Genomic DNA, 142,350 nt, shown 5'->3' with positions numbered 1-142,350 from the left:
GGATGGTGGCCACATTCGCGATGCCTCCCTGCTAGGGTTCGACGCTGTTAGATCTATAGAGTGTCACTGAAGTGCTTCGTGGCTGAGCGCAAAGTGTGTGCCCCATCTGTCACTTTTCCCACTGGCTAGTGGTGCTTCTCATAGTCCACATGGCTGCCAGCTGCACCTGGGCTCCTCTCTCGAGTGTCCATGGGTCTTCACACCCTCCTTCCGCCCTCCTCTTGGCCTTAATAGCTCACTGAGTTTAAATGTTGCCCTGTTGCCCGAGACACAGTTCAGCTTCTCTTTGTTTGCGTGGCAATGGCAGCTTTCGCAGGCTATCTGGCCAAGGCAGCACCTCATTTTGGAGAAGCACGGTGAAGCACAAAAAAGGCAAAAAAGGCAAAAAAAAAAAGGCGAAAAGGCTTTATCACAGTGCCTCAGCAGCCAAGTGCCCCCACCCCCACCCCCCAGGCCACCCGGAGAGGGCTGCATTTTGTGTCGCACCCGAGTTCCGTCGCTGTGCTGTGCGCCTCCCGCTCAATTAAAATGGTTGAAATTGTCAATAGTTACCCCTGCACCCCCGCCCCACACATCCCCTGCTGAGTGTCAGGTATCCCCCCTCCCCCCGCCCCTGCAGACGGGCTGGGAAACGCGCGCCTCTCAGCCAGCCAGCTCGTCGATTCAGCACGTCGGCCTCTCAATGCAGAGGTGGGCTGGGAATGGGTGGCTGGGGGTACTGGGGATGGAGTGAGGTGGGGTGTGGTGGGGTGCGGAGAGGTGGGGGGGACTGCAGTGACAGCACAATGAATAAATTGAATAGGCTCCCATAGTAAATTGTCTATCGCTTGTGACAAACGATCTGATGGGAGTGCGGCGGCTTCCGACGTTTTACATCCCAATAGAGCTGTGAATAAGCGCCCTATCTCCGCTCGGCTCGGCACCGGCCCCGGCGCTCAATAATTTATATGGTGTGAAATATTTTCCTCGGCTCAGATCTGCCGTCAAGCTGCCAGTGCCATTTCCAGGGGTGTCCCTGCGGTGCTAATTTGGGGACGGCGACGTGTGCTGATTTCCAAAGACGCCGCGCTCTAGAAAAGCCCTCCAGTACCCCCCCCCCCCACGCCACACTCCTAACGTTTTTCGGTTTTAGGGGTTTTTTTTTTTTTGCTGTCGGCCCGACCCTGACAGGCTTGAACTTGGGTTTGAGTTTCCAAGAGGACAGGCGATGCAGGATAACTTGTAAGTAAAAGAAAAGGACAAAAAGCCTGATGTGGCAGAACAAGGTGGGTGTGGCAGTCGGGCGTCCAGAGAGTGTGAAACTGGTTCAATGAAAGAAAGGCCCCAGATGGGGCCCTTGAGTGACATATCCCACCTGTCACGCAGCTGTATGATTGGTGTGTTAGTTTCTCTGCAAAGTAAACAAATGCCCTGTATTTTACCATAGGTTGTGCGATTGAATATGGGTTTCAGTCCAGCTGTGTGTACGTGTGTTCTCCTAGTGTCCAAGGTTGTCCGCTGTGGAAGAAACGTGTTTACGACGCACTGGACGCTAAATTGCCCTTAATAAACCTGTTTGTAGCTGTGATTTAGAGACGGGTGAATGACTGTAGGGACTCAGCGTGTTGTGTTTCCCTCGTGTGTCACATGGTGTGTCACTCTGGCACGTCACTAGTCACTAATCATTGCCAGTCCCTTGGAGAAAAGTGTCTGCTAAAGGAATAAACACTCCTCACATTCCGGAAAGGACCATGTGCTTTGCGGAAAACCTCCCTGGTGGGGCGATAAGCCACTACAGGCCATGGAACTGAACTGTGTCCAGCTTTGCGTCCCTGGGGTGTCAGTCTCCCTACAGGTGTTGGCAGCGGGGTTGATGCATATGGCCGGTAGCTGCTGCTGATCTCATATGCAGTGTGACTCACACACGTTACATCTGATTTCGTGGAATAGTGGATGGTCGTTTCGCATTACGTGCGCCGTATTGTGTTAATATTTATGTCAGTTTGAACTGCGTTGTTGGGGGGGAGAGGCGCTGTGCTGTTCTCCGCGTTAATGATCTCTGCCGTTTGTCTGCTGGGAGGGGGGGCTCGTTCCGGGTCTCTCCTTTTTGTAACGCATGCAGCTTGCAGTTTTGTTTGGATGTTACGCACGACGGCCTTGTAAAAACTGGGTTTCTCTCATATTCGCCTCTGATACCAATTATGCAAACTATTAAAAATTAAAGGAGGACAGTCTTTTATAATTTAATCCTAAAGTAATATATTCCATTAAAAATGCAGGAGGGGAGCTTTATAGATGAAACTAGAATTAGTGCCTATCAGACGCTGTCCTCCCTTCACGTCCTGGGAATAGGGCTTATCTGTTCATTATTCTAATAGGATGTGGCTCTCAGAGAACCGGGCCTTTCCACCGTACCAGGCAGCCATATCGCTGGGGAAATTGGGCGGGAGGCTACATCGAATCTCAGCTGCGCACTCACTGGGGTGGCCTTCTTCTCATCCAGTGGAGGGTGGTGTCAGAAAGAAACGGCTTCCCTCCCCCACCCTTCCCAATACCCTAAGCATATTAACCACGTATGTTTTTGTTGTGTGGCTTTTTAAGTTACGTGCAATAAAAATGCTAAAAGTCAAGATGCTGCTTAAGTCCTGGATTTCACAGTTGGGTAGCTTGGCAGTTAAAAGCATAGGCTCATGACCTGAGGGTTGCCAGATACAATCCCGTGGCAGGCCTTGTTGTTGAAGCTTTCAGTGAGTTATTGTAAATTTTCCTATTAGGGATCCAGCTGCATAACTGCTTCTGTGGTTAGAAGTGTTGCAGTGCACTGGGTTTTTCTTAGAGCCCAACGGAGGGCTAACACCTGTTGTTGTGCTCAGCTTTTCGAGCTCCAAACTGGAACATCTTAGACAAAAGGTAAGAAAGCGTTCTGAGATGCCGTAGAGCTTTGCGAGATTTTACACACACTTTTTCCGTGTCTCACCAGGGTAATTTGTTCAGGAAAAACCCTTTGTAAGGTAAATTCTTATAAATCAAAAATGTTATCACCATTTCAGTAGTTTCAATAGTAGCAGTTTATGTGTTTCTTAGCCCCAAAATTGACATCCAGTTGTGGTAAAATGTCACCAAATCCCATTAAATTAACATAATTCAATGATGAAGATCAGTTGTCATAACAGGACACAGCAGTGCAGTTTCCCTCCATTACTGCTCTACATTTAAATGTATTCATTTAGGTGAAGCTTTTCTCAACAGCAGCTTACAATGTTAAGGTTACAATTATTTACCCATTCATACAGCTGGGTAATTTTACTGAAGCAATTTCAGGGTAAGCACCTTGCTCAAGGGTACTACAGCCAGAGATCAAACCTGTGACTTTTTTAGATCTAAAGGCAGTAGCTCTAACCACTACTACCAGCTGTCCCACTCTATAGTGCTGTATGTGTGTGTACCTGTGCTCGTTCAGCTCCTTTGTAGATATTATGTACCATGCACTTAACAAACGCCAACAAACAAAATATTCATGTGTTACTTGTGCTACAATGTTTATGTATCTATTGAAACTTTAATGAAGAAAACAGAAAAGTGAAGTGAATAGAAACCAATGAAAACAATGTTAATGAACTCACAGCGAAACAAGTGGATATGGTTTGGACAGCCCAGGCATGGACCATGATTACCAAGATTGTAACAGGTGAATCTATCAAAATCTATTTTATTAACTGAAGTATGGATATTAACCTTCTCATAACCCTGAGTACTCATAAATGATGCTCGTATCTCAGGAGATGACAGTATGCTGTCTGATGGTCAGGTTGTCACCAAGGGTAGCTAGTACTATCACATTTACTCATTTTGCTGAGCCTTTCCTTCAAAGATACTTACAACCATTTACCCATTTATACAGCCAGGTAATTTAACTGGAGCAATGTTGGGTAAGTATCTTGCTCAAGGGTACTGCAATAAGGGACAGGATTCAAACCTGCAATTTCCAAAGGCAGCAGTGCTAACCTGTCCACTACCAAATGCCCTCTACAGTGCTGTGCTCTTCTGGACTTGCCTTTAGAACTTAAAATATGAATGAAATTTGATTTAAATAAATGCGACAACACAAGTGTACAAAATATTATAATCATAGGAGTTCTCAGCCGACCTGGTGCTTCCGACACACCTTGGCCAGAGGAAAGGGGAGCATTCCTGGTGGAACCTACAACAACAAAGGTAGCAACCAAAGAAGACATCCCTGGATACTTCCAGTTCTTTCTATCAGGTGTTGTCATGGAGAATGAGCTAATGGCGTTGGAAATATATTTCTTTGTACCTTTGTTTAATTAATGGCGGCCTGCGCACTGCAGCGGAATGAGTTGCTAATCTCGTCTGAAAGGTCAGAAAGAAGCGAGCCGTGTCGCAGGTTCTTATTGCTGGGGTACGAAGCCAGAAACGTGACACTTTAATATTGCCCTCCAGGGCTGTGGGGATTAGCGGGTAGCACAGTAACCTGGGGGGTGGGGGTTGTTAAACTCATAATGTGAGTTTATCAAAAAGATCATTTGCTTTAAAAAATTAAGCTGTGAGCCCTAGTCCTCTTTTCCAGCAGAACTGTGTATTGAGGAACACTTGATCCTCTGGAGGAAGGCGCCGGGTCGCTGGCACGACTCTCCAAGTTGCAGGTTCCATGTGGATTATCTAAACTGTGGCTTGTGGCCGGGGACGCCGTACGGGGTCAGAGAGTGGGGGGGAAGGGGGGGGGGGGACAGTCTCCATCCTGCTCTCTCCTGCTAATGTGATCTCTGAGTGGACTTTTGGAAGGAAGGAAGAAAAAGGAACATGTGGAGGGAAAGGGGGGCACGCTAAAATGGGTTTTTAGATTAACTTTTAATTATTAACGGGACCCAAGCTGAAAGGCCTGGGGTCACAAGTGTGTGTGTAAGGGGGATGGTGGGGGGGTGGGGTGCGGAATTACGCGCACCGGCGTCGAGGTGAGAGCAGCACTGATGAAAGGATGCAGAAGGTCGTGTTTCCGCTGCCGCCCTCGGCAAGGTGTCAGGACGAGGAGAAGACCGTGTTTTTTTACCCTTTCCTCCGCCATATGCAGGAATTTATAGAACAGAGCCCCTTGCCATTTCTGACAGGAGCAAAGGAGTTATTATAGTCTTTATTCGCGCTAATTAGCGGCCTTGGCAGCGCCGCTTGTTTTCAGCAGAGGGAAGAGCTGCTGTGGCTCTCGATGAGCTCTGTGAGTCGGCGCTTCCCGCTCAGTGCCTTTTAGGAGTAGAGTAAGTGTTTTCTAGGCAATGAGAGAGCACTTTTCACTGCGTTGGCGTGCGCCGCACAGGACAGGACAGGACAGGGTCTGCCATAAAGACCTCACTGTGGCACCAGCTGATCCCAAGGAACCCGCTGACCCGTCTCTTTTTTTCGTTTTAATGAAAGGCATTAATTAAAGAAATTACTCTGTGCAGCATTCCTTTTCTGTGGACAAAGACGTGTTGATGAGTGCGTGCCGTGGAATGCCGACGATGGGAAAGAGGGTTCGAGGGGCCAGATGAGCCGCTCCTCTGTCAGGAGCTATTTTGTTCATTATTAGCGGCTAATAAGGCCGGGGGTAGCCCCCTTATGAGTTCGGGGAGGTACTTGGGTTGCTGCCGGGAAGGTATAAGTCGCTTTGGAGGAAAGCATCTGATAACGGAATAAACAATAAGAGAGTTAGCAGTCTTGTAGCTGTTATCTTTGTGAAAAAAACATTACATGGCATAAAGTAGGAGCTTGAGGGGGGTCAGCATATTGGTATTCTTGGCAGGGAAGTGATAATCATGATGGTGAGGCCACATTCAGCGATAACAGCATCTTTCTATGCTACTGGTGTCATGGAACTTGCAAAAGATTTTCTGTCGTTACCGCTTGAGAAGTTTTTCACTTTTTCTCATTATTAGAAGATGCCAGGACCTCAGAGATATAAATAGGAGAGCAGACTAGATCTCAGACAGACTTTGCAGGCAGGACACCCAGGAGACCATTTCAGTGTGGAAATGAACAATGGGAACTTGAAGTTGGGGAGGGGGGATGTTGGTGGGAGTGAAAAACTGCACTTCACGACTGGGGGTCACCTGGTCCCTCCTCGTCACATGCCATCACGCTGATTCGTGTGCATTTCTCAAACATGAATTTGTGTTTCTCTTGCTGCCTTTGGGCGGCAGCACATCTCGTACGTCTGCGTGCGCGCTCACGTAAGGGGCGTATTTATTGCACTTCATGTGTCACTAGTGTTCTTCGTCTACTAGAAATGCAGAGCCATGTGGAGTTAGAGGTCGTTCCAGGTCAGCGGAATATGACAACAGCTGGACAAACGCATTAAAAGGACAGATTGGGCACCACGTATGACATGCATTCTGGTTGAGTAAGAGCTACAAGGCACAGTGCGGACATGTCTGGGCTGGGACAGGACAGGAGAAGAAAGGAAAGGATACAATAGCACAGGACAGGATAGGAGAGGACATGGCAGGAGAGGACAGGATTGCTGTCCATAGCAGGTCCGTTAGACTGTGTTGAGTGAGAGAGGGGCTCGAGAGCAGATGCCCTCTATGAGAGTGGCGCAGGGAGGACTTCTTCTCAGGTGCTCTTGTAGGATGGACTCTGATCGTATGACTGTGCACCGGCTTCCTCTGTCCCTCTTAGCTATATTTTATGGGCTCATAGATAGAAATAAAGGGCTTTAGAGGTTAATCAAGTGGCTTTTATGGAGGGATTTATTTCTCCACTGTGCTAAGAATGAGAATCTGCCGATTTCATCTACATTGTTAACAAGGTTCTCTCAAAGGGCCGGACGTCAGCATTAAACGCAAAGTGCTGCCATTTTCCAGATGTGTCAAAGGGCCACTTCAGTCTCTTTCCACACAGACAGACGTCGCACCCAGAGCTCATAATCTAAAGGTGCTGCTTTAAATATTAATATTTAATATTAATACTCCCCAATATTCTCTTCCATCCATCCAGTGTCAATAATCACTTGCACTGAGCAGGGCTGCGGTGATCCAGTACCTATCCCCGAAGCACTGGGTACAAGGCAGAGGGGTGTACACTTTGACTGGTGTGCAAAAGTACCTTGACCCTGTTTCCTGCTGGGCAGTATCGAAGGCATATACTTTAATGACATTTTGCCAGGTGGTGAGTAAAAACACATCTTCGGGCTGAAGATGGATCTTTCAGAACACCCGTTCCTTCTCAGCGAAACAGTACCACTCATATTGAGCCCAGCAACTTACAGTAGATTACTCATGCCACAAGGTAATTTTTATTGTTTCAAACCAGGACAAGCATCTCAGTTAAAGGTGATACAGTTGGAGGTGGGATTCAACCTCAGGACTGACCTCTACACTAACTGCTCTCTTCAGCAGTTCTTTCCTGCTGCTGCGCCAGTTGTGCAGTGTCGTTCGAAGGGTGAAAAGAGAAAGATCACATGTTTATTGTATTTTCCACTGAAACATGGAAGACGGTGAGCAAACAGTTCTGTTTCGAAGATGTTTTTCATTCAGCTGGAAGCAGCTTCCCTTATTGGTTGCGTGCATCAAACAGACCGTCGCTGCACCGCGTCACAACGCCCCTTTGTTACCTCATGTTTTCTGCCCGGCCGTCCCAGCAGCGTCCCGCATTCGCGAGGGGAACAAGAAGTCACGAAGTGAGAAACACGGAAGAAAAAACAATGAACAAAACGGTGGGAACCGCACTGCCTCGGGGCTCCAATATTCAGCGAATTGGTGGGGGAAGAATGGGCTATTGTTTGTTCTCTGTGCCATAATTCGCGAGCTGGGCCTTATCTGCAGCAGGTTGTCTGCTCCCCGACCCACATCGCATCACGTGAGACGTGTGGAGTGGGAGAAGGGAGCTCCGAGGGTCCACACGCCAGCGTGTCTGCACATTAAGAGTGTTGTCCAGGGGGCTGCTCTGCCCCATTTCTGACTGGGACAGCTCCAAGGCCTCATGTGTAGACCCACACTGGGTGGGTTGCAACAGATAGGAGAGGGCAGGACACTTCCCAGTTGTGTCTTCTTGAACGGAGAGAAGATGCCTGTGAACAGTGTGCAGCAAGAGCAGGTCAAAAGTAGGGCAAACCTCGTCTAATTGGTAGCACAGTGCTGAGAGATTCCTTCCTTGCGTCTGAAGACGAGGGGTTCAATGCCACCTGTTGCTGTAGTGTCCTTCGAGAAGTTGTTGGATGTTCAGTTGAGTCCGACTCTCCATGATCTCATGCAGTTTAGCATGGCTGTCTCTCTGGAACCACTTGTCTGAGCGCTTCCAAATGTGTCCTCATCACTTTGGCAATGAATGAAAGTTACTGAACGTGACTACAGCATGAGCTGCACTGGACCTGCAGATTGCAAGGCAACCACCCTAAGCACTCACCGTGCTACCTTCTACAGCAAATTACATACCAGCAGTTTAGTGGGCAATGTGGGGAAGTTGGGAAGGATCTTCTGGATGTTGTAGAAAGAAATCAGCTGGTTACAAAGGTTCTACCCTGAGGGATGTTGACTTTCTCATAGCAGATGATGCCAAGGAGGCCTCGCAATGTGACTGTTTTCTTGATGATGATAAACTTGCAGCTTGGTGAGCTGCAGGCAGGGATGAGAAGTATTTTCACTTTGGGGAGCTCCAGCTCCAGCCGCAGGTGTCAACTGAGCGCATGGCGATATCAGCAGAGACCACTTTTCGAGGGGTCAGACAGAGGTAGAGTTGAGTGCCATCAGCATAGCGGTGATATGAAAAGACACCACAGGAGATGACACAACCAAGATATTTTGTGTCGAGCGAGAGGAGAAGAAGGCCTGCAATTGATCCCTGTGGAACCCTTGTAACTTCGCTCAGTGTTGCAGAGAGAGAACCTTGCCAGCAGGCTCTGTAGAACTGTCAGAGAGGTAAGATACAAACCGAAGGGGCGTAGAGGCAGTAATGCCTAGCTTGGCTTGTGATAAGCGAAAGGGGAAATCTGGGTGTGAAACGAAACAGGATAACTGTGGGCCGCTCAGAAGAAAAGAGGAGCTACAGTATTTAATTGGGGTTGCCAGCTGATCCCTACAGTGAACCATCCCCAGTTATGCAATCTTCCAGTACCTGGGTTTTTACCTATCTGGTCCAAGATTATTAAAACTATTTATTACTACTTTACTAATAGGGAGTGTGAGATGTTTTTAGCAGGAACGGCTACACTTTTGAACACTGCGCTATCCGTGTAGAGAAGGGAAATCCCTCATCTGGATTCTTCTTTGCCTGTCTTTTCACACTCTTGTGTTTCCCCACATTTATTTTCGGTCTCGACTGCTTCACCTTCATTGAGCTTGTCACTTCTTTATTACCTGGCTTTGTGGCAGCCTGATTGTCATCACCTAATTTACTCCGACCGGTCAAGGTTTCAGGTGGAGCAGGAACGTAGGCTGAAGTGGACAAAGACCTCGGTTTTTGCTGCCAAGGCCGGAATTAAAGAGCAGTACACCCTTTGTGCCACTTTGTGTGGCCAACCAAAGCCCACTGTTAAGGTCAGTGCACAATTAACAGAACCTTGTTGGTCCCGAAGGTGAGTCAGTGTGTCAGGTTTACAGTGGCCTCGGCAACAGAGTCTGACCAGGCGTTATACACTGTTCTCCAGCATACAGGACCATGCATTGCACCGAAGCCCTCACAAGGCCAAGCCAAGGTCTGCCTGTGGTCTCCACTTCCTCCACTTTCTCGCCACGATGCCACCCTCAGTGCATCAGCTGAGAGATTTATGGAGGAAAATGAGTGACCATTATGAGTGTGACCATTACAAAACACACCCGCGCAGGTGAACCAGGCAAGTGTTCTTCAACCCTTTCAACCTCCTTTCTCTCTTGCCCAGCAGAGTGTGTTAAGACCGGATTAGGGAGGGTCTTTTCTTCTTTTGCAGTCAGCACTGTGGACTCCTGTCTGATGGCGGCGGGGGGGGCGTTCATTCAAACAGAAGATAAAGGCAAATATAAAGATACTCGGTCACGGTCTGATTGTTGCTGATCCCACTGCTACACCCTTGCCCGATCCCTGCAGGGTGAACTGCACTCGGTCAAAGGGACCCAGCTGAGTGCCGCCCTGCAGCGACCGTAGTCCCCGCCTGTAACCCGCAGTTGGTCAACTCCCAAAGTCACGGTTGTGTTCAACAGTGTGCTGAGCCATGTGGGCGGAGAAGCATCGCTTTACCACTCTTCACCACTTTTCTGTCGGGGTGGTATAAATAAGTGGAAAGAGAAGTGCAGGAAGAATGGCACAGCACAAGTTTGAAAAGAGATCTTTTTTTGGTTTGTCCTTTATTGCAGCTCAGCAGCACTGGGCCTTTTGCCCTTCTGGGAAAGCAAACAGAAAAGCTGGGTTGCGCACTCTCTCTGCATGGTTTCAAAAGCAGGAAATAATGCAACGAAGCTCAGCTGTTTGTTCTGCTTGACTGGGGGTGGGGTGTGGGGGTGCTCGGGTAATCTGGTTTTGCCCAGCAGGAGACCAGTTAGCAGTGGCTGGGGTTCTCATTCCCTCCTTAGCATGCAGATGTACTGTATGTGCATGTGTAAGGTGTGTGTGTGTGTGTGTGTGTGTGTGTGTGTGGTGGAGGGCAAGCGAGATATGGCCCTGTATGGACAACTCCCTCCCACTCTGACCTCTTTACCTTGGGCCTGTTTACTCTGATGAACCGGCTGTGTGTTCTGAGTGGTTGTTTACAGAGGGGGGTACAACTGAAGTGGGGGAATAAGGGTGGCATAGTGCCAGACTACTCCTAATGGGGTCTTTCAGAATCCCCCCATTCATGTCTTCGTGGCGGGGGTTGGCCTGGGGGATTAGGGGGCTGTGGCAGTGTCTTGTTAAAGAAACTCAGGGGGGGCTGGAGTGTGGAGATTGGATTAACTTGTTTAGGCTTATTAAGGAATGGCCCTGTATTGTTAAAAGGACTGAGTGGTGCTCTTGCTGCTGCTCGCCTTTTAGCCCCTCCCACATTTTGCCCTAGTCCAATCAGGGAGCTCCAGTGGATGCCGCCATGGTGACATGCCCATTGGGAGAAGGTAGAGCGTGACAGTATAGGTGACATGGCCCCCCTTGGATGTCCTGGTAGAGCCCACCTGCTGCTCCATCCCACCCCACCCCTCAGCCACACACTGCATAGAGACCCCACCCCTGTTCTTGTACGGCCTGCACTGGACCATGACAAAAACTCCGTTGTTGCGATTATTTTCCCCTTTCAGAGGATGCGTATCAGGGCAGTTGGCCCCAAGGGGTCAAGAAGTGGCCCTGGTGCTGAGAACCCATGGAGTGGCATTGCTGCAGAGCCTTGTGTATAAAGCCTTTCAATTCCAAAGCAAGTCCCCTAGTCCTCCCTCACATTTTAAACCTCTGTCCCCGTGTTGATGTCGCACTATTGTGTTTATGGGGAGACAGAGAAACGATTGGCTCAACGTCTTCAACACCCTCCCCGCTTGACCACATTAGGGACTCAGGTTGACCCAGCCAACTCATCAATGTATCATTCATTTGATACGTTATTTCCAAGTCCCCATGTTTGCTCATAATGTCCAAGGTCGACATTCCAGTGGCGGTACCGTGGCATCGGCTGGTGGCACCACATTTGTTATTCTTTGGCTCTCAGCGATTGCGTTTTGTCTGCACAGCTTTTTATTTGCGATTCCCTTCAAGTTTTTATTTAAAATGGCCAAAAAGCACAATAGTGAGTGTTCGGTGCAGCTGAAAAGAAAAAGTGGAAGACAAGAGATGTAGAAATGCGAGTGAAAATAATAGAGCAGCATGAAAATAAGCTTTTAAAACTGCACTGTATTGGTGCTATTATTATGATTCCACGTTAGTGTTATCTTAACATGAATGTGTACAATTTACAGAGAAGTGTGGCAGCCTGGTGGCAGAGCGAGTAGCGCTGCTGTCTCACAGTGCCTGGGTGGTGTGGGGGGATGTGGGTTCTATCCCCGCTCAGCCTGTGTGGAGTTTTCATGTTCTCTGTGTGGGTTTCCTCTAGGTGCTCTTGTTTCCTCCCATAGTCCAAAGACATGCTGTGCAGGTTCACCCTCAGTGTGTGAGTGACTAAGAGTGTGTGTTCTACTGATGTATGGATGAGTGACGTAGTGTATCTAGCAGTGTAACTCACCTTGGTAAATAAAGTGTGTGGGCTGATAAGACTACATAGTGCTCATTAGAAGTTGCTTTGGAGAAAAGCCTCTGCTAAATATGTAGAAAAAATACAACAGAATTTATCTAACACTTTTCTCCAAAGTAACTTACAACATTAACCTATTTACAATTATTTACCCATTTTATATAGCTGGGCAGTTCTACCGGAGCAATTTAGAGTAAGGGTATGATGGCTGGAGGTGGGATTCAAACCTGTCACTTTTGCATTGAGAAGCAGCTGCTGTGACCACTATACTACCAGTTACCCCTTTTACAAGGTGGAGCGATGGATTATGTATATTAATTATTATTTATCCTCATGCTAATATCCCCCTGCAGTGTTAGATACGCCATGCTAAGTGGTTATCTACCCATCCGCCATTCACACTCCACACACACTCCACACACATCGGTGCCACTGAGAATTCAGGCATCAAATGCGAAGGGCTAAACAGCAAAGTGACTTCACACCTCCGTGCCTTTGAGGCCCGTTTTAGCAGTTAGCCCGGCCAGGCGCTCACAGTGCACCTGTGCTGTATGCTCCGTTCACCCTCTGCTCTGTTGCGATCCAAACAGGTTCATCAGCAGGACTCCATCGGGGGTCCAAGAGCTCCGACTACTTCCTCCAGAAGATGTCTACCAACGGAACGTCGGGGATGTGGGATCGGGGACCTGGGGAGGCAACCGATGCACGGGGCCTCCCCTCCTCCCTCTCCTGCTCTCTTAAAGGCAGTAATAGGAGAAAATTGGTTTTTGGAGCGGAGTAAAAAAAGCGGTTTCTTTCAGAGGAGGAAAATGCCTTTCAGGATGCATTTGTGGAGCTCCAAATGGAGAATAATGGAAGGTAGTTACACAATTGTCTTTCATTTTTAGACAGGGTGGTGTGCAGGCATTCCCCACGAGGGTAGGCTTTGGTCTCTATTCTTTGAGTTTGGCAGGCGCCCCTCCACCCCCTCCACCCGTAACCCCCTAAATGCTCTGCAGCGGAAGGCTGCTTGTGAAATTAGTATCCTCACAAAATGGAGCGAGAGAAGCTTTTAGCTTGTGAATAGTCAATAATTAGACCAAAGTGGCTGTGTGATTTGTGGCTGCGTGTGCCGCGGGAGGGTGGTGGGGGGGCTCTTACAACTCTGGGCACCTGCCTGGAATCAGACGTGTCCTGGTCCGGTGGCGCTGGGGATCCCGTTTTAAAACTTTAATCGAGCCCCATTTGTAAAAACTGCATAAAGCCCTGGGCAAAAGCCGAACATGGGAGTGGATCACACTTTTTTAAAATCCAATATTGCTGTTTGTACCATCTGTGGTTTTTTGTCATTTAAATTTTTTTTTCATATTTTATTTCTGTTTTGAATGGAAGTTAGCATAACAGGGACAGCAGGTGGCACAGTGGCTAGAGCTGCCAGCTTGCACTCACAGGACCCTGGTTTGGCTCCCACCCCTGCGGTAGAACCCTAGACCAGTTACTTACCCTGATTGCTCATGTAAACAACTTAGCAGTGAAGTTGCTTCGGAGGAAAAGATAAACTGAAGGAATAACCGGCCAGTTGAAGAGGCATTTCTGCTCTCTGTACGGTTCCTGTCCTGAAGGGCTACGTTTGAGCTGTAAAGAGCCCACCGTTCCCCCCCCTTTTTGTTTTCTTTTTATATTTTATTAATCGCAAATCTTTCTGTTTCTGCCTTGTTTGTCCGCGAATGTTAGTAAAGGTTTCGGAAAGACCTCCTGAAGCGACCATTTTAATAATTTAGGGTTGGTTTTTTACTACAGTGCCGCTGACAGACTCACAGCAGCAGCAGTGACTCCCCTGGGACCCGAACCCGGTGCACTGCGCTCACTGGTTCTGCTCTTTATCTAATAGACTGCAACTCCCCCATCCACACCCCGCACAACTGGATGTGTTCTCTGTTATTGTGTTTTTTTTTTATTTTTATTTCTGGTGCTCACTTTTATTTATGTGTCCAGAGACAAAAATAACACACAAAAAAAAAAAAATTATGTGATGCGTTTAATAAATGCTGCATTTCTAGTGAAAAGAACGCCCGAATAGGCAGAATTATGGTCGCCTTGTGTGGGGTGGCGGTCCGTTAACTCATAATTATTGTAATAGCTTTCTTTCATATTAAAATGCTAATCTTTAAAGCAAAATAATAGATTGATGGCAGGTGGCAGCAAGCCGCGTCTATTTGCATATAGTGGTTCGTGCAGAAAGTAAATAACGCAGGACAAGCCTGTGACTCAGGGAGGAGGAATAATTTCTGGATAATCCTGCATGTGCAATGCCTTGAGACAGTGGGCCTGTCAAGAGGGGGACCACATTGAACAGCACTTTTGTCTAAGAGGGATTCGATTGGCCTCGCTGATCCACAGAATAAATGCAGAGATGTCCTGACATGCAGACCCCCCCTCCCCACACTGACCAGTTACACATTTTCTGCTGTTTTTTCATTTTTTTTCCCATGTTCTGCTCTTCGCTATAGTGTGAGCAGATGGCCGTTCGCAGGATGCGCAACCTGCAAACTCGTGTGGATTTTTGTGAACTCCGGGTCCACGCGGTGCACTTTTGTGTCGAACGTGCATGACTGGAATATCAGGCATACCCCCCTGCGGTCCGGTGACCTCCCTCCTTGGTAGTCCTCCAGGGATGCGGGGGGTGGTGCAAGTGAAACCTAGGGATTTTCTGTTTCAGATGTTTAGAGATGTTTGGGAACAGGGTGACGGACCTAAGATGTTTGTACTGTGGATCGGTGGCGCCGGAAGCTGCCAAAAAAAGCAGGCAGACCTGCACTTAGAGCGGTTCCAGCTCTGCTCCACAGTTGCAGGTGTGCATTACCATAGTGAAAGTACGGTCCTCAGTTTAGTGGCATAGGCACAGGTGGCCATTGCCATTCTGCGTGCATAAGCACCTGCAGCTGGACTGTGTATACGTGTCAAACACACACAAGGGCAGCAGCTGGGCAGGGAGGCTGTGCTTTGTGCACGGCGGCGACAAGAAAATGGGCTGCGTGTCACAGCAAAACACATTACTTTTCCTGGTAAAGGTCCTCTATCACCATAGCTGTGCCATTTTTTCATAATTTTAGAAGCTTTTTGTTTTGAGATGCCCAGGAGCAGGGTGAGAGGGGTTGGGATGTTTGGGGGCCACATGAGACGGGTTAACATGTGTAGTGTTTGGATGATAGGGACTTGAAGTGTAAGGAACATCTGGAGGACTGATGCCTTTCCTTCACATATGTCCGGTTTGCCTGCAGGTCAGACTCCACAGCCCCCTGCTGTAGCACCTTGCCTTGGCCTGCCATGTTGGCCTGTCTGCAAAGAAGGCAGAACCCTCCACCACAGCACCTGGTGTGTGCCAGCAAGACCGTGGAGGCCCCGCAACCTCCTAGCCGAAAATGTGAGTACCTTGAAGCAGTAATGTCAAAGCTCTATTCAAGCAGGAGTAGTGAGGACTGACTGTACGAGCTGAAATCCCATGTGAACGTAAATGTTCTCAGAATGAAAAAGGAGACATCACTGCAGAAGTGAATAAATAAATGTGATTGACACAATACACAGGCTTGTTTCAGCTGGACGCCTTCTTTGGCGTCTATGTAGGATTACGTCAAGAGACACATGTAGTCACATCCCAAGATACGCTATTTTGGTTACAAGACTTTGACGTTACAAGGAGTTTCATCTAATAAACTTTGTCTCATGAGGCATTTCTTCAAATTTACCAGGACCCAGTTTGGATTTTGCATGCACTCTGACAGCAGCACCATGCACTCTTATTCTCACTTTGGCTCTTGCTCAGTTACATTCATTCATTTAGCTCATGCTTTTTTCCAAAGCAACTTAAACTGTTAAGATACCTACAATTATTTAATAATTTATACAGCTGAGCATTTTAGGGTACCTTGCTCAAAGGTACTACATCCAAAGGTAAGATTCAAACCTGTGATTTTTAAGTCCAAAAATCAACAGCTTTAACCAGTATGCTACCAGCTGTCCCTAAGCTCTGAATCTTCTCTGCTGGCTCTTGTGTGCTACTTTTACTTTTTATTAGTACAAGTGATCATGGTTCCATTGGGACTCTCCAAGCCATGTCAACTTGTAAACTAAGTCTCAGTTCATTTCCATTGTTTTTGCTGAAAGGGGGACACACGGGCACAGTGGCGCAGCAGGTTTAGCCTGTGTCTGCTCTCTAATGGATCTGGGATTCAAGTCCTACTTGGGATGCCTTGCAGTGGACTGGTGTTCCATCCTGGGTGTGTCCCTTCCCCCTCCAACCACGTGCCCTGTATTGCTGGGTTAGGCTCCGGCTCACCACAGGACAAGCAACTTCAGTGTGTGTGTGTGTTTTCACTGATGTCTTTTGCCTTCACTGTTCAGGTTTTTATTTGCAGTAAAGACTGACTTAATACAGGGTGGCGCAGTGGCGCAGTGGTGCAGTGGGTTGGACTGGGTCCTGCTCTGCAGTGGATCTGGGGTTTGAGTCCCGCTTGGGGTGCCTTGCGATGGACTGGCATCCTGTCCTGGGTGTGTCCCCTCCCCCTCCAGCCTTACGCCCTGTGTTGCTGGGTTAGGCTCTGGCTCCCCGCGACCCCATGTGGGACAAGCGGTTCAGATGATGTGTGTGCTGAATTAATACATAAACATTGAGTGTCATGAGCATGTATGTTTTTTCTCAGATCTGTTACACAGCAGTTACAAAAGCACTAAATGAATGCAGGTACACAGCCGTATGGTATTAAAGAGTAAATAATGAAAGGCCTTGTGTTATGCTAATCACGGGTAAAAACTGAAGCGCCCATATCCATTTTAATGGGTATTTTGGTGCTCAGGTACATATAACAAAACTATACCATTGAAACAAATGACGGCTACATATTTGATTCATGAGAATTCCCCGTATGAAGGGCTTTTTAGGAATAAATTGCCTTTGTTAGGCGGGGAAAGCCTGTATATAGGTTTTGGAACGTGTGACATGTTATTCCAATGTAGTTGGAATCCCACGACCATACTGCTTGGTGGTGCACTTTCAAGATTGACGGAGGAGCCTAGTCAGTGAACTCTTGAACAAGGTACTTGCTGTAGACATCAGTTAAATGGAACATCTTTAGACTGGTAAAAGCATCTGCTGAGCAATGGAATGAACAAAGTTCAAAGGCGGACTCAGGCTAAAGATGGAGCCAGCTCCATAGGAGCCAAGGGAGCCATTTGTATTGTAAAGCTGAATGGATAATCTATACAGCACATGGGTAAAGTGCCTTTGAATTAAAGTGTCTGCTATGCAGCTGTTACTGTGGGATACAACTGGAGTAAAATTATGGAGGTCATCTTCATATTCGCCAAGCAGGTTAAGGTGTGATAGGAAAGCGTCCGCAGTATGTGCGGTGTATGTGAGGCTCTCTGGTTTGCAAAGGATTTTCCTGGCCTGCAAGAAGATCTTAACCTTCCCTAAGTAATCTAACAATCATGAAACCAGAAAGAGAGCGAGGAAGCTAGGAAGAAGCAACCCAGCCATGGTTCAGCCAATCTACTGGCCGGTGTTTGTTTAGTTGGCTTGACTTTTGTTAGCAGTCCCGTTGTCCCATTTATGCTCTTCTGTGGCTGGTTTTTCAACCTAACATGGGTGGCAGAAGATTGTCATTCATGGTCGAGATTCGGACTACAGAACCTCATAATGTGTTGGTGTTGCCCCTTCATACCGTAAAATAACTCAATGCAGATGTGGTCCTTGAGACCCTTTTAGAGCGACCCCAGCGGTGGTCTTTGAAACTTGCTGAGTCTTGGCATGTTTCAGAGATCTATGAAAGGCTCGGGCTGCATTGGAGGACGAGCCGCTGAATAAAGAAGCGAAGGGTCATGCGCTTCACCTTCACTCAGGAGAAGCTAATAAGGGAGGGAGCTGGCGGCTTTGTTCACCTCATCGCCATCGCATCTCTCGCCTGGAACGTAAGACTTTGACATGTTGCCCTCTGTGCAGTGAAAGACTCAATAGAAATCTGGCCAGAGGTCTGTGCTCTCACTTTCTCTTTTTCTCTCCCTCGCTTCATTCTGTTCAGGCCAATTACCCCCACCCCCGCAGCCTTCACCCTCCTCAGCCACTGCTCTCAATGGGGAAAGTAAGGACAAGTTATTTGCTCTCTGTGTCGTTTTTGTTCAGGCTACCAGGGGTGCTTTTGGTTGAGGGGGAATCGGAGGAGGGAGGAGGGGGTTCAGCCGGGTTCGCTAATGAGGTTGCAGTGCGGCCTCCATGGGATCAGACAGATAGGCTGCCCACAGTTCCCTTAATCGATCCTCTGCCACTGACTTCTACAGGATTAGCCCACTTCCTGCACCGCCTTATTGAAGGGCATCAATAGGGCTGAGGGCTAGAATCAATGGAGATGTCCCGTCTCCTATTTCCCCCGGCCCCTCCGGCACATACGCAGCACAGCACACCTGTTAAAGTGCTGATTTAGAGCCCGTCAGAGAGGTAGCGGGAGGGTCATAATGGTTGTGTTAGATAATAATAACTTGACATTTTCCTTTCCACATCAGCCGAGGACGAGTTACATACTTCGGCTCCCGGCGAGGGCTCGTTCCACCTGCCGAAGTGTGAAGCGGCAGATGTCGGACTTGGCCGACAAGCTGTGCTCTCCCCGTGCTCCCGGTCGCACCCGGTCCTCCCAGTGTGAATGTGCGACAGGGTGGAATGGGCTCGAGAGGCGCTACCTGGCAGTGAGCACGAGGCTGGCTTTCGCATCTGCCACCCTTAGCACAAAAGCAAGCGGCGGCCGCAGAGGAGCCAGGCGGCTGTTGAAAAAAGAGCCCAGCATGCAGATACGGGGCTCTGGTGCAATCCATTGATGCGGCTCCCATTAAAAATCCCTTGTACCCTCAATGAAAAGGGGCTTAACAGGCGCCGCCGTCAGCTGGAAGTATTCAGAAACGTTCAGATCAGCTCACCAGACAATCAATTTCATGAACGCAGGAGCTTAGTGAACGAGGCGGGTCGGAGCTGGGGCTGGGGATGGGGGTGAGAGTGAGGTGGGGTGTATGGACCCATTATCACAGGCTGTGCCGCACCCAGGCAAGCCAGGGAGCTGTATGTTTCTAAAAGCCATTGACCGTCTGTCCTGAAAAATATCATATTGGATTAGCGTCACGGGGGTAGACTTTTGATTTTTTTTCTCTCTCTTTGCTCGATGCAAATTAAACAGAATGCAGAGCATTAGTTAAATTATAAATCATAGCGCTGCTTTCCGCGTGCCCAAATTCCCCTGTATATACGGCTGCACTATCCAGCGCCAGACCCTGTCATTTTTAATTAAATCCTCCCTTATGGGTGACATTTGTTGCGTGCCACTCCCCCCCAGCCCCCACATGTCTGTCTGCTGCTGCCCTAGATGGGGAGACATGAAAGCCCGATGCCGTGGCACAGCCGGATCTGTCGTTAAGTTGCGCCCAAAGACGGCGTCCAGGCCAGGGAGACAGAAATGCTGAGGACAAGGAACCCCCTTCGACCCTGTGACCCAAACCTTAGCCCACTCCCCCACTGGGATCTGCAGGGGTGTCACCCCTGAGCCCACTTCTGTGAGAGCAGCCCCCCAAGTTCCCCAGTAAAGAAGGAAGCTTGACGTCTCCTCCATGGAAGGGGAGGCTCTGCCACTCGTGGTTGTGTTGCACACAAAGACAGACGGGAAGCCAGGAGCATAGCTGTAGCCAGGAGGCTCCCGAAACTTCTGGAGCCTTCCTGCCTTTATTCTCCATTGATCTCTCTATTCTTCCTTAAGGACACTAAGCCTGCTTTTATTACACGGAGTGAGGTGTAAGCGCACCAGTTGAATATGAATATAACCCTCTATAATAGAACACAGAAATAATATTATTCTTCAAATCCGTGTTTTTTTAGTGGCAACCATGAATATAGTCGTCTTGACCCTAAACTCTTGTACCACCACTGTTAATCATTTCAATATGCTGTTTATTCATTTGTAATACAGTATATGTAATGATTTCTTAAAGGGTTTTTAATTGGATGAGATGAAAATAAGACTTTATTACAGAGTCAAAGATTTTCTCAGTGGCCCCATACGTTTGCTAAAATTGTAGTACCGTCTATAATAGTATATTCAGGTGAGCGCTGCTGAACAGCAGGTTCCTCGATGCCCCGCTTGAAATGAGCAAGTTGGACGTGAACACATTCGAACGCATTTTTGTTCAGTGTTCATGGATACTGTATTGTCCAAAACTGTTCCACTTTAATTAGTTTTAATAATCCTTCAGACTGGTGAAGTAATTCACTTATTCTTGTATCCTTTATTTAATATTTATTTTTTGACACTCTCCCACAACCCATATTTGGGTCTTCACTTTGAGTTTGGGAACTGCTGCTTTATAGACAAGAGGGGGAAGGTGGCATGGTGGTGCAGCAGCCTTGGCCGGGTCCCGCTCTCTGGTGGGTCTGGGGTTTGAGTCTCGCTTGGGGTGCTTTGTGATGGACTGGTGTCCTTCTCGGGACAAGCGGCTTCGGTCTGTGTGTGCTTCAAATGCTTTTCACCTTCTCTTGTATCATGACTAATTCTCGTGGCTAACCCTATGTACTGAACTTATGACTGAAATTTGAAGGTGAAATATATACACAAAATCATATACAATATTTGATTAAGAACAAAATAGCTCTAGTCGCAGCAACAGCATCTGTTCTTTCTTATTTCTTAGTTATTTTTTATTAATTACTGTCACCATGTGGGATGTAATTGTGATGCTTTCCAGGGGTTAAAAGTCTCAGAGTCCGAGCTGTGAAACACACCGTTCCCTCTGCCCTCGCTCTCACCTCAGTGACTTCAGGGGAGAGGGATAGACAGTGCGGTGTTTGTGCAGCTGCTGAGGCCGTGGGATATCCGTTCCTGGCCATCGACCCTACGTATGCGTGGTGTTCAGCAGCAGGAAGTGCCTTTTCAGAAAGACAAGGTTTTCAAGTGTTTGAGTGTCATCAAGATAAAACGTCACTTTGAGAAAAGGTGTTCTGAGGAAGTGGTCGTGCCCCAGCATGGTACTACAGGGGCCTTACTGCGGTGTTGAACCTTCCTTCTCCTGGGATTAGCTTCTGACAGAGCCATGAGCAGGTTCTCTGAGGGGCTGAGATGGTGACGGACACCCATTCGTTGGACCCATTCCATCTTCCTACAGTGCCAGCCTACTGGCATGAAACAGCTTTGACCCCAACACCCCACATAGATTTCCAACGCCATGCAGGGAATAAGGGCCACAACCTCTGACTTCTTCGACACAGTTCTGTCTCACTAGACCCAGTCCAAGGTCTGACAGAACGACTCCATTCTACACTATAGTCAATGGCATCCAACTCACTGTGTGTCATGTCCCCCTTCCGGTCTGTTTAGTGGAGCCTGAGTTCTGGGCACAGGAAATTAAGTTTATTTCAGCGTCCCCCCAAGCGATGCCTCGTGCCCTCTGGGTCACCATGATATGGAAAAATGTTATTCTCATCATCATGGGGAGGGGTGAATGGATCAGAACCCACTGCTCCAGCAGGTCCTGGCACAGAAACACCGCTCCATATGGGAGGCTCGTATCGTTCATCCAACATCCCCGCGGCCATGGGGGTGGGGGGGTCGGGGGGTCGGGGGGGCTGGGGTTACTAAAGCCGCTGAGGAGCTGATGCTGCAAACTGGAAGGCTTCACGGGGCGGATCCTAAAGTCAGGGGACATTGGGGTCACCGCTATTGCCCCCCCTTTCCTTGTGTTCTTTGTCTTCATGGAAACATTGGAGAAAGAGCTGAGAGAACCTCCAACAACACGCAGCAGTCATGTCTGTTAAGGCCTCCCGGTCAAATTCTCTTCTGTTGAGTTGAAGCACATTTTCCCTGTTTGTTTGCATGAGGTCAGACATCCGTATTTGCCCTGAATTTCAAGCTTGGCATTTTTGGAGTAAATCTTTCAATGCCAGTGGAGGTAACATTGTCAGTGTGTAGAAAAAGGAGGAATGGAACAAAATGGGGAAGAGGGAAAAAGGACGCAGTGGGAGTATTGTGTTTGTACAGATTATCAGGTTTGCCACCAACCTTGACCCTTTGCCGTTGACCTTTTCGGGACTCCAGATCTTTTGATCCCATCTGCCCTGGCCGAGATCCCACTGCGTGAGCTCCTTATCTCTCACTGGCTCGTACACAGTGTCCATGTCCACGTGCCAGTTGACTGAACATGGTCCAGGGAACTGAGCTGTCAGAAAGTCCCTACTGTGTCTACAGCTGGATTGGGCCAGAACCTTCATGGTGTTCCGATCAAAAGGTGTGTCCGGTGTCATGTCTCCTCACGGTCAGCTGATGTTCATGCACCTGCGCTGACAGTTTCATGCCGCTTTGTCCCACATGGTGTCCAGCACAGTCCAGTCTGTGCATTGCATTGTACAGTTATTCATTTACTCGGAATACTTGCGAAATATCATTACATCCAGTATTGTCTCTTTTGGACGAGGCTGACATTCCTTCACAGTGTTGTTCATCCCAGGTCATTGGTCTCAATGTGCTTTAATATGCTCACGTCGAAAGCAGCCGAAATGCGTTTGTTCGGAAATGCAGGAACAAAACTAACTCTGAGAGAGTCAGTTTAACGCTGCTCTGCTCTGGTGTCACTTCCTTTTTAAAGCTTTGGGCGTGAAGCCTGGTTATGCGATTTAAATAAGGACATAATTTAAAAAGGAGTTTTTAATACCCTCAAACTTTATGCATCTTAGCAACAAGAGTTCAAAGCACTATACAAAAGATGTTTTCATAGCAACTAATCTTGAAAAAATGATTAGATGTTTGCAAAAATTGCTGGGTGATAATTTTTTAAAATAAATAAAACATGTTTTAAGATATGTTTGTGGTTTAGGATAAATATGTGTTTTGTGGTCCTGCAATGGACTGGTGTCTTGCCCAGGGTGTACCCCCCTCAGCTTTGTGCCCAATGTGGCAGGGATAGGCTCAGGATCATCACAACCCTGCCCAGGAGAAACGGTTACTGAAATTGGTTGGTTGGATGTACCTTGTGGTGAAACGGAGGAGAATGAACTGCTCGTGGCGATTCCTAAGTGCGGCGCGTCAGGTCGGACACAGCTGACCTTTCCTCCAGCCGTCACAGTGCCGCATCTCCCCCACACACTAAACGGGAGTATTTTCGGTGAAATATTTAAATGTGGTTGCGAGTGGCAGCTGAAATAACACCCTTTCCCTTGATTGCCTTTGAGCCCCGGAGGAGGAAGGAGGGGAGCGGTGCTGAACCACGTGCGCCATCACAATCTGCATGTGGTTGACCTTTTTACTGATTGAACCGCTCCTGGTTCCGCCACTCGAATCTGCTCATTTGAATTCCAGAGAGCTGCACAATGCCATTCAACCTGAGCTTGTGGCAGGGGCAGCACCGGGTTCAGCGGCCAGCCAGGCCAGGCTTCTTTTCTCCAGTTTGCCTTGAGCATGGCCTGGAGCAGTTCTCAAAGTATGGTCCGCCGAGTCAAGCGGTCCGCAAGCTGATAGTCGTTATACGTGAGCAAAGCGATGTGTAAATAGCTCAGGTCCGTTAGTCTTTTATGGATGGAAATTTCTCAGTTTTGAAGTTTTAACAGCTAGTCAGGTGGTTTGAGTGACTGCTTGTGAACTTGAAAGGCCAAGGTTTGAATCCCCCCTCCTGCTGTAGTACCCTTGATCAAGGTACCCACCCTGAATGGCTGGAGTAAAATCTGTATGAATGGGTAAATTAGTGTAAGTGGCTCAACACTGTAAGTTTCTTTGGAGAAATGCGCCAGCTAAATGAATAAATGTTAACATGCCTACTTTTCACTCACATAACCGTTGCTTACCATCTTTTGTCATAACAAGAGCATCTTGTTGTTGAACCATCTTATTCGTCACATCTTCAAAATTACCACAGGTCTTCTTGTTCTATTTCTATGTACAGTATTTATGGCATCACTCTCCTTATGGCACTCTAAAATATATATTTTTTTACCTCTATATTGTTATCATTCCTCATAAAAAAATGGGATTATGGTGTACTCCCCCCAAGGAACCCAAAGGATCCATTTTCTTGCACTAACCAATTTTGCATCAGTCTTCTTTGTCACAGTAAAGTTTAATTTAGTGGCATCAATTCCAGTCTGTCAACCCACATTTTAAAGAGAAATAAGAGGAAGGGGATAAACATCGATCCTAACATGAAAGTCAAGCAACTGTTATGCAGATATCACCATATTGATATTTCATGAAAAGCAACCTCATTCCTCACAGACTTTTTAATGAGAAGTTCATGACATAAATTTTTTAAAGTAAAAATGTTAGTATGTTAATTTATCATTATACTTTTTTAGCAAGAGCTGAAAAGAGCTGTTCCTGTTCGGACTTGAAAACCTGTAAATGTTGTTGAGCTAAAGCACTTCTACATGGAGGACAAGTGGGCAAAAACTCCTCCACATCGATGTGAGGCCCTGGTCAACGGCTGCTGGAAGTGTTTAGTAGTTGCAGTCATTGCAGCTAAAGGTGAAGCAATCAGTTACTGACTGTGAACAGACAATGACTTTTTCAATTACGGAGTGAATCCTGGTATCGAAAGCAACACTGATTTTGTCCATTTAGACAGGTGGATATTGAACTGGTTAAGCTCCTTTCTCGAAAGCACTGCAAGACAGCAGCTGAGAATTGAGCCAACAACCTTGCAATTGCCTCTGTCCTTGTTTTCCATATGACCTTCTGCTGCTGTGAATCTTCAGCCTGGAGGCAGGTGTCACGTCATCGCCACTATTCCCATGTTCCCTGGCCGTGGCCCAGTGCTGTGACCAGCACCCTGCTGTGTTTGTTATGGGCTGAGTGGAAGGGGAGGGGGTACAGCTTGTAGCTGTTTTTTGGCTGTCTGTGGGCTGGGAAATTGAGCTCCTTCCTTCCAACCCGTGGCCATGTGGGCCCTCCAGGTGCCTGTTAGTTATGCCATGAATCCCAATATGTTTTAGAGCCATGGGGTCCGGGGCAGCCTACGGCTCTTCAGGAAGTGACGCTGCTCTGCCAAGTAGGGAGAGGATGGCTGCTGGGGGTCTCGCTAACATTTGGGGCCCCTGTGTGGGTGGGGCCCAGTAAGACACCAAACAGCAGTGGTGTGTGTCCAGATAGGAAGGAGTCACAGAGGCCTCCAGACTCTTCCAACCACTCCTTTCAAATGACAAGGCAGGTAAAGGTGTGCGCTTGGCATTTGTCACCATAGTTAGAGGTACTGCCTTTGATTTCCAAAGTCACAGGTTCAATCCGCACCTCTGGCTGTAGTACACTTTGAGCAAGGTGTTTACCCTGAGTTGCTCTGGTATAATTACCCAGCCTTATAAATGGGTAGAGAATGTTATGTTATAAATCCCATTGCAGAAAAAGTGTCAGCTTAGTGGAATGTACTTTTTTAATCAGAGTATTGTTACAGTGCCCTTTGCCTCTTCTTCTGGACAGTCATTCAAAGTTATCATTGCCAACCATCTACCTGCTTTCAGTAGGAGCTTATCTAATCAGTTATGGTTATTCAAATGAGATATTCACATAGCAATTCTTACAGATGACGGCAGCTCTCTTGCATACTGTACTTGCCACAGCTTCCAGAGTGATTACTGGTAGTTATATCTTCTAAAGAAGAGAAGAGGGAGCTTATTGATTGGAGGAGAGAACGAGCGAGATGGTACGAGGGCTTTACACGAAAAATGTGAGAGAAAGCGGTGAGGAGTGCACATGGGCACAGCTGTTCTAATGTCATCGCTGCTGCGAGACCTTTCACATCATCTAGCAGGGCTTACTTGTCTGTGGCAGTCAGTACCAACCATGGGACACGCCTCAGGCATGACCCCTGGGCTCCGGCGGCTCAGCACTGTGACTTCCGCTATTCATCAAAGCTGCTTTCTGACAAGGAAGGGCCCATGTGATTGGATTATGGCTTTTCTTAGGACCCTTCCGCTATTTTCATCAGTTTTCAGGACACGTTGAGCACATCAGTGCCACGAACAGACGTGGTTTTCCCACCTCCTTATAGCCACACAGGTGGACATCAAAGGATCCAGGTTCAAACCTCATTTCCTGCTGTGGTACCCTTGATCAGGGCACTTACCCTAACTTGCTTCAACACGTTTACGTTTACTCATTGAGCTGATGCTCTTCCCAAAGCGGCTTGCTATGTGAAGCTACGTACACTGATTTACCCACTTGTACAGTTGGGTAATTTTACTGGAGCAACACACACACACACACACACACACACACACACACACACACATCTTCAGAACCGCTTGTCCCATACAGGGTCGCGGGGAACTGGAGCCTACCCGGTAACACAGGGCATAAGGCCGGAGGGGGAGGGGACACACCCAGGACGGGACGCCAGTCCGTCGCAAGGCACCCCAAGCGGGACTCGAACCCCAGACCCACCGGAGAGCAGGACCGTGGCCCAACCCACTTACTGGAGCAACATCAATGGGTAAATTGCTGTAAGCTTCTCTGGAAAAAGTGTCAGCTAAGTGAATATATAAGTAACAAGTATCTGGGTTCCACTTTAAAATACTGTCCTTCGTTCCACATAAACCCTGAAACTGGTGGTTTCACTAAGAAGTCCCCCCCTCCCCAATCTGTGCGGAAGGCCTCGTTGCCTCTGTGATATTAAATATTAATTGGGAATCAGCAGAGGACTTGTCTGCTAAATGATGGAACAGAAGGCCCCGCTTGCCTCAGGCTGCCTGCAGGCGCCTTTCTTCTCCAATTTACCTGCGGCCGCGCGCACCAGCACTTCCTCTGCCATGACAGGCCTACTCGCACCCACCAGCCACCGACACAAGCGCAGCTGCTTCTGCGTGCACCAGTTCCTACATTTGCAAATGTTCAGATTATAAATTTTGCAAGCCACAATGAATTGATGCCTTTACATTTGTCTGACAGTGTTCAGCTCCTGACAGTTATTTACCCATTTATGCAGCTGGGTGATGTTACTGGAGCAACTCAGGGTAAATACCTTGCTTAGGGGTACTACCAGCAGGTGGTGGGGAGTGAACCTACAACTATTTGGTTTTAAGGTGGCAGCTCCAACAGCTCTAACCACTGTGCTACCAGCCATCCCTTTAACAAAATGTTTTGGCCAGTGCCCCATTTTCAGCTTTTCAGTAACAGTGCGGTGTTTATACCTTGTTTATACCTGTGCAGTATTGAGCATTGTAGAAATGAATCGCAGAGTAGTTCATACGTTGTGTTGTGCGTCATTCTTTACTGGTAAAAATGAAACTGATGTGAATCGTTCTGTTCTAGTCCCCTCTGCCACTCACTTTTAACTAACTAGTTGACTTGACTGTAAACTAGTGACTTGATAGATGCTGTGGGTGGCCTTCTGTTCGGGGACAAGAAACACAGGAGCGAGAGGCATCGCGGCCTGGTGTTCCTCTTTGGAATCACCATTACATTACCCTTGGGGGATGCATGGGGGGGGCAAGGGGCGGGGCAACTTTGGGGAATAAGTTTAGAGGCTCGCGGGAGCAGCTCTAATTGCACATGACAGCGCGGCTGGTGCACCCATGGCCTGTTTGCGCCGGCCGTGGTATTTGCTGATGAAGCTCTGCTTTGTGGACCGTGCAGCGCACACAATGGGCCGGTCCAGCGCCACCAGCCCCGAGGGCACGTTTGCGGGTCAGCCCCTCGGCCGCCGGCTTGTCTCTCCCAGCGACGCTTCACAGCAAGCGCACGCAGCGCCTGCAAGAGCGTGGCCTCCGCAGAGCAGACGTCTCTTTGTCTCACATTAACCGCAAAGCACGAGCAGCACTTCTGGATCTGTGCTTTTTTCCTGTCGGCTTGCATCTCACACCTCATACCTCGAGTGTGTTGACAGACCGACAGAGCCGGTGTGTGGGTTTAAATGGAGGGCATCCTGTTTGTCTCACTAGCACCCAGGTTTGTTGGCGGGGGGTGGGGAGTTGGCTAGTATACCATAACCCAAACAGCTGACAGGGGCCCATGAGTGATGCAGGTGATGCAGTGTCATTGCGCTCAAAGGATACGGGTTTGAATCCTACTTTTACTTTCTGCTGTACTTCCCTTGGTCAACGTACCTGAATTGATACAGTAAAAATTACCCAGATGTATGAATGGGTACATCAATGTAACTTGCTTTGGAGGAAAGTGTCAGCCAGGTAAATGAATGTAAATGCAGGGAGACACGTGGCAGCAAACGACACTTGTGTTGTGGCAGAATCGCCAACATTGAGGCACCGGGGCTGGTGTTGGCAGGGCTGGTGACGAGGCTGGTGGGAGGGTGAGGGGCGAGGCTTGTCAGCACAGGAATGCACCGCGGTCTGCCGCTTGTTTTCCCACGCTGTTTGTTTTTTCCTCAGCGGCCGCCGTGAGACGAAGGCCCTGGCCGAGCTCAGCGGCGCAGCGGAGAGACAAATGAAAAGTGACACTTGTGTGTGTAGAGCAGTATTTGTGGTGACGCTCCGACTACAGATAATAAAGTGTTCGCCCCGAGGTGATTTCACACAGCGAGCGCCCCCAGTGAAACTCACTTACTCAGAGAGGGCAGATGGATGCGGGCTGAGGGGAAGGCTGGGCGGTTACGGAAGGTGGGGGAGACAAATGGGGGTGTGGGGGCAAAAAGTCCAGACTCATCTGAAATGACAGAGAGAATTATGGATCCCACGACTGGCGTGCAGGGGGGAGGGGTGTCTGCTGCCGTTCTGGTCAGCCTGGACACAAAGGGCTGAATCAGGACCATTCAGTCAGCTACACCCCCTCCTGGTTTTGACAATTTTTTCGGGAGGAGTGTGCACAGGGTAATGCAACAATGTCCAAGGCCACAATCATTACAGAGGGCCACGTGTGAGACTCATGGGGACATAATGAGTCTTCAATGTCTAACCTGAAAACTGTTCATCATGTTGTTTTTCATTTGGGTGTGGTGTGTTTCCAACTAGCGGAGCCCGGTGGCACAGCAGGTTTGGCCGCGTCCTGTTCTCTGGTGGGTCTGGGTTTGAGTTCTGCTTGGGGTGCCTTGTAAAGGATTGGTGTCCCGTCCTGGGTGTGTCCCCACCCCCTCCAGCCTTATGGGACAAGCGGTTTCAGACTGTAAGTGTTTTATCATGTAATTCAGTGGAATTTATAGTATTTGTAGTAGGTATGGTGAACTAATCAAAACTAATCATTTTGCAGATCCTCTTGCAAATCACAGCTTGTCTGGTTCTGCTGTTTTTTAGCTGTGTATAGATCTGATTCTGATAGGAAATGTAAAGGTGATGGTGACATGGTGTGATGATGCAAATTTGTGGGGCTGTTAGGAGAGCAGGAGAGAAGGGGGTCTTAAAGAGATGTGTTTTGAGACCCTTCTTGAGTTTTGAAAGTGATTCAGCAGCTCTAAAGGACAGAGGGAGCTCATTGCACCACACTGGAGCCCAAAGCGAGAACCTACAGCAGGAGGAAGACCACAAAACGCATTTCAGATTCACCGGAAATGGAACCAACACCCCATCAGTGTGATCAAAGCCCAGTCTGGACTGAAACAAGACATTCAGACAGGATGTCAGAATAATCCAGCTGGTAGGCGGCCACCCCATAATAAAAAGAAATTACTGTCTCCATCTGATACAGAAGGAGACTCCAGAAGAGGGGAGGGAATGAATTTTGCATCTGTCTTCCACCTTTTTTCGTGCAGCATGGAGAAGAAATGGACTGATTGAATGAGGGATGAGATTGGCGCTAATGAAATAAGAGATTACATTTGGAAGGGCTGTCCGCACTTCTTACATTTTAATGGTTAAATCCGTTTTTGACACTGTGTCGCGCCCCTCCGAGCCACACCGTGATGGATCATGGCGGAGATTGCAGACACTTAACTGCACTCCCGCAATCAACGCGGTCATTTACACCCATTCAGACTGCTCTCACCCGATCCTGAAACGCACGTCATCTCTAACCCTTGACAGTCATTAGCAGCGGAACCAAAATCAGGTACAAAGTTCAACGTGTTGCCGTCTCGAATTTCGCGATGCTCCATCAAGCTGGCTGTGTGAGCGAGGCACCTGAAAGCGGGTACGAACAGATCATTGTAAATGGCAGCCAGGTGTTCAGAAATGAAAGTGAAAAACCCCTGAGCCCATGACTGTGTTTATTTGTGTGTGTGTGTGTGTGTGTGTGTGTGTGTGTGCGCGTGTGCGCGCGCGCGTGTGTGCGCGTGTGTCTGTCCGACCAAAAGGATGCTGTGCAGACTTCTGAGCTGTGATTTCTTGAAAGTGAATAATTTGCACTGATTTTTTTTTCTCTCATACATGTATAATACACAGAAGTTTTTGAATCCCAAATGCTAAACGTTTTTGGCAATCTTTTGCCTTTGCTATGAAAAAAAGAGTTGATAGCTATTTATTATTTATTGTTTGTGACAAGGGGAGGTACAGTGGTGCAGTGGGTTGGACTGGGTCCTGTTCTCCAGTGGGTCTGGGGTTCGAGTCCCGCTTGGGGTGCCTTGCGGCGGACTGACATCCCGTCCTGGGTGTGTCCTCTCCCCCTCCGGCCTTATGCCCTGTGTTACCGGGTAGGCTCCGGTTCCCCGTGACCCCGTATGGGACAAGCGGTTCTGAAAATGTGTGTGTGTGTGTGTGTGTGTGTTTGTGACAAGGGGAGGTACAGTGGTGCAGTGGGTTGGACTGGGTCCTGTTCTCCAGTGGGTCTGGGGTTCGAGTCCCGCTTGGGGTGCCTTGCGGCGGACTGACATCCCGTCCTGGGTGTGTCCCCTCTCCCTCTGGCCTTACACCCTGTGTTGCCGGGTAGGCTCCGGTTCCCCATGACCCCGTATGGGACAAGCGGTTCAGAAAACGTGTTTGTGACAATTCTTTTATTTTGCCTGGACTCCATTTGAAATTAGTGTGTTGCCTGATTTCTCATCCTGCTTTTGCACTGGGTTCAAGAGCTGGTTCCCTACCTGAAAGTTCATGAGTCCATTGTGATCCTAAGTGGCCCAAGGGCTCATCATCACTTCTACTTTTCTATTGTCTCCGCACCTGTACTTCTCTGAAATGTACTTTTGTTCAACGAGTTGTGTGTCGTTTTGGAGTAAAGTGTCTGGTAAAGGAGTAAATGTACTTGTCAGCGTGAGGTACATAACCATTGTGCGGGCAGAAAGGTGCCAGGGAGGTGCTTTGGACGAGCAGATTGCGGCACCATGGAGTGTGTCCCTGAGCCTGGCATGTGACGGCACCTTCTTAATGCCCCGGCTGGGCATTTATGGCCGTTTACAGCCCTCTGCAAATAAGACAGCAGAGCCGCAGCACTGTTGCTAAATACAAAATACTCCAGAGTTCCTCAGTGAGGGACCTGCTGCACAGTCAGAGCCCAAGATATACCTGCTCCACTTTGGAGAATTCGGTTTTACAAGGACTTTCATTTACACACACCGTTATAGTCTTGGGAGTCATGGCTCCATTTGGATGGTCCAGAACATATCCACTTGTCCATTCGATTTGGTGATATTTTAGCACAAACGGGTGTCCATTCTGGGGCTAGGGAACGCAGAAATGTTTACTTTTGAAACTAATGGTACTTACAGGTTAGATTTCTGACAATTCGCCTTACAGTTTACTTTCGTAGGGCAGGGGATGACTGTGACGTTGAGAGATGGCGCCTTGGGTGCCGAGCCAGTGGCCTTTATAACACAGTCCTGCAGGGGGCGCTATATCTCACTGCTCTTTGCCATGCGCGTGGCCAGGATCAGTGTGCTCTGCTGCTATTTATGTATATTTCACTGAATGCACTGGATATAAAACTGTAGCAAAAATGCTGGAAGCAGCATAAATAACGGTAACTTAAGTAGGTGTCAGCAGAACTGTGCCTGGGTACAGAATATTAGCATTTAATGTGACAATAAAAACAACGACAGCTAATAATAACTTGTACTTATTGCAGTTATTGCTGCTGAGTAGTTGGGCCCCTGGTGCAGATTGGTTCTGGACGGGTGGAAGTACCTGCTGTCAACAGAAACAACTCTGTGGACATGGCTGGAGACAACTGCTGCTTCCAGGACTGCTGGATTACTGCTGCAATGTCTGTCACCTCCAATTAAAGCCATGATTGATTTGGGATGTGCAGCTCCTCCTCATGTGCCACTGGACGACGGTAAGCTGTCGTTCAGACAGACCCAGCGCTGGTCACCTTCTTCGTCATAAATGGGAGAAGAGAATTTTGCTCCCTCCATTTCTACTGCTTTTTATTTAACAGTGACATAAAAGCCGTCGAAGCTCTCCTGTGCACCTCCTTTTCCCGGCTGCCACCCAGGACCCAGGGTGTGAGAATGAAGTATGAAAGCATGTAAATCTATGGAGAGGCACACACGACTTAAGCGCTCATGTTGTTCCCCATAGCTTTTCTCTGGCAGATGGGAGCTAAATTAGACCCTGAATGCTGGTATGACATGTTGGAGATGTCATGTGTTCCATGTGCTCTGCTCCCTTCCTTACAAAGCAACATCTTACTGCTCATAGGCTCCACCCACTGTCACTGCAGGGCAACATCCAATTGCTCAGAGGCCATGTCCACTGTCACTGCAGAGCAACATCCGATTGCTCAGAGGCCACGCCCACTGTCACTGCAGAGCAACATCCGATTGCTCAGAGGCCATGTCCACTGTCACTGCAGGGCAACATCCGATTGCTTAGAGGCCCCACCCACTGCCACTGCAGGGCAACATTCGGATGATCAGAGGCCCCGCCCTCTGTCACATCAGGGCAAAATCAGATTGCTCAGAGGCCCCGCCCACTGTCACTGCAGCACAACATTCGGTTGATCAGAGGCCCCGCTCACTATCACTGCGGGACAACATTCGGTTGCTCAGAGGCCCCGCCCACTGTCACTGCAGGGCAACACCCGATTGACCACAGTGTCCTCCTACTTAGTCTGCTCCTCCAGTCCAGGAAGCCCCTTACATTGTGGGACAGGTGCAGATGAGCAGCTGGGGGCGTGTCTCCTCCCAGCCCAGCTTTGCATACTCAGTCGTGAAATAAAGTGCTGCGCTTGCAGGCCAGCAGCGATTAAGCCGTTAATCGCTGGGGCCCAAACAGCTGGCTCCATCAGGGCCCATTGTCCCCACACAGGCGGTTGTCACGGCAATTGAGGACCGACCTATAATTGCTGACTAATCAGGCCCCAGGCCAGATGACACGTCCATTAACACAAGGCAGGTATTGTTCAGGCCTTCCCTCTTGTCGGCCACACAAGTTGAAGACTGGCCCGTGGTGAACCCTTCGGGGTTGAGACCGAGATGGCGCTAAGAGCTGCAAGACAACGGCTGCAGGATGGACCTGGTCGACGACAAGCACCGCTACACATGAGCTTCTTTTAAATATTAATTGCTGATGGATCTGAACAGCTGTGAGCTGGAGACAAGCTCCTCGAGGGTCCGAGGGGAGGTTGGTGTTCCTCTTCGCTGCGGAAAGGGCTGAACCCCCCGACCCAGAGCACCGACACATACTCAAGGATGAAGGACGAGCAGGACGTGCTCAGACAGCTTCTGCTTAGTCTTTTACTTGTGTTTTTCACCTGTTTTTAGTCCTTTTTGTGGAATTCCTGCAGCTCGACTTCACTCTTTGCCCTCTTTCCTTGGCTCGTGCAAATTCTCTTTTGATAGAGTAAATGATTGTTGTTTCCTTCCACCTCCTGGACAGTTCGCAAAAAAGCGGCCGAACCCTGCAGCATCTAAATTTAAAGGACAGTGAGAAATGCCCCACTGTGGTGCATATGTGTGCGTGTGCGTGTGCGTGTGTTACAGCTGAGATGTTTGGACTCAATGGATCCAGTCTGAAATCCCACCTCCGTCTCTCGTGCCCTTGACCACTAAGTACTTGTCCTAAATGTCCTCCAGTGGGTAAATCAGTGTAAGTAGGAGCTGAACCTTTAAGTTGCTTTGGAAAAAAAAGCATCAGCAAAATGAATTAATTTGTATGAGTGGAATATAGTTATTATGTTCCTCTGTTGCTATAATAGGAATGCACCGGCTCATTGTGCTATGAACTTTTGAAGATACAGACGTCTAACTCAGATTATTGATTTATTGATCGGGTTTATTGATGTGGGGGGGCAGCAGCACAGTAGCGCAGTGGGTTGGACTGGGTCCTGCTCTCCCATGGGTCTGGGGTTCAAGTCCCGCTTGGGGTGCCTTGCGACAGACTGGTGTCCTGTCCTGGGTGTATCTCCTCCCTCTCCAGCCTTATGCCCTGTGTTGCCGGGTTAGGCTCTGGCTCCCCGTGACCCTGTATGGGACAAGCAGTTCAAACAATGTGTGTGTTTATTGATGTGTTGTGTACTCTTCATTTTCTGTTTTGTGGAATATCTGTTGCAGAACAAAAGCAGTCTGCATCCATTGCCATTTGTTTGCTTGCAGTAAAATGCCCTTAAAATGGATGGGGGTGTTGGACCGCCATCGTTCAGCTCCCTTTCACTGTGTTTACAGGGCAAATAGCTGTTAGTAGTTCAACACTGTCACTTTGAGGAAAAGTGAGCAAATGAATAAAGAAGTGAATAAATATTTGTGCTTCTGTGTGCTTGTGGATGTGACACTTTCTGTGTGTGTCCCTTCTTCCTCATCAGACAGCTGAGGAATAAAGTCCAGACAAAATGGATTCCTTTCACTGCAATTAGTGTTCTCCTTCTTCATTACCTTTATTACTTTGCCCTCTTCTTTCACCACACACACACACACACACACACACACACACACACACACACACACACACACCCCGAAATGAGTTCATCACAATTCTGCATATGCCAGTAGCTAATTAGCCGAGTGTTAATTGAGTGCTCGGAATCGAGCAACCCCCAAGGACGCCATGGGCACCGTGAAGGAGACTGCAGCTGGGAGCTCCGCACTGCTCTCTTTGTTCTGGTGTGGGAGCGCAGCCCTAGCGTGGCCCCGGTCGGGCCCGTCGGCCCTAGCTTGCCCCACACGCTGCTGTTCAGCTTCGAGCGAGCTGCTGTTCGCAAATGGCTCTTCCCTCCCGTGCGCTTGTGCTAATGAGGGGTGGCATTTAGCACGGCGCTGCTGCGGCGCCTCCGTATTGTTTGCCCGGCTCTGGCTGATTAAGTACCAAGGTCAGGTTGCTAATTGCCTCCCTCCATTTCAACTCCTGTGTCCTGTGCTGCCGGGGCCTGAAAAGTGCTCTCATTCCGCCTCTTTTTGCGTGACACAGGGACGTGATGTCTGTCAAATACATGTGACAGATTTTGTGGGAGTGTGTGGGGGTGTGTGGGTGAGTGCATGCATGGAGGCCTCTGGTTTGCTGCGGAATGAGGCTTCTGAACATTCAAGTGAGCTGTGTGGATTTAAAGGTGTAGCCTTGTGCCTTGCGCTTCTAGGATACATTCCAGATCCCTGTGACCCTGGGTCAGGGTGAGTGTTAGTCTTAATGTTAGCATTTGGGATAGGGTTAGGGTTAGGGTCAATGTTTGTGTTAGGGTTAGGGTGAGTGGTAATGTTAGGGTTAATGTGAGTGTTAGGGTCAGGGTGAGTGTTAGGTTAGGGATAGGGTGAGTGTTAGTGTTACGGATAGGGTGAGTGTTAGTGTTATGGTTAGGGATAGGGTGAGTTTTAGGGTTAGGGTGGGTGTGAGTGTTAGTGTTAGGGTTACGGTGAGTGTTAGTGTTAAGCATAAGGTGAGTGTGAGTGTTACTGTTAGGGTTAGGGTGAGTGTTAGGGTTATGGTGAGTGTTAGGGATAGGGTGAGTGTTAGTGTTAGGGTTAGGGTGAGTGTTAGGGTGGGTGTTAGTGTTAGGAATAGGGTGAATGTTGGTGTTACGCATAGGGTGAGTGTTAGTGTTATGGTTAGGGTTAGGGTGAGTTTTAGTGTTAGGGATAGGGTGAGTGTTAGGAATAGGGTGAGTGTTAGTGTTACACATAGGATGAGTGTTAGTGTTATGGTTAGGGTGAGTGTTAGGGTGGGTGTTAATGTTAGGAATAGGGTGAGTGTTAATGTTATGGTTAGGGTGAGTGTTAGTGTTAGGGATAGGGTGAGTGTTAGTGTTAGGGATACAGTGAGCGAACGAGTTATTAGGTAGCAGTGTGTTCTGTCTGCCTTTGGGAAAGTGTACCATGAGGGCAACACCTTGCGCTTGGCATGACCTCCCATCCCAGCAGCCCCATCATCCTATATCATCCTATTTCTGCTCTTTGAACACTTTGTGTGGGGTAGCAGACGGCATGACTTCCAGAGCACATTTTTCACCGTGCACCATCTGCATCTCACTCATGGCTACGATCGGTGACCCACTGGCTCAATAAGTAGGAAGATCCACTCACTTCCACAACCCTCCTGCCCTTCACACAACCACCTGCTACGTTCTCCAGGCACACAACGTGTCATTGTCCTGCCCGTCACTAAGATGCATAGCAGTGTGTGTGTGTGTGTGTGTGTGTGTGTGTGTGTGTGTGTGTGTGTCGGGGTGGGGGGGGTCCCCAAGGGGCAGATGGAGAGGCAGGAGACAGGCAGAACGGCGACTCCCGTAATAGGATCTTGTAAGGAAATAAATGCTAAGCAGCAGCAGCACTTCAAACGGGCCGGCGCTTGCCCCCCCGCCCCCTCGCCCTCCTCGCCGGTGCCACTCTGGGCTCCAATAACACGCAGACTTTGTGGGGCTGAGATGGGTTTTGTGGGACTGAAAGGCCTCTAATCCCCGTGGTCTATGAAGTGTGAAACCCTTTGAAGCCTGGCTGGCATTTGAAGCTCCAAATGTTTACAAACAACAAGCGGGGGCAATTGAGTGGGGATGCATCTGCGGGGGGAGCCGCAAACGGCAAATATCGGCGCTGTCAAAATAAAACAGGCCGTGTGGAGAGGAGCGGAATTAGCAGGCCTTTAATTAATTTCATTTTTGTTTGGCTAATTAGGAGTGATGCTGGGTGAGCAGGGAAAGGGGGCGTGGCCTCTTAGCACGGCAAAGTTCCGCCTCACTCCTCATTCAGATGACAGCGCGACGATCAAAGATGTTTTTCCCCGAGTAAAGAATCTTGGAAAATATTTGCCATTCTGTTTGCACACGTTGAAGTCGCCGTGCTTTGCCGGCAAATGGAAACGTGTTCTTCCGTGTTTGTGTGTCGGAGTTCAGCGCCTGCTGTGGCGCATCTAGGGGCAGTAGGGGTTCCAGTGGGGCAAGTGCCTCCTTCTGCCAAGAGCTTGATCACTGGCAGCAGATTATTATTATTATTATTATTATTATTATTAGGGATTTGCAAACAGCACTGATGCCAAAGCATTTCTCCCTCCTTAATGGTCCTAATTCATTCCTGATAACAGACTGATGATCAAAAATACAGGGAATAAAATTAATTATAACATTGTTTCTTCTGAGAAAACTTCCAATTCATTCCACTCCCATTCCAAGTTTTCCTCAGAATCACCCAAGATCAAGTAAGAAAAAAAGTAAGAAGAAAAAATCTAACGTAAAATATAATGAAATAAAATTAAAGCTAATTGCAATTTATACCTCTGTTCTAAATGTAGATGTAAAAAACTAATAGAATGTATTTACTACTCCAACTGTGTGTGTGATTCAAAAACATCATTAAAAAATGAATAAAAATGAAATTTAAAAAGAAATATTACTATAAATTGCATGAAAATATTAAAACCAATAAACAAAATTTTAAAAATTTAACAAAATACGCAGACATCAAGTGCTGGGTGTATCGTGTCATCTTTCATTCTGCTTTTTTCTACTTAATAAATGGAGAAATCAAGTAAAGGTTTGTTATTTTATACTGACGCTCTATGGTAACGACCTGTCCATCGGTCCATCGTAGGGTCACCGCACCCCCCACTGGTAATTTTACACTGTCCACCTCATCAGAAGTGTATGTCTTTGGGTAAATACCCTCGACTAGGGTGCTATGGGTGGCTATGGGAGGCTTTGGGGGGCTGGGATTCAAACCCAGGGCCTCTACTTACAAGAGAGCAGCACTAATCACTGCGCCACCTGCTGCCACTTTCAGGCATTTGCTGCAGTTGTATGTCAGTGACTGTAAGCAGGTGCTTCTAGATATTTTTGTGGGGTCACTGGATTCGCTGCCTGAGTCTAGGGGGGGATCTGTGTGTGAAAGACGCTTGAGCTGTGAGTTGTGGCACACAAAAAGTGCTCCCCGCTCCCCACACACTCTGAAGATCGAGGAGCTCGTCCTCTTCGTGGAGACAGAGCTGCTTCCACAGCTGCTGCTTCGTGGGACCCTGCAAATGGACCGCAAACTCCGACTTGGGTGGAGCGATAGATGGATTGTGGCAGGGACTCTAAAAAAGGGAAGAAAAAACCAATAGGTTGTTGTGTCGTCTCTCTCTCTTTCTTTAGGCAGCGGCAGCTTTTGCTGAGTGCGTCGTTACCGCCATTAATTTTTGTACTTTTTTGTTTGAATGTCAAATTGCGTAAGAGTGTCATTTGTAGGGGTGCGAGCGGCGCCTGATTTATTGCTTGTAAATGGAGCGCTTTCCCCTCTTTTTTGTTGCACTGAGCTAAGTAGCCATGAAATTGCCTGAATTATGTAGTTTAAATCCAATCTCGGCGCAGACCCCCACCCCCACCCCCCTGGCGGAGTCCACGTCGGTCCCTCAGATAGCCTCCTCTCCTGCCCTCCTACTCCCACTGCCGCTCACACTGCTTAAGCTCCTGCGCTTTAAATAAGGGGCCGATATGGGTCCGTGACCTGGTTTTATCGCGGCGGAATTGAATTTCGCAGTCAGACCTGCTTCGCACGCTATTATGCGCTGCTGGAGGGAAGTTGACGCGAAGGGAGTGGCTTCAGAGGACATAGAGCGGGCAGGGGGGCCTTATCCTGGAGAAATAGACAGAGTGGCCGTTTGTCCTCCTCCTGGGTTGAGAGCATTTGGTTTCATTACACTTACTGAAGTCATGCACCACGACCCACCACAGTGTTACCATGTTTACCAGAGTATCCGCTAGCTGCGTAGCTCAGCTGTACGCCTCCGGTCCCACACCGGGGGTTTATGGGATTTCGGCTTTGACGGTCAGTCTCTGGGCCTGAGCTGATTGAGGAGGCAATGGTGGCACTTCTGTGACTCTGACTGGGGGGGGCCTAGAGACGCTGCTCCGCACTCTCTCTTTGCTCGCGGCGATGAAATGAGTTTTAATTCCCGCACCGCGTTATTTCCCAGGGTAACCCAGTTTCATCCTAGAAAAAAGTCCGAATTAATTTCACAACGCACTGATTTAATAGCGCCTGGGGTGTCTCCCTCGACGGAGCAGAATCTGTTTTTAAAAAGACGTATTTGTCTGCAAATTAATAAGACGTTGAACTTTAATAATAAAAAAAAAACAGATGTGAAGAATGAGAAGGAAATGCGTGTAAGTGTTTTTCCGTTGTGTTTTTTTATTTACCGCACTCTGTCTGTTTCCCGCTGTGGACCACATTTTCCGGAGCTCTCTATTTCATTTTTAGGTGCAAGAACGCGCTGGCAAATAAGGCTGGATGTTTTAAATGGACGCCCGTGTCAGCTTTGATTTGCTGTGGCTATTCTGCGCTGCTCGAGGTCCATCTCAGTGCTGCATTTGTCTTGTATATGGAGGAAACTGTACAAGCTTACATGAATTAAACATGCCTCGCTTCCACTCTTCGGGCGTAACGGCCCTCGGGGGGCGCTGCTGCTCGGCTCTCGCTCAGTCCTCTTTCCGGCCTTGCCTTGCAGGTGACCTGGCTGCCGCCGCGAGGTACCCCAGCACAGCTGAGCTTGACGCCTACGCGCAGAAGACGGCAAACAGCCCACTGTCCATCAAGATCTTCCCCACCAACGTGAGGGTCCCCCAGCACAAGCACCTTAATCGCACTGTCAACGGCTACGACACAACAGGCCAGCGCTACAGCCCTTACCCACACTTCCACACGGGTGGCTATCAGGGCTTGCTGGCCATCGTCAAATCCTCAACCACACCCGCCAGCAAGGGAGTGCTCAAGAACTCGGAAGGCAGGCGGACTAAGCTCTCGCCGGCCCAAGTAGCGGCTGCACCGTACCCACCGCCTGGCGCCAGCACTTTACCCCACGGCCACGGTCCGCTGGCCTACCATGGGGGGCTGCCAAAAGCCCACGAGGCCTCCATCGTGTCGGTGCCACCCAATGTGACTGTTGCAGCCTCTGTGATTCCTCTGGCCGGTGGGCGGGGCTTGACCCTGCCTCCGCAGTCAAACCTGCCCTCTATCCAGAACATCATCTATCAGATCAACCAGCACTGTCAGGCGCAAGCCCTGCAGCAGGCCTGCCAGGGTGTGGTCCTGGCTTCAGCAGGCAACCTCAGCCCGTCCAAGCAGCCTCCGGCAGCGGGCTCCTCCGGCTCCTCAAGTGCCGCCTTCCCGGCAGGCCTGGTGCCCCAGGCTGGCCTGGTGTATGCCGGAGCTGTGCTGCCCACCCAAGGTGCTGAGGCAGTCAAGGCCAGCGCCTACGTGGACGGCATGGACTACCTCTTGTGGCAGCAGCACAAGCAGCAGCAGCAGCAGCCAGCCGTGCACCACATGTACAGTGGCGGCAGCGGAGGAGGGGGGGCCCTCAGCAAATCACCGGAGGCGTGCCTTCCCGCAGGTGGGGGTGGGGCCATGGCAGGTGGAGGTGGGGCCCCGGGCTCCTCCAGGCCATTCCCGCTGACTACAGGCACCAGCTCCTCTCCGTTGAACTGCGCCGCCATGCACGGCAACTTCTCGGTGGGCCAGTACTTTGCGGCGCCCTGGAACAGCGTGCTGGTGACGCCCGACAGCGACTGTTACAACCCGCAGGAGCTGGCGGGGGCCAGTGCCGGAGCGGGGCACCGTGACCCAGCCTTCCCCCACGCCCATCTGTCGCACCTGCACCCCCACGTCCACCACCACCACCACCACCACCAACACCCGGGCACAGACAGCAGCGGCGGCGCCGCCCTCTGCTGCAGCTTTCCCAGCAAAAGCCTGTGCAACACGTCGATCCTTAGCAGCAGCCTGCAGTCGCTCGAGTACCTGATCAACGACATCCACCCGCCCTGCATCAAGGAACAAATGCTGGGCAAAGGGTACGAGACCGTGTCCGTGCCGCGGCTATTGGACCACCAGCACGCCCACATCCGCCTCCCCGTGTACAGATAAGGGGCCCGGGGAGGGCAGAGTCCCGGCAGACTGAAGACACGGGAGAGAAGATCTTGAGGTGCAGGGATGTGCGATGTTCACTTTGCTTCCCCAGGATCGAGGCCTTGTTTGCGTTGGCTTGCGGTGGAGTGGAATGACATGAGTGCCGGCAACACGCTCGTGAGGGGGACGGTACGGGCAGCTGGCGGGGCAACTTTGCTGCAGGAGGGCCAGTGCTGTTGGATTGGTGCTGAAAGTTCCATCGCGTGGTTTGCCAACAGGGAACATTTGCGTGCATGAGCGTATGCGTGTATGTGTTCATGCGTGTGCACGCGCGCGCGCTTGCGTGTGTGTGTTTTGAAGCCCCCCCGATTTTCCTTATTCTAAGTTTCATTTAACTTTATAAATAACATTCAAGGCTTGATATAATGTGCACAGTTTCTGGAGCGCTCCAGCTACCCCCAAAACCAGACCAGATCTGCCCTGGTACCTTATTGACCCAAAGGGATAAAAGCTTAGCGATGCTCAATTAGTGTGAGAACACACACACACACAAACACACACACACACAAACATACATACACAGACACTGATACACACTGTGGACATACACACAATAATGAACCCACACACAGGTTACAGTTGCAGGCATCAGTGAATCAAATAGTTCTGCAAAAGTTTTTGCTTAAACATACCTAAAAATAAATGGCAGTAAGTGTGTCCGTAACTGAATTGCACTGTTAGGTGTTTGGAGTGCTGAGGTATCATCTCACTTTAGGAAGGTTTGACCGGGTGATCTGGGTACAAAAGTTTTTTAAAACTTGAAAACTTGAACTTATTTTTTTTTATATAATTTTTTTATATATATATATATTTGTAGGCATACCACATGCTTTGGCTGCTAAGGGGCAGAGTGTCTCCTACTGTGTAGTTTTTAGGTATTTCCCTTCATTTTGCTGCATCCCTTGCGCAGCTCCAACATACCCTGGACCGTGGGCCGTGCAACTGGGCTCAGCAAACACTGGAAACCACACACGACACAGAAGTTCCTACACAAAAGATTTGGAAAATGTCATCGATGAGGAATGTCATCAAAAGTCATCCGCTCTGCCTAATTTGCATATGCGTGTGTGTGTGTGTGTGTGTGTGTGTGTGTGTGTGTGTGTGTGTGTGTGTGTACGTACGCGTGCGCGCGTGTGTTCCCCTTCCTGCTCGTTTCTCCTCTTTTGCTGGAAGACGCCTGCAAGCCACCCTTCTGCTGGAACTGCAGGTTCGAGAGCCTCTCCTGCATTTGCAATGTGCTGCTGGAATCTTGAACATCTCATCTTGTGGCACTTCTTGATTCCACCAGGAAGGAGGGGGGCCTGCAGGTCCCTTGGTTCTCCTGGCAGGACACTGATCAGTGAGAGAACCTGCCGTAGTTAGTCCCGCTGCGTAGGGATGGCTTGGGGGATGGCATTGTGGTTCTGTATGTGCAAAGTAGTACCCAGAGGTGACGTGTCCCGTAACTGAAATTCATGAACCTCACTGTCGCGCTCAATTGCAGCAGCTCCTTCTGCTGTGTGTAGAACCTCGGGCGCTTACTCCGCCTTCCTGGGATCTGTGTCTCGGAGGGACTGCAGCAAACAGGTGCCCAACTTCTTCCGGTGTTCAGGTGGGATGTGATGCAGAGGGCCCAGGGCTTAAATCGTGGTTTACACCCAAATATCAGTCTCACCCACAGTCCGGCCTTGTCTAAAGTTTAAGCGTATAGCAATTTGTCCAGAATGTTGAGACTCATGTGTCTCCCCCAAGTGTCCAAATCTCAGCTTTCTTCGTCTGTCTCATTTTCCTGGCAAACGCAATTAATATGGACAGACAGATGAGTTCAGACAGCTGGCACTTGGTGCAGGGCTCGTGTAACACTGATGTTGACTAGACCTAATTACGAATGCTAATTGTGTGTATTAAGTGCAATTATTCAGTTTAAATGTGAATTTGTACGCCTGGAATTCCACTGCGTCATCCTGCCTTCTCAGTACCGATGCTCACAGAGTCGAGCTGCTTGAGTCCCTTTCACTTCCCATCCAGGCTCCGTGTTTCCAGGCTACGCTCCGGACCTCCGTGACCTCACATAGGATGATCGCTCCAAACATGGTAATATGGCAAAGGCCTCACATCAGTTTTGAGGGTATTTTTTAAGACCCACATCATGAGTGTGGCAGCAGCTTTCACATCTAACTGATGAATCCCTGAAAAATGCCACTTGTGGTGCTAAACGGTGCTCCTTGCTGTGATCTTGCTGGAGATGCTTGCATCCAGACTGCTCTGAGCGTTCTGCGTCGAGCTTCATTGCATTAATTGTCAGTTCTTCCCCAGTTACACCCTTTTACCATGTCAGCTGCTTGCCATCATAACAGATCGCCATAAAATAGCACACAGGAATTTGTGAGAAAGAAATAAAATGCCTGAAGGACATAATTTGACTCTATTTGTCTGCACTAACCAATGCAACAGAACTTGTTTAATTTGTGTGACTTGTTCAGAAGTCCCCCGCTGGACAGGAAGAAGAATCTGGGCTCGCAGGCGCAGTTCTGTGCTCAAGCGGGGCACCTTTGAACCCAAACGGGATCACTAGGCTCTTGAAAATCCAGCTGCCGTGCTCTGTCTTAGCGACGCTGGCCGAACTTGGGGGCTTGTTTCCCAGGTCCGATACCCCTGCCGTAGATTTGCTTCAGAGTGGCTCCAGCAGACGAGCGTGAACCCAGCTCTGGTGACTCTGTTGTGCCTCCTGAACTGAGAGTCCTGCTTCGCCCACAAAGCCGACTTATCGATCCACACTTCACGCGTCACAAATTTGGACTGAAGCTTGTATTGATTGCAAGTGGGTGCAATGTATGTTCCTGAAATGTTTGGTGTCAGTGGACACCCCCACGCTTGCATCTTCATCCCGTAGTGCTGCCACCCCATTTTTCCATTTCACGATCATTGTTTTCAGGAGGCCTCGCCTCATCACCCTGCTCATTAGTGAACCTTGTCCTTGGGTGTTCCGGAGCTGACAGGGGCTGTCAGGCTCTTTTGTCACACCGATTCCGGAAGCTTCCCCGCGCTGTGTCATTAGGACGGGCGCCGGGCACTGGTGTTTCATTGAGATTGACCACTTCAAATGAGTTCCCTGCTCTTGGACAGTGTGTTGGAACGTGGTCCAAGCTTTGCTTTTACTCAGATGTCCCCAAAGGTCCTGCAGCTGGTCGGTGTGGCCCCCAGGAAGACGAGAAGCTGTAGCACGCTCCTTTTGTGTTTCCTTTCGGATCACTGTCTGCGTAAAAGAAGCACCTCCTGTCGCGTCCCCCGGGGCCCCCTTCCGCTTCCCCGTCCCACTTGCCCTCTTTCATCTCTGCTGCTTTTTGTCTTGTTGTAAATGGATCTGCAGAAACTGGGGGCAGCCTTTTCTTCTCTTTCTCCTCCTTCTCCTCTTTTCTGCTGCCCCGCATGCCCCATCACACACACACACACACACACACACACACACACACACACACACACACACACACACACACACACACACACAGATTTGGGTTTAAAAGCTCCCGGCTTGTTTCTGTAAGTGGGGTTCTGATCTCTCGAGTGAGTCCGCAGGGTGGGTTTCAGCCTTTGGCTGGCATTACTGTAGAGCCCATTTATGGGATAGTGGGGATAGAGGACAGAGGGATGGGGGGGACGGAGGACTCAGTTGTTGGTCTGGTCCATGGAAGATGAGGGAGAGCTTGCTGGTTATGCAAACAATCAGTCCCCTTGCCTTATTCCTTACTGGATTTTTAGCAGGCACTGTGTCCCTTTTCTGTGTCCAGAACCTTCATGCCCCCTTTTTCTGCTCGGGACGTGCTGCTCACCCCTTGAGGGACAGTATGATGTCACCTTTGCTTTTTTCATTTATCTGACACTTTTCTTCAGAGCAAATTACTGTGTTAAAGCACCCACAATTGTTTACCCATTTATTTACCTGGGTAATTTTTGCTGTTCTGTTCACATGGGATGGTCACAAGGATAGGTGTCATAGCTAGTGGTTAGCAGTGACCCATTCTGCTTCCACCCCACTGCCACATGGGGCCGCTAACTGGGTCATGCGGCCTCTTTAGAGGCTGTGGAAGGGCAGCTTTAGCTGGGACAGTACTGGCAGAACACGTATTTAGGCTAACGTTTTTTTATCATGTGGAGGAATGAAACGAAGTTGGGGTTAGAGTTGGAATTGAGATTAGGGATGGGTTTAGGGTTAGGGATAGAGTTGGAGTGGGTTTAGAGTTAGGGTTGAGGTTCTGGTTGTAGTTACGATTGGGGTTAGGTTTAGGGTTGCGTTTAGGGTTTGGGTTGGGGTTAGGGTTACAGTTGGGGTGAGGTTGGTGTTAGAGTTAAGGTTAGGGATCGGGTTGGGGTTATGGTTGGGGTTTAGGGTCAGGGTTAGGGTTAAAGTTAGGGTTAGGCTTGGGGGTAGAGATGGGGTTGAGGTTAGAATTAGGGTTAGGGATGAGGTTAGAGTTAGGGTTACGGTTAGGGTTAGTGTTAGGGTTAACTGTTGCTGAGACCAAGGCAGATACATCAGCAAAGCTGAATGTATAGACATGTGGGTGATTCACCCCTACAATGTGAAAAGAATGACCAGAACATTCTTTCTGATATATAGAGGCCCCCATGCTTCTCTCTTTCATTCACAGCTTCATCAGCAGTCACAGTAAGTGGGCAACATTGTAAGTTGCTTGTAGTGGATAGAAGTGTCAGATAGTTCAGTACCCATGGAGGCATGTTTTGCATTAGGTGTCCTGTCTGTGAGATTCTCAGTGGCTCAGGACTCTTGGCTTCCCATTGGTAGATTGACACCAGTTTAAGTTTCTAGCCCCTGAGGACGTCGCTGCACCGGCTGCCCTGATTAAAGGCCACTTCCAGAGGGAACACCTGACGTACGCTATTTGTTCTCATGTCCTCCCCCCATGGGCGGCGCATTCAAACCGGCCGTCCTGTGTAAGTGTCCCTTCCTTTCCGTGTCCCGATTCTCCAGATTTGTCCCGCTTTCTGTGCTGAGAGCTCTAACCTTAACCCTTGTCCTGTTTGCTATTTTTTTCCCAAACCGGTTGTCTGTCCTGACCCATATGGGTGTGGCCTTTGTGCCTGCCCCACCTGCACCTCACCCCTGTCTAGACTCTGCCCTTGTGACAACTGCTGGCCAGCTTTCCACCTTCCCGCAGCTATTTTTTATAGACACATGAAGCTGTTCAAGGGCGCGCCATGGTCTATCATGGTCTAGCACAGAGGCTCCAGTCAAGGGCAACAGACCGGGGTGGTGGAGGCAATCCAGAAAAACCATCCACCTATTTTTCACCGCTCATTTCGAAGGGAAGCCAAAAAGAGGACAGGAGGTAGGCCGGGTCAACACAGGGCCCTGTGTGGTGGTTAGGTTTGCATTTCCTGTGTACTACCTCATGACAGTGAGCGCTACCCTGGGGCGTGGGCTTTAAAGACCCCATCGACCCCCTGCTGGAGTTTCTAGAGTACACATGGGAATGGATCTGAACACTAAGGACTGAACTCTTCTTCTTCTGTCACTGTCTCTTTGATGTGTGGGTGAAGAGCCCAGATTTTGCCCTACTGCCTCAAATCCACTCCCTTGCGGGGGGCTACTGCCGCACGTGTGCGTTTGGTACCTTAGGCCGCTGTAAACACTCACACAAACACTGCACAGATGCTGCGATAGTGCCATGACCCCACAGCCAGAAAGCTTGTCCACATTAGCTTGTGCTTGTAGGTCCGCGCACCTGTGACACCATGGGGTCGGCCCCCAGGGATGCCGCTTCTGTTGGACACTAGGAGGCCAGCGATGTCCAGGAGTCCTCGGGCTGGGATGGGTGAGTGCAGCATCTACAGGCATGGACAGGACGGGGGATAAAAAACAACACCAGCTGCTCTCACTGTTGAGACCAGCACCTCCTCCTGGGCAGTACGCGGAGATGGGCGCATGTGTGGGGGTGGGGCAGTTCCTCTGGCACGCGCACGGAACCACTCTGATCTCAAGCCCCACGGGAGAAGCTGGACCCAGGCCCTGGCTCCGATCACGACTTCCTTGCACGACTCCCTCCACTGCATCTAGCATAGACAGCGATTGCGATTTTGCCTGTTTCTTCTGGTAAAGGTAGCATTGTAGTTACCTATGAGTTTTTGGTTTCCCGTTATGGCACTAATGTGGAGCTGAAGAACATCTCTGAGCACTCTGAGATGACACATTCGAGTTGCTGTTACTGCACCCTGCAAGTGAACAGCTCCACCTGGTCTCATCCCATTTGTCTGGACCAAAAGTGGAAGCAGAATTGTCTCCAGTATAGCCTTGCTCCACGTTTGACCTTGGTCTAGTGTCACCTGAAAGAGTACTTGTGTGCGACACTCAAGAAGTGTTTGTGTTACAATCTCCTATTTTTATTCATTCTTAGTCAACACTTTTCTTCAAACCGACTTACAGTGTTAAGCTACTTGCAAGAATTTACACATTTCTACAGCTGGGTCATTTTTACTCTGTCGGTACAGGGTAAGTACCTTGATCAAGTAGGGTTTTTGTCACCTTGGGTTGCTACAGTGGGAGGTGGAATTCGAACCTTGGTTCTTGTGCAGGACAACGGCTGTACTGCGCCGCCTGCAGTCTTGTATCACTATAAGCATGTTTTCCCCCTTTAACTGCTGTCCTACTTGTCCTTTGTTTCACTTGCGTCGGGAGGATACAGGCTCTTGTAATAATACGTTTTAACTGGTGATGTGACCTGATCCGTGTTTATGAAGTTCGAGTGCACAGTTTACGCCTTTGTTCTCTCGATGGCATAAGAAGCTAAAGCCAGAATCTAAAACCAAATCTCAGTCTTTTCTAGCCACCCATGGTCCCTTGCTTCTGCCACCAATCCCACGTATTTTAACATCTTTGCAAATGGCACTGCTCACTAAATAATTAGCTTTAGGACTTTGCAGTAAAAAAAGGGTACAAACATGAGACCACTTCCAGAGAACGTGGTAAATATGCTCCGGTGTCAGGCGGAGGGGAAAAATCGATGGCAGTGAGGTGCTGGAGTCTGAGTGGCCCTTTGCATTGCATCTATCGCCATGGCTACCAGGTCTGTCCTGGTCAAGAGACACTGACCTGCTCAAAAGAAGAGCGCTCCCACTCCCCATTTCTGACTGTGAAGTATAAATGTGTCACCGGGTTTTTGATTCCACTTCAGAATGTCCCTAATTAACCCCCCAACACACACACACACACACACACACACACACACACAGATCTGTAAACCTGATTCCAGCAGCAGCAATTGCAAACACACAAGGGACAGTGGGCTCTCATCTTACCTGTTGTAGCGGCGTACCCAGGGTTGGCCACACAGGAACGGCGCCAGTTCTGGAGAGCTCGCCAACCTGATGGGTGTCGCCAAAGTCTGTGGGTGCTGCAACCTTGAGAAAAAATAATATATATGGAAATGGAAATCTATAAAGCATCTCTTATTGTTCTCCCTGCAGTGTTGTATTTATGTTTGAAAATGGTTTGTCTCCTCAGGATAAATGTGTAAAGAATATATTACTTTTTTTAATAATATATAAAAAAGAAAGAATTCTATGATTTCGAAAGAAGGAGCCTGACTCAAAGAAAGCTGTAAAATCTTTAGCCTTGGGACTTTCAACTTTTGAATGTGCCTACAGCCTTGGTTCCCTGTGATTGCTTATTTCAAGTCCCTCCTCCGTGGCCATTCCCTCTGCCCCTCCACCCACCCCACCCCACCCCACCCCCCCATCTGATGAAACTGCCACCCGACCCCACCCAGGTACCAATGTGAATACTCTTACTGTACTTTCCGACCCCACCCCTTGCTTTTTGTCAATCTCAGGACTGAAATTTCTTTATTTTGATGTAGATGTTTTATTTATTCTCTCCTCTGTTATGTTATTATTGTTTGACTTGAAGTAAATAAAGCGAATACCTTCAACACTGGCCTTCGCCTCCCTTCATTTCTGCTGCCCATCTCTCGCCGCTGTTTTACTCATACATTAAGAGTTACGAAGGAGCCAGCAGCAGGGTGGTTAGAGCTGTCGGTTCGTATCCTCAGGTGCTCCAATGAATTCACACGGTACAGTGTGAGTTTGTAAGCTGTAACTTTGTTTAACTTTATTGTACGGTATTGTTCTTGAGTGTTCACGTTTGGTCGTAATGTCTGATGACAAGCGCTGTACGACGTGCTGTACGATAACATCGGCTGGTTGCGCTGCCACAGTGTCCCGCATTTCTTAGCGTTTGAGTCTCAGTGTTATCAGTGATTTGCGTTTTATTTTGCAAAACTTTTTGTTTGAGTCTCCCTTTTGTTTAAAAAAGCAAGGGGAAAAGTGAGCATTCTGGTAGTGCTGAAAACGAAGTCGAAGAACGACGATGTTGGGACGGAACACCGTCCAAGTCGAGGAGTAATGTGTTTTGCACATGTATTCACCTACTCTAAAGGCCTCTTCTCGTGTTCCTCCTCGTACTGCTTTCATATCTCACACAAATCGAGTCTGTGAGCAAAACTGATTCCCAAAATCATCCCTTTTGTCTGTTTCCCACAAAGGAAAAACAAAGTTAGTGTCTGTCAGGGTTAGGGTTAGTTTAGTTATTGCTGCTGGATAACACTTTTGTCAGAGTGTTCTAGAAGGTCGCACAGCTCAGCTGACCACCACACCACCTCATTGGATCTTGTGTCCTGCAATGTTTTCTTCGTGGTTTGAGGTGACCTTCTGGAAGAGTCCTGGTGTGCCGGGTCACTACGGGAAGGTGCACTAAGACCTTGCAGAGTGTGGCAAGAAAAAGGAGACTGAGGCCCTTTTCGATTGTGTAAAGGGGTAAAATTCCCAGCGGATCAGGATTTGGAAGAGGGGGTTCTGCTCGCCACTCCAAATCCTCGAGAACGTGTGAAGGTGGGTTTGGACAAGGAGGGATGAGATAAGGTGAGCTTTAGATTAGGATTGTGCAAGCAGGCAGCTTAGCAAGGCCAGGCGGGAGGAGGTGGAATTCCCTCCTTGGAGAAGAAGGGGCCTTCTTGACTCACAGAAGTACTCTGAGGTGACAGTGATGATTAAGTGATGGAGTGGCCACCAGGCAACAGAAGAGAGGAAAACAAAAACTCCGCAAAGACATTAAACTGGACAAACTGAACCTCTGGGAGGCCACGGTCAATCAGAACCTAAACCAGTGGTCATTCCCATGTGTCATATGGTTTTTTTCATCATACCGACATGATGGTAATCTCCTATGCTTGAAAATCACTTCATTCATTCCAAATCATTTATGTGATTTTTTCTTAATATGGGCTTCATTTTGCTGATGAACTAGCCACGGAAGAGAAAAATGACTACAGTAAACATAATGTAGATTCCACCACTTGGTGTGGCATGGTTCCACCTTACCCTCTGTCTCTCTCAGTTAGTGTTCCACAGGGCTGGGTACTCGGCCTTTTAATATTCTCAGTGGACACCTCTTCCATCAGATGTGCCATTGCCTCTGATGGGTTCTCCTACCACTGTTATACTGCAGGTACTCGGCTTTTCTCCTCTTTTCCCCCTGCATCTACAACAGTATCACAGCCTGCTTCTCAGACATCTCCGCTTGGATGATTGATCTCCACCTAGAACTGAACCACTCACCCTCCGAAACCGAAATCCTTCACTTACCATCTGGGCCGTCCTCCTGTCGAGAACTCACTATCAAACTAGACGACCACCTCTTCTCTCACAGTTAATGCTTTATCAGAATTTGAGGGGTTCACAGAGTCATCAAACTGAAAGTCCATCCATACACTGAAGTAACACTGCAGTAATATTGTGGTAACACTGCCGTAGAGGTGCGTGTTTCTGAGAGCCAGCTGGTAAACAGGTGTGTGAGCTACTTTTTCCCTGTGTTCAGTCACCCCACCTCGGAGCTGTTTACAAACCTTCTGAAAGCAACACTGGTGATGCTCACATTGTGGTCACGACCCGCCACCTCCACTCCCATGCATGCACACCCACACCTGCCCCTACACAACAAAACATGCCATGAGGTGCACTTCCTCTGCAAGCCTTGGGGCCGGAAGGCTTACCGCTGGCAGCATCAGCACCCAGGGGCCCTGCCCTACTTAGCCTGCTTGGCGGGAGGGAAGGGCGCCATGTCAGCAGGACCGCCGCTCGCTGCCACACGAAACGAACCTCCAGGATTAGTGGCCTACTTTAAGTTTGGCAAAGAGGATTAGCTGTTCCCCGTGAGGGGGCCAAGATCCCCCGTGTCCTTCAGTGGCAGAGTCCACAGGGGGTGCGTGGGGCAGAGGGCCAGCAAGAGGTGAAGACACGGGCGATGGATACAGTCAGGCCAGCCAGGGAGTGGGCTGCACAACTAGACAATGACTTTATACACACTGAAATGTGGCAGGTTGGGGGTACATTGGGGTGGGGGTGGGAGACAACAGCAGGTCAAAGGAGAGGTGATGAGGTTCCTCCTTTGGTGGTTCTCCTACGATTTAATCTGAGCCTGTGTGTGTCTGTGTGTTGTGTAGCCCCTTTTCTGAGAGCAGCTTCAAAAGTGCAGTACTGCTGTGCGACCACCAGAGGGAACCACAGCGCTCTGAGCTGCCAAAGCGAAGCACGTGTCTCGTTCGTACAAGAGGCAGAAGAAAATATCAAGTACTTTCGTACATAAAACGTTTATTCTAATATTCACTACATTTTTTTTAATAATTCATTGAGAAATAGTATAAACAAACTCATCAAAAGCATCATAAAATTTAAAATGTTTTTCAAATAAATTAGGTCTCAGAATGCCCCTGTAAATTAAAAATGAAGTAAAAAATTTTTTGAAAAAAATGAGGCTTCGAAAATATTTATTCATACAAACACACACCTGACTGATTAGTGTGGCAATTTTCAAACAACGATAAATGACACAAGAGGAGAACCGCATCTTTTGAACACTTCATTTGGTCAGTTCTCAGAAACTATATACTGTTAATGAATGCACGCACGCACGCACGCACGCACATTCTCAGAACCGCTTGTCCCATACAGGGTCGCAGGGAACCGGAGCCTACCCGGTAACACAGGGCGTAAGGCCGGAGGGGGAGGGGACACACAAGGCACAAGGCGGGACTCGAACCCCAGACCCACTGGAGAGCAGGACTGTGGTCCAACCCACTGCACCCCCATTCCTACTGTTAATGCAGTTAAATATTAAAAATCACAAAAAGGTACAAAAATTCCATTTAGACCTTTGTACAGCTTTCTATGTAGCTGAATATCTGAAATACATTTATTGGTTTCTTCTCTCTAAAGCAACTTACACTTATTTAAGGCTGGGTAATTCTAGCAGAGCAATACCAGGTAAATACCTTGCTCAAGGGTACTATAGGCAGATATAGGAATTAAACCCATAACCTTTAGATCCAAAGGTAGTAACTCTAATCACTACACTACCAGTCACTTGAGGCAATCGTTCAAACCAGTGTGTTCTGAGGTGGAAATGGGGAAAGTGAATTTGGTCAATTTTTGGTTTACACCTTGTGGTGATGAATAAATATTTATAGAAACGACAGACACAATAATGGACACACACCGGTTTTCGACCTAATCAGACTGATCAAGTTTTTGAAATTTTTTCGCATTCTTGGAATAGTCATAGCAAAGACACTGAACCTAACTATGTAAGAGCTCTGCTCTATAGTCCACTCCCCCGATTTATACCGTTGTGTTTGACTGTGCTCTAAAATCACGCGTCTGCACCCAGATATCTTCTCTCCTTCTGTTGATGTAAGGCACTCTTTGTATTGTTCTGCGTTTGGAGAAAAGCATAATCTAAAGGCTAAATTTATATGTATAAATATATATATAAACTCTCAATATGGATTTGGACTTTAAGATGTCTACTTCTGACAATCCCTGAGCTCACAAGACATTGATGTCCCATTTCGGATTTGTTTCTGGGTAGCGGACGTTCACCTGAAGGCATTTTTCTGAGGCCATAGCTCTGGACATCTGTGGACGGTGGGAAACGCTCATGGTGCCGTATGCTGAGATGCTTGTGTGTATGTGTGTTGTGTGTTGTGAAGTCATCGCAGCCATCCAGAGCAGTCAATATAGGCGAGCTGGGAACAGGACAATGCCAAGGGTCTGATTCTACAAGCTTCTTCTCAGGGATTTTAGGCCAGGGTTGAACTTTTCAAATGAACAGTTGTGTGATGTACGATGTATGCCTGGGCACAAGGGACAAACAGGCATTTGTGAAAGTGAGGCGATGATGAGCACTTTTCCTGTGTGCTCTGACGTTACAGTGCGGTATCTGAAGAAGCTGGAAGAGTTGCTTCTTTCTTTTGCAGGATTCACAGAGACCATTCCAGGTGTTTCTGTGGGTTTCCTGGAGCTCTGTTTTTAGCCCCTTCGTGGACTTTCCATGGCACCTTCTCCGTCAGCTATGGCTGTCGGACCCTGGTCTGTTCCTACGTCCAGTGTTCAAGGGTTCCATCTCCAGGACCATGTCCTGCTGGGGTGGGCTCTTGTGCAGTTCCACCACCCGTGGAACCACAGTTGACCAGCGATCTGCACCAAAACAGGGAGAGTTTGGGGTCCCTAAACATCATCCTCTTTAAGCGTTTGCAAGGATGTACATTTGTGAATGTGTGCATGCAAGTTTCTGACTCCATGTTGAAGTATCTAAATGTGGAGCTGAGGCTCCTCACCTCTCTTTAGGCCCCGGATGGTCTGCTGGATCCCATTGACCAGGGCTTCATTCTTCCCTGGGTCCTCGTTGATGATTCCCAGGTTTTGGTTCCAGTGAGACCAGTTAACTTCATCCACTCTGAACACAGGGCCCAGAACAATAAGATTAAGGGTCTTCATGATTTATAACACACACACACACACACACACACACACACACACACACACACACTTTTTGTCTACCTACAATGTAAGTTTAACAAACACTAAAAGCTAAAAAAAAGTTTGAAACCCTGTTGACTATACCTGAAGCACCACCTGCGGTCAGGTGTTCCATCGTGGTTCTTGCCCACAGTGACCATCTCACCTACCCGGAAAGACTTGCGAAGACAAACAGGAAAGGAGCCCTCGATGCCCAGGATGGTGGTAGCCCACTAAAAGAGCCACAATGTGCAGGGCAGTTAGTGGGAGGTTCACAAGGTCAAAGCCCTGTTCCAAGGTACCTCCTAACACACTGGCTTTGTGGTTCAACAGTAATCAAAAAGCAGGGTCAGATGTGATGTGCTCAGGTCAGGAAAGGCAGGACTGATTTAAGTCTTCCTGGGTGTTTACCTGGTGGGCCAAAGTTATGGTCTAATTTACTGGAGCCAATTGCACTGTGCAAGTAAACATCTACAAGGGAGAATGCCCATCTGTGAGTGTCTATAGAGTCCCCTACAAGGGACTGCATACGCACCTTAACTCAGCCTCCCTACTAAATCCCTCAAACCTCTGTCTAAGCCTTAACCTGATCTCCAGGGCCTCTTACCTGCAACTTCCAAATCTTCTTGCTCTCTTTGGACACCTGGCCCACAGTCTCTCCCATGAGAGCGATCAACATGTTGAGGAGCAACACAAAGGTGAGAATAATGTAGGTGACCAGCAAAGTGAGGAAGACAGCTGGGTACTGAGCATTGTCAATCATGTCCAGCTCGCCCATGCCAATGGTAAGCTTGAACAGGTCTAGCAGGAAGGTGCTGAATGTGGTGTTGTCACGACATTTGGGGTACACAGGGCAGCCATCAGGAGGACACTGACTGTCCAAGGTAGGGCAGGCCGTTAGGAGAGACACCAGAGCTGGAAGTAGACAAGAGACAACGGGGACACTGGCTTTTGTAATCACTCATAAGGCATCTCATTCACAGATCTAAGCAGATGGCTATGATTGCTACCTGATGCGTATCCAATCATGAAGAGCACATAGACGAGCAAAAACCTGAAGAGATCCTTGAAGAGAATCTGAAACCAAGAGAGAAATATCACACAAGATGAAGACACGGCCTTTCATACATTTAGTATTCTAAAATGCCTTGCCAAGGTATTCAGACCTTTCATCAGTTCTCTCATTTTACTAAATCTGATATGACACAAAGAGTATAAATGTTCTTGAGCCATTTTCACATTTCTTTGGCCCTGTGCCTGGGACCACTGTCCTGCTGAAAGGTTTACTTTCTCCCCAAGCTTTAATTTTCACCAGACATGAGCAGGTTCTCTTGCAGTATTTACTTCCATTTTACTTTATCCACTCTTCCTTTTGTTTCAATAAGTTGCCCAGTTCCTGCTGGTGAAAAGCAACCCCATAACATGACACCATACTTCATTGTAGGGATTCCTAGAGTGGTCCAGTTGAAGTCCTGATCTCAGTCCCATCAAGAATCTGTGGCACACTGAAAAGTGTGGTCCACAAAAGTCATCCATTCAACCTGAACAACCTAGAGCAAATGTGCCTAGAAAAATGGGCCAAATTTACTCCCACACAGTGTGCAAAGCCATTACTGCAGCAAAAGCGGGGGGGCGCTACCAAATATTAACGTGTACGGTTTAAATACTTATGCACATTCCAGTTTTTTCATGTAGAACTATGTCTTTCTCCGCACTAGGTGGGGGGTTAACTTGGGAATTGACCATCACAATATGTCTGCATATACCGTTGGACAGAGGAAGGAACACCACATCAAATGACATATGAACTGCCACTGCTGGTTCAGCCTGAGCGAGCTGACAACGTTGTGAAAATGTCCCACATTTGCTTTGTTATGGAGCTGCCACGCGTTGCACTACATGTCATCACGTTTGAACCACGTCATAGTGTTGACGTCAGCACCTTAGTTCGTCGCTAGAGAGCTGCGCTATCGGACACGTATCGCGCCGGCAGGAAAACCTTAATTTAGACCGAGGTAGGGGGCCCGAAGGCGGATAAGACACCAGCCAATTCATCAGCTCAGCGAAAGTGTGAGCAGCATGCTTGGGACAAGGCAGCACAAGACGCTGCAAAATCACCTGAGGCGGTCTTGGAGCCGCAACCATCGACTTCTCGCGCACCCGACATCGCCATGCAGCACAAGCCCATGGATGTGCGTGCAGCAGCGACCGACCTGATATCTGGGCCGAGTGGGTCAGGGCAGTAGGGCGCCGAATACGCCAACACTGAGAGCGAGTGATCATCGACGAAGTCAGCATGATTGGTGCCGGCGTGCTAGGCACCATCCACTCGCACATGGGCGACATCAACTTCGACGATTCTTTCGGCAGCATGAAAGTCATCTTCTGTGGCGATATCATACTTCTCACATCATCTCCCTATAAGCCGTGTCTGATTCCACTGAATCTGTAGAGTGCTGTGATTGTCGCCCAATAAATGATGATTGCATGCAGAACTTCATTTCATTTCTCGCACCACCCACACGTAGTTCTACATAAAGATTATGCAGCATAATAAAGCTATGCACCCGACAATTTTTTGTTTAAAAATATTTACTAAAGCAAAAGGGAAAAATTAATTTTGAGTTTCAATGTGTCGAAATAAAGAATCACAAAGAATGATATTTCAGAAAGAGGGGGGTGCGGTGGCGCAGTGGGTTGGACCACAGTCCTGCTCTCCGGTGGGTCTGGGGTTCGAGTCCCGCTTGGGGTGCCTTGCGACGGACTGGCGTCCCGTCCTGGGTGTGTCCCCTTACGCCCTGTGTTGTCGGGTAGGCTCCTGTTCCCCGTGACCCTGTATAGGACAAGCGGTTCTGAAAATGTGTGTGTGTGATATTTCAGTGTGCCATTTGTGATTGAATGCAGTGAGCACTGGTCAAGGATCTGAATACTTTTGCAAAGCACTGTATATCACCTAAATAAGAGCATTTCTCCCCTCAGTGACATCTAAACAACTGAACTGAGCGGTGCTGGCTGGTCCCACACCTTTTGAATCATGATGCTGTATGTGCCAGTGAGCTTGAGGCCTCTGGTGAAGTAGAGCGTGTTCATCCAGCCAAGGACCAGGGCAAACACCATCACTGTTATGTAGGCCTTGACTCCACTGAGGTATAGAATTGCCGTGACGAGCACCAGCACTGAGTAAATGAAGCTGGAAGACAGAGGCCAACTTTACACCGTGGAAATCACACTGATTCGCCAAACCAAGGTTCTTAGCACACAATCCTTCGCAGTGCTTTTTTCCTCATTAATGTGCTTTATGAGACAGAGTGCTAATGATAAGGATGAAAGTGAAACTACTTTAAAAAACACTGCTACGGCTGAAGTCTACTTTATTTGAATCAGCGGTTTAATTAAAGCAGAAGTTAATTATGAAATATGCCAGGATAGGGGCCATGGAATTAATTAGAGATCTCGCGTACAAGGATGAGAAATTGTAGCCCCTGGGAAAAAGGCGGCTGGTGTGGATGGGAAGAAAGAGACGCTGGACATGAGTCAGGGGCCCAGATCTTACTAGAGCAGCTGAAAGGAACCGTCGACGAATAACGAGTTCACCCCTGGGCATTTCTTCAGGAAGAGGTCTTTAACCTATAGCATGCAGGGGAGATGCAAAGGTTCATGCCAGGAAAGTCACTTGTGGGGGGGGAGGGCAGTGTTGTAGGACTCTGGGACATTTCTATTATTATGACTTTTTTGGATTGTGACATAGTGGCCTTTGTTTTTGATTACAAAACAGTATAATTTCCCAAAATAATGACAATATCTGGGTAGAACAGGAAGTAGCCCAGCTCCAGGGTTATGGTTTCAAACCTGGTTGAGAGAAAGTCTGCATGTTTGTCTGTGTATTTTACATGTGCTCCTTTCGCAGCACAACCCACTGTTGTTACTGGTCATGAGACTGACTCCAGACCACCGTCCAGCTGAATGACTGGGGCTGTACTGGGGGGATAGTGCTCTGAGCAGGACCACTCACATTTGAGAAGAAGAAGAAGAAACCGGAGAGCAGGATCACAAATTCTCCAGCCAGCCGCAGGTAGTCCGAAGAGGTGGTGTATGAGTACGGCGGCTGGGGACAGTCAGAAAGGAAAAGAAGAAGAAGAATGTTTGTCAGTAATGGGTTGTCCCAAGACCCCTTGCAAGGCAGCCGTGCCCAATCAGAGCGTACCGTTCCCTCGGATGGGCGGTAGTATGCCACCAGAGTAAAGATGATCATGGTCACCAAGTAGGACACCACGCTGATGTAGAAGCTGATGGCACCAAATTTCCGCCACTTTTCTCTGAGCAGTTCATTGATGGGCTCAACTGCCAGCATCTCGTGCCGATTCTGCAAAAGAGGTTCAAACAAATCCAGCTTCTCCTCTACTGGAACCTGCTGATAAACCCGAGACCGCATGTGGCAAAACCAAAAACGAATGACATTTGGTCCCACTACACAACAAAATGTTTCATGGAAGATGCAGTGCTGCACAAAGGTTTGTTGTCAAGCAGAGAAACACAAATGTCATAAAATTAACGCAACAGGCAAAGCAATAAAAATAAGCAATAGTCACTGATTCACTGACACTTGGTAACAGACAATAGCTGCATTCAGTACACACATTCGTTCAGTTTCATCACGCAGAATCCACAACCAGCTGTTCAAAGATTTTTCTGAAACAACACGAAAGAAACAATAAAAGTTTACAGCCAGAGGCAGGTAACAGGGCATGTACTGGGTGCCCTATATATTGGTACACAACATTGTTATACTGTGTTCAGCAATAAAAGTGTCTTGCAAGCAACATAAATAAACAGGATGGCATGAACAATGAAAAATAAATGTATGTATGTATGTATTATTATTATTATTACAAATTTAAAAAAATTTAAAAATACAAATTCATTCACATATGTAAGAATATTATTATGTATAATTCTGATATAATGATCATGTGATAATTTGATGGAATGATGCATAAACACGGTCTCAGTCACTTGGTACTAAGGACTTGACAGATCACTAACTTCATATTCTGTCCTTCCCTGTGTTCCCATAAACAGACATCCAGGTTTCATCCTATACATCTTATGTCCTCCACTGGTTTGCTCCCCCTACACACACTGTCACGTGTACGATGCTGCCTTAGCGGCTCACCTCAATGCGACTGTTGTAGACCAGGATCTCGAGTACAGATACTTCCTCGCCACAGGTGTCCAGGGAGGACAGGTCGTAGAGGGAGGAGTACACGGGCCCGTATGCCCAGTCCTTGAACTTGCGGGACAGGTGACGCGCCTCCTCATCTTTGATCTCCCTGCCGATGATGTGCTGGAACACCTGGAGAGGGTCAGGGTTTCACTCGGCTCATCCAGTCTCCTTTAATGAGAGCTCCGCACCCGGCACACCCTGCCTAATGACCTACCCTTAAGCAGGATGTTCAAAGCAGCGCAGCCACTGTACCCTTGAGCAAAGTTTTACACCTAATCTTACTCGCTGTAGATCCAGCTTGATAGAAGTTTAAATTATGTAGGTCATGTTAGATAAAAACTTGCTAAAGGCATGTAAGATGCTATTTCAGTAAACAAGTGAAATTCTACTTGCACCCCCAGGGCACTTTAGCACACCGTAGTACTTACTCCAATTTTGCCCAGCTTGGCGGCCATCATGAGGGGGGACATGCCGTCGTTGTTGAGCACCGTCTCCAGATTGTAGTCAGGGTACAGCCGAGCGCTCTTGACCAGCAGCAGGTCATACATCTTGGTGAGGAAGCGCGTGTTATCACGAGTGTTGTCGGCAATGTGCACCAGGGCGTGAAGCACCGTGTTCCCACGCGAGTCCTGTCGGCGCAGGTCCGCCTTCTTGTGCGCGTTCTCCGTCAAGTAGTGCACCATCTCTGGCTGGTTGGTGCAGGCGGCCAGCGACAATGGGAGCTCACCTGTGCCGAGGGGGGAGGGAGGTGATCTTGGGTTCAGCGAAACGACCTGTGCACCCCCCCCACACCTCTACTTCGCTGGAACAGCTCCAGCAACTGATGGTTCCCAATTAAAGAGTCTTCAGGGCCGGTGAGTGGAATTACTGGAGCGGCTCAGGTTAAATACCATGCTCAAGGGTGCCACAAGAGGCCCCGTGCTGCACTTTCAACCAGCAGTGTGTAAATCCACATGCTTAAATACCGCACCTATATGGTTCCCTCAGCTATAAACACTGTAAACAAGCCTCCATCTCGATGCTCCCTTTCTAACCCTAATCCTCAACCTAGCTTTTTGAAACGCTCTCATTTTTACCATATTTTGTCTCACAAGGCCACGTTTTAAAACCATTTAAATTGTGGCTCTGCTCCAGCGACCTGCAATTGTGATCTTCCTCTCCCCCATCACACTCTTACGAAGTCACGGTGAGAGAACACATCCTTCCATTTGTCTTCAAGATGCTCCTGGAGAGCTAAAAGAGCTAAGGAAGGAGCTGTGGAGAACACATGAACATCAACAAGGACAGCCTGCTATGGAAACACATGCGGAAGGAAACGTTCTTCTGTCTTCCTTTTCTCCTTCTACCTGCACCACGTCTGCTTTGAGATGAAGAAGTGCTTATGAGGGTGAGAAATGTATGTGGTCAAAAAAGAAAACTGTCCCAGTAAAATGGAGCTACATCTTATTTCAAACATCTAACCAGCGTTTTCAAACATCCAAGCGGCACCCGGTTTCACAATCTTTTCCTTGCTGTTCATGAGGCTTTTCATAGAGGCCTGACTGCTGGTCAGCTATAATGGCAAATCAATTAATAAACCAAAGTAACAGAGGAACATTGAGCTGTTTTGGAAATAACGTAAACTGGTGCAAAATTTCCCGCTTCATGGTTTCCCCATAGCAGTGCTGGTTCGCTGATTTCATGTTGATGTTAGTGTTGTGCTTTAAGGAACCACAATAAAAGAACACGCTGACCACAGTAAAATACCTTTGTTTCTTCTGCTATATTCTTGCCATTTTCAGGGTTCCCCACACTATTCAAAGATACTGGCTATGTTGTACCATCAAACCAGTTGATAACCGGCCAACAGAATCATCAGCTGGTCTGCTCCCCAAAACCTACAAGAGCTTATCACTTGCTTCAACCCAGCCAGACTGCTTGGTGGTCAGATGCACAAAAGGTCCAAAATCAAACGTGCAAAAGTTTTTTGTTCTGGCTGAGTGGTAGAATAAACTTCCCCTGCCACCCAAAACTGCTGAATCCCTGAACATTCAAGAAATGTCTCACAACTCACCTCTTTCAGAATCGGTTCTATCCTGATCTCCTATGTGCTCGATAAACATGTACTATGGTATATATTTAATAATTAAAAAAAAAACCCTATATGCAGCTACTTTGGTAATGTACACAGATTTATACTGTGGTATGTGCCACATTGACTGTACTCTACAATCACGCGTCTGTGTCTAATCTCTCCTTATGTTGATGTAATGCACTCATTGTATTGTTCTCTCAGATGCATGTTGCTTTGGGGAAAAGTGTCTGATAAATGAATAAATAAATAAATTAATAAATGTAAATGTAAATATAAAGACAGCAAGACACTGGTGTGAACCATACATCTCAAGAGGGAGCTTCATAACATTAAAACACATTTCTTTGTCTAAAAACAATGAACCCCATTTCAACAGTTCATCAAGAACACAATGTGGGTGGTGGCTGAGCGGGAATAGAAGGGGACAAGTCACACTCTTCGCTGAAGATCTTTTGAATCCACCTGCTCACACAACAAATGCTGGGAACGCTCCTAACAGCAGGGGGCGCTGCAGTACAAGGAGCGCCACACCAGTACCGTCTGGCACGGGTTCAGGGTGCTTCAAGCCAGGAGCCACACGTGTCTCAACAAGTCTGCATTTCCACACTGGAAACAGATGTACCTTTCTTTCAGTACGCACTTTGTGCTTCATATTTCTTCAGTTCTGGCCTCTAAATTTAGTTGACTTTTCTATGTTTCCACGTCACTCATGAAGAGAAGGAATAACAGATTAAATATTACTGCCTACCAGGACTGCGGAAACACTGCATAACTTATTTAATAAACTCCACAAGCAGTATTGTACACAGAGCCACAACGTGGAGCACTTACACACCATCACACATATGGCATACGCACACGCACACGCACACACACGCACATACACACACACACACCATTTAGGCCTATACACCATACATACCCCAGCTGGATTTACTCCTCTGGTTTCATGTCTGAATTTTTAAACACAAAAACACAAAGTAGAAAACTGCTCTATCATATTGCATATTAAGTATTAACTATTGATAGGTTTGTGAGGAAAAAAAGCATTGATGTCAGGGACCCTTAATAGTTCAAGGATGTTACACCATAGTTTATGGAAAGCAGCTAGATCATTATGGAAATTACAGCGTAATGGAATACATGAACTACCACCCACAAACGGTCAAAACAGGAGAGCAAAAAAGGGCAGATGGAGCCCTGATCCACACGCAGCCATGACGTCATGTCGCTAACAGATCCTCTCTCTTCTGTGACAATGGAGTGAGCTGAATGCTGCCAGGGCTCTCCTGCTCTGGTGTCCACAGCCAAGGGCTAATCTCAGCCAATGGCTGAGGTTGCGGAATGCAGCAGAAATTACTGGAAATGTGCCCCTCAACAAGTGTACAGTACAGGGTACGTTTCAAGTGGAAAAGAAGTACATAGAGGACTGTCTCCAGGCATGAGGCTGCTCCCGTTCTGGGTACGTGCAGGAGGGTTGTGGGCTGCCGGAAAGCCCAGGGTTCTTCTTACCGAAGTAGAAATACCCTCCCTCGTCCTTGGGCTGGAAGAAGCGGCCCCTGGCTTGGGCGTGGACGTCTGCCCCCTTCTCCACCAGCAACTTCACGTACTGCTTGCTGCGCCTCTCAATGGCAATGTGCAGCGCCGTCTGGCCTGCGGGGAGAGTGTCGTCCATCAGCAGGGCTCCACCTTCCATCACACACCCGTCTTTAAATCTAATACAAGGCAACCTGAACAGTCCAACAAGTGGGCTCACACATACAGGAGTTTTGACAATTCGGAGTCTCATTCAGACACATTGAATGCAAAGAATACCATCAGAGTAGCAGGGAAACCATATAGGAACAACATCTGAAGAAGATAAACAAACAATATAGAAACAGTACAATTACTGACAGATGAGTTTGCCCTCATGTAGGCAACATGAAGGTGGGAAAAGCAGAAACGTTAAACATTTTTAAGTTTAAACATTAAACAGTTGTAGTTGGCGACATCATCATCATCGTTATTAATTAATATTATTTTCATTAACATTAAGTACATTGACATCACTTTAGGCTATACACTAAAGTACCAGTGCAATTTGTACATTTGTTTATAGCTGAGTGTGGAATCGCAGTGTCTGTTCAAGTGCGGATATGGACTACGATGTGCCCTCCAGAGGCTGATGCCACTGACTGCCCCCCTCCCCCGATTTACACTGTTTCTGCAATTCCTAGGCCTTGTCCTGGCAGAGGACCTGCTAAAAAAGATTGCTGAGACTGGACACAATTTTTTCACAGCAACTGGTTGTGGTTACTTTTCTTGAGCGGTACGTCTCCCTCTGACTCAGAACTTGGGTCTGGAAGCCATTTACCCAACAGTGCAGCCCATTCATCGCAGGAAGTACTTGTGTGGCTGCAGCAAAACCTTGCAGTGAAACCCATGTCCTGCAGCCAAGGACTGAGGTGTTCCCTGCACTGAAAAGACCCAGTGTGGAGATCCACCTTCGAGCATACCACCACAGACTCCGTTCTGTGAGTGTTCAGTGATAAAGATGATAGTGTGCTGTTAACACCGGTGGGGTAGTTCAACAGCAGGCCACACCCTTCACATGAAGGGCCTAGAAAAGTCGCATTAGTAAATTGTAAACCATGCTCTTCATGGGTGGCCTGAGGCACAGGAACAGCACACATGTCACCTCTGCACAGCGGACTGCCATGTCTCCATCATACCTGTGCCCTGTGACTCCCCACGCTGCCCATGGAAGATGGAGCAGCTCATGTGAGGGATGGTGTGTTTCCTGAGATGTGTGGTTACACACAGGAGACGCATTCCTCAAGACACAATCATTGACACATCTCGGGACGCATTCTCCTGTCAGCCTTGTCTCAGCGCTTCTCAATAGGAGGGGCCCTCCCCATTTACCATGACAGAGACACGGGAAGGTAAAAACTCACTACTTTTGCTGTAAGATGCTATTCTGTTATGTTCTTTTCTTTTCCTTCTATGTGCTTAAGATGTTTTAACATGTCTAAGACTTAAGACTGGGCTTAAAAACAACCCATGCTTTCTGAACGTTGCCTAAATATTTGTTGTTATTAGAAAAAGGTCAACAGAGTGGAGCGAGCAAAACATTTAAGAGAACAAAGCACAGAATGGTAAAGCCCAGAAATGGTTAAATACACCATGGAAAAGGACACATCAAGAGGACATTCAACATAAAATGATGATTTGCAGGAAAGGGACTTGAGGAAATGATGCACAGCAAGGTGTATGAGTGTCTGGGTGGCACAGCGGGTAGTGCTGTTGTCTCACGGCACCTGGGTAATGCAAGAGGCTATGGGTTTGATCCCCGCTCAGTCTGTGGAGGTTGTGTGGGTTTCCTCTGGGTACTTCGGTTTCCTCCCACAGTCCAAGGACATGCTGTTCAGGTTCCCTCAGAGAGTGTGTGTGTTCCACTGATGTAGGGATGAGTGACCTAGTGTAAGTCACTTGGTGAATAAGGTGTGTGGGCTGATAACACTACATAGAGTTCATTGGAAGTCACTTTGGAGAAAGGCATCATAAATAAATGTAAAAGTCTATAAGGGTTAAGAGGAGCAGGGTGATGGTGCATCTCATAATATCTCCAGTAGTAATAAAATTATGTTTTAAAGGAGCACAACTACAGCACTACTGAAGAAGCCCAGTTCAGATTCATGCTCTCTTGCAGGACGTCTGAGTGACATCACAGTAGGGAAATAATAACCATTATCGTCTTAAAAGAAAAAAATTATACATTTCATGGCATAAAACTGCGCTAACCAGACGAGGGATTTTTTCTGTTTGTGCTGTTTGCGGGGAGGGGCAGTTTCACAGAGTTGCTCAGGGCATAAAGAAGCTGAAGTGTGTTTGGTTGAGGGTGGGGTCTCTCCGACTGGCCCCATTAAGAGCCTGTAGAGCCACCACACACACACCAGGCCCAAGGGAGCAGGCCATATGAGAGCTCTTTGTGCAGGACAGGCCCCGTGCTCAGCTATAGGAGAAACCTTACCTGCTGAGTAAAAAACGGGATAGCAGGGTGCTATGGAAAGCCTTCCTATCAGTAATGTCTCGCATCAGTGAGAGCTACGTCACCTCTACTGAAGGGCCAACCAACCGACCAAACCCGAGCAGGTCGCCGCAGTTTTTTAAAAATTATTATTAGTAATGCAAACACAAAGCAAAGAAGAACACTGTGGCAAGACTTTAAAAAGTCACAAAAATATGAAATAAGTGTATAGCTCACAGTTTTCAGGCTCACATGCCTGGTATTTACAATATGATTTATGAACGGCTGACAGCTTCCTCCTGATGCTCCAGGGGTCACCAAATGTTGCCTTGGCAAAAAACGTAAGGTCTTTCAGGTAAGGACTGGTTCGCAAGGGCAAAATCCAGCCGACAATGAGCAGGAGAAACACTGGAGTCAGAAATCTGTGTGAACCCACCACACGGAGTGGACTGCCCATAGCGGGCAGGCCACCTACATGCTGAATACTTCCATTAAGCATCGTTGAAAGGGAATGTTCACTATGTGCAGCAGCCGTTACCTATATAACACCTTGGTGCACCCGTGTCTACGCAAAAGCTCCTAAGATAACTGTGCGTTGTGTATGATGACACACCTGTGCTGCAAAACCTGTTGCTCTGCAGCAATAGAGCCATAAACCTGTGTTGTCTTCTTGGAGACCCATGTGGATCGATAGCACAAGATGTCTAACAGGCTCTGGGGCAACTGAAGGGCCCCTGGCCCCTGGACACAGCCATCTTTGTCTGCACAGTGGTGCTGCAGACCTACTGGAGCTAGTGGAGATATTCTAGGTTAGTCAGAGAAGGTGCATTTGGTCAACAGTTTCCTATAGATCCCAGTATTACTGACAGCTTGGAGACTACGGTAAACCATGGGGGGGGTGGGGGGTACAGAGAGCGGACTTCACCGCGGTAGTAGACATCTCGGAAAGGTGTGTTGATGAACGCGCACAGGTTCCCAGTCTGCTCTGCGATGTCCACCAGCAGGGGGATGGTGTCATTTTGACCCCCGTACAGGTTGAGCAGCGCTTTGGGCAGGCAGGTCTTTCCTGTGGAAGGCTCTGCAGGGGGAGGAAAGGGCCTGGTAATAGTAAAGTAATCACATGGACTAATGGAGGAAAGGTGAATGGCTGAAGCTCATTTAAGCAACAACATCAAATCTACAGTTTGTAGAAGCTAATGGCCTTACTATATTATTATTATTATTATTATTACAGTCATACTGCCAAATAATCTAGGCAGTATCTCTAGCCACTGTAGTACGTGCTGCACATGTGCATTGTGTCAGCTGCTTGTCGAGGGGTGATGGGGGTTGGGTGTACTGGTGTTTCTCCGGAGCAGCGAGGGACCCTGTCCTTATCCCGTTGTCCCACCCCCCAGGTCTCACCTTTGAACTCCTCGTCCGTGAGGCTCTTTTCCTGGACACGCAGATACTCAAGCAGACCCTCGAGGGCCCCAGGATCTGCCCGCGACACGGCGTCGAAGAGGATGCTCCGGCTGAACACTTTCAACACCCTGGGGGGTTCTGGGGCAGGTCCCTTGTCAATACTGACCTCTGTCTCACTCTTTCTATAAGGACACCCATGACCCCCACACACCAACAGGAAATCAGTCAGTCAGACATTTGTGCAAATTGTTCCGTTCAGAAGGTGTGCCGGTCTCGCTGACCCTAAGAGCCCCTGGTGCATGTTGGTGTGGATGTCCTGTGAGAAGGCACTGAACTCTACTCCTTCACCCCCTCAGCCAGCCAACACACAGGCCTCCCTGTGCTCACAAAGGCAGTAGTGAGCAGCAACCTGAGCACAGGCTAAACATTACTTCACATGCAATGACAACAAGGCACCGCCTGTGTGTTCCAGCACACACCAACAGTGCGACAATCCTTTAGGTGTGATCGTGCCACACACTTGACATCTGCCTTTACAGCGACAGCAAGTTTTTAACACCGTATCCCGGAAGGATATATAGTCATATCACTGTATCATATAGTCTGTGCATCATTCATCTATTTATTCATATACTTATTTATTCTTTTCTCCTTTTCTCTCTCATCTTCTCCCGAACACAATTATCATATGCCCTGACTGTATTTTATTTAATTGCCCTGGAAGGACAGAAGTGAATGTTAGAGAAATCTGTCAATAAAGTTCAATCGTATCATATCGTATATGATAACTAGAAAATTTTCTGTGTTTAACTGTATAACTATGAAAAATGACTACTCCCAAGATACAATAAGGTGGCAATACACAGATAATTGTACAAATGATAATGTGATATTTTCCTTGAAAAACAATCATCCTCATCTTATCCATAGCGGTGTGTATTGTCAGCAGTCCTGCACTGCTTCATAATTTCCCAATAATAATATTGCAGACTTAAGAGGAAGAAACAACCAGAAGCAGCATTTCAGGAAGAGGAACAACTATGTGACACCACACACACTAACCTTTTCACCAGAAAGGACTTCATTGTACAGGTGAAGAATGTCATGAACAAAGTGGCCAAAGAGTGGGCAATCGGGCATCTTTCTGGTCAGCCCAGGGGTACGGCCACCTGCACTCTTACCTGAACTAACCAGATTGCATGGCACAAAACCACAGCACCTCCTGCAACCAGAGCGCACCGCTTACCCCAGAGGCAGCTTCTTCCTGCGCCATTTCTGGTTGTTCGGTTGGTGGTAGGTTCCGTAGTCATACAGAGTGTCCATGGGGGCCTTCTTGGGGCCGGCCACAACATTGGCCTCATACATGGTGTTTTCCAGCCGGTCCATGGGGTTGGAGATGCCCTTCTTGAAGGCACCCTGGAACTTCATGCGCAGGTTTTGCTTGTTTTGGGGGACCTCTGGGGTCAGGGAGGCCTCCTCCCCCTCAAACAGGTTGGCCAACGAGGAGAGGGGGAATGAGCTGTCGTTCTCAACCTGGCCGTCCCTGGAGTCCATGGATCCAGCGGGTACCGTGTGAGGGTCCGGCTCTGTCATGGTGACACGGTACCGTCCAAGAATGCTGGCAGCAGAGAAACCCTGGGGGCATCGATATATAGAAGAGTTGTCAGGTGTGAACAAGGGGGAAATCAGACTGGGAGAAGCCCACACTAACAACAGCCATTGCTTGATTAAGGAACGTGCCAATAAAGAATTTTCACCTTTTAAACCCATTCAATTTACTCCTTTTAATCTGATCTACAATGAATATTATGAAAGACACTAACATTCTCGTTCGTGGGCCACGTGAGGCCAACGTTGGCGACTTTTCTCAGCTGGCATGTTTTGAATTGGCACCGACATCTCAGGCACTGAGCATCAAGGCAGGGAACGCCACATTAGTTCCAGTGGCACTGTTCATCAGGGTGGTCAGCTGGTCAATCATTCGCAAGGCTAGTGACCTTCTTGACTCTCTTCTTTAACTAGCTAACTACAGGCAGTCCCCGAATTACGAACGACTTCCATGTCCTCAGTCTGTCTTTGTCGGATTTTAACGTAAGTCGAAACAGTTAGTTGTAATGAGTATCTAATGTCAGTTTGTCAAATGTATGTCTTAGTATATCATATATCATGTACCTTTCTTTGCATAAAAACATTAAAGATACTTCAGATACACTAAAACATCTTTAATGTAATAATAATAATAATAATAATAATAAATACACACACAATGACTGAGGCTGCCTGTCCCAAGCACGGTCGTGGTGAGCCGGAGCCTAACCTGGCAACACAGGGATGGAGGGGGAGGGCACACGCCCAGGACGGGAGGTCAGTCTGTTACAAGGCACCCCAAGCGGGACTCGAACCCCAGACCCACTAGAGAGCGGGACCTGGCCAAACCCACTGCGCCACCGTGGCCCCCCAATAATAAATATAACTACAGTATTTATAATAAAGAGAGACATAGAAAGAGATGTCTTTCTATGACGCAGGGGGTTGTCTGGAGTAAGATTCCGCAACCGGGAAGAAGTGTCTTTTATAGCCGAGTGCTCTCAGAGAGTGAGGGAGGGAGAGACTGTGTCTGTGTGTGTGTGCGCGCAAAACATTAAAGAAACTTTAATGTTTGCTTGTCCGTTATTCGTCGGCGTTTCACTTTTTGCTTTATTATTTCCACTTTAGGTTCAATTGTGATCGTTTCCCTTTTTTGGATGCATCAACATCACTTACATCACATATACGCTTTGGTGCCATGGTTAGGAGGGTAAAAAAATTAAAGCCAAATACAGTAACACACGAGACACTGTTAACAGGGAAAAAGGGAAGTCTGTCCTACCTCGGGCTCACAGATCCCCACCCACAAGCTGACAAACTGCTGTTGACGCCCAACGTTTTGATGTGCTTAGCAAAGTAGCACCCGTTTATTATTACGAACCATTGTATATATAGTAACTCAAATTTTTAATATAATAGTCTTAATTATGAAGTTTTCATTTGATTGTTACTTAATGGTGACAAAAAATTTACTTCTGGTCAGTAAGGGGGTGGTTTGTAAGTATGAGTTTTACATAAGTCGGATGTTCATAACTCAGGGACTGTCTGCAGTTAACGTGATTGTTTATTATGTTCAAGACAATTTATCATATAGTCGGAATAATATTTTACATTTATCACGTTTGTGTAATATTCCTTCCTTTTCTTTCACCATACATAGGCATGTACAGAGAGCTACATGTAAATATGCACAGGACTGTATTTTATCACAGTTTTTATAATTGTTTAATAAGAGTTGTTGGGGATTTCAATAATTGCATTCTTTAGCAAAATAGAAATAATATTTTTTTTGTATCTGGGTCTTAGGGTGATTTTTTTGATGCATCTGGGTCCTGCTTAGACAGAATTTTCCCCATGAGAAACACTGGTGTTCTTCATTTTGATTTGAAACTTCTGCCTGAGGAATGGGTGTCCGAGAAGAAACAGGTCCATAATGCGAGGAACGGGACTATAACTGAACTGACACAGACACTGGAACTGAACCCACACGTGACTGAAGTTTAACAGCTTTCTGTTTTAATCTTCCTGTGACCCACTTCTTTTCTGTTTTTCGATTTCAGTTCTGTTGATCAATTAAAAATAAATAACAATATTCAGCAGCTGGAATAAATTTTTAATAATTTTCCAATTAAGTTCAAGCCTTAGAACACGCTTTTATAAAAACAAGTTAACAGTTTTATTAGTTTCTTTGGTTTAATTTTATCTGGCAGCAACACAGGTTAAGTTTCTTAAAGTTTACACTGTAGCAGGGTAAATCTGTGCACCGGTACGCTTACTGCAGCCCTCAGAAAACAGTAGTGTCCTGTGGAGCCCACAGCATATAGAGTCATTTGTGTAAACAGAGGTTCAAATGTTCCTTTGGTGCAATCCAGGAATTTAGTTCGCCACCCATTTCCTGTCAAAACTTCTAGAAGGTTCTCTATAAAACCAGGTGGAACTTTCCACTTACAGCACTAGTTAAAACCAGAGTCAATCGACTAAGTATATCAGTTTTTGAGAAGTTTGATTTAGCATATGGTTGAAGTGATGGAATGAAGAATGACTGAGCTGTGAGGCCCCTCGCCCTCACCATCATTTGCCTTGAACTCATGGTAAAGATGGTTTCGAAGATTAAAGGTGGCGTCGCCGCCCAGCCCTCACCTCATACATCCCTTCTGCGTAACACCGCAGCGGCAAATTCCTCCCTGGAGTGCAATGGACACTGGAAGTAAGGACACAGCATGTGGGGCCTCGCCTGACCTACAAGTAAGAGTTGAATACACAACAAACAGGGGATAGGGGCTCTGATGACCAGGTAGTCTGCATTGGTGGTCACTCACAACAGGGCCAGTGTTGGGCCTCATGTTGGGCCTTCAGTGTTGGGCCTCATTTCCACAAAGTGCAGAGAAAAGTAGAGGAAATGTGTTATTTTTTCACGAATCACATTGTACATTTATGATTTATGAATATGAGTGAGATTCATCCCATTTTTCAAGGCCTAAAGGAAGTCAAAAGGCGTGTCATGGTTGCAGTAGTTATCACTCCAAACACTAATCAACACATTCCACTTCTCATGTCCTGTGTACTCTAGGCTGCATTTACTCTGGGCAGAGTAAATACGCGTCAAACAGCAAGCAGTGGCAAAGTCAGAAGACTTGGGAGTGGTATCTTCTCAACCAGTGGTTTCAGGGTTAGTGCTAGCATTTTGGGTTAGAGTTTGGGCTTCCGGTAAACCCTAACCCTATGACCATGACTTACCATGATAACAATTCCCCTTTTATGATTTTTCAGGTGTGTTGAATTTTCTTCAGCATCTCAAAGTATTTCATACTCCTCTATGTCTTAAAGCCACCACTTACTAGTGATTTCTGGTGATTTCCGGTGATTTCCAGTGATCACTAGTGAACTCAACTTTCCTTATCTGTTTCAGTGGTCTTCACTGACATGACTCATGGAGATCTAAAGATACCTGGATCACCCCAGACAACACAGTCACACCCGCAGTCCTCTCCACTAACTACTCTTTCTTCCATGTTCCTCATCCCTCGGGCAGAGGTGGAGGCACAGGCCTGCTCATCCCTGCCCGCTGGGAATATTCTGTTCTCCCTTTCCACCTGCATGACCTGTCCTCCTTTGAATGGCATGCTGTCTCTATCACTACCCCAATCACTCTTGCTGTGGTTGTTCTATATCGCTCTCCTTGCCCTCTTGGCTGCTTCTTGGATGACCTTGACATCTTGCTGAGCTCTCTGCCAGGGGACAACTCTCCGTTGATTCTCCTGGGTGACTTCAACCTGCATGTCGACAACATTCATGCAAGCAGCCTTCTGTCACCTTGCAGTCCTTCAACCTCCCTGTCCCAGTTCCCTGCTTCTCACAAAGCCAGGAATCACCTCGACCTTGTCTTCTCCCGTAACTGTGGATGTCCTGTCCTCTCTGTTACTCCGCTGCATGTCTCCGATCATTTCTTCATCTCCTTCCAGCCCTGCCTCACTACTATTCCCTCTCCTTCTTCCACACCCATTGTCACCTTCCGTCGCAATCTAAAACCTCTTTCATCCTCCCAGCTTGCCTTTGCCACAATGTCCACACTCCCTTCTGCTACACAATTCTCAGATCTGTCAGAAAATGTGACTAATATTTTCTTTTCTGCCCATTCTTCATCTCTAGGCTCTTTGTGTCCACTATCTTTCAGACCAGCATCCCCCAGTTCCACCCCATTGTTGACTGATGCATTACGTAACAACAGGACCAAACATTGGGCTGCAGAGCAATGATGGCGAAGACTTCCATGGACCTGGATGTCTACAAAGAACTCTTAGCTATCTTTCACTCTGCTGCTTCCTCAGCTAAAACAACCTTGCAATTTAATCCAGAAGTACAAAACTCCCAGTCAGTTGACACCAACCGCGGAAGCCTTCAAGTTTTAATAAAACAACCTTATTCCACAATAAAATACAGTCTGCAACCAAAAACCCACACAGACTCTTCACCACCTTCTCATCCCTACTCTGCCCTCTGCCACCTCTTCCTCCATCTTTTCTCACTGCTGATGACTTTGCTTTGTTTTTCAGAGACAAAGTCAATGCAAACACGGACGAGTTCTTGGCATCTGCCTGCCCTAATCATGCTGGACCTCCCTGCAAAGTCACGCTCCCCAAATTCAAGCCGCTGTCAGAAACTGAAATCTCTGACCTATCATGCTGACACAGAGCCAACACCTCCTTGCTCGATTTGATCCCATCGACACTCCTACAGACCATCTCCTCGCAACTCTCTACCACCTTCATCTCCAAGATAATCAACTCCTTGCTCTCCTCCAGCTGCTTCCCATCTGCCTTCAAAACTGCCCTCATTTCACCTCTGGTAAAGAAACCCTCTCTGGATCCTGACTCAGTCCAAAACTACAAGCCAGTCTCTCTCAGCCCTTTTCTGTCAAAAACTCTGGAACAGGCAACCTGTGATCAACTATCTGAATTCCTCACCCGGAACCATCTCCTCGATGGATATCAGTCTGGATTTAAAGCTGGAAATTCCACTGAGACAGCTTTCCTGGCAGTGTCAGATGTCCTCCAGTCGGCTAGAGCATTCTCCCTCTCCTCAGTCCTCATTCTCCTCAACCTGTCTGCAGCTTTCAACACTGTCAACCACCGGATTCTTCTCCCTTCTCTTGGTCAGCTTGGCATCAAAGAAACAGCACTGAAATGATTTGAGTCCTACCTATTAGACAGATCCTACCAAGTGGTCTGATGGGGCTCCCGTTCATCTCCTCAGTCTCTCTCAAATGATGTCCCACAGGGCTCAGTACAGGGCTCCCTATTCTTCCCAATCTACACGTCTTCCCTCAGTCCAGTTATTGCTTCTCATCGATTCAGTTACCACTGCTATGCTGATGATACCCAGCTCTTCCTCTCCTTTCCAACTGAAGCATAAGCCATTTCCTCATGCATTCCATTTCCTCATGCATCCAAAACTGAGATCCTACACCTCTCAGCTGGCCTGTCTTCCTGTCACGATCTATCGATCAAACTGGAAAAGTCACTCATTTTGCCTACCTCCTCGGCTAAGAGCCTGGGAGTGATGATTGACTCAAGTCTGTCTTTCTCTCAGCATATCGAAGCCACAACCTGGACTTGCAGATACATCCTGCGTAACATCCAGAGGATCCATCCTTACCTCACAACCGACTCTGCCCAACTACTTGTCCAGGCCACGGTGACATTCCGTCTGGACTACTGTAACTCTCTTCTGTCTGGCCTTCCAGCTACTGCCATCAGACCTCTACAGCTGATACTGCTGCACGAGTTGTGTTTGACTTGCCAAAGCGTTCCCATGTATCTTCCCTCCTCGTCTCTCTGCACTGGCTTCCAGTAGCTGCCCGGATCAAATTTAAGACCCTGGTTATGGCCTACAAATGCATCAATAGAACTGCTCCCAGATATCAACAAAACTTGATCAACTGCTACACCCCAACCAGATCACTACTCTCTTCTACATCGGCCCGCTTGGTGGTCCCGTACACGAAAGGTAAAGCACAGAGGTTCTCAGTTCTGGCTCCGTTGTGGTGGAACAACCTCCCCCTCTCACCCAGAACTGCTTCTCTGTGTCCACATTTAAAATGGGTCTTAAAAGTAATCTTTTCCAGATTCACTTCACCAATGATCTATTAAGTTCACGTAAGGCGTAAATGTTCATGCACCATAATTTTAAGATCATGCCCAGATAAACCTTTACGCAGCTACTCCTGTAATGTAACGTAAATGTTTATATGTATCTCAAAAAAAAATTATTACTAGGAAGGTGATCAGGAATCGCCACTACTCATGTGATGAACATTGGTTCATATGGTGGAAAGAAACAAACTGTACTTAACAATCACACGTCTGCATCTGTCACTCTCTCTATTAAGGTAATGAACACATTGAATTTTCTATGAGATGTACGTTGCTTTGGAGAAAAGTGTCTGCTAAATTAATAAATGTAAATGTACCCTCCCTGTTTCTTTCAAACTAATTTCCCCCATTTCACATTTGCAAACAAAAAGTCCTTGCTTGTTACATTGCTGTTTAATACTTGTTTTGTGATGTGACATCATGTAACTGGAATGAACAAGTGATGTGATAAAGTCCATTTGTCCCTGTTATCTGAGGATAGTTCTGTTTTCAATCAGGAGGTGCTCATAAGTAGTGACATGAATGACACCAGGACCCAAAAAAATCATCTGTAGCTGGGGATGCAAGCAAGCCAACAAGTGGTTCTGCATTGAAGCACACTGGGAGTAAAAACCAAAGCCATTAGTGTACACAAATAGGGTAAAAACAGGCAGCTGGACACATATTTCCACGAAATCATAAATAAATCCTCCAACATGAACCTTCCAGTGGTGACTGTAGTGTAACTGGGACAATAATGTATTGTAGTACCACCAGCCAGTCCTGAGTTCCCACCATGACCTTCACACCGACAAAGCACAAGAGTAATGGTGAAGAGCCAATATACAGCAAGTCTCGACTGTCCGACTTAAACAGGAGTGACATTACATCAATAACCCAAAACATGGGAAAGTACAGAAATGCACAGGTGGAGTAAAAGAAAGGCGCAAGTCCACTGTAAGTCCAATATAAAACTGAAAACTTGTCTATTATTAATACAGCAATCCCTTGTTTCCTAGTCTGGTTCAATGTCCAAATTTAGCAGAGCCAAATAGGTGAAGCAGAACACAGACATTGGTATTGGGGATGTGTCCAGGGTGAAACAGGCAGACACCCTCATTCCAGAGGAATTTCTACAGAGCAGGGTGTTCGGAAGGGCAGGGGGACAGACGGAGGGCTTCATTCATTGCCCATCACAAGAACCGTGTGAGTCGCCTCAGTGGACCTGGAAGAGTCGACAGTCTGTTGACCATGGGCTGTGAACCAACATTGTGAGTAAAAAACAATGAACAGAGACAGCTGCATCCAGTTTCCCACGTAAGATCCCTGTGCTAATATTCTGATAAAATATCAACAGGGGAGAATGAGCTCACTTCTTCTTGAATATAAAGATACTGACTTCCTCTGTAGGGCTTCCTGGACATGGTCTCTGCCCCACAAAAAAGCTGAAGATCTCGTAATGAAATTCTAGAATCAGCACTGACCATCATGAATAGGAATAGCAAGGAGGACAAGAATTCCTGCTGTGCAGTTAGTGCCAAAGTGTGAAACTCCTAGTGCTTCGTGTTACTGTAAAACACAGGGTGGGAGTCTCACAATCTTCAGACTCATAGTCCTCAGTCTGAAAGTCATAACACCTCTTTATTACATTTTCTTAATTAAAGCTATATCAAATCTAAGGAAAACGGCCTCCACACGTCAGTCCCACCATTGTGAACATATAAGTTTCCCAGTAGAGCACTGAACCCTTACCTTACACTTGAACATCACTTGGTCTCTTTGGCCTAAGGTTTACTGATTCATTGGTTTAAAGGTTCTCTCCTGGTTTGGTATTTTAATGAATTTTAGGTCATTTCTTCAAAGAACCAATTCTTTTCCTATAACGAATCATGGCAAATTGACCCCTTCAAAAACAGGACCTAAAGGGGTAAAAACTTTATCCAACTGTTTGACGGACGGTTGAACTCAATAACTTTAAAGCGTAAAGTCCCAAAGGACTGCTATGAGCACCTCTTATGGCCTCCCTGATTTCACTTTCACTCTCAGTCACAACCTCCCTGCTAAGCCATTCTGAAAGACTGAGAAGTCCAAGTTACCCAGAATACACTGGAAATGGTAGTTTACATGATGCCCCAACCATCACTCGACAAAGTTTCAAACTAGGGAGGAGAAAGCCCCGGAGCAAACAAGAGAAACCGGTTTTAATTTGAAACCTAAACAAGTCCTCAATTCTGTGGTGACTGTTCCCAGCAGATCTTCCCCACCCTTCTTTCTGCTAGAGCCTCTAATCTGTAACATACACTCCTGCAGAGGATGGAGAAAAGATGATGTGAGGATGGTGAGAGGATGGAGTGAGGATGGAGTGAGGATGGTGAAAGCACAGTCGGAGAACTAGGTGTCCAAACAGCTGTGCAGAATGTTTCCACATTTGCACCAAGTAGAGAGACTTTCAGAAGAATGCATTACCCAAATACATATATTTACATTTTACATTTACATGTACTCATTTAGCAGATGCTTTTCTCCAAAGCAAGGTATAGCTCAGAGGAAAAATAGAGTACATTACGACAGAAGGACACTTTATATATGTGTGTGTCTCTATATATAAAATATATATATACTGTTTACATACATTAATTTAGCTGATGCTTTTCTCCCAAGTAACTTACAGCGTTAAGGTTTTTACAGTTATTTACCCATTGATTTATACAGCTGGGTAACTTAACTGGAGCAATTCAGGGTAAGTACCTTGCTCAAGGGTACTACAGCTGGAGGTGGGATTGAAACCAGCTACAAGCTGTCCCCTTATATACATCTACAAATATTTATTTTATTTTTGTGTCTAAAAATATGTAAAGACACCCCCCGTATGGTCTTTAACTCCGCGATGGGACACACTCGTCCTGTCCCAGGAGTAATAGAGTGCAGGTGTGTGTACAGCAGTAAAACGCACTTCAGCTCCATCATCCAATCTGTCTCAACGTCCCGGGTCCGAAAAGCCCCAACTGAGCGGAACTGGACCAGTTAATTCCCGTGTGTTCATCACGGATCGTCAGTGTCCGACATACCTGTGTGTGTCCTGCTCTTCAGCACCTGGATTTAGGTTCAATCCCGAATAAAAAGCAACTCCGTTTCCTCCGCGATCGATCGTGCTGTGGGAGCGTCAACATCTGTGTGTGTGGGGGCGTGTCGTACGAACACACCCAGGCTGGACTCCTGCTCAAGAGTGTGCTAACACACTCACACACGTACCGGTCCTCAGTGCCCTTCACCTGAGTGGATGGTGTTCTGCATGCTTGTACGCGCCTGTCGTGTTTATTCTTGTCTCATTCTTTAGAAGTAGCTCTTTTGCTCATTAAATTTGTTCACATTTTCTTACACTTTTGACTCTTTCGATTTCAGCAAAGTGATTCGGCCAGAACACCGGGGATGTGCTGACTCTTTGTTTCCGGGCGCCCTCGTGTGGGCGCACTGTGCGCTGCAACTCTTCCACATTCAGGCGTCCTCCGATTTACGACCTCTCACACACACACACACACACACACACACACACACACACACACACACACACACACACACACACACTTTCAGAACCGCTTGTCCCATACGGGGTTACGGGGAACCGGAGCCTACCCGGCAACACAGGGCGTAAGGCCGGAGGGGGAGGGGACACACCCAGGACGGGACGCCAGTCCGTCACAAGGCACCCCAAGCAGGACTCGAACCCCAGACCCACCGGACAGCAGGACCATGGTCCAACCCACTGCGCCACCGCACCCCTCTTTATGACCTCTCTTTATCTGAAATTTGGGAATTACGACTCTTGCCTTTTGATACCCAATTTTCGATACCCGTAACGAAAAGTCGGTATTCAGTATCAGTATCTAAAGTTTGTCCAAAAAAATATTGAAAGTCTAGAGTCACGAATGAAGCATTACAGTGTCGTAATGTAGGGTAATGTATGCTGTAATCTAGCACGGAAGTTCTCGGTTCTGGCTCCATTGTGGTGGAATGACCTCCCCCTCTCACTCAGAACTGCTGAAACTGTTTACATTCAAGAAGGGTCTGAAAACTCACCTTTTCCGCACTCACTTCGCCCAAGATCTCTCCAGCTCATGCATGGTGTAATTGTTCATGCACCGTAACTTCATGATCTTCCCCAGATAAGCCTTTATACAGCTGCTACTCTGGCATTGTATATGATTGTTTGTTTGTGTACCTTATTCTTAAAAAAAAATAAAAATTTGGTAGGAGGTTAACAAGGATTCATCTGTCCTCCGTTTTATGCACCTACTGGAGCGATGAACATCGGTGCATCAAGTGAAAAGTAACAAACTAGGTTTACTTAAGAATCACATGTCTGCAGCCATGTCTCTTTCTCTTAATGTAATACACAAATTACATTTTCGCTGAGATGTACATCACTTTGGAGAAAAGCATCTGCTAAATAAATAAATGTAAATGTAAATGTAATGTACTGAGGGGGGTGCGGTGGCGCAGTGGGTTGGACCACAGTCCTGCTCTCCGGTGGGTCTGGGGTTCGAGTCCCGCTGAGGGTGCCTTGTGACGGACTGGCGTCCCATCCTGGGTGTGTCCCCTCCCCCTCCGGCCTTACGCCCTGTGTTACCGGGTAGGCTCCGGTTCCCCGTGACCCCATATGGGACAAGCGGTTCTGAAAATGTGTGTGTGTAATGTACTGTAGTCAGCACTAGTGTACCATCTCCTATTTGCTTTGCTTCCACATGTTTGTGCAGTGGCAGTGCAAGAATGACTGTCAAGCCTCATTAATAACTGTCATTATTGAATGTTTGTTGCTGTCTACTGGACACAGGGAACACACAATTAGTTTCTGAAACACACCCATTAGTGACCTCATTAAGTGTTTGATAGTTATAAAGGGACATTGATGTTGATGTACATTGTTTTCTGAGATATGTGTCACTTTGGAGTAGAACATGTGAACTGAATAGAGGTAAATGAAAATATGTTTTATATCATGCAGAAATCATGGGTTGATCTTTGTTTGATAGATGTTTAACAGCATTTTAGTGATGGCTGGGAAAATTGGTTTGGTGTTTTCGGGTGGGCTCGAAAAGCATTACTATTTTCCCAAATAAAATAAAAGAAAACAGGTTTTCACTCTCCAAAATTTTAATATCCACACCATTTATCAGGAATGGATTAATTGTGTAAATCAAGGGATTGCTGTAGATTACTCATTATTTACCATATCACGCAGTAAAATACATTAATCGTGTAGAGGAAGACACCTTTAGCTCTAAATGTGAAGGTACAAAAGGCAAAATTGGATTTTATGATGACAAAAGATACAGTACCAGTACGTATGTTTCACAGTATAATATGGCATGTTTTCTACAACTATGAGAAAGTGCGTTTGTTTACTTCCCGCCAGGGGTTTTGTCCATTCGTTGCACACAAGACAAATGCTCAACATGTTTAGCCTGGTTAGCACTGCTGCTTTCAGACTCAAAGGTCACAGGTTCAAATCCCATCTTCAGCTGTAGTACCCTTGAGCAAGGTACTTACCAATAAAGTTACCCAGCTGTATCAATGGGTAAATAATTGCAAATACCTTAACAGTGTAAGCACCTTTTAGAGAAAAGCGTCCGCTAAATGAATGGAGGTAGGTGACTTTGAGAATGCCATGATGATTAGTGTGTCACACTGTTCCAGCATCCCAAGAAACTGCCACCCCCCAACTTTTTGCACTCTGAATTGTCACGGGTGTACGGAGAATAGTGTGTTGAACAAAAGACGTCCCCCAGAGGCAATTTTATGGGTGAAAATATCTTGTTAAGGGAAAAGATGAGAGCAGAATGGCCATATCTTTGTTAAAGCTAACAGGAAGGGCACAAGCGCAAAACTAAAAGTGGTGTACGACAACAGTGTGCAGAAAAGCATCTCTGGATGTACAATATGCCAAACCTCAAAGAAGGTTGCCATTAAAAGATCTGCAGAAACTGGGTGAAATTGTCAGCCCAGCATGGGCCAAGAACCCTGCAAAATGAATCCCATACTTTGTTGCTTCTTTCATGCTGTTCTGGGAGCAAAAGAGGATCCCATGTATTTTAGCACTGCGTACCTAATAAAGCGGCCAGCAAAGTTATGTTGTGTCACTGTAAGTAGTACCTGTTCAGTCCACATTACCATCATAGAGCAGGGACCATCTATATGATAAAGGTTAAATTTTGATTTAGGAAAATGGAAACTTATTACCCTTTGCTTCCATTTTCCTTTTCTATGCAAATGTATCTTCAGGTAATAATTATTATGACATCATTTAGCTCCAGTGCCAGAATGTCAAAACCTATATTAATATAATTGCCTTCATATTTGATAATTACATTTGGCAGTAATGTGATCCCAGCCCTGAATGTTGAAATTCACACTATTCCAAATATAAAAGCGTGTCGTCGGAAAGACTGGAGTCACATGCAGAGTGTACCCGGCGACTCTTGGGTTTGCTGCAGTTTGTGAAAATGAAGGAATGAAAATCGTTCACGTCTGTGATTTATTGACAAACTATTAATGTGTCAGTTTGAAACAATTTTGCTGTTTATCCACACAGAAACTCGAGGGAAGACTCACGCTCATCTCGGCATTAGTCCTGTTGAAGGTGAACACACACACACACAAAGAAGTCCTTTCACATTACCTGTGAACCTTCGCAAGGTCTTGAGATGGTGCAGCAGAAACAAGAGATAGAGCTCAGTGCAGCTGGTTTCACTGGGAGCCAAACACTGATCATACGAACACCAACACACCAAGATGCACAATTCACCTGCAGAACACAGCGACGTGTGTACGCTGCTCAACACTTAGAGAGCTGCTCCTTCCTGCAAAACACAGTCATTTGAAGTGGCTGGTGCTGTGCTCCACACACAGAGACAAGTCCATTGTTAACAGGGAGCTCTGCAGCGCGCTGCCAAGTCCTGTCCCATTTCCTACTTAAATCTCCGCTATGGGAGATGTGTCAAATACAAAGCATCTGTTACAGAACACACGCTTCTACACAGTGAAGGCGCCATCAGGTCTCGACACACACGACTAACATGGTCCTTCAAACATGAATGTATGGTAGTGGGTGAAAGAGACGTTCTGAAATGTTCGAGCATGGAGAACATTTTGTGAGGTCATCCAAAAAAAAAAAAAACTTTAATTCATACGTAAGCCAAACTCTTGGTGTAGATCTATGAAAACAAACAGAGCTGTTGGAATTATTAGCACTTAGCAGTGGACATACGTCTCTTCATTACCCAAACAACTAATTCTTTGGTTCATCGCTTTAATCTTGTATGGAAAAATATACTAAACTATTACTAAAATATACTAGAGAAACTAGTTTAATTCTTAATTAAAACACTTAACTCTGTTTTAAAAGAAGTCGTTAGATAACACGTGAGTGTGTAAAAAGGCAGGCCGCGATGACAAATGTCCTCGATGGGTGAGAAACATTTTGAGGGACCAGGGGGAGAAGATCACACAGAAGCAGAGATCTGGAACAGCATCATACTCTTCTTGCATGGCTCCGAAATAAAGGTGCAATAAAAATTCTTTACAATAAAACAAAAAAGTCATCTGAAGCGCATCATATATATTAAGTTTCCAGCTCATCATATATAGCTTCATACACAACACCAGTCAAAAATTTGAGCACACTTCCTGGAAACTAGTCATTGTTAGTAGTAGATGAGGCATCACATCTGACCAGCTCTTTTGTAGCAGTTGCCACAGATGCCAAACACTCGTGTGTTGCTTTGCTTTCACGCTCCAGCCCAGATTGTCCCATGGAGGCGCTGGCCAGGTGTACTCACACTTTTGACTGATACCACGGGTAGCACTGCTAATATCAAAAATTTCAACCACTGTCATCCTACAGAAAAGGAAAGCTTTCAAGACAGACGTCAATTTTCCAAGCAAGAACAACCTACACGTTTTAGAAGAAACTGTAGAAGTGTATAATTCACTCAGGAAAAAAATTAAATGAATACAAGTGAACCAAGAATAACTATATATTGCATTTCTGAAACTGGAGATAACATTCAAAAGGATTGTTAATACAACTATAAATTACACAGTAAAAGGGGATTTTATATATTTTAAAAAATACCTTAAGTCAAGCATCAGATATTTGTGCTTTAGATCCAAGGATTCAGATCCATCATCAGTGTTAAAACTGAAATCCTCAAAGCTACCTGGACTGTATTGCAAATAATAACCCATCAAAGCCAGAGTCGCTGACCCTGACACTGAAAACGGTTCTGTCTGTGTGTGTGTGTGGCCAACGCCTGCTCTATGCTGTAAATTCAACGTACGAGACTTGAGCGCATTAAAACTGCGGGACGAACCCCTGCAGAAGATGTAAGCTAAGGCATTCAGGGAAAAGGCACGGGACAGGAGGACACACGCCATCCACAGGTGTGAAAGTCTAGGTTATGAACAATGATGTGGAAGGAAGCCACAGGTGCGGCTGGGAGTTGAGCCGCTTGTCTGAAGTGCACCACCACATGGAGGTGTGTGAATGGAAGAGGATCACACGGTATAGTCGAGCTCGGCATTCATCTTCATATACAGCTCGTAGATGGTGTCCACGGTGGCAGTGAAGTTGACCAGGAACTGGCGGATCTTTTCCAAGCAGTCCTCTTCCTTGACGTCCCTCCCCTTGGACAGGGCCTTCAGGAAATCTGACTTGTAGGGGGCGGCCAGCATTCCCACCTGAGGCAGGAAGACAAGACAGGATACAAACACCTTGTTCTTATACCAACACATCGAATCCTCAAGATACGAACACAAGCTGAACGGGGCATCTGTTTGTAACTTGAGTCATTTTTAACTCCAAGTCACTTTTACCTCTAAGTCACAACCAATGTAAGCTGAATAATACAGATATCCTTCCAAGCATTAATCGGTTACATTTTGTAAAAACCTCAGACAAAGTTATAATAAATTTTAAAAAATATCTGTAACCATTGACGAGTTTTTCCCATGAACAAGGCTGGCATTTGTCAGCTTCAGGCCACTTTCAGCTTTATCATGTGCACAATCAGAGAAAACACACACACACATCTTCAGAACCGCTTGTCCCATACGGGGTTGCGGGGAACCGGAGCCTAACCCGGCAACTCAGGGCGTAAGGCTGGAGGGGGAGGGGACACACCCAGGACGGGACGCCAGTCCGTCGCAAGGCACCCCAAGTGGGACTCGAACCCCAGACCCACCGGAGAGCAGGACTGTGGTCCAACCCACTGCGCCACCGCACCCCCACTCAGAGAAAACAAATGTCCCTAATTTATGGGTAAGGTTCTGTTAAAGATTTTTAATATACAGCACTTATATTAAATAAAAACACACTTAAGAAAAAATAGAATGGTGCAGAAAATACGATTAAAAACAAATAAACGAACAAACCGGTAAACGTTAATATCTTCAAAAATTGGTAAACAATGTTTGCAACACAAGCTAATCAGTGTAAATGGTTTTGAGTGGACAGCACAGTAAGCGGACTTTAGTTTGCTAAACCAGTATTTGTCGGACCACGAGGTACCAGCGCTGGTAACAAATACACCTAATTCTTACTGCTGTCCATTTGTAGGGTTCAAGGTGCTGAAGCTGAGCAGTTGCAGACAAAATACCGACTGCATGAAACGAACTCACAAGCAGTGTCAGTGTGTTAAACGAAAAAACATTTTCTTTAAAATGCCGAAAAGGCCATTGAGGAGCAGCAGTTCACTAAAACGATTAATTGTACTTCAGCGCTCACCTTGAAGAGGCTCTGGACCAACCAGCCGTGATACTTCTTCAGCGCAATCTCGTAAGCCTTGTTGGCATTGACGCGGATCAGGTTGGGGTTATTCTCATCCCTCTCCCCATCCACTAGGCTTTGCAGCAGAACTTGGATGAAGCGAAGACCCCTGGCAGAAAGAACAGCCAAGGTGAGCCATGTCCCTGGGTTCGCAACACATCCCAGCATGCACCTGGGTCTCAAGCCTGCCCCACCTTTTTAGCCACATGAGCGCCAGAGTGGCTCCAACCTTGGGCCACTGGGATCCATGCATCTCTTTCTCCGCTTCGAGGATGAGCTGAAGAGTCTTGTACCGGCCTGGGTTGCTGTCATAAACCGCCTTGATATTCTGGACAGCAACAGGGAAAGTGGGAGAGGGACAGAAAGATGGAGACATCTTCTGAAGAGCAACAGTGGCCCCGAGCATTTCCTCCAGCAACATCCTCGGCTGGAACCACCATACTTACTGTGATGTTCCCCATGATGTCCGCTTTAATTGGAGCAAAAACCGTCGAGCCAAGACAGTCTAAGGAGAGATATGACACAACAGCCAATGAATGAACATCACACTGATCTGCAAAAAAAGTGATCGACCGAACCCATACGCGAACCTCCCAAAAAAGTCAAAATCACATGACCGATGACTTTCAGAGAAGATAAGCATCAGAGCACATAGCAGAGCTCATCTTCACTTCCTAGGTGTTTTTTTTAATTATATGGGCTGTTTAAAAAAATCTGATTAAGTCTACCTATCAGTTATTGAGCCTGCCAAGAGAAGTAAAGAGATTTCTGAAAGAACCTCTTTGCCTCATTCATTTTTCAGTGGTGCGCCCGGACACCACGTTCGGCTTGAACAAGCACGGTTAAACACAGCACGGGCATGGAGCCAGCTGGGCCTGTACCTGGCAGAGCTGAAAGAGGATCCAGCTGTTTTAATGCTGAGAAAAAAGCGACAATATGAAACTGGTGTTTGATAAAGCATCCGGAGGAACACTAATGATATCGTTTAAAGCGAAACATGGGACGCAGAGGGTCAGTGGAGATACTGGACACTGTGTAGGAGCCACAGGCGGGAGGCCATGCTGACAGCCTTCAGCACCACACGGTCACACTGTCCCGCTGGCGACACACTGCCGTGCTTTGTGTTTCACACGCCAGCCATCTCTGGTTTCTGAAAATTCCACCCCACCCCTATGCTTTGGACGACCGTCTTTCCTTGAATGCTCCATTTATGCGAGGCGACTGCCTTTTCTCCTCTGCTCCCGCACAACACTGCCTTGTTGTCCTGTTTTCGCTGCAGCGCTCTGCATTGCTTTCCCTGGCACTAACTATTCCAGAACTTTTCACAGAATATATCTACCCCTGTGCTGGTAGAATAGGAAGTGTTGCAATCGTCTTACATTATAAAAGATATCAGAGTCAGCAATGAAAACTGTTTGGGTTTGCTGGGTAAAATTAATGGTCATAACCCTTTTTAAAAATGCACCTTCAGATGCACAAATTTTATTTCTCATTTCAGGCATGAAAGGCAACTATAAAAGTCCATTACATCTTCTGCTGTGATGGAATTCACTATCAAATTCCCTGCATTGTGGAACGTTAATGGAGAAGTGGCGAGGTGATTAGGGTGTTCCGCACACTCTGTACAATACAATATGCAGCACAATGGCAGAGAAAGAAAAGCCGGCTAATTTGGACAACAGAGACCCGGGACCCCGAGTGTTTCAGATGACATACTGAATAGGGAGGGCTTCATATATTAATAGAGAATGAGGACCTCAAAGATGTCCCGCCAGCCGGGTCCGCCACTGAATGGGCAGAGCAACTCAACACCACACTCATGCATTTTCTCAACTGAAATCCAGGGCAGCCAATTAAATAATGTATGCATAAGGTTGGGGCTCCTCGGCAAAGAAATCCAATACAAAAAAAGATAATCCCTCGTGACACATAATTACTTCATCTTGACAGAAGTGTTAATTGAATGCATGTAGCCCTTTTCACAGGGTTTCATAATGAGTTTCATGTGGAGAGGAAAATCACCATGAAGGCAAAATCACGATTTGTCAAGGTCTTATTTCACGAAGCAAATGTCATAAGGAAACTGAACATTATGAAGATGACATTGGCACATCTCTCGTTTTAATTTAAGAAAAGTGCTGCAACAGTAAAGGTTCCATTAAAACCATTTGTATAATTGGGCTCCGAGACTTCCGAGGGTGTTCTCTACAGCCAAGGCGACCTTCCGGAGGAGTCTACATGAAAGTCATTTAGACTGGTCTCGGAATCGGTAGGCAGGCAAGACATTGCACACGGTCCCGTTAAAATGACTCAAAGCGGCAGCAGTGCGGTTCCCTGAAAGGGCAAATGAGATCAGTGGTGCCAGATCCCACACCTTTCTGATGTAAAGTGGCACAGGGATTCTAAAGGCTTGTCCTCACATAAAATCCAGACAGGACTATTGCTGGGTGGTGCCAGAGAAAACCACTGTTGGGGTGTAGAATGAGTGCCAAGGAAATGCCACAACATCACAGTGGCTTTCTTAAACCACACATTGCTGGTTTACATCTCATGTCTCACCATGGAAAGCAGAGTACATTTAACAGATGAATAAATCGTCTGTCTTTCCCCACAGCAATAACGTGTGCTAAATTCATTTTAATTTTTAATTGAAACAAACACTTTTTGTATTAGACTTTTCAGTTTAAGTTTCACATACTAAAGATGACACAATGCAGTACATGTCAAATATCACTGAGAGCAAGCAATGTCTCATTATTAGAATCATAATCAGATTTATTGGCCAAGTGTACTGATGCACACAAGGACTTTGCTGTGCTTCTAGGTGCCTCCAGTTTTACAGACAAACAACTGACACAGAATTACAGAATAAATAAATAAAGAAAAAAATAAACATATTTACCAGCTATACAAACACAAAAGTGTAAACAGTAGTATAAATACAAAAAAAAGTAAATAAATAATTAAATTATAAAAAGTGGTTGGATAATGTTTCACTGACAGGAGACCTATAGGGAGTGTGAACTGTTCATGAGATTGATGAACCTGAAAAATAATGTAAAGTGAAAGTGAAAGAAAACTATACGATGTAAAAACTAAAGAAAACGAGCATTAGGCCATAATTCTTTGATGGCGCTGAAACTTTTTTTTTTACCACCTTCCCTGTGCATCATTATTGGCCTTGATTCCACCAGAAATCACACACACACACACACACACACGTGCACAGTCCGCCGCACTCGGCGCGCGCCCGTGGACAGTGTGCTCTCAGGCCCGGTGAAAGTCTGTTAAAAGCACGGAGGTGGCAGTGGCAGTGGTGTGTGGTCCCGTCTCGTGCTGCACGGAGCACGGTGGGTGTTGGATCATTTCTCAGAAAAAGTATAAAAAAGTAAAGTATTCCAAGCGAACTCAATTGCCAGCAAATCTGTTGTGAAAGAGGAGAGCTTAGACAGAAGGAAAAAAAACATTCGTACGCAGTCGAGCGCGCACTGAAATAATCTGCGGAGAGGACAGACAGATGCGCGAAGGCGCGGAGACGCGCAGTTCAGATCCCAGTCACTTTTTTTTCGGGGGGAGGGGGATGGGTCGCGATTAATAATCGTGATTATAAAGTGAGGGAGACGAAGAACTCACCGAAGAACGGCGGGAGGTGGGACACGGACTCCAGGAAGGGTCTGGTCTCCACTTGCCGGTCGGCGGATAGCTGTTTGAACTGGTGCTCCAGGAGGAGAGCCATGCCTGCGCGGGGCTCGGGGACGCGCAATGCGTGGACATGCGGCCGGAGGCGCTCTTTGTAGGGGAGTGCGGCGGCGGCTCGGCGGCGCGCAGCGGAGAGCCAATCGTGCAGGAGAAGGAGGGACGAACGACACACAGCAGGGAGAAGATACACTGACTGTTTTACTGTGCTGCGCTGCCTGGTTACGCAGAATTACTTAGTTTTAACTGTGTTTCCGATCGCGATCTCATGCGTGTCTAATAATAATAGCTTAGATAACACATTTGCACAGGAATACACTCGATACGCGACAGTGCCCGTAAATGCGACGCGAATGTGGTCCGAAAACGTATACAGAAAAACGACCTGTGTACACCGCCCCGAAGAAATAGCGAACAGGGACAAGCAGGACATACCGATACACAGGACGTCCTGTACACACACGCCTCCCTATTATTATCGTGACCGACTCCCGCTATAAGACACTTTCCCTGTTATTTCTTTATGTCGCGCACATACTGCCTGAAGCCGCTTATTCAAGCGATGGTCGCGGCGAGCTGGAGCCTAACCCGGCAGCACAGGGCGCAAGGCTGGAGGGGGGGGGGGGGGGGGGGACACACCCAGGACGGGACGCCAGTCCATCGCAAGGCAGCAGGACTCGAGCCCCAGACCCGCCGCATAGCAGGACCTTGGCAAGCCCGCTGCACCACTGCCCCCCCCCCCACTTCATGTCATACGACCCACAAAATTTACGTTACAAAAAGTGCGTTTTCAAAATATTTTGTCAATATTCCTTTATGACTATTAAAACGTCACAATGTTCTGCTACCGTTCCTTACTACAGACCCGTAGCACAATGTTTTTACATTTATTCATTTATCTGATGCTTTCTCTAAAGATGGGGGTGCGGTGGCACAGCGGGTTTGACCAGGTCCTGTCTCCGGTGGATCTGAGGTTTCAGTTCAGCTTGGGGTGCCGTGACAGCCTGGCGTCTCGCCCAGCCTGTGTCCCCTACGCCCTGCGTTGCCAGATTAGGCTCCACTTCGCCGCGACCCCGCTCGGGACAGGCGGCTTCAGCCAGTGTGTATGTATGTATGTATGTACGCAGACTCACCGGCCACTTTATTAGGTAGACCTGTTCAACTGCTCACACACACACACGTTTTCAGAACCGCATGTCCCCTATGGGGTCGCGGGGAACCGGAGCCTACCCGGCAACACAGGGCGTAAGGCCGGAGGGGGAGGGGACACACCCAGGACGGGACGCCAGTCCGCTGCAAGGCACCCCAAGCGGGACTCGAACCCTAGACCCACCCGAGAGCAGGACCCGGTCCAACCCACTGCGCCACCGCGCCCCCTGTTCAACTGCTCGTTAACGCAAATATCTAATCAGCCAATCATATGGTAGCATCTCAATGCATGTAGATATGGTCAAGACGATTTGCTGAATTTCAAACTGAGCATCAGAATGGGGAATAAAGGTGATTTAAGTGACTTTGAACGTGGCATGGTTGTTGGTGCCAGACAGGCTGGTTTGAGTATTTCAGAAAGTGCTGATCTAGTGGGATTTTCACGCACAGCCATCTCTGGGGTTTACAGAGAATGGTCAGAAAAAGAGAAAATATCCAGTGACCGGCAATTCTGTGGATGAAAATGCCTTGTTGATGCTAGAGGTCAGAGGAGAATGGCCAGACTGGTTCAACAGTAGAAAGGCAATAGAACAGGGACAAGCAGGACATACCAATAGAAAAGCAACAGTAACTCAAATAGTAACTCAAACAGTAACTCAAATAACCACTCATTACAACCAAGGTATGCAGAAGAGCATCTCTGAACGTACAACACGTTGAACTTTGAAGCAGATGGGCTACAGCAGCAGAAGACCACACCAGGTGCCACACCTGTCACCTAAGAACAGGAAACTGAGCTACAGTTCGCACGGGCTCACCAAAATTGGACAATAGAAGATTGGAAAAATGTTGCCTGGTCTGATGAGTCTTGATTTCTGCTGCAATATTCAGATGGTAAGGTCAGAATTTGGCATAAACAACATGAAAGCATGGATCCATTCTGCCTTGTATCAACGGTTCAGGCTGGTGGTGGTGGTGTAATGCTGTGGGGAATATTTTCTTGGCACACTTTGGGCCCCTTAGTACCAACTGAGCATCGTTTAAATGCCACAGTCTACCTGAGTATTGTTGCTGACCATGTCCATCCCTTTATGACCACAGTGTACCCATCTTCTGATGGCTTCTTCCAGTAGGATAACGCGCCATGTCACAAAGCTCAAATCATCTCAAACTGGTTTCTTGAACATGACAATGAGTTCACTGTACTCAAATGGCCTCCACAGTCACCAGATCTCAATCCAATAGAGCACCTTTGGGATGTGGTGGAACAGAAGATTCGCATCGTCGATGTGCAGCCGACAAATCTGCAGCAACTGCATCATGTTATCATGTCAATATGGACCAACATCTCTGAGGAATGTTTCCAGCACCTTGTTGAATGTATGCCACGAAGAATTAAGGCAGTTCTGAAGGCAAAAGGGGGTCCAACCCAGTACTAGCAAGGTCTACCTAATGAAGTGGCCAGTGAGTGTAATATATATGTGTGTGTGTTCTCCAAAGCAACTTACAATGTTTTACCCATTTATACAACTTAGGGTACCTTGCTCAGGGGTACTCTTGGAAGTGGGGATTGAACCTGTGACTTTTGGGTCCAAAAGCAGCCATTAACACATTACCAGCTTCCGCAATTAAACATTGGTGCATAAAGTGGAAAGAAACAAATTAAGTTTAGTTAAGAATGACACGTTTGCAACTATGTCCCTCTTTCTCCTAATGTAATGCACAAATTGTATTTTCTGAGATGTACATCGCTTTGGAGAAAAGCGTCTGCTAAATGAATAAATGTAAGCGTGGTAACACTACAGTAGTTCTGATTTTTGATGTCGATTTTTAATGACATTCTCCGCTATTTCTCATGGGAAAATATCCCCACTGTGCCTCCTTTCACTGTAAGACACACTGGAAGCACATAGTTTATCAAGCATCACCGTTTTGCCTTCACGCAGTAACACGAGTACCTTCACGTAAAAGTGATGAGATGCCCTTCTCCTGCTCCATCTCACATTCGACTTACAAACTTTCCAAGTAACGAACCCATTCTAGCCCCTTTTACATTGGTACTTATAAGGAGTGGCTGTACAGGACCTGGGCCCCTTTTCACTGGTCACGTCCTAGGCTCATACATCCTATCCTCCGTTTCCAGCTGGGGCGCTTTCCCCAAAACCACGTAGTTAATGTTAATTGACGAGTAATAAAGAGTTACATTCTTATGTCTCTCAGACAAGTCAAACACACCGGACTGACAAAAACCGATCACGTATTACACACACACACACATCTTCAGAACCGCTTGTCCCTTACGGGGTCACAGGGAACCGGAGCCTACCCGGCAACACAGGGCGTAAGGCCGGAGGGGGAAGGGGACACACCCAGGACGGGACGCCAGTCCGCCACAAGGCACCCCAAGCGGAACTTGAACCCCAGACCCACCGGAGAGCAGGACTGCGGTCCAACCCACTGCGCCACCGCACCCCCTCGATCACGTATTATTTGATCTAATTTGTCCAACTAATGAACAAGAAAGAAACTGGTGACTTTTATATTTGCTCAGCTTATTCATTAATTGTGTACATGTGCCAGTGCGAAAGAAAGGGCATCTATTCAAGGAAAATAGTGCATCTTTTTCGTAGCAGTTAATACTTCTCTAAAACATGACCATCATCATTAGGACGTTGAAGCCAAGAAAAATGACCGACAATCCTAAGAAATGTTTGACTCTTTCGACTTTCCGTAGCGTAACCAGGAAATGAAACGTGTTACCAAGAGAAACAGGAAGTGGCTTCTGATAGCAGTTGTCAACGGAAACTTGGAAACCGGAGCAGCAAAGTAACCTGCTTCGGCTATAAAAACACAGCAGTCAAACTGTTAATTTTATGAAGAACTGCGGAGTAAGTACCTTAATCGTGCATCACATCAAGGTAGCTGCTTTTGGATGTATAAGACGACGTTTCAGGGAGTAGCGTTAGCGTCGTCGCCTCCTCGTCGAAAAGACCTGGATTCGAATATCCAGTCCACTGACTCTCGCTCTAGTAAGCGAAGTGCTTGCCCTGAATTTCTCTAGTGAAGATATAATAAAAGCCTTTAGAAATATGTTAATCGTGAGGGTGCTTTATTTTTGTTTTCGCTACAAACGTTTTGTTAGTCGCTGCCTCAGCTAAATCATTGAATAGCTAGCTTAGGTTCTAAAATGATAAGTTTGATTGAAGGATGAAGGTTTTCATGACATTATGTGAGAGTTTTGCCCAGAGAAATTGCAGTGTTAAATACGATGATTAATTTGTTGTATACCGAAAGATTCTCGGTTCTGGAATGAGCTCCCTTTTACCCTCAGAACTGCTGAGTCCCTCAACATTGAATAGTCACAAAACACACCTCATTCGGACCTGCGTCTCCTCTGTCTGCTCTATACATTTTCTCTATATTTCCAGTTGGAAAAAAAAAAAAACTTGTGTGACTGTACTTTGTAAATCATGTCTGTATTTGAAATACCTTTGTTCACTTATGAGTCGTCACTTTGTCTGTAATGTAAATGTAATGTACTCTTATGACATAAGTACAGTCTTTGAGTGTCTTCATCAAGGCTACTACAGCATAAGTGGGATTTGAACCAAAGCCCTTCAGAGTGTATGAGTACAGTTTTAGCCATTACTGCATTGCAGTTATTACACTAACAGTAGTGGGTAAAATGGGCAAAATTGTGCAGCCGTTTGGGGGTTTTCTCAAAGATGACAATCTTTCTAGGTGCAATGGCTCTTCCCACCCTTTCCACACGCTGGTCGAGCCGCAGCCGGACCCTGGAGAAGCAGATGGTGAGACGGCGGGAGCAGGAGGCACGCTGGAGGCAGCAGTGGGAGACCCACTCGCAGTACTTCAGAGAGCAGAGCGTCCGCAGCAGCAAGCAGGCACAGTGGAGCTCCAGGCAATCCTTCCATCAAAGGTGGTTCCCTGGTTGACCTACATTTGGTGGCTGATGCTTAGAAGAAATGTTTCTGTATGTTCACACATTCAGTGCAGGTTAGCAGCAGGTGCAGTAGACTTGTGACCAGAATGTTCAAATTGCAGGAAAAGGTAAATACATTAATTATCCTTCCCTTCATCAGTTTTCAATAACCACTTGTCCTGTTCAGGGTCGCAGGGGTCTGGAGCCTGTCCCAGGAACCATAGGGCACAAGGCAGATGACACCCTGGACAGGAGCCAATTACACAAACTCACTCACACATGCAATTTACAGTCACAGAATTACCCTGAAATGCATGTCTTTGGACTGTGGGAGGAAACCAGAGCATCTGGAGAAGAGCCACAGAAATGATGGGAGTACATGCAAATGTCATGCAGACAGCCAGATTCAAACCCAGGTCTGAACCTAAAGCCTAGGTGCTGTGAAGAGCAAGTGCAAGTGCTCCTGTGCCACCCACTATATTAATTATACTCCATTAACACCAACAGATCAGAAATGTGTGACACATGAATTTATCAGTTTATGCAAAAACCCAGCATGCTGCTTACAAACAGTCAAATTTAAGAAAAAAACTTTTCAGTTTATTTATTTAGACGCATTTTCTTTCTGTTCTCTGAAATGCACTTTGAGGTCGATTTTAAAAAAAAAAAATGAAATTAAGGGTTCAGAGTACCAGTGTCTTGTCCATGGTTTAGCCTGCCTCCCATCCTGAGCTTTTGGGATAGACTCCAGATGACATGACCCTGTGTTAAAGAGGAGTATTTATTTATATATCACTGCTATATCTCAGCTGTTTACAGAACCTGAACAGTGAACAAATGTAGGTTCATCTCTTATGTAGCTTTTATTGATTGTGACTTTAGAGCTACAAACAGAGTTATAAACTGACTCATATTCTTGTGATTTGAGGAGTCAGCATACCATTATTTTGCTGTCCCATCCTACATGGTAGCATGACTGCATACCACCGCAGCATCCTGCAGGAGGAGAAGCAGCGCAGCCTAGAGGAGCGGCGGGAGCGGCTGCGCATCCTCCTGCAGGAAGAACGTGACAAGCTGGAGGCTGAGCTGCGCGAGCTCCACCCCAACAGGACTGCGCAATCTGGACAGTTGATCCAGAAAGCAGAAGAATTGCGATTGGCCAGGGAGGAACGCCGGAAGAAGGTAGGCACTTCTCCTGTTCACCTCAACCTGGCGTGAGATACCATGGGACACGTGACTCCCACACCCAACATGTGAACGGTGCTGATTCTGTTTGCAGCTCGCACAGGAGCTACTGCGTGAACGCTGGAAGAGAAATGACCCGGCGCTGAGACAGGTCAGTCAACAGCATTGGCACAGACAGAAAACAGCGCTTAGAGTTAAATATAGTTGACTCTCGTTGTTATTGCCTTTACGTTGGCCCTGATTCCAGAAGCCCCCGACAGCTGAAGGAGTAATGTTTGAGGCACCCTGAAGCCATACAATCAGAGGTGTGTGTTTTCAGCCAAAACTCAGCTGGCTTTATGTCACTTAGTGCACTTGAGCTGAAAGCCAACAGGTGTATTTCATTTCAGCTGCTGTACCCTGGATTTTGTTACAGACTCATCTGTTCTGTTTTGGTCTGTTTTATCAGCATCTCCCTGTTGCAAAAACTTCTTGATTTCCTGTATCTATAGACTGAATCAATGTTGCACCAAGATCATGTGACGCACCACTGGCAAGTACAGGAGCAAGAGCGAAAGCAGGTATTATTTCCTTTCCAGTGTATTTTTATAGGAGTTTCATTCATGTGCAAAAAAAAAAAAGTTATTGATACATGGGTTTAATATTTCTTCTGCTGAAAGCATTTTGTACATGTTCCACTATTATAGGTTTCAAAGGCCCTTAAATTCTAAGGAAATACTTGGTCAGTCATACTGTTTACATTCACTAAGTCATAGCAGCGTGAAGGGTTCTTCAGATGGACTTTGAAAAGATGAGCAGGCACCACAGGTTAGATCACCTTGGGGGTTCTCCATGATACTGTTACCTGAATGACAGCAACTGGAAGCTGCTCAGGAGGAGAAGAAGCGGTTTGAAAACGAATACGAAAGAACTCGACGTGAGGCACTGCAGAGGATAAAGGAGGAAGAGGAGAGGCGGAAGGCTGAGGCACGGCGCCGAGCGGAGGAGCTCCAGCATCAGATGGAGGAGCTGAAGCTTCGGGAGGAGGAGGTGAGGGTGTTTTTTGTACGCAGGTTGGGGGTGTGGGGCTCATCAACAGTAAACGTTGCTGAGAGGACAGGTCTTGCCCTCCTGCTTGGTGAAAGATAACACTTTGTTTCTCAGGCCAGTCGACTGAAAAAAGAACAGGAGGCTCTGCTGTCCCAGCGCTGGGAAGTAGAGAAGCTGGAGGAGGAGAGGAAGAAGCAAGAAGAGTGGCGAAAGAAATACGAACTCGGGTACAATATGTACACCATCGTTTCGGCTGCAAGACAGTTCAGATGTTGCAGATGGTTCTGTGATGAGCCAATCTGCTGTTTTGTCTCAATCTACCAGGTGTTTTTTGGGTAGGCAGTACCGTACGCAGTTGAAGAGACGAGCCCAGCAGGTGCAGGAGGAGCTGGTGAGCATCACGTCATGCATTGGCAGTAAATTCTGCATTATGCAAACTGTGTTCCGGTGTGACCTCAGTGACCTCTGCCAGGAGATGGATCAGCAGATCTTGGCTGCACTGCTGGAGGCGGAGCAGGAGGACCAGCGGTTGGCCAGTGCGCAGAGGGAGAGGGCTGTGGCAGATGCCGCTTGGATGAAGCGTGTCATTGAGGAGCAGCTGCAGCTTGAGCATGAGAGAGAGGCGGAGTTTGACATTCTCTATAGGTGAGTACAGTGCAGTCACTCTCAACCAAACCCATCAGAGTGCCCTGCTGCAGAGGGAAAAGCTGGACTGCTGTGCTGTGCCGCACAGGGAGGATGCCCAGCGTGTATGGGAGAGGCGTGAGGCAGAGTGGGAGAAGGAGAGAAGAGCCAGGGAGCGGCTCATGCAGGAGGTGAGACCCCTTTCGGCTCTCCTTCGCAGTTGTCTTTGATGGGTCTAGTGTGTGTAGGACGGAGAGTCAACTAGGGGAGGGGTGTACTGCTGCCAGGTGCTTCTGGGGCGGCGACAGCAGTTGGAGCAGAAAATGCAGGAGAACCGGCGGGCCCAAGAGGAGTCGCTGCGCAGACGTGAGGAGCTCATCCAGGAGCTGGAGCGCGAGAAGCAAGAGAGGCAGCTAGAGAGGGAGCATGAAGAAAGGCAGAAAACAGCGCGTAAGCAGGAGATCGATGCACAGGTACTGAATGTGTTCAGCTGGAGTCCTGCTTTGACCACAAAACCGATCGTGCTGTGTGTGCCAGTAAAACTGTTGCTCAAGTCCATTTGTATTCTAGTCTAAAAGGCCTCTGTATATGACGGGGAACTGAGCTGTCATCCCTCCCTAATTAATTATACACACACACGTACACATGCGCACACACACTGGCTGAAACCATTTGTCCCGAGCGGAATCGTGGCGAACCGGAGCCTAACCCAGCAACACAGGGCGCAAGGCTGAAGGGGGAGGGGAGACAGCCAGGACGGGACACCAGTCTGTTGCAAGGCACCCCATGCAGCACTCAAACCCCAGAGCCACCAGAGAGTGGGAGCTGGCCAACCCACTGCGTCACCCTGCTACTTTGCGATGCACATCAAAACATTGCGCGTCTACAGCGGTTCGTCGGCTTGTGGGCACGTAAGCCCGAAGTAGGACAAAGACTCCCTCCTTTTTAGTCGGACCATGTTGCTGTTAAGTGTTTCATATGTTACTGTGTTTGGCTTTAATTTTTTTGTTTTTACCCTCCTAACCATGGCACCAAAGCGTAAATGTGATGCAGGTGATGGTGATGCATGAAAGAAAAGGGAAATGATCACAATTGAAACTAAAGTGGAAATAATAAAGCAATCGGAACAAGGTGAAACACCAACAAATATTGGAAAAGCAAACGTTAAAGTTTCTTCAGTGTTTTGCATCTACATGCACACACTCTCTCTCTCTTTTATAAAGACTGTAGTTGTCATGACCACACCCTGCACCTCAGCTAACAGGTTCAATTGGAGTATTCGCCTATAGAAGACACTTTTCAGTTGCGGAATCTCACTCAAGACAATTCCCACTCTGCGTTCTCAAACCTACCTCGCTTTGCTCTTCCAACTCCTCTCCCTCATCGTTCCTCAGTCCCATTTACATTTATTCATTTGGCAGACGCTTTTGTCCAAAGCGATGTACATCTCATCAAAAGTACAATTTATGCATTACATTGAGAGGAGGAGACATAGCTGCAGACATGAAAGTCCCAAGCAAACCTAGTTTGTTCCCTACCAGTTTGTTCCCTACGTTCCACATCTCTTTAATAACCACCGCCCGCCTTGTCTCTTGGCCACGATTTTGGATCCTCACCTCTGTTCGGTTTGCTGGTCGACTGACCATTCACCCATCCCCAACCACGAGAACATGTCTAGTCCTTTGATTATGAATAAACAATCCTGCACTTGCATCCAGTCTCCTCCTCTGTTCATCATGACAGTTGTAACATTTATTACTATCTCTTTCTGTGTTTCTCTATTATAAATACTGTAGTTACATTTCTTATTATATGATTACATTGTATTATAATTACTGTATTGTTGTATTAAAGATGTTTGTGTATCCAAAGTGTTTAATATTTTTTATGCACAGAAAGGTACATGATATACGATAAACTAAGTCAAACATTTGACTAACTGACATTAGATACCAATCATAACTAACTGTTCCGACTTGCGTCAAAATCCGACTTAAAGACAGACTTAGGAATGGAATTTGTTTCTACACTGGGGACTGCCTGTATTATTAGGTCAAATTAGCATTATTTTTCCTGGTTCCCGAACAAAATCATGTGAAATTAAAAATGAACTAAAATAAAAGGTATATGCATGACAAGGAGAACTCCGTGTTTGCTTATATTTGTAATAGAAATAATATCTTATCCAAATTATTGAAAGTGGTACTGTGAATTATGCAGGAGAGTGAATAATTTTTTAACCATGGGTGTCACCTTTGGACTTGTAAACCACAAGAGAAACATGATTTATGGTAGTGTAAGGGTTTTCTTATTATAAAAGCTGTTTATATTGCTTAAGTAACTGAGTTGTTTACATGTTCATTTCTAAAAATTTGTATTCAATCTGGTATTTGTTTTACCATGCTAGTATAATAGGTTTACCATAGTCAGCGTTGTGATTAGTTGAGACTGTCACCTGATGGGAAATAATGGGTATATAATGTAGTTAGTTTTGTTACGAAAGTGTAGAATCTTCTTGCTGTGCAGAGTGAAACACATTGTGGGCTTCGTTAGAAATACCTGTTTTGTACGTAAAAGGGTCGCGTTACTGGGGGAAAAAAATACCACTTCACTATATTGACCTGCTGCTTTTATCCAAAGTTACTTACAGCATTAGGCTGCCTGTAGTTAATCGCCCAATTATACAACTTGGTAATTTATGGTATTTACTGCTCAAGGGTACTGCAGCAGTAAGCAGGCTTTGAACTTGCAACCTTTGGAACCAAAGGCAGCGGCACTAACCAGTACACTATGGTGTATTGGTAGGGAGTATATGTCTTCATAAGCTGATATACTGGATTTTCATTGTATGGAGCCCCTGTTACATGAGAGAGCAGTGTATAGCTGTGTCTTGTTTTTCCAGTCCTTCTGCTACACAGCCCCCTAGAGTCAGTCCCTGAGTGCAGCTGTTGGGTGTCTGTGGTTTTTGTCAGCTGAGGCTTGTTCCATAGCCTCAGGCGGTGAACACTCTCCTGGCTCTTTGCCCCACAGCTGGAGACACGACACAGGGAGCAGTTGCAAGCCCAGAGGAGGAGGGAGCTGGAAGAGGAGGAAGAGAAGGAGGCTCAGAGTCGCTACGAGGAAGACCTACGTCTGGAGGTGGAGAGAATGACACAGCGGGGTCATAAGGAGAAGGTATGGCGCTGCTTTCTGTTCTTGGCCATGAGCTGCAAGCAAAGCAAGTGCACCCGCAGCATATCTCATTATAAATCTTTCCTCCTTCCAGATTCACAGCAGACCTAGAACTGCATGGACATGAAAAGTCGGAAGGGTCACACGGGCAGGGCGTTGTTCAGAACTTCCTTGTGCGTTTATAGAAAGTGTTGTAAGTTAGGTGTCATAGTGGGTATAGCAGCTGTTGTGTATTACAAGGTTAAAAAGATAATTGTATAGCAGTTGGGTTTATGTATATACAGTACACTTTTTAAAAAAAATGATTTTCCTATTAAAATGTCATGAAATGTATTAGTTATTAAATCAGGCTGTTTTTCTTGCATTCAGAACCAGGTATGTATAGATTGCAATTGTTAGTGTTTCAGTGTAGACTTTAAAGCTTTAAACATGCAAACAGTGGTTTCAGCATGAAAATAGGAAGATGACTGCTTTACTAAAAGGATCTGCAATTTTGATGAAAGTTTTGCATCTGTGTTTGGGTGTCATTGGTACAATCATAAAAGTTGACAAGCACAAGTAGACAGCCAAACACTACCAGAGTAATTTGTACCAGGGCAGCTTGTTAGAGCCACTGTTAGTTTGCCCCCCCCCCCCCCCCATAGTATCCTGGAGCAAGGTACTTGCCCTATAATTTCCCAGTTGTGTAAATGGGTAAATAATTGCAAGTCACTTTGGAAGAAAGTGTCAGATAAGGCTGTTTCCACTGATTAATTACATTTGTTAACTATTGAAGTAATTTTGCCCATTTCAGAGGAATTTGGTAATATTTTAGCATAAATGGGTGTCGATTTTGGGCCTGAGTAACAGGTTTTACTACTGAAACTTGTTACTTATGAGAACCCACCATAAGAGTTTTTCAGGAGCGCATTACCTTTGCAAGGTGGGGAAGACTATTTCTGCATGAACAGATAACTCACAGAAGTAACTGGCATAAATGTTTAATTTGAAGCCTGATTTACTGTATATTATACAAGACAAAACTTTACAACACATTTGTACAGTAAAAGGTCAAAAATAAAATTCAGATTACAGTTATAAATAAGTTTATTAAAAATAAAAGGCAAGTTTCCCACTGCAGCCATGATAACTACTTGACTGACATCCCTGCGTGAAGACCCGCCCACTCAGCAGAAGGCAGACAGACAGATGGACATTTCCTTGATCACAAGTTTCAAGTATAACAAACTGAACTACATTATGATGGTAGAGGAAAACATTACAATCCCATGCCATTAGGTGCACATTAATTTAACCTAGCAGCTTGGAGAAGAGGGGCGTCGAGAGGGTCTCAGATCTGCAACCTACTTCACAATATACAATAACGTACAAATCAAATGTGACATTACTTTTATTTGCTTCTCTACTTTAAAAAGGCACCACCAGTAGACAACTGTATACGTGTACATTGGATTGCTGGTGGATATTTTGATACATGTAACATACCCATTATAGGAAGCTGAAGGAAAAGTGCATTGCACAATGGAAGAAGCAGTATTTCTGGCAGATCACTGCACTTGAAAAGAGGGGAAAAAAAAAAAAAAAAAATGGGACAATGAGGTTTTCTGTTCAAATCTCCCAGTTTTAGCACCTCGCCTAAAACTATGCAAAGAAACAAATGAAAAATGTCATCTTCAGTTCTTTCCCCCTTTGAATGTTATTTTGCCATTAAAAACATACTCAGAAAATGAGGTATATAAGCATGTAAGGATTAACAGTTTTGCTGGAGTTTTAAGCACAACACAAAGTAGCTTTAAAAAAAATCTACATGGAATACTATTAGTTGGTAGAGCTGCAGCCTTGGTTTGGAACACAGTTTGTTGTAATGTTGCTTCTCATAGTATTGCGGCTCATTTTACCAATGCAAGTGTCTTTTCAGAGCAGTGAAATCATGCTCTGCAGAAACAGGTTTTTTTCCCAAGGTGAAGTTAATTGATGTGAAGCCACTAATATCCATTTATGGTCCCACTGAATAACTGCAAGTCTTTTTGTGGCATGTTTATTCCACCAACATACTATTAAAACAAGTGCTGTGAAGTACATTGTATGTAGCACATAAATACAGACAATAGTAGTAGTGGAAAAACCAAGAAAAATGTTGATCTAATTTTTATACCATCGGCCACTGGCATGAAAACCATATACAGTGGAGCGTGGTGGAGTAAGACAGAATTACACTCGGTATCTAGTCAGACTCCATTCGAGCAAGAAGCAGCCCATAGCAGTGCTTTGTGGCACTTTGCCTTGCTGTATCAGTTCAAAAAAAAAAAAAAAAAAAAAAAAAAAAACCCCAACAAAACCAACACAAACTCTGCACTTCCATCTAACGAAGACCTCAGACTCCGATTTGTTCCGTTTTACTTTTCTTGCTGGGAACTTTGATCTTTAATTTTTTTTAAAATTAAAAAAAAACATGCAAATACTAATACTGATGTAAAACAGAAAAAAAGTTAATGGCTCCAATTGTTAAATATTACCGAACAGGTTACGAGTGCATTGTGATGCTGCGTCAGTTGCTGTTCTCTTTGGTAGTGATGGTAACCAGTTGCTTGGCACCCTTGGCAATATCGTAGGCGCACTGGATGACCTGCTGGGTGACCAGCTGCATGTCAGGGTTTGGCCCGGCCTCAGGGGCTACTGCCTTCCTGCATTCGCACTGCAGCCGGAACGCACTGGATGTCAGCAGGCGCAGGGAGCCACGCACTGTCTCCGAGCGTGGCTTCTGCAAGGTGTCAAGCAGAGGGAGAATCAGCAATACACACAGGCAAACATTTTTATAAAACCTGCCACATCCTCCAGAAATTCACACAACTAAGAACAATATAATTTTATTGGATTAAACAAAACTGTCCAGCCTCAGCAATACATAGACAGCACAAGAAAGTTAGCAGCCAGAAGACTGGGTTTGAATTCGGGGGGGGGGGGGGATTCCTGCTTGAATCACTCTCATCAGACCAACCATTATTTTCAAATGTAAGATTGTACATATTCTAAATAATAAGAATATATTTAAAGTACATCTCAAACTGCACCAAGCTGTCGTTTGATATTTTCAAGTGTCACATACAGGGTAACTGAATGAACCCAAAATGCTCATACCTTGGGAAACAAGGCCGCCATTTCTGTCACAGCCACATGTATTCTTTCTGAGCATGGTACGAAGCTGTGGAGAGGAGAGCATCAAGAATCACACACACAGAGGACGAAAACAATCCTATTGTTCAAACAAGTTAGTGGGAAAGCACAAATCTCAAGTTACAATCTGTCATTCCAAAAGCCACACTTTTAATAGTCTTCAAAATGACCAAAACTACACTAAAGTCTACATTTAAACTACACATGTATTAGTAAGGCACAACTGATCATTCCGCCGTTCTACACACTTACGATTAATACTAAAACACTGACAGTTAATACCTGGAGTACTACAAGCCCTCTGTTGTGCTTTGTGATATCGAGGTGGGTCTTTTCAGGATGAGGTGTTTGCATTAAAGAACAAATTAAAATAAAGCAATGAGTATGCATGAAAAAATGAATGTGGGGTCAAAACAAAAGAAGTCAGTGGTGGTGCATGGAAGGCAGTGATCACCATGTTCTTGCTGCTCTATATTCATGTGATAGCATCTGTAATCAACTTCTTTTAATATGGAATTTTAGCATGGATCTAGTAAAATTAAAATGTTTATTTTGTGGTTCCTCTGAATATTGTGAGCACTGCCATCCACACTGCCCCCTTCAGAGCAACAGAGCGATGAAGGCAACAGAAGTTAAAGAGGAGACACTGTGCCTGGGAGGCAGGGGCAGAGGCCAGAGTACCACGAGGCAGGGTCAGGGTCAGGCTGTGGGGGCACTGAGAGCCCTGGGGCAGGTAGGGAGGGGGTCTTATCAGCCCAAGGCACCAGGGTGCTGAAGCAGCCCAGGCTGTGCCTGAGCCGGCGCACACCCTCACGCTCGCCCACTCTGCTGTAACCGTAGGACAGGAACCAGAACAACATCAAAGGCCAAGGCACAGGATGAGAAACAGGAGGAAGAAGAGGGTTAAATCATACGGGGTTTGACAAAGATAATACTTTTTCATGTAAAAAAAAATAAAGAAAATTTAGCAAGGAAAGAAAGGTTTGAATGAAACCAAAGAAAATGAGAAAATGAAGAGAAACTTTGCAAATGCTTGAAATGCATGATCAGAACAGAGGAAAGGCTAGAAGAAACTACAGATGGATGGACACCTAGGGAAAAAAGCAGTGTTTTCTTGTCACCTCAGTGTTAATGTGTTGTGTTAATGGGTTGAATTCCATGACTTGAAACCATATCCAGTTTCATGCTGAGACTTGAGGCAAAGGGCCCAGGAAGCATATGGGGGCCTGCTGGAGACATACTAGCAGTTGGCATATGGGGGCCTGCTGGAGACATACTAGCAGTTGGAAGGCGGTAAAAGGAGGTTACAGCTTTGGTGGACAAGTCGCCCCTCGTCTTACCTCTCATGCTTGTTCTCTTGGGCAGCCCGCAACAGCTCTTGGATGTTCTTGGTGATCTGTTCTGTCTTGCGGATGACGTCTTCGGTGCTAGGCAGAGTGGGGTCTGCCTCTGCTTCTGTATCATCTGGCTCAGGGACAGGGCTCTCTCCCAGCCAGCCACTGCTCCTCAGCTTGGCCTTCCGGCCCAGCCTGTGGGGTAAGGAAGCAGATGCTCAGTGCAATGCTTCCATTCCCACCTCCCAGGAAACGAACAACTGACCAGTCATATCCACTCAAGGGTGTTTGAGTGATGAAATTCTGCATATCCAGCAACAGCCTGAAATCATGGACATACATCAGAAAGAGAGTTCACTTAAATACTGTTCTAAGTAAAAACCGTGGACTTGAATTTTAGAAACACCCCAAAAAAAAGCAGGGGAGGAGGAAAAAAATAAATAAATAAAAACACTGTGGGTGTACAGATTGGCCCCCAGGGAATATAACCCACAAAAAAGTAACACAAAATATGACATTATACATTACTACAGCAAAGGTCCTAAAAGCCTACCCTGTTTCATCCACCTCTGCATCATTTGCCGTATTGTCGTAGTCACTGTCTGGCATACTACTTTGCTTCTCCAGCTTGGAAGCCTGGAAGGAGAGGAGAACACACCGTAACAGGCAGTGCCACATTTGCACTCATATGAACGTACACAGAAATATTGTAGAGGAGGTACGCTGCAGAACTGGGCTAGTTTAACTGTTTCGATGCAAAGTTCGGTGCTGTAAAATAATCAAATCTCTGGTTGTAACTAACTGTGGCATAACTCAATCACACTCAATCACAGAAAAATAACCTAGGAATCAGTTCACAATATTGGCTACCAGATCCAAAAGTAATTATGGCAATTTGTAATAGAATATATTTAATAGCTTTAACTGGTTAAACATTCTGTGGTATTCATACAAGAACCAATGGAATCTATATTAAACAATATGACAAAGACAACAAATGGCAGAGAAAAAACTAAAACAGAACTTAATACACCCATGTACTTTGCATGAAACAAGCAAACAAAACCTCAAAGCAAGACATGATGTCATTATGGTGAAGCAGTTATGATTGTAACTGGCAGTTAGTTAAGAGGTTATCTGAAGGTTCAAAGTTCTTTTTTCCCTGAAAAGGTCCCCTTAAGTTGTTGACTCCTGAAGTATCTACACTATCAGAATTATCAGAAACATCTTTCCCATTTTTGAAAAGCCAATAACAAATTTTGAATTCCTGATTAAAACACAGGCAGACCTGGATGTTGTGCAAAGCAGACCTCAACACAGACAAGTAAATGAAATAGTGGCACATGTCCTCGATGTGAACATGCTGCCGCTTCCTCCTATGTGTAGCGTGCAGACGGACACCGGCGAGCAGTCAGACTCTGGGATGCACTTGAAGAAAGCCAGAAGACAGATAACTGCCTACATTACTTCTAAAACTTTGACTCGATTTTCAAATTAGAAATGTGCGTACCCTTCACGTTACAGCTCTTCATTTCAGTTGGACTGCAAATTTTTTTAGAGTCAAAGTTTTGATGTAATGTTGTTCAAGGCCAAGAGACAATGCTAGACAAAGCTATATTAATCTGTGAAAAATATGCTAAATCATAGTCACTGGGCACACCAAATTCAACTGTACCCATTTTACACAAAACAGGAAAAATAGGTGGCATCTTACCATATTAAACAGAAATTGTGACTGGTAGCCCATCTTCTGTGCCAAAATCTGACTCAATCGTAAAGAATATCCCACAGAGATCCCTCTTGGCACTCAGCCATGTCAAATGCCCTACGCTCAACCATGGATGTCCCCTCTCCTGACCAAGAGCTGCGGCATAACAAAGAGATGCAACACAGCCACAGACACAACACATATACCTACCCTTCCCCCCCCCACCTGTCTTCTGGCCTGCAAGACAAGGAGGAGTGCTGCACACTATGGCAAATGAGCCAGTAGCTGTGGTTTGCGTGTCGCCCAGTGTGTATGCACTGGTTTTAATCCCAATGTTTATGACGGAGAGAAACGAAAAAGACTGCCAGGAAAACTGGAGAAGTGTGCTGCCTCAATGGCAGTCTGAACACACTTGATGTTAAAAACTTTTCATTCTAGTTGAGTCAGAAAAAAATGACCTAGTGGGTTCTGGGCTGCAACTATACTTTGTTTAATCTCTTTGAAACCTCATATAAATGCAAGGATTAAAAATATCTATGATAAAACTTTAAAATGTAAGTTACAGTATAAAATATTTGGCTGTTAGCTACTGAAATGGTTTAAAAATTACATTCATTTGAAAAACTGCTAGCAATGAGCTTATTTTCTGCTGAAGTGCTCTGCCAAAACCTTGTAATGGAGACATGTAATAAGATATTGACAAGCAATGATAATGAGTCTCTGAACATAGAATTTCAAGAATTGAATGAAAAACTGCTACTGCACTAATCCTCGTTACTCATGACATGAAGGTAGTGGGGAAAAAACATTACTACAACCAAAATGTCACACAGTAGGCCTGGTGCACCACTATGTACACTATGAATGGCAACAATAAAGAAAGGTTTGGAACCACTCTGCTCTGCAATCTGGCTTTGGCTTTCCACAAGGAACTCCACCAGATCATGTGGCAAGGGTCATCTCCAAATACTGCATTTGTAGCAGTGTTGTTTAAACACACAGTATCAGAGCCATAAGGTTACTGGCTCTCAGCACTGAACTCATCGTATAAATCTCAAATCTCTGGATTAAGGTTAACATCTTCAGATTTTCAGGTACTAAAAAGGTAAAAATAGAAATAAAAGAAAAAGCTGGGAACTGGAAAGTAGTTCAGTGATTCACATTTGCCAAAACTAAGTGATGCCATTTTCTGCCCCAACAATGACCTAGGAGATAGACAGGAGATAATCAGATCTTTCAGACCCCTATCAGAAACACCTGGAGTCTCCTGTTTTAAGGGCATGTGACAAAGTGTGGAAGGGGGGCAACACAAGAAGGTAACCATGTCACCAGACAACAAATTTGACATGCCATGTAGACCAGCATCATCCTGAAAGGACATCCATCAGGAATACAAGGCAAGCATCCAAAACAAATCTCAACATGGTAGCATTTCACATAGCATTAAATATTTCTAAAAGAGCAGTCAACCATTAAACATAATATAGTCACCTCTGCTTAAGCTCAATTTATTAAATTATTTCATATGTCAATGCTCACAATGCCTGTGATTTTTCTAATACTGGATCTGCAAACATTTACAGATGTTAAGACTGGGTTGTACACTGTAACTCAGCTATGCTACTTGGCTTTCTGATGTTCCTATACAATTTTGCCAGTTCAGGATGCTGAAAAAATCACAAGTTTGACACATACTGCAGAATGTGCTTCTACAGACTTGCTCTTTGATAATCATTTTATTTCTCATAGGCTAGAATTTCAACAGCCTTTGACATTAAAAATACCAAAAACATGGGATAAGAACTATACCCTGAAGTCACTGAGGACGCTTGCAGCTGTGTTGCCTAGTATTACTGAACCTGAATGGTAGTCTGCTTATAAAATACATGACAACGATTGGGAAGGAGTGAGTGATTGTCACACACACGTTACACAGGCCTTTACTTTTTTGTCCACTACCTTTACAGTAAACCATTATTAATATCAGAACTTGTAAACATTTTAATTGCCCTGCCCAAATTTCACATAATAAAATTTTTTAAAAGCATATACAAAAAAACATTTCTAGGATGGACCTTGAAGAGGTGTAAAGGTTTATGACAGCACAGTGAATTAAGACTAGCGCCACCATGTTTACGATAATATGGTGAGGAGTGAGCTCAAGAGGCCATGTTCACAAAGGTGTGAGGAGCACGGAAAGAATGAAAGGCAAGAGGGTGGAGGTTTTGCCAGCTGAGTGAGAATGAGCAATAGATTGTGGACTCTCATGCAGAGGGGCTGTCTGGGAGCAGCATGAGAAATAAGGGGGGGGGGGGGGGGAGGAAAAAAAAAGCAACTTCCCACCAGGAGGAGCCCAAGTGAGGAGGTACTTAACCCTTTGCGTGCTTTCATCCCACGACCAGGAAAGGGTGGAGGGGAACGAGGGGAGGGATGAAGAGGTCACAAAAGCACCCCTCCCGATCTAGAAAGGGTTCAAACCAAACTCATGAAAATGAAAACAGAATAAAAAACAAAATGGGAAAATACCAGACAAGATATCATGTTCCTAAGCACTAAACCAAGATCTTCTCTGATCATATCATACTGTTAAAAAAAAAAATTAAAAAAAAAAAAAAAAAAAAGGCATAAAGCAGGACCAGATCCTGGCTGAGCACTAGGAAGCATTATCTACACTAGATACACAAGAAGAATAGAATATAATAAAGACAAACAGTGAAAGGGGAACACCACATTAAATGTGTATGAAGGAGTTATACAAAGGTGGTAATGCTATGCATGAATATCACATGTAATTCAAAGGGAAAAATGAAGACTTGCATATATGTTTCTAAAGAGTTAAAATAAATGACAGAAGCAATGAAATGCTTTAAAGATGCATTTAATCATGTTTTAAACTGTACACACCTTCACAGTAGTTCAGATAAGGTCACACTCTGTTACATTAGGAACAACTGGTTTCCTGTCATTTTAAATGAATGCTGGGACAAATACAAATGAAGGCCATCTAAGAAGGGAAAATGTCTCCAGAAATGCTGTGAAAGTTGGGTCAAGCAAATTGCTGGGATTAAAATGCTCCTTGCGGGATGAGACTACCTGTGTGACTAAACCATTGCCCACACCAACAACATGGTCCTGCCTTAGGAACATGTAGACTCCGTGATAAATATGGCTTCTGTAACAACAGCCTTTAGATCAACAGAGACAAGAGAAATGCAGGAAAGTAAGAAAGGAAGAAATAAGAGAAGTTTGAAATAACAAAAATGGCAAAAGCTGGTTTGCAGGTCTTACTTACATGAGGTGGGAGGGGCTGCAGAGTGGGGATACCCTCTTCTGGGTAGGGGGCCTCTCCCCTGGGGAGATAGGGCTTCAGGCCCGAGCCAGTCTCATACATAGAAATGGGCCTGCTACTCCGAGCTGATGGTCGGCGCTTCAGGGCCGAGGGACTGGAGGGGTCGGGGAACTCTGAACCGCTGGGGACCTGATAGATATTGGTTGTGACCTGCCGCCTGAGAGATGTGTTCTCGCTTTGCAGCGATTGCAGCTGGAAAAGACGGTCGGCAAGAGGCTAAGAAGCGCTTTCGCAGCAAGCTGGTGTTTACTACCTAACTGTCCCTCACAAGCAATACAAAAATGGTGCCTGGTCTAGCGTAAAAGTGTGCAATGCCACTCCATGTTCATTTCATTTTTAACTTTTAGTAGTATAACTGTATTTTTCAAATTAACTAGACTTTCAGCAGGGTTTACTTGTACAAATCCCTAAAATGGCACTCTAAGCACATTAAATAGGATGCTCCTTTCTGTAGCTGTCAACATGCTGGGCATGGGAAAGTACAGCAAATAAAGCAAGCAGAGGACAGCAAGCAAGCCTCATGCTGCAGATGTGGCATGTGAAATGAAGGGCGGTACTGGCAACAGACACCATACTGCTGACACAAACAGGCAGCAACAGATAAAGGTTCAAACTTCATGGAGTTTGTCGTGTAAGATACAGGGAGAGTAGAAATGTTGCAGAAAAAGTCAAATACTTCACAAAACAACACAGGAGATCAAATCAGTTGAATGAATCGCAGCTGAAGGAAAACTAGAAGGACTTGGAATTGTCCAGATAAAAGCCAATTCAGATGGGGTTTTAAATTGGCCATAAGTCACACAAGTCCAGCCCAGTCCATTCAGCATAAACAAGTCACTTTAAAATGCCCATATAATGACAAAGTTAATCTCAAACAGTATGCAAAGGCATTCCACATTATTTGCAAAACAATGACTCCTCATTAACCAGAATGAATTATTAGGGAAAGCACTATACCACAAAACCAAATACTGTTCAATGTGTAATCTCAAAGACTATTTTCCCCATGTCTTGCGTTCTTTCTATGGAAATGTACAAGCACTTAATTCAGATACCTTTCATCAAAAAAAGAAAAAACAAAAAAAGTTGAGTAGAAAAATTTAAAAATTCACACATTACTTGAAGGGGGAAAAAATTCCAAACTTGGAAGCCTACAGTATCAACCACAGATTCAATTCCAGGGTTCTTTTCTTTACGGAAAAAATCTAAGTCTGCTGTGTGAGATCATTATAGGTATAACAGAAGTGTACTATTGTTTTTGCATGCATTTGAAACATGTAATTATTCCTACAGGTTATGGCTCCCTCGGTCTGTGCTGGTCACAAGACAAAGGCCTGAATTTCTCTTCCCCTTTCGAGGGAAAACAGACAATGTGCACTTTAAAGAGATTCCTCAGTCACGAATTATGCAAGACTCTGAAAACAATGCAGTTCTGTACAATTCTTGCGAATAAATAGATGTATACATGTTTAGGGAACATTCTTGCAATTCTGGCTACAAGATAGCCCACTGAGGATCTAAAAGGTGTAGGCTTTGATATCTCATTGACCTGTAACATCTTGATTCAGATTTTTAGACCTCACATGTAAACAAAAATCATGCAATTAAAAGTAGAGTAGAATTCAATCCAAAAGTGTGAACCTGAAGTTGACCTTAAGTTGCAATCCCTTGTCTATGAAGAAGAGGCTTTTAAAACTATTACAATATTTTTGTGCTATGCACTTTTAAAATAAAATCAAACCAAAAGCTACAAACAGAATATTAAGATGCACGTTGTGTTAGGGAAAAAGATGTTTATGTTGTTCATTTGCCCCCCCGAGAAGATGGGAGTCCACCTGATATTAAGTGGAATAGAACAGCAGGATTCTGAAGAGTACAACGACATCACCTTATATTGTGGGTATAGGAAAAGTAGCCATTGTGCAGTCTTTTTTGCTCTTTAAGACAGTGCACGGCCCATTAAAAGGGATAGCCTAGTGCTATGTTTCCCTGCTTCCCCTGGGGCAGCTCCAGTGTCCTAGGTGTCTGCATTAGTGCCCACGTGCCGGTTCTCTGTGGATACCTTTTTCTGCATCAGCCGTAGCTCATCACTCAGGTTACTGTTGGCCTTCATGAGTTGCTGAATCTTGGCCTCTGAAGCTGACAGGGCGTTCTTCACCTCCAGGAACTCCTGTACCGTAATGGGACCATCTGATAGGTCAGAGTCCACACTCTGAAGAGGGGTGAAAAAGGAAGGATAAAATTTTCCTCGGTTAGGTTCTGTCTCTCTGGTGTAAACATGCCTAATATCAAATTCCATCCACTTTAAAATAATGCCACACATAAAAGCAATTTCTCTATTTAGTATGCAACTTAAACCCCAAAAATACATTTAAACAGGTTGTAGTATTCTATGATGGACTGGTGTCCTATCCAAGCTGTACCCGCTCCAGAGATTCTGGGATAGGCTCTGGACCACTATGCCCTGACAAGGACAAGCAATTATTAAATCTGAGTAGCTGAGCATGAGGCTTGTAGTATTTTGCAGATAAAAAAGAAAGGAGAAAGTATTCATGTCATGCTGATGTAGAATAAGACTTTCATCATTCAAAGCACAAAGGTCAACATTGCAGTGAGAGCCTTTACTTTTGCTTCTGGACAGTAGCCCAGCAGACTTTTGAAAGCTGAAAGTGTTTCTGTGAGGCTGGACTGAAGAACTGCTCTGTTCCCATTTAGTTTTTCTATGTCAACAGCTACAAGATAGTGGACGGTACCTTGGTCCGGTCCCCTTTGCCAGAGGGAGTGTCCTGGTCCGTGTCTTCATCTGATGCAACGCTGTCATAATCTGGCTGGTCATTGTCTTGGCTCTCACTTCCATGACGGCCATCCACGCTTTTCAGGATCAGTTCAACATTTTCTAAAAAGGAGATGACAGCAGTCAGAAAAATGGTCCATGTGAACAAGAGCAAGGGACATGTTGGGAAGTGGGTGGGGCTTAATCTAACCCCACCCTGTGACCCCTACCTTTTGGGCTTGTTACAGAGCTGCCTTGCTGCCGGCGCTTTGCGTCACTAAGGATGTCAATGACAAGTGTTGCAAACTCATGTGCATTGAATCTGGCAAGCTTCTGTCGTCCCTAGAAACACCACACATGCCACAACAGAAAAGAATGACCATATTTCACATTGTAAAATTGATAGATACTATGAGGAAAAAGACAAGTCTATCCAAGCACCAGGTCTTGCTAACCTCCACAATGATTTAAAAACCAAATTTTGTTGAATGTTGAAAGTATGCTTCTACTGCGGTGAGGAAATATGACTGTCAAGTTCCACAGAAAGAACAAACACTTGCCTGATTTCTTGTAGATGAGTACTCGGGGTTCACAGGAAGAAAAGGCACAACTGTTGTTTCCGTTACCAGAGTGCTGTGGTTCTGCGTTGCTAGCCATACTATAAATAAGAGGAGTGACATTCTTCATGTACTCCAGCCAATCAAGTTGTCCACACACACACACACACACACACACACACACACACACACACACACACACACACACTTTCAGAACCGCTTGTCCCATACGGGGTCGCGGGGAACCGGAGCCTACCCGGTAACACAGGGCGTAAGGCCGGAGGGGGAGGGGACGCCAGTCCGTCGCAAGGCACCCCAAGCTGTAGTCCAGTTGGCCTTAAAACAACTCTTTCTATGTACAATACTTCCTGTATGGCTTTTTCCACTTATTTTATCTTGCTCTTTTTACCATTTGGCTGACCAAATATACCTGACTCACAAATGACAGCACTGTGCTCTTTAAAAAAAAAAAAAAAAAAAAAGATTATTTTCAGAGCATTATTAATTGCATCTGTGACTCACAAAAAACATGGTCATACCCTACCTAGCCAGGGGCTTTCAGGTGCTCAAGAACAGTCCATGTGGTCTTCTAGTTTACAAACTATTGTTACCAAAATTTATACCAGGGTTTGTCTGGGTGCCACTTACCAGCATCTGTCTCCCTTCTGTCCACTTCGTCATATACATCCATTGCCAGCTCCTCAAACAAGTGATTGCTGAGCTGGAAGATAGCACATGGAGAGCTGCTAATTCTTCTGTCAACTCTTGCTTCACACACAGTAAAATCCAGTAAATGCCATTATCAGGAATTCAAATAGGTTAACTATTTTTAAACATTTTGAAAGAGTCCGCTTTAAAAGTGGAGTGTTAAAAATGTGGACCAGACGGCTTGGCTCCTAACCACTGTCTATATAAAGCAGTCTGCACTATAGTAAGTAATTTTTTTCCCCCTCTGTTAAAATACCAGTTACTGATAAAAGGGGACAGGAAGAAAGGAAAAAAAAAAAAAAAAAAAAAAAAAAAAAAAAAAAAACACACCTTAAGCCACACCCCTCAATCACTGTTCTATATATCAAAACTGCAACTACTGCACACCATCCATAATAAAAAGCAAAGTCAAAATTCCTTAATTTGAAAGTTTACTTACAGACTGAAGTTTTTTCTTTGCTGCTTTTGCCAATTCTGATAAATCCTGACTGCTGCAAATTAAAAAAAAAAAAAAAAAAAAAAATTAATTCTGCTGGCTAAATGCCATAAATCCAGTATATATACTCTGCTAAATACTTACATATTTCTTTTCCATCCAAAGAATGCAACAGAAAAAAAATACAGTATTTCAGAAAATAACTCAATAAAAGTGTATTTTCCTTTGCATGTCTAAGGTGCACCTATGTCAAAGCAATTCCACAGTAAAACATACAGGCAGACTGATTACAAATTACACAACCATAAAAACATTTTTTGAGCTCAAAGGCCTAAACTTTCAACCATGAGTGTGTGACACTTTTGCCAGCATATTCCTAGTGGGTAGCAGATGACCTATATAAACATGCAACTGAAGGTAATGTGTAAAGAACTCACAGATCACTTGCCACTCATATTTAGTCCCTGTTCTCATTTGAGGTTTTTCTAAAACAAGCAGGCTACATACCTTTTTTTGCTGAACAACCTAAAATGCTTTGTCTCCACAATGTTATGGCCTGTGCCTTACCTTTCAGCCATCTGTGGGATGATAAAGTGTTGCCCATTTTTGTGATCTAGAAAACAGAAGAAAGATAGTTCATTGCCATGCCACTGGCACATCTGCTTTTTACCACTCACCCCACAACACTTACCCGGCTTCCGCCCACAGAGGTAGAAAGCCAGTCTGTCTGTAAGCTCATACTGGATTTCCACCAGCCTGTCTGCCAGGTCATGGTGCCCAGCTTGTCTGTAAAGAGATATAAGTTAAGAATCATAATACAATTATCCCCCGAGATACAAAAATTGACTTATGAAAATTCTCTCTAACTAAGAACATTTAACAAACCTTTTCTATTGCATCCATTTTAAACTGCATGCATTTTAATGCTAATTTGTGATATTCTAGCATAAATTGTCACTTTGGGGGTTCATGAACACACAGTAACTTTTACCACTGAAACTAATGGCCTTTACATTTGAGCTATGAAAGTCTGCATTAGAAAGGGTTTTCCTGGAACACATTACCTTCCTTATAGAGGGTTAGACTACATACTTTCCTTTGTTACTATCATTAACTGATAGAATACACAGTGGCCACTTATTATGTTACTCCAATCCCTTGGTTCACAGCACTGGTCAAACATGACTGTTACCTTGCATAGTCGATTGGGGTTTTGCCATTGGAGTCAGGGGCACCGGGGTCAGCCCCATAAACAGCAAGAAGCTCGGCCTGGGACACCTGCCCCGCCTTGGCAGCCACATGCAGCGGTGTGTTCCCTTTCTCCTGTTTGATGGATACAGGACACAACCAATGAGCCACAACCCCACTGTATCATTACTACGTCACTGTTACTCCAGCTGCCTATCAGATGGCAAATCCAAGTCAATTTATAACACTATACTTTTACTCACTAATCAAGTTAACTTTAACAGGGAATTGAAGATTGCCCCTAAAAGCTTGCCACCTTTGGGTTAAAGATCCAGGTTCTTAGTTACTAAACTACATGTCTTTTTGTGAGTGCCAAATTCCGTTTTCCATGAACACCTTCCGTTTTTATATAATCAAATGTGTGTCTACTGGTTTCTGCTTCAAAGGTATGCTTGGAGTACTGAGGCAAAAACCTGAAAGCACCTGCATGATCACATTTTTCTTCATAAATTACAAGGAAAAGAAAGTAAATCTGACTGCTGGATTTTTCAAAATTTATTTAAATACTCATGATCAATATCTTTCATTGTTAAGAACCTTGATTTTAAACACAATTATACAACCTTGCTTGGGAAGTTACATTACCAAAAATCATTTCTTACTGGGTGGAAGAAATTGGCCTGGGCTCCCAGCGACAGTAATCTCAGGCACGTCTCCAGATTACCAGTCCGAACACTTGAGTGAAGTTGCTGGAAAAAAATCAACATGGACAAAAAACTCAAACTACTGACACATTAAACTCTGGAACAGCCTTGAGTGTCAAACCTATATGGGGGAAAGGCTCAGTCAAAAGTTTGACACTTGACCCACAGGTCCCAAGGACAGGTTCTGTCATTTGACGTGTATCAAAACTTCTGGAACACAAATACCCTCAAGTACATGCATCATTGTCTAGTCTTTTGTAATTATCTATTTGAAGTAAAAGGACATACAGAAAGGTAACGACTTTCACAAGGTAAAAGACCCACCAGACAAAAAAAAAAATAAATAAAAATGTACTCTGGAAATCTAGCAGCCTACACCCACCTTGCTCAGGTCCTTGGCCGTGAAGCTGTCGTCGTCCCGACATGGCATTCGGTGGACAAATGCAAGCATTTGGTATTTTGCCTTTATAAACTCTGCTTTATTTGGACTGAGGGCAAACAAAAGAAGCAAGTTTTGGGCAGGAGCTCAACTTTTTTTCTTTAAAAACATATTCTTCCTCTCCCCCCCACACGTTTATGATTGACCACAGGAACACCCCAGACAGGCAGATTTGGAGAGACTCACTGCAATTTGTCCTGAGGGTTGGCCTTCCTCTTCCCACTCATGACAGAGGCAGGGTCCAGCAGGGAATGCTCCCATATTGAATTTGCGCCATTGTTGTAAAGCATCTGAACCATCTGAAGCAAAGGAAAGTAAACTTCTCAAAGGCCAGTACGGATCCCAGCCATGTTGGAGCAAACAGGCATGCTTGCAATTATAAACATTAATGTGACTGTCTGCAACAGTATCACATTACTATTTCTGAAAACCTAAAGGCCTGAAGTTAAGTAAATAAACATGTTAATTCGATGCACTACAAGAGAGCTGCTAGCTAGTGAGAGATTTGCCCTGAACTTCCAGAATTATTAGCTCATGAGTTAAGAGCTGCAGCACTGTATTAAAGGGATTGAGAGCTTGGTAGGGGTTTGTCAATACTTTAATGTGTTAGCAAGAGTACATATGTGCTGGGGGTTATTGGTGAACTTGTATAAAACTACGAACGCATCCCTCATTCTGTTAATCTGCTATAAATATTAGTAGGAGAAGGAATGAAAAGTTTTAAGAGAAGTCCCTTGGTTAAAGTCAGCTTCAAACCTACAGCTTTGGCAGAGCTGGCCAAACCATAATAGAGCAGCAAGAGGGCACCAGCTTACCTGCAGCTGTGTTGGTGGCCAGGGAGTGTGCGTCAGGTGACGCACCTGCGAGCTGTGGCGGCCCAGGCTCCGGTGGACACTGCAGCACTCATCGCAAATCAACACTCCTCTGTTCACTGAGGCCCAGCGGGGATCTGCATGTGCCCATGCAGGAAAAGAGGGCAATAATAGTTTCACCTCATTACCACCAGTAGTCAATACACACAGAGGATATCAGCACTTATTGCCCCACTCTGGTGTCACCTCAAGATTACAAATAAACAGTCAAAACTGACATGTTACAATCATATTATGTGAAGAATCATTACAGAATCTCTGAAATGGCCAACAGGCAGAGTTAGTAGTTAGATAAGAGCAAAACAAACACATAAATGAAGTCTTACATTGCAACTACTATGTCAATTTCTTCAAGGAGTACAATGCTAGAAATAAGTAAATATTTTCAGTGACATGACTCCAGCTGTGCTACTATATAGTGCTCTGTGCTGCAGTGACATCAGCCTACGACTGGTACACACTGGATAGCCATAGAAGAAATGACAGAGAACAGCAACCCTGTATCCACACTACTATTGTCTTTCCACCCCTGATAATTTTAACATGACTGTACAGGATAAAAGTGTTGTATTTTTTTAATTCTTAGCTGACCCTTTTGATGGATAAGGACCTTTGTAGTACAAAAATCAAAACAATATTAATACATGATGCATCCATTTTCTTAAACAGCCAGAGGTTTATGACATTTACATTTATTCACTTTGCAGACACTTTTTTTGTCCAAAGCAACTTACAACAGATACTATGTAGTGTTACTACCCCACACACCTTATTCACCAAGGTGACTACATTGCTAGATATGCTACTTACAAGGGGTTACTCATCCATGCATCAGTGAAACACACTCACTCCGTGACACTCACACACACTATGGGGGAACCTGAACAGCATGTCTTTGGACTGTGGGAGGAAACAGGAGCACCCGGAGGAAACCCACGGAGACACGGGGAGAACATGCAAACTCCACACAGACTGAGCGGGGATTGAACCCACGTTCTCCTGCACCACCCAGGCGCTGTGAGACAGCAGCGCTACTCGCTGTACCACCACCCCCCCCCTCAGGCTCAACATTCACAGCCTGGAGGTGACAACCACAACACTCAAAATACCTCTCGAGTAAAACTTCCTGATAAAACAGAATTAAAGAACATAAAAGAACCAGTTCAAAATTCTCTATGTGATAAGAGGCATAACTCTACCAGACAGTGAATTATTAATACAGTAAACCTTTAATTAAATAGCAACTTGGAGGTTTATAAACATTAGGCAATCAAGTGCTTGTGATCTGCTAAACATTTAACTCAAATACATGATCACAGCAGATATGTTTTATAAAACATTTACACAGCATCAAAATTAATGTTGCACAAGATCATTTAATTTTGTTGAAATCCTGAAATTGCAGTTATGTCATGCACCTTAAAGAGGGGAAGTCCATTTTCCTTAGTTATTGAGCCAAAGACCTGCTTAGGGCAGAAAAGGCAAGTAAAGAGCTCTTTAGTTCCTGAACGAGGATCAAACAACTCACAGTACAAGAGTGAAAGATCAGACCACCAAGAAATCTTGAGTTCTGCCACTATTTGGGCAGCAACAAGAGCACTGAAACAACTTTCTACAGTACAGATAACTGTGACTCTAGAAACTGACTGCATGCTTTGTATTGGCAAGCACTGGGCTGCTTTCTGGCCCGACAGCTAAATCGGAAGTGTTCACAGAAGAGCCTCTTGGAGACAATCACAAAGGGGATCTTAGAGACCATTGGGCTACCTCAGCCTCAGGCCAATGTACTTGGGATCATATGAGAGGAACTGAGAGAATAGCCAAAATCCAGGACACTGATGTATATTTACATCTGAATGTTGAAGCTTCAACAGTCAAGTGATTTTGCATTTATGACAAACCATGTGACAAAAAAAAAAAAAAAACAACAAATGCAAAACAATGTCACTGTGCCATCCACTAAATATTGATATTACATTAAAATATTTAAATAAAAGGGATGAGGTCTAAAGCATGTTCACTTTAAATCATGGTGACAGATCAAATCAAGAGAAAAGAGAAACGCTGACCACGGCAGGATACAGTCTATATGAGGTGATATTCCATGTCAGGCTGGACATAGGCATATTTACAAACACAAAGGTTAAATAAGAATCAAACTTCACCTAAATATTATTTCTCTGAAACTTGAGAGGGAACCTCAGGCCTAGAGGAAACACACACAAAGATGGTGAGAACATATTGTAAACTCCATGTTAACTGAAGCTCTGAGGAGACTCCACTTATTTTCTTATAAAGCATTTGCTTTACCAGTGGTTTAGAATAACAGCATGAAGGTCAACTGCATGCTGTAACTAGAGTTCCTAAAAAAGTACTTCTTGAAGTTCAGAAGACATTTATAGAATGGTTACTAAGCTAAAAAGGTGAACAACATACAGTTCAAAACAAAACAATAAAGATGCAAAATATAAAATATTGTTCATAAAAACAGTACACATGACCATCACATAACAGACAATCCTATATTCTGGAACAAACAAAGGCTCTAAATCCTTATGCAGTTCACTTTAGAATATCCATTCAGATTTACAACACTGTCAGTGAAGCACAAACAGCTCACTGAGACTACTGATGACAATGCAGGGCCACGGATTCCTGACACCTGCGCCACAGATCTGAAACTCTTCCTTCCTACTGCTTACCAAAGCACCCATGTGACAGCCACTTAAAGGGATCCCCTGGGGCTTTCTTCCACTATGCTGCAGCTGTTCAGGCAGCAACAGCTGTGAGGTGAAGTGAGCAGGAAAAGTCATGTGGGATACCGGTGTCCCCACTACCCCAGTTGTGCTGTAATGGCAGAAGCCTCAAAGTGCCTTTTCTAAATAAACAACCTGACTCCCATACTATGCACTTACTCTAATAGCTGCAAAATCATTTTTTAAAAAAGAAGAAGAAAAAGAAGAAGGAAAAAAAAAAAAACATCTGACATCAGTGAGGGGGAACTCGCTGCGTAGCCACTTCCTGGCTCACCGGTAAAGCGTGGCTTGCTTGTGCACTGATAAAACCAGCTCAGAGGATTAAGAAGATCCGTCAGTGGCACACCACCTCCATCTGGGGAGGATTAAAGCCTCTCCTTCCCTTGTCTTGAAAATGAAGGGACTTTGTCAGCATTCTGCATTTTTCGATTTTGTCAAAATTAAGTATTGACCATCTTCACCTGCAGCTCTCCAGCACAGAAAGCATTGCTTCTCATGACATGTCACCTACAGTAGCTAACTAGCAGGGTTATGTCCTTTCTAAAGGTTGTTGAAGATATATACAGTTTATACTCCAGTATGAACAGAGTATTTAGCACAAATGAGCAGCAATAAGGAAGTATGTGTACAATGAAAAATGTTGATTGGGGCTAGAAGAAGAATTTGATCCAGCCATTTTGTTTGTCAAACTCTGGCAACTGCTAAATCAGTTTCACAAAAAGTTTAAACAATAGAAAACCCCAGCCATCCTGTTATTTTTCCTGCACTTGTCAACAACAATGCAGGTTCACTCCAGAATCCAGCCAGCCAAACAACCATGTACAGAAGGCATTTTCTCCCACACAAAGAAGTCTCCTGCAGCAAGGTTTACTCTTACACATCTAACCTAATGTAAACCACAAGTGATGTCTAATTTGACATTTTTTAATTTAACACCTAACAAAGAGAAATCCATCAAATTTCAGTAACTCACAGGCACAGGCAGGGCTATGGTGACAAATCATTTACAGTTTTTCTTTCACATGGCAGATATCATAACCAACTTATGGGCCATTTGACAAAAACACAGTACTATGAAAGTGTAGTGAAGTTCCTGTGTTGTCCCACCCACTCACTGAACAGGGAATTCTGTTCTTGACCATTTCCTTTTCCCATACAGGAGGGCAGAAGGTTGTCAGGCTAAAATCTAAACAGAATGGGTTTTCTCAGGACTGAAAACTGATCAGCAGCTGTAGTTAAGGCTACTACAGCATTACCTTTCACACATACTGCATTCTCTCCATCCCAATGTCAACTCAAGTGAAGCACACACAAAATTCACCCGTGGCTTCATTTTACACAACCTGCTGCCAAGCCACCCTTAACCACTTCCAGGAGATAGGTGGAGTAATACACAGTGCTGCAATGGGCCAACACACCCACCAATGCAAGATGGAGCCTAGCTTGTCTTTACCTTCAGTCTCATCATGCAAAACAAGTCAACTATTCCCATTCACATCTCAAACAATGGGTGGTAACAGTGGCTAGAGCTGTTTCTTTGTAAACTAACAGAAAAAAACTATTCATTTAGCTCACACCTTTCTCCAAAGCAACTTAGAATGATTTACCCATTTACACAGACAGATCATGGACAGTTCATAATTTGGTAATTGGTTGGTACCTTGCTCAGGAGTACTGAAGCAAGAGGTGGGACTTGAATCTGTGACCTTTAGATCCAAAAGGCAACAGCTCTAACCACTACGCTACCAGCTGTTCCCAGAAAGACACTGAGAAAAACACTTAAACAGTACAACCAGATTGATCAGCTACCGCCCAGCTGTTATTCCTGTGCCGTGATGTCCAGCAACACACGACCGTCTCAAAAGACTTGTCAACCCATTGTCTACGAGAACAACTAATAATATTCCGGAGTTCTGCAACCTCAGCTAAGTGAAGTTGAATCTAGCAGGAACGAGCACAGAACACGCCGCACAGCACACTTCTACCATCTCATCCAGCATTAGCTAAATTACAGAAGTACCCGTTCTTTTATCTAATCTATTCTATCATTCATGTTTGTGGAAAAAACCAAGGTCTTAGTGCCGGTATTTGGTGTGTTGTAAGACACAACACAAGCAGGGAGGCCGGGGCCAGCGAGTCGGTAGTGCCTAACGGTCGACATGACAATGATGATTTATTTCACACACAGCGCTACTAGTCTAGGAACTCCGAAACACCTCGACGAAGGTCCTTGGATTGGAAGCCAAAGCGTTGGAATGACAGTACCCGGTCCAGTCCAGTCTTAAAGTGTTAATATGTGAATGAAGTGTGAAATGTAATGTTAGCGAGCTGTAGGAGGAGGGAGTCCTACCTGGGACACTGCAGTCAGCGCAAACCTCGCTGTTCCGCAGCCGCTTCGACATCCTTTCGCCTCAGTCACAGAAAGGCCGTTATAAGCGTATACAAGCGAGGCTTCTTTCCTTAAATGTTCATGTGATGAGGTATACGTTTTCCAGTCCGAATCCAGTCAGCAAGAACTTGTGGTTTATTATTACACAGCAACGGCTTTTTTTATTTTCTCCCTTTTCTATCCTCCAATATCGACGCAGGGGAAGAAGGACCCGCCGTTCTCAAGACGGAAACTCCGATGATCGTGAACGCGCACGGTTCCCGCTACGGAGATACACTTAATTCTAGAAAGGATGTTACGCTATTTGCGCAACATGGAGCGAAGGCTGAAAGAAACGCGGTACGCCGAGGGAATTCTCCGCCTACGGTTAACTGCTCCTACAGCAACGCTGCGTCAAGAGCGTATTCTCTAAGTGAAATACGAATTTCGTTGCGTTGAATACTCTTGTTGGATCTCAAAGATAGGTAAATTGCGTAAATATAGGACGCAGTGATCTTGTCTCTTCCAAGGGAAACGCGATTAACAATAAAAATCTCATAAATTCTCAATGCTGCATAAAAGATGAGAATTTTTTTCTGAGTAAATATTACATTCTGGTAAAGAAAAACAATTTTTATGCACACCAAATATTAAAACCATAACAGGCATTCCTCCGAAGCATTTAAATGGTTCCGTCTGAGTTCCGGAACTAATCACTTTGTCACATCACGAAGTATTTACTTTACATGTGTCAATAACACGTGAAATATCACATCCATTAAAATGTATTATCAGTATATTAATAATTATACATATCTATGTATCTAATGTGAATCCAAAACAATAGTGTTGCTTTTTTTTAACATGCTGAGCACCCCCGTCAAAGCAATAGTCTCAACCTGTCACTTCCTTGTTTTTCAAAAGTTTTATTTTGAAAAGTTAGCCCCCTACTAGTCTTTTGCCCTATGCCTGGTTTGTTTTTGCTCTTAAATTGGGCGCCGGCGGGTCTCTTTACTGCTCTTGCGACGCTCTTAGCCAAGGCTCGGGGCCATTGCCCGGGTTACTACCGCTAACGACCCGTGAGTGCAGCTCGCGGACCATCATGAACTCCGAGTCGAGCGCGCGTCTCCGGCTCGAGTTCCCGCTGCACTTTCTGGTGTGGCAGAACGACTACAGGCAGCTCGAGCGCGACGTCTCCCAGGTCGGTGTGCGTGCGAGCGGCCGGCTGGACGTGGCGCGCTTCACGCCACGCACAGTTAGTTGCGAATGAACGAGCCACTACTACTAGTTACTTACTAACTTGACACTACCACCAGTATTGGTAGGCGTGTGGCGAGTTAAAATCTCTTCTGTGTGGCGCCGTCGCTGTGTCTGTATGTCGTCCTCCAGAAGTGTTCGCCGTGTGTGAATTTTATGTCTTGTCTGTGTATGTCCTATGATCATGTATGTTTTGTATTTGCTGAGGTGTACCGTACGTCCGTCGCTGGACTGACAAAAACCGTCTGCTAAATGAATAAATGTAAATCTGTAAAGTCTCAGCTAAGCAGCAGGTGCTTTGGTTCTGAGGGGATGATACGCAGGAATCCAGAATGGCAGCTGTTCTCACAGTTCTCTACAAGTCAGTGAAGGCCGGGTGTTTTATGTTTATCTCATTGCACAAAACCTGGGTAATACCTCAGCTGTTTCAGGGCTGAAAGCATCTCTGACACAGTGAGTGTGTGTTCAGTCTGTCTCCTTCCTTGTCACAGGGTGTCTGTGACGCTCACATAATATTCTACAGATTTCTGTTGTGTCATTTGCTTTGTCTAAGCTTGTGAAATTGCTCTGAGTGCTATAGTGTACTGTATGTGCAGTGTGTAGGGTGGGGCAGAAACAAAGGAATTTGGCTGGATACCCTTCTTTACCCATGTTACACAGCACGACATAGAGAAGGTGGACCCCAGGGGCCGTACACCGCTTCATCTGGCCGTCTCGCTGGGACACCTGGAGTCGGTGAGAGTCCTGTTGAGGCATGGTGCTGAAGTGACCAAAGAGAATGCCAAGGGATGGACAGGTGAGACCCCCCTGCAGGACACTTGTCTTTCAGCAAATCAAGTTTGCCTTGTGGCAGGAACTCATACACTCATACAGGCAGCTGCGGAACTTCGATCCGTACATTTTGCGACGTGTGTATGTGTGCGTACTTGTGGCCACATGTGAATCTGGGTGTGTGCAGTGCTGCAGGAGGCTGTCAGTACTGGGGATCCAGAGATGGTGCAGCTGGTGCTGCAGCGGAGGGACTACTTGAAGGCCTCCACCGCACTGGGAGGGGTTCCTGAGTTGCTGTGCAAGATCCGCGAGGTGCCCCTCTCCGTCATTCTCTCCTGCTTTTCATCGCAGTCTTGATGTCTGTGCTGGTGTTCTGCATTGTTCACGAACCTCTCTTTGCCCACCCAGTCCCCAGATTTCTATATGGAGATGAAGTGGGAGTTTACCAGCTGGAGTGAGTTTTTCTTTATACTGCAATGCTGTTACTGGGAGTGATTTTTCTGTGGTTGATCTCTCGAGACACGCATTTATGGACGTTTGAAAGAAAACGCCAAAGTAGTGGAAATATTACTTGTTAATGAATTTGTTGTTGTTAAGTTTGTTTATAAAGGCAAGTATCAGCTTTGGTTAATCGAGATTCATTTTTCGAACAACTCCAGGTGCCTTAATAATAATGGTAATAGTAATAATAACAATAATAATAATAATAATAATAGTATTAGTAGTAGTAGTAGTAATAATCTAAGGATCGCAGAGTGCTGTGCTGTAGTTCCCAGAAACAGATGCAAGTGTGCCCCAATGGACCATTCTGTGTCCTCTGCTCAGTCCCCCTGGTATCACGCATGTGCCCCAGTGACGTTTGTCGGATCTGGAAGAGCGGCTCCAACCTACGGGTGGATGCCACATTGCTAGGCTTTGAGAACATGACGTGGATCAGAGGCAGGAGGAGCTACATCTTCAAGGGAGACAGTGAGTCATTTGGCTTGTAGTGAAGTTGATGTCTATGTATGAATTTTTTTCCCCAAAATGAAAATTTTAAATTTAAAGAATATTTTCTGTTGTAATGCACCTCACATCAAGTAGTTTTCCTGTACTATAATCAAATTTAGAGTTGAAAAATGTCACCCAACCTAAACGCAGTAGAGATGGTTTGGGATGAGTGGGATTGGACAGTAAAAAAAAAAAAAAGGCATCCAACAAGTGCTTAGCAAATGTGGGAACTCCTTCAAGACTTGGAAAAGCATGCCAAGTGGCACCTTAAGAAGCTAGCTGAGAGACTGCCAAGAGTGTGTAAAGCTGTCATTAAGGGTGGCTGCTTTCAAGAATGTAAAGTGCAACACACATACATATATGTAACTGGATAATAGTGCAGGGATATAAGAGATGGTTTTGTATAAGGCCTTTGTTTTGAAGGTGGTGACAATGGTACTTTCCTGGTGCTCTTCTTGGAATTGCTGTCTTTTCCCATCCTAGAGGTTAACCTGGATCTGGTTGCACAAGTCTTGTTAGTCATATGAGAGCCATCAGTTGAATCACCTTCTGTCTTTGTATGTGGGGTGCAGACAACTATACAGAGCTCATAGAGGTCAACCATGAGGAGGAGGTGGTTGATACAGAGCGCTTTGATATCTCCCGGGAGATGGAGGAGGTCACACTAGACTCCATGCAGCCAGCTGAGCAAGAGGTGGCCAAGCGGCTGACCACACCCATTGTCAACACCTACCTGGACACACGACACATAGCCTTCGAGAGGTAGGGTTGTACTTACTGCTCAAGGCCATAGGATTACGACATTGAATGAAAGGATTGTGTACTGGTGTTCGTGTAGTCCATTAGCCTAGGTTTGAGTTGTTAAACAGATAGTGATGAAGCAAAGCCACTTTTGATAGATATTAAGCTGTTCTTTCCTCTACAGAAATAAGTCTGGAATCTGGGGATGGAGGACAGATAAAACGGAAGTTATCAATGGTTTTGAAGCAAAGGTGAGAGATGGATTTCTAGACTGTAACGCTGCAAGAAGTGGTAACCTAACCACTGTGGAAAAAGCATAGCAATAGAGGAGGTTCTCAGCTTGCAACAGAGTTCTGCTCTGCCAGCCTTGTTCAAAGTTGAAAATCCCTTTGTGTTATACAAACCATAAGGATATATAAAGAATTAACATGCATGAATGCTACATTGTATAAAATGGCTCTGTTATTTTTTCCCTAATTTCACACATTATTCATAAAATAATCAGTACAGTACAATATTTTCATGCTGCACCATTACTTTTGCTTTTATTTCTAAATTCATTGCTTTGTTTTCTCTTTTGAGCACCACAACACTCACTTTTTCACTTGCTAGCCATTTCCAATAAAAAGTAAATTCAAGGAAATAACAAAGTTGTGTAAACAAAACACAATCACTACTAAACAGTGCTCAAACAGTGCCTGAGACCAAAACAACAACAAATATGGCAGCCAGCAGATGGTATTGATCCGCAGGTGCAAGGTCTTTGTTGGCCATTACAACCAAACATTGGGACTCAGAAGTTGTATAAGTTTAATGGGATGGCCGTCTGAAGTCCGACTTGTTGAAAGTTGCATTGTAACTCAAGGGCCACTTGTATTTGCGTCATCTGAGAAAAAATTTTGCATTTTGCAAAAGTAACTCTAGTGCTGTAGTTTAAAGTAAATTTATCACGAGTTTAATTTGTCAGCATCACAACCAATGTAAGTTCCTCAGGTTTAGTTGCAAGTCATGACTTTGTTACCCCTCATAACAGGTTTGCTTGCTGTCATGGACTGTCTTTGTGTTTTATCCATTTGCAGTATTTGTCATGAAGCATGTAGGTGTGCTCTTAACCTGGTTTCCTTTATTCATCTTAATGAGTAATTGACAACATGGGGGCCTGAGAAATCTTGGGCCTGCTGCGGTACACACACACTGGCTGGAGCCTCACACACACACTCGCGGCAAGCCAGAGCCTGACCTGGCAACACAGGGCGTAAGGCTGGAGGGGGAGGTGACACACCCAGTATGGGACGCCATTCCGTCACAAGGCACCCCAAGCAGGACTCGAACCCCAGACCTGCCAGAGAGCAGGACCCGGCCAAATCGCTGCGGTACACGTCAGGTCAATTCTACCTTTTATTGCACTCCTTTGCAGGTGTTCACCGCGAACAATGTCAATGTTGTAATCCGCACCAGGACGGAGCACCTCACGGATGAGGAAAAGGCCAGAATAAAAGGTACAGCACCTCTGTGTAGATGGAAGCATTAGAAAGGTCCTTTAACTGCAGAGGTGGAAGTTGTGGAATGTAGGCTATGCCTGTTGTTGTTTTCTTCCATCATGCTTTGCATTCTTTACATTATTAAATTTTACCTCAGATTCGACTGGTTCTAAATCATAAACTGCTCACACCTGTCATGGGTACAAGGACAATATTCAAAGGTCAAATTCATTCCATTGACAGAGAATATGGACGTTATGTTACATCTGTGGTTTCCATACACACCCTGTAGATGAGAGGAATATATTGGAGTCTCTCCTGGGAACGGTGGAGCAGCATGTCAGCGCTCAAGGGGTGAGCAGTCTGGGGTCCCATGCTGATGTGGATGTATTTCCTTCAATGAAGATGCATGTCAATTCTGAGGAAAGAGCTGAGTAGACTCTATACATCTTCTCCTAGCTGAATAGTAATGATGCATAATGTAGCTTTATGTCCTCAGCTGCTGATGAACTCCTCTGGATGCAAAGTGTTTATTTATTAACTGACTCTATTAAAAGAAGCAGATGTTAAAGCATAGGCTGTGACCCCTGGGTGGTGTTTTTGAAACAGGATTTAACCCTGGAGTATGCCACTGCCACCAATCCCACAGCTATCTCGCCAGAGGAGTATTTCGACCCGGACTTTGACCTGCAGGATCGGGACATCGGCCGACCCATTGAGCTCACCGTTCGCACGCAGAAGTGTGTCCTTTTTATGTATTCTGACAAGACTTGCCTGAATATCCAAGAAAATGAAATCTTAGTGATTATTTTGTCCAAAAATTATTTAATGGGAGCATATCAAAATAATTTGGAGTAATATTTTGTAAGGTTTTATTAGCAAATTGTACCCTCCTTTTTTTCCTGTCTTTCCAACAATTTTTAAACACATGCACACATAGAATACATGACTAGAACATGGCAGATATACTGTATATAGAAAAGAAGGTAAAAATGTCCAATTTGCTAGGTGACTGTATTATAGGAAATAAATCCAGTACACACAGCCTGATGACTGATGGTATGTTGCTTTTTTCCCACTGGCTCAGATTTAAGGCCACTCTGTGGATGAGTGAGGAGCACCCACTGTCCCTGGTGGAGCAGGTTACACCCATCATTGATCTGATGGCTCGCACCAGCACCCACTTTGCCCGGCTGCGCGACTTTGTCACCTTGAAGTTCCCCCCTGGATTCCCAGTGAAGATAGGTAATGCTTTTCCCACTACATTAGCATGCAGGAGGAACAGTGTGTCCTCTAAAAGCTCTGTTGTACACAGTGGCCTAAGGGATCCCAAACCTGGCCTGTTAAACAGTTCATGTCTATAAATATTTTTTGTGAAAAAGTCATATTTGGTCAAGCGGGGATAGCAGGACTTCAGGTATCCTTCTTTGCACACTGGTAAATGGTTCATGGTTTTGGCTCCTGTGTGGTGGAATAAGCTCCCTCTGTCCTTTAGAACGGCTTAATTCCTTTTAGCATTCAAAACAGATGTCTTTCAGACACACTTACATTTATTTATTTATCAGATGCTTTTCTCCAAAGCGACTTCCAGTGAATTCTATGTAGTGTTATCAGCCCAAATACCTTATTCACCAACATGACTTACACTGCTAGATACACTACTTACAACGGGTCACTCATCCATACATTAATGGAACACTCTCTCTGTCCGTCACTCACTCACACACTATGGGGGAACCTGAACAGCGTGTCTTTGCACTGTGGGAGGAAACCAGAGCACCCAGAGGAAACCCACACAAACACGGGGAGAACATGCAAACTCTACACAGACTGAGCAGGGATTGAACCCACGTCCTCTCACACCACCCAGGCACTGTGAGACAGCAGCGCTACTCACTGTGCCACCCACTTGTCTCCTAACAGTGTTTTACACTTACATTTTACATTTATTCATCTAGCAGATGCTTTTATCCAAAGCGACATATATCTCAGAAAATATGTGTGCATTACATTAGCAAAAAGTGAGACTTAGATGCAGACCCATGATTCTTCATGAATAAGTTCTTCATTATGGTAGCCATTAGTTGACTGTCTTCTTTGTTTGTATCAGTTTTTCTTGCTTTATGCCTGTGTTAAAGCGCTCTGTGTCACTGCGTGAGAAGAGTGCTCTATAAAAATAAAAAAAAATAAAATTCTAAAGTACAGTTAGTTTTAGTTTCCACCATATGAACTAATGTACATCACACGAGTAGCTGCATAAAAGTTTATCCGAATATCGACAATTCCTAATCACGTAATTTTTTTTTTTTTTTTTACATTTACCTTACATTACACGAGTAGCTGCGTGACGGTTTATCCGTTGTTCAACGGTTATGATCTCAAACTTATAGAGCATGAACATTTGCACATTACATGAGCATAAGAGATCATAGGAGAAATGTTTTAAGACCCTTTTTAAATGTGGGCAGAGATTCAGCAGTTCTGAGTAAGGGAGGGGGTTGTTCCACCACATCACAGCCAGAACCGAGAACCTTTGTGCTTTTGCTTTTGGACTTTTTGTACTGTATGTGGGACCACAAAGTGGGCAGAGGTGGAGAAGCATAGCAGTCTCTTTGGGGTATAGCAAATGATCATGTCTTTGTAGATATCTGAGGACAGTTCTGCTGATGATTTTGTAGGTCTTAAGTCCTGACTTTGATCCAACCAGCTATAGGAAGCCAATGCAGAGAAACGAGTAGAGGAGATACATGGGAGCGCTTTGGCAAGTCAAACACAACACGTGCAGCAGCGTTCTGTATTAGCTGTAGAGGTTTGATGGCAGTAGCAGGAAGGCCAGACGAGAGAGTTGCAGTAGTCCAGACGAGATGTCACCATGGCCCGGACAAGTAGTTGCACAGTGTCAGTTGTTAAAGAGGGACGGATCCTGCAAGCATTATGCAGGACTTATCTGCAGGTCTGAGTTGTGGCTTCGATCTGCTGAGAGAAAGACAGACTTGAGTCAATCGTCACTCCTAGACTCTTAGCCGAGGAGGTAAGCAAAATGAGTGAGTTGTCCAGTTTGATGGAGTTCACAACAGGAAGACAGGCCAACTGGGAGGTGAAGGATCTCTGCTTTGGAGAGGTTGAGTTGTAAGTGGCGATCAGACATCTAGGCAGAGATGTCCGATAGGCAGGCAGTGATGCACGAGGGAATGTCTGATGCTCCAGGTGGAAATAAGAGGAAGAGCTGGGTATCATCGGTGTAACTGTGGTAATTGAATCCATGAGAGGCAATAACGGGGCTGAAGGAAGAGGTGTAGATTGGGAAGAGTAGGGGGCCCCGTACCGAGCCCTGTGGGACATCACTTGAGAGAGACTGAGGAGATGAACGGGAGCCCCATCAGACCACTTGGTAGGATCTGTCTGATAGGTAGGACTCAAATCATGTCAGTGCTGTTCCTTTGATGCCAGCTGGAGAACATCTGACACTGCTAGGAAAGCTGTGAGCTTTCACTCACTGGAAGCTGAAAGCTTCCACTCATTGGAAGATGTAGGCCGGAATGCCTTCCTCACAGCAGACTGGCAGATCCAGAGCTCCACGGAAAGGATAAAACAAGATGGAGGGCTTGATAGATGAGAATAAACCAGGTTACTGTAGCATCGGGAGCGTCTGACTCTCTGATGACGGTGATGTCTACGGCAACCAAACTATGCGACAACTTTGATAATCGCCCGATCCCTTGTGGAACATGAACTAGATGCCAGAACTTGCATAGTGGTGGAGGCCTCCCTTGATGGACTCCTGCAGGGAGACTCCCTTGTTTTTTCACCTCGAGTCTACGTGCTTTGAGGCTGCCGCTACGCATCAACCAGGCTCTTTCACGTCAGCTGAGATGCCAGATCAAAACTACTCTGCTTTAAACACACCTTACCATCTGTTAACTTCACCTTTGCATTTCTATAGTTCTATATGTTGCTACTCATTTGATGTGCACTGACAAAAACAGTGGTATAGGTCCAGAATCCTTTACCCGAAAACCTGTAAAAACAAAACCTTATGAGGTTTCCTATTCTCCAAGACCTGAAACCAACCACAATTAACAAACTTTATTGCAAGTATGTCTACTGGTAATTAGCTTAGTTTGAACCTTTGTATATATTTGAAGTTTTACTGAATGTTTTTTTAGAAACAGGTGCTAGAGTATATAAGATGGTATCCCACTATTTCATTTACCTGTTTACCTTATACTATTTATAGTCTTTTTTTTTTTTTTAATCCCACTTTATGCCATTTTTCATACATTTTGGTACAAAAATATTAATGTGTTTGATTTTGAGATGCTGCTCCAGATCCCACTGGGGGTGTTATGTAATATATGGTGAGAAGTGTCTGCAAAGCAAACAGATGTAAATGTATGTTTTAAAGCAAAGGGAGCGTATGACAGGCCTTTCATAGGGCAGGCTAACTCAGTGCACATACTTAATTGTTGCAGAGATCCCTCTGTTCCACGTGCTGAACGCCCGCATCACATTTGGGAACTTGAACAAGTGCAGTACTGAGGAGCCCGCGGACTCAGTCCCGTCGACGGCTGTCCCCACCCCCACGGAGGAGGATGATGATAGCGCCGTAGGTATGCAAAAATGTCCTTTCACAACATCTTGGTAGCATTCCTTGCAAACATTCTCCAGTCATTTGATATTTTTCTCCCATTTTATTTGTTTTTCTTCCAAGCCCCTCCTCCTTTCCAGGTGTGTTCCAGTATATTTGAGGTTCCACCACATTACCGCCAACGTGGGGGCAACCGCAGTGGCCCAGTTCCCAATCATGATGAGGAGCTGCTACAGTTTGCCATTCACCAGAGTCTTCTCGATGCAGAAGGCAGATCAACCCAGGTCAGGGGGCATCACCAGTATCCATCTTTTTTCTTGTATACCTCTCAGTAGAAACTTCCATGTTTAAATTTACAGATATCCATTCTTTCTTTGTACACCCTATAGTCCAGACATTTGCTTCCACGTAGTATACCCTTTGAGACCAGACTTCCACTTTTACCGCTCATGTACATATTCTCAGTAGTTATAGAGTTATATGTGTGATAGAATAGTATATGTGGTGTACTGAAGCAACCTTTTTAAATTAACTCTCACCTCTCACCGAAAGTCATCATGTAGTTAACAAATCTTTAACATATTTGCTGAACACAGATGAAATGTATATTTACAGCTGTTCAATAATGAGCCATTTAAGACTTCAAAGAGTAATGGAATCTGTCACTTTTGATGCTAGTTCCTTTGTGATTTCTTAATATTAATTAGATTTTTTTTTTTTTTTGTAGTGCTAAATGCTAAAAAAAAATTTTTGATTTAAGGCATCAACTTGGCTGGATGTCAGTGAGGTGCCAGCAGATGCCATGACAGCTATCCAGGGAAATGGGTATGTATGGGTAGATGTTTGGGGAGGGTAGCAAAGTGTATGACAGAAAACAGTTTGACCTTCTGGGTTGTGCTGTGCATCATGCTGCTGTTTAAGGTCCATCCCAGAGGGGGCGCTGGTGGACCTTAGAGACATCATGAGTCCAACTAGCAGCGGCTCCACCAGCAGCCCAGACAGTGACCTGCAGCTAGCCATGGAGCTCTCTGCTCGAGCCCAGGAAGAGGAAGAGCGATTGCGAAGGGAGGAGGAGGAGCAGCTGGAGAGGATTCTCAAGCTCTCACTCACAGAGCAGTAGAGGGCCGGGATGGAGGGACAGAGTCCACTTCACTTTAAGCCTTTGGAGCAGCAATCCCTGCCTGTTGTGGAAGAGCGCCAAACTACTGACAGTGTAGTAATGACCTGTAGCAGGTGCTATCTGCTAAAAGCCACTTCCTGAGTGTCCTCACTATTAACGACACATTATTTCTTACTGTTTCTTACAAATAATCACGCATTCAGATTTGTATCCCGTCATAAATTTTGTAAGAATGCCGATCCTAGGCGCTTTCTTGGTTTGTCATGAGTATGTGGAAGGGTTGTGTGAAAATGGTGAATTCACAATGTGGAGACTTCGGATGCATAATTAACCTTACCTTACCCACGTGCAACGTGGAGCAGATGTGCAGCTGATACTGTAGTAGTGTGGTGAGTGATTTTAAAGGATTTTTTTGAAAGGATATCTCAGGGTTCTATCATTATTTTCTGCTTTGCAAAAAGTATTCAGATTTTTACAAGGCATGGTGAAATGTCACTCCTTTTGGTTATAAAGGCATCCAGCTATAAGATGCTGCTGCCCCTTGTTTTCGTGCATGTAAATCAGGTATGTTCGTTTTGGAACCTCCAGAAGACATCCGTTGTGCATGTTGTTTGTATGCAGCTGCCAAACAAACAGGTCAGTAAGCTCTGTGAGTGTGAAGTCGCTATATAGTGGGTCTTCCACACAAACAAGCAATAGTATGCCAGTGTGCCTGTTCAAGGAAATATGTTGGAGGGGATGGTCGGTTTGGGATGATCCCTGCAAATCTCCATGGCGCAGGAAGTCTACTTGGAATTTATAATGGTGAACGCTGTGGACTATCTCTCAGACTGGTAAGTAGAGTGGTAGTTTTGGTGTGAGTGTAGCAAGAGCTTGTCTCTTCATTCCTATGGGTGGTGGTTGTGTGGACTCCCAGGTAAGCAACCCCTTCTCCATTACGGAGCATGGACAGAGCCGAATGTAGCGTCTAACCACTTGGAGTGACCGCACTCTTCAAGGGGCATGTCTCTGTGAAATTCAGTGTTTACAGCTACTCTTTCCCAAAAGCATGTCATGCCATCAAGACCAAAACCTATGAAGTATGGGCAGTTTATTTATGATTGTCCATTACAAAGTCCCTCAGAATCAAAATTAACTTTTTAATTTTTGAAAAGTTTTTGTTTCTTGATAAACCAATATAGCTAAGTACACTGATAGACTGTTAAGTTTTTGGATCCTGTGCTGATGAAATCTTGAAGCTGGTGAATCTTCTTGGCACTGGTATGAAAACTGCAGATTTCAATTGCCAATTCTACATGCACTCTGTCATGAGACAGTTCGATGACAGTTGTTCTATTGGAAAGGGGAGGAGTTTGTATGCTGCAATAAAGCTTCATAGCTCACTTTTTAACATGTTAAGAAAACATTTGTAAACGGTAATGTTGGTTTCAAATGTTGTATTTTCACATCCTTTTTCCTAATAAAAGCACTTTATTACCAGCAATTTTTTTTTCTTGGTTACTTCATTGCATTCCCTAGTGAAATTCACACTTTTTTTGTGTAATGTTCTGATGCATAAAGAGCAGTTATTCCCAGTAATCATGATGGGAGGTGACTTTCTATACTTGCATTTGTTTTAGCAAATTAATTTAAAATCAGTTAATTGAAACAGTAAAAATTTATTATCTGAATTTCTGGATCCTTTTGACATTAGACATTCAAGCATCAGTCCAATCAAAAGTAAAGTTTTATTACATTTTGTGCATGTTCAAAATGGTGTTAAGCATAATTATGTCAGTAAGGCATTAATTAAACATTTACTGATATAATTAATAGTCCACTCTCTGGGCAATTGAGCAAATACTGATTAGTCCCAAGAGGATTGTAAATTCTTACAGTTTATGTAACACTGGATTGACTCAAAAGGCACAAGAAGTAATTTTACCATAAATTGCACCTGGTTTATAACACATTTCCTAGAGGGCATGTATCTTCTAGCAGTTAATTAAATCCATTTTACAGCCCAAATTTATAAGAGGCTGGTTTGAGCACACCCTCCGCGAACCGCCACCTTAACGTGGTGGAGGGGTTTGAGTGCCTGGATGATCTCAGGAGCTATGTTGCCTGGGGCCATATGCCCCTGGTAGGGTCTCCCATGGCAAACAGGTCCTGGGTGACAGATGAGACAAAGCGCGGTTCAAAACCCCCTTCTGACCATTAAATCAAGGTTCTCATTTACCTCGCCCGGTATGGGGTCACTGGGGCCCCACCCTGGAGCCAGGTCTGGGCGGGGGGCTCGCATACGAGCGCCGGGTGGCCAGGTCTATGCCCTCGGGGCCTGGCCGGGCTCAGCCCGAAGCCAAGACGTGGAGCTGCTCTTCGGTGAGCTCACCACCTGCCAGAGAGGCCGTAAGGGGGCGGTGCGTTGTGATTTGGGCCCAAACCTCGGGCGCCAACTCTGGCTTTTGGGACTTGGAATGTCACCTCACTGGCGGGGAAGGAGCCTGAGCTAGCGCAGGAGGTTGAGAGATACCGTCTATATATAGTCGGGCTCACTTCCACTCACAGCTTGGGTTCTGGAACCACTCTTCTCAACCAAGGGTGGACTCTCCACTATTCTGGCATTGCCCAGGGTGAGAGGTGGCGGGCAGGTGTGGGCTTATTAATAGCCCCCCAGTTCAGCCGACATGTGTTGGAGTCTACCCCGGTGAACGAGAGGGTCGTCTCCCTGCGCCTTCGGGTCAGGGAACAGTCTCTCACTGTCGTTTGTGCTTATGTGCCTAGCGGTAGTCCAGAGTACCCGGCCTTTTTAGAGTCCCTGGGGGGCGTGCTGGAAAGCGCTCCCACTGGGGACTTTGTCATTCTACTGGGGGACTTTAACGCCCACGTGGCCAGCGACATTGACACCTGGAGGGGCGTGATTGGGAGGAACGGCCTCCCCGATCTGAACCCGAGTGGTGAGTTGTTATTGGATTTCTGTGCTAGTCACGGTCTGTCCATAACAAACACCATGCTCATGCATAAGGGCACTTGGCACCAGGACACCCTAGGTCAGAGGTCGATGATCGACTTTGTAGTCATTTCTTCTGATCGTCGGCCATATTTCTTGGACACTCGGGTGAAGAGAGGGGCTGAGCTGTCAACTGATCACCACCTGGTGGTGAGTTGGATTCGATGGCGGGGGAAAAAGCTGGACAGACCTGGCAGGCCCAGATGTATAGTGAGGGTCTGTTGGGAACGTTTGGCGGAGGCCCCTGTCAGAGAGGTCTTCAACTCCCACCTCCGACAGAGCTTCAACAAGGTCCCGAGGGAGACTGGGGACATTGAGTCCGAATGGACTATGTCCCACGCCTCCATTGTCGGGGCGGCGGTTCGGAGCTGTGGCCATAAAATCTCCGGCGCCTGTCACAGCGGCAATCCCCGAACACAGTGGTGGACACCAGAGGTAAGGGATGCCGTCAAGCTGAAGAAGGAGTTCTATCGGGTCTGGCTGGCTCATGGGACTCCTGAAGCAGCTGACGGGTACCGGCGGGCCAGAAGGAACGCGGTTCTGGCAGTCACCGCGGCAAAAACTTGGGCCTGGGAAGAGTTCGGTGAGGCCATGGAGGAAGACTTTCGGTCGGCCTCAAAGAGATTCTGGCAAACCGTCCGGCGACTCGGAAGGGAGAAGCAGTGTTTCGCCAACACCGTTTACAGTGGAAGTGGTGCGCTGCTGACCTCAACTGAGGATGTCCTCGGGCGGTGGAAGGAGTGCTTTGAGAATCTCCTCAATTCCTCCGACATGCCTTCCGTAGAGGAAGCGGAGGCTGGGGATTCGGAGAGGGACTCGTCCATTACCCTGGCTGAAGTTGCTGAGGTAGTCAAAAAACTCCTCGGTGGCAAGGCTCTGGGGGTGGATGAGATCCTCCCTGAGTTTCTCAAGTCTCTGGATGTTGTGGGGCTGTCTTGGCTGACACGCCTCTGCAGCATTGCATGGAGCTCGGGAACGGTGCCTCTGGACTGGCGGACCGGGGTGGTGGTCCCTCTTTTTAAGAAGGTGGACCGGAGATTGTGTTCCAGCTATAGGGGGATCACACTCCTTAGCCAACCTGGGAAAGTCTATGCCGGGGTACTGGAGAGGAGAATCCGACCGATAGTCAAACCTCGGATTCAGGAGGAGCAATGCGGTTTTCGCCCTGGCCGTGGAACACTGGACCAGCTCTATACCCTCACTAGGGTGTTGGAGGGTTCATGGGAGTTTGCCCAACCAGTCCATATTTGTTCTGTGGACCTGGAGAAGGCATTCAACCGTGTCCCTCGTGGCATCCTGTGGGAGGTACTTCGGGATTATGGGGTTCAGGGCTCGCTGCTATGGGCTGTTCGTTCCCTGTACGACCGGAGCAGGAGCTTGGTTCGCATTGCCGGCAGTAAGTCAGACCTGTTCCCGGTGCATGTTGGACTCTGCCAGGGCTGCCCTTTGTCACCGATTCTGTTCATTATCTTCATGGACAGAATTTCTAGACGCAGCCAGGGAATGGAGGGTGTCTGTTTTGGTGGCCGCAGGATCTCGTCTCTGCTTTTTGCAGACGATGTGGTCCTGTTGGCTTCATCGAATCAAGACTTACAGCGTGCACTGGAGAGGTTTGCAGCTGAGTGCGAAGCGGCGGGGATGAGAATCAGCAACTCCAAATCCGAGGCCATGGTTCTCAGTCGGAAAAAGGTGGATTGCCCCCTCTGGGTTAGGGGGGAGTTGCTCCCTCAAGTGGAGGAGTTTAAGTATCTCGGGGTCTTATTCACGAGTGAAGGAAAAACGGAGCGGCAGGTTGACAGATGGATCGGTGCGGCGTCCGCAGTAATGCGGTCATTGTACCGGTCTGTTGTGGTGAAGAAGGAGCTGAGTCGTAAGGCGAAGCTCTCAATTTACTGGTCAATCTGCGTTCCTACCCTCACCTATGGTCATGAACTCTGGATCATGACCGAAAGAATGAGATCGCGGATGCAAGCGGCAGAAATGAGTTTCCTCCGCAGAGTGGCTGGGCGCACCCTTAGGGATAGGGTGAGGAGCTCAGTCACCCAGGAGGAGCTCGGAGTAGAGTCGCTGCTCCTCCGCATCGAGAGGAGCCAGTTGAGGTGACCCAGGCTTCTGTTCCGGATGCCTCCTGTACGCCTCCTTGGGGAGGTGTTCCGGGCATGTCCCACTGGGAGGAGGCCTCGGGGCAGACCCAGGACACGTTGGAGAGACTATGTCTCCCGGCTGGCCTGGGAACGCCTTGGGGTTCCCCCAGAGGAACTGGAGGAGGTGTGCGGGGAGAGGAAAGTCTGGGAGGCTCTGCTTGGATTACTGCCCCCGCAACCCGGTCCCAAATAAGCAGAGGAAGATGGATGGATGGATGGATGGATGGTTTGAGCACAAATAATCACTCAGGGTGCAGGTTCTGTGAAGTAAAAATATGTGTGTTAAATATTATATACTGTATTAGGGGTCAGGGTGAATGTAGAAGAGTGTGATAGCAGTCTAGCCTACTTAATGTTATCCTGAAATCTTTTTTTCCATGTTTTATATTGCACTTGCTATTTTTTTCAGAAGGTGGCAGCATTTTCTGACTCTCTTTTTGAGTTACTGACACTCAACTGACAAGAGAGATGGTCAATGCCGTTTTTATGTCTGTGGATAACAAATTCTATGTACATATGTGCCTTGAATAAATGTTGATTTATGTGTTTGGTTTGTTCAATAGCACTGAAATGTTGCATTATGAATGGATGTTTTGGATTTAGTTTCGTTTTGCTAAACATAGCTACCACCTACATACATTAATCAAATCCCAACATCTGCAGTCTCTGTTCTACGCTCAGCAATTAGAGGTTCTGAGCAGTTTACCATAATTCAATCGGATACCCTAAGAATATTATTGTAGCTATACGCGGTCAATTCTGTGCTCTGTAAGATGAATCTTTTTTGTAAATGGAGCGGTAAATTCAATTCTAAGAGGCTGAACCTCCATGCAGTCTTGCAAGAAGCAAAATGGCGTGATCATTCATGTTTGACATATTGCCAAGGAAAGATTTAACTTGATTTTTACTTTACTTTTCATATGGAAATGTTAGAACTGAAAAACCTTTTGTTGAAGTATATAGTATATTACGATGTAAATAAAACTTGAAACTTGCTCAATGACATATCCGTACTGGAATTTTGAAGTTTAAGCCCAAGATTATTCCAACCAAAATGCCAACCAAAAGCCAAGGGAGGTAAAAAACCCTCTGGACATTCAAATACCAGTGGCTACCCACACCTGGGTATTCTCGATTTAAAAAAAAAAAAGACTTTTACGATTACATTCTTTTTATTTACATCCCTTTTAACACGTGGGCCTTTCTTGTGCTCAAGCAGGAGCCTGGTGGGTTTCACACAAGTCTCAACCTTGCTGGGGGTTGGAGCTCCAAGGCCTTTAAGGGTGCCTAAGGTGACTCTGAGGGGTCAAGGGGCAGTAAGTGAAATCCTCTGGGACACCTTCCCAGGCTGTGAGCGTACAGTAATAACAGAGCAGTGCACTAGTCCTGCGTTGAGAAGTCTCACACAATATCATCCACATGTCCACATGATGGGGAAAGAGTATGAGGTGAAATGCAGTATTTTGTAACTAAAGGTAATCTGTGAAAATTAATTGTAGACTGGCTGTTAGTTACTGTATGCCTTAGCATTCTTCCACGGTGTCATTTGTATACTTGCTTGAGGGGGCATGTTGGCACAGCAGATTTGGTCGGGTCCTGCTCCCTGGCGGGTCTGGGGTTCGACTCCCGCTTGGGGTGCCTTGTGACAGACTGGTGTCCTGTCCTGGGTGTGTCCCCTCCGGCCTTACGCCCTGCAGTGCCAGCTTAGGCTCCAAGTTTTCGCAACCCCACTCAGGACAAGCAGCTTTAGCCAATGTGTGTGTGTGTGTGTGTGTGTGTGTGTGTGTGCGTGTGCATGCTTGCTGATCATGTAGAATTCAATTAGAAATTAAAATGTAGTTAAAAGTTTTCCATTTAACCGGAACTGTATAAACCTCTGTCAGAAACTACACTGGATTGTAATTGTCAGCACATAAATAACACATAAGGTATGTAGCACATGAAGCTGATCCTAAGATAACCAGGTTTTCAGTGGAGTGCAAAGGCAGAGCAGTTTTTCTCCACAGTTATCACTTATGGGATGCTTGACTCCTTTAGAGGCTCTGGGTTCCACAGATGGTTGTAGAATTCTTGCAAAGGCTTGGTCCAACTGCAATTAATCTAAGGGTTAATAACACATAAACAGAGGATATGGAAAGCCAGTTGAGCCCAAACTCTACAGGCTTGGTCCTGGTTGGCACTCTGAAAAGGTACTTCTGATATATTTACTATTTGGCATAGTAATATAAAAGCTGGTGATTAATACAGAAATTCACAAAATCTTTCAAAACTAAAATTCCAAGTAAATGTTTCCATTCAATGGAGGGTGCGGTGGCGCAGTGGGTTGGACTGGGTCCTGCTCTCCAGTGGGTCTGGGGTTCGAGTCCCCCTTGGGGTGCCTTCCGACGGACTGGCGTCCTGTCCTGGGTGTGTCCCCTCCCCCTCTGGCCTTACGCCCTGTGTTGCCGGGTAGGCTCCGGTTCCCTGTGACCCTGTATGGGACAAGCGGTTCTGAAAGTGTGTGTGTGTGCGCGCACAATGGGGGTGCAGTGGCGCAGTGGGTTGGACCGGGTCCTGCTCTCCGGTGGGTCTGGGGTTCGAGTCCCACTTGGGGTGCCTTGCGGTGGACTGGTGTCCCGCCCTGGGTGTGTCCCCTCCCTTTCTGGCCTTACGCCCTGTGTTACTGGGTAGGCTCCGGTTCCCTGCGACCCTGTATGGGACAAGCGGTTCTGAAAGTGTGTGTGTGTTTCCATTCACTTATTCTAAACTGTAAATCATTGTTTAGAGCCAGTGCTGAGGTGTTTTACCATACTTGCCATAACCAGGAGAGACCCATGAGATTTTCCTGTTATGTAAGGAAATGTACATAAGCCCCTTTGTCTTATTTATCCATGAGTGTATACAATATCACCTGATTATTTGCATTTATTAAGCAGATGCTTTTCTCCAAAGTAACTTCCAGTGAACTCTATGTAGTGTTATGAGCCCAGACACCTTATTCACTATGGTGACTTACACTGCTAGATACACTACTTACAATGGGCCACTCATCCAAACATCAGTGGAACACACACACTCTCTCTGTCACTCACACACTATGGGGAACCTGAAGAGCGTGTCTTTAGACTGTGGGAGGAAACCAGGGCACCCACAGGAAACCCACGCAGACACAGGGAGAACATGCAAACTCCACACAGACTGAGCGGGAATCTAAGCCCCGTACTCTCGCACCACCCAGGCGCTGTGAGACAGCAGTGCTACTCGCTGTGCTACCTGCTGTGCCACCATGCTGCAAATTTAAGACCTGCAGAGTTTGGGAAATTAGAGTTTTGAGAAATTAGGTGCTTAAAGCTGAATTGCTGCACAAATTGGTGAATTGTAATGATTCATGTGTATTAACTCCAGGCTGAGCCTCTGCTGAAAATATGTAAGCATGAATGCTGAACAACCAGGAATAGAAAAGAATATAACAAATGGCCATATATTTAAAAATTTTCAACATTTTATTTCATATACGTAGTTTCCACAAACAAGTCCATAATAGAAAATAATCAAATGGTTGCAATACATATTTAAATAACACTAAACCATGAGGAAAAAAACTGAAAAAATAAAATACATTCAAAAAATAATTTACATACAGCAGGTAAAATGCTCATTGTACCAACAGTAGTTCAAAATAGCAGCTTTAGGTTAAATTAAATTAAGACAAAAAAGAAATAAAATCACTGAGAGGTCACAACGGACAATAATAGATTTACTTCCACTAGTGTTTCAGTGCAACACGCAAATGAATCTAAATATGCAGGAATTCTCATCAATCTGTTCAGTGTTTATACACAATTAGTTATACTGTATCTGCCAGTAGACGCAAGGCAAACATGGTAAAGAGAGGCTGTCTTATATGGAGGGTGACTGCTCTGAATTTTACTTCATTTAAAATAAAGCCAACTACCGACCCGTATGGGACAGGCGGTTCAGAAAATGTGTGTGTGTGTACATGGCACTTCCTTATCATTACAGTTATATATAAATCGAGTGACTCAATCATGAGGGTGTAGCCTACTGGTGACATGCTTGTCCGGTATAAAGAGCCAAAAAGATTCTTTCTATGATCTCGAAATCGAATGTGAAAGGTTTTCCAGGAGATAAAGACCATTTGGACAGTCTCTGTGATGGTGTGATGGTGTTTGTAAAGTGTGACACATCTGAAGCCGACAGGATGAGGAAACATGGATTCAGGTGGAGCTGGAGGTTCACGTCTGGTTCTTGACTCCTCGTCCCTGGTTCTTCGTTCTTGATCGTTCCTCCTTGGCTCTTTTTTTTTCTCCATTCCTAGATACTTTTCCCAGTCCGTGGTTCTTTCTCAGCTTTTGCTCCTTCATTTCTGGTAGGTTGTGCCCAGTTCTTGGCTCTTTACTTGATTGCTGCTCATTTGTTCCTGATTCCTGGTGGAGGTCCAGCCTACCTCCGGCGCAGGGGTCTGTACACACACACTGCCATAATGATCATCGCCAGGACCACCACACACAGAACACTCAGGAGCAGAACTGAAAAGAGAAGACAAAAAGCCTTGGGAATGCGAGCCCGTGACCCGCCCAAGTCACCTGTCACATATATAGTATATGTGATATGATATACTCATAATCATATCGGATGCACGATCACATGCCATGTCGTGTTATGGTTCTACTGTATGTCGCGCACAGAACAGGCTGGACAGACACAGTTAATCACTGTGTTTT

The 142,350-nt window shown here is 45.9% G+C and overlaps 6 protein-coding genes across 13 annotated transcripts in view; 3 read left to right on the top strand and 3 right to left on the bottom strand.

Annotated features, from left to right (window-relative positions):
* fam222aa (family with sequence similarity 222 member Aa) overlaps positions 1 to 44,713 on the top strand; it is a 64,907-nt gene extending 20,194 nt beyond the window's left edge. The window contains exons 2-3 of the mRNA XM_018749056.2: positions 15,388 to 15,530; positions 39,825 to 44,713. Of these exons, the coding sequence (XP_018604572.2) occupies positions 15,434 to 15,530; positions 39,825 to 41,242 (1,515 nt within the window). The 5' untranslated portion in view covers positions 15,388 to 15,433 and the 3' untranslated portion in view covers positions 41,243 to 44,713. The remainder of the gene's footprint in view (positions 1 to 15,387; positions 15,531 to 39,824) is intronic.
* A 7,693-nt stretch (positions 44,714 to 52,406) lies between these two features.
* On the bottom strand, positions 52,407 to 77,722 carry trpv4 (transient receptor potential cation channel, subfamily V, member 4). 3 transcript variants are annotated; one of them, XM_018748944.2, is made up of 17 exons: positions 77,631 to 77,722; positions 71,072 to 71,170; positions 68,091 to 68,479; positions 66,845 to 67,026; positions 66,366 to 66,518; positions 62,941 to 63,081; positions 59,783 to 60,081; positions 59,304 to 59,483; positions 58,335 to 58,493; positions 58,143 to 58,235; positions 57,684 to 57,757; positions 57,155 to 57,320; positions 55,141 to 55,207; positions 54,738 to 55,045; positions 54,236 to 54,363; positions 53,950 to 54,068; positions 52,407 to 53,809 (listed from the first exon to the last, which is right to left on the bottom strand). In XM_018748944.2, exons 2-17 carry the CDS (start codon positions 71,078 to 71,080, stop codon positions 53,679 to 53,681), a joined length of 2,598 nt encoding a protein of 865 aa, XP_018604460.1. In that variant the 5' UTR covers positions 71,081 to 71,170; positions 77,631 to 77,722; the 3' UTR covers positions 52,407 to 53,678. The 3 variants fall into 3 exon arrangements, with proteins under 3 accessions (XP_018604460.1, XP_018604462.1, XP_018604463.1); XM_018748946.2 differs by having other exon boundaries at positions 71,072 to 71,115; XM_018748947.2 differs by lacking the exon at positions 71,072 to 71,170.
* A 3,440-nt stretch (positions 77,723 to 81,162) lies between these two features.
* Positions 81,163 to 88,184, bottom strand: gltpa (glycolipid transfer protein a). Its single transcript, XM_018748995.2, has 5 exons — positions 88,019 to 88,184; positions 84,832 to 84,890; positions 84,580 to 84,713; positions 84,344 to 84,494; positions 81,163 to 83,298 (listed from the first exon to the last, which is right to left on the bottom strand). Exons 1-5 carry the CDS (start codon positions 88,119 to 88,121, stop codon positions 83,116 to 83,118), a joined length of 630 nt encoding a protein of 209 aa, XP_018604511.1. The 5' UTR covers positions 88,122 to 88,184; the 3' UTR covers positions 81,163 to 83,115.
* A 3,826-nt stretch (positions 88,185 to 92,010) lies between these two features.
* On the top strand, positions 92,011 to 99,512 carry tchp (trichoplein, keratin filament binding). Its single transcript, XM_018748990.2, has 13 exons — positions 92,011 to 92,118; positions 92,972 to 93,167; positions 94,142 to 94,352; positions 94,450 to 94,506; positions 94,847 to 94,915; positions 95,211 to 95,384; positions 95,499 to 95,611; positions 95,709 to 95,775; positions 95,857 to 96,029; positions 96,118 to 96,199; positions 96,296 to 96,481; positions 99,039 to 99,182; positions 99,274 to 99,512. Exons 2-13 carry the CDS (start codon positions 92,977 to 92,979, stop codon positions 99,304 to 99,306), a joined length of 1,500 nt encoding a protein of 499 aa, XP_018604506.1. The 5' UTR covers positions 92,011 to 92,118; positions 92,972 to 92,976; the 3' UTR covers positions 99,307 to 99,512.
* A 1,466-nt stretch (positions 99,513 to 100,978) lies between these two features.
* Positions 100,979 to 121,820, bottom strand: git2a (G protein-coupled receptor kinase interacting ArfGAP 2a). 6 transcript variants are annotated; one of them, XM_018749047.2, is made up of 21 exons: positions 121,528 to 121,820; positions 116,365 to 116,498; positions 115,736 to 115,848; positions 115,493 to 115,598; positions 115,069 to 115,155; positions 114,411 to 114,541; positions 113,910 to 114,004; positions 113,786 to 113,831; positions 113,363 to 113,368; positions 113,222 to 113,273; positions 112,723 to 112,795; positions 112,078 to 112,175; positions 111,748 to 111,859; positions 111,498 to 111,640; positions 110,807 to 110,956; positions 108,688 to 108,936; positions 107,770 to 107,856; positions 104,241 to 104,323; positions 103,694 to 103,882; positions 102,318 to 102,381; positions 100,979 to 101,940 (listed from the first exon to the last, which is right to left on the bottom strand). In XM_018749047.2, exons 1-21 carry the CDS (start codon positions 121,577 to 121,579, stop codon positions 101,728 to 101,730), a joined length of 2,283 nt encoding a protein of 760 aa, XP_018604563.1. In that variant the 5' UTR covers positions 121,580 to 121,820; the 3' UTR covers positions 100,979 to 101,727. The 6 variants fall into 6 exon arrangements, with proteins under 6 accessions (XP_018604563.1, XP_018604565.1, XP_018604564.1 ...); XM_018749049.2 differs by lacking the exon at positions 107,770 to 107,856; XM_018749048.2 differs by lacking the exon at positions 113,363 to 113,368.
* A 666-nt stretch (positions 121,821 to 122,486) lies between these two features.
* Positions 122,487 to 133,969, top strand: ankrd13a (ankyrin repeat domain 13A). The gene is made up of 15 exons (XM_018749053.1): positions 122,487 to 122,746; positions 123,463 to 123,598; positions 123,761 to 123,885; positions 123,982 to 124,027; positions 124,399 to 124,542; positions 125,136 to 125,325; positions 125,489 to 125,555; positions 126,722 to 126,803; positions 127,078 to 127,139; positions 127,395 to 127,525; positions 127,873 to 128,030; positions 131,258 to 131,395; positions 131,497 to 131,657; positions 132,134 to 132,198; positions 132,295 to 133,969. The coding sequence occupies exons 1-15, from the start codon at positions 122,648 to 122,650 to the stop codon at positions 132,491 to 132,493; spliced, it is 1,803 nt and encodes a 600-aa protein (XP_018604569.1). The 5' UTR covers positions 122,487 to 122,647; the 3' UTR covers positions 132,494 to 133,969.
* The last annotated feature ends 8,381 nt before the right edge of the window (positions 133,970 to 142,350 follow it).

The sequence above is a fragment of the Scleropages formosus genome, chromosome 19, assembly GCF_900964775.1.
Source record: "Scleropages formosus chromosome 19, fSclFor1.1, whole genome shotgun sequence".
In the NCBI taxonomy this organism is placed as follows: Eukaryota; Metazoa; Chordata; class Actinopteri; order Osteoglossiformes; family Osteoglossidae; genus Scleropages; species Scleropages formosus.
This window is presented reverse-complemented; position numbering and strand designations above follow the sequence as displayed.

What these genes read in the sequence shown, in the direction of transcription:
- gltpa (XM_018748995.2), bottom strand. Translation starts at nt 88,121, where the DNA reads ATGGCTCTCCTCCTGGAGCACCAGTTCAAACAGCTATCCGCCGACCGG. An exon ending in ACATCATGGGGAACATCACA is followed by an intron (nt 84,714 to 84,831) that starts GTAAGTATGGTG and finishes GTTGCTGTCCAG; the next exon opens with AATATCAAGGCGGTTTATGA. An exon ending in TGGTCCAGAGCCTCTTCAAG is followed by an intron (nt 83,299 to 84,343) that starts GTGAGCGCTGAA and finishes TTCCTGCCTCAG; the next exon opens with GTGGGAATGCTGGCCGCCCC.
- trpv4 (XM_018748944.2), bottom strand. An exon ending in CACGGACGAGGAGTTCAAAG is followed by an intron (nt 66,519 to 66,844) that starts GTGAGACCTGGG and finishes CTCCCCCTGCAG; the next exon opens with AGCCTTCCACAGGAAAGACC. An exon ending in CCGAGATGTCTACTACCGCG is followed by an intron (nt 63,082 to 66,365) that starts GTGAAGTCCGCT and finishes CTCTCCCCGCAG; the next exon opens with GCCAGACGGCGCTGCACATT.
- ankrd13a (XM_018749053.1), top strand. Translation starts at nt 122,648, where the DNA reads ATGAACTCCGAGTCGAGCGCGCGTCTCCGGCTCGAGTTCCCGCTGCAC. An exon ending in GGATGATGATAGCGCCGTAG is followed by an intron (nt 131,396 to 131,496) that starts GTATGCAAAAAT and finishes TTTTCTTCCAAG; the next exon opens with CCCCTCCTCCTTTCCAGGTG. An exon ending in ACAGCTATCCAGGGAAATGG is followed by an intron (nt 132,199 to 132,294) that starts GTATGTATGGGT and finishes CTGCTGTTTAAG; the next exon opens with GTCCATCCCAGAGGGGGCGC.
- tchp (XM_018748990.2), top strand. Translation starts at nt 92,977, where the DNA reads ATGGCTCTTCCCACCCTTTCCACACGCTGGTCGAGCCGCAGCCGGACC. An exon ending in ATGACCCGGCGCTGAGACAG is followed by an intron (nt 94,507 to 94,846) that starts GTCAGTCAACAG and finishes CTGTATCTATAG; the next exon opens with ACTGAATCAATGTTGCACCA. An exon ending in AGGAGCAAGAGCGAAAGCAG is followed by an intron (nt 94,916 to 95,210) that starts GTATTATTTCCT and finishes CCTGAATGACAG; the next exon opens with CAACTGGAAGCTGCTCAGGA.
- git2a (XM_018749047.2), bottom strand. Translation starts at nt 121,579, where the DNA reads ATGTCGAAGCGGCTGCGGAACAGCGAGGTTTGCGCTGACTGCAGTGTC. An exon ending in AACCCTCAGGACAAATTGCA is followed by an intron (nt 115,599 to 115,735) that starts GTGAGTCTCTCC and finishes GTTTGCCCTCAG; the next exon opens with TCCAAATAAAGCAGAGTTTA. An exon ending in ACTCATCTACAAGAAATCAG is followed by an intron (nt 111,860 to 112,077) that starts GCAAGTGTTTGT and finishes TGGTGTTTCTAG; the next exon opens with GGACGACAGAAGCTTGCCAG.